Here is a 115,594-nt window from a genome sequence, read left to right as displayed (position 1 = left end):
TGTTTATAAAGTCAACGTTAAGATGTGAGAAGAGGGCAAGCTTGTCGTTTCAGTTCCTGTAAATAAGAGAATTAAATGGATTCAAGGATTATTCAAAAGATGTTTCCCCAAAAATATTTTAATTATAATGACAGTAAAAACTAAACAAAATTGCTGTCAAAAGTATGTCATCATTCATGAATCATTTCATGAAGCCTCTCGTGTTGTTTCCATAACTCCACAAGCTGCTCTTCTTTTTCAATAATCCTCTTTGGCTCGGGACAAAGTGGTGTTGTGTTCGCTGCCATATTTGTGAGCCGTAAAAGTACGTAACATTTTGTTGGTGACTCTTCCCGGTCTGCTCGCTCTGATTGGCTATTCCATCAGAGACAGCCCGATCTGGAATCTTAAAAATCTACTGTTTGATATTTATGATGTTTGATATTTATGATTCCAGATCCCGGAGGCTCCGTCTCGATCAGTACAATAATCAAATTGACAACACACACTTAAGGAGTACTTGGACGAGCCAAGTGTGTCATCTAGTGTGTAGCCAGCTCAAGCCGATCTCAGGACTGAATGGAGGTCCACACACTTTTTAAAGCATTGATAACACACGAGCTGACACCAGCGGTAACTTTAGCAGTCAGTAAAAGGCAGACTGAGTGAAAAACATAAAAACATCCTGTGAACAGGTTGTAACAAACACTGAAGCAGCTTGTGTTTCACTTCTGACTCTGTGAAAACACAACGCTCGTTACAAACGTATGAGCGAGCCAAAGTCCAGCAATTATTTTCATATCAGCTCAAATTCCACAGACGTCTGTGATTGCACGAACAAATGCATTCCAATTAGGAAACACATATACACACACACACGCGCGCGCACACACACACACACACACACACACACACACACACACACACACACACACACAGAGAGAGACTGGCTCTCACCGTGCACAACCTTGACTTGCTGTCTGTGGGGGGTCTGAAATTTTAGTCTCAAATGAAATGGATGTGTGTGTTTGTGTGTGTGTGTGTGTGTGTGTGTGTGTGTGTGTGTGTGTGTGTGTGTGTGTGTGTGTGTGTGTTAATTGCCCAACCAAGAGGTCAGTGTTGAGCCAAAGATTTCTTGTTTATGTAACAGAGAGCTGGGGGGACGCAGGGAGAGAAAAACCCGGCATAAACTTCCACAGAATGCCAACATTCATACGCCTTCACTGAATCTGTGAAATATAGAAAATCACAGAATCAGTATATATGATTAACTTTAAGTTCTTAAGATACCCATACCCAACACCCTTACCCAAGAATAATCGTATAGAGCAGCATATGCATTGTGGAAAAAGGAGCCTGAAAAGAGCGATATGTTGCAGCCTTTAAAGCATGTTTCACTGCTGCTGGCTGGGCAATCACCTGGTAAAAGTTCTAACTTTTAAGTCATTAAGGCCATTTAATACATTTAAAAAAAGGCTCCAGGTTTAAACTCTGGAAAAACGGAGCAGATTGAAGTTCAAAGCTAAAATCAAAAACACAGCTACAAATTGCTTCTCTTTGAAATCTGTTTGGAAATGTGAGAAAGTGAGGAACCCTTTGTAATGCTCTTTGTAACACAAACGCACATACCCAGATCTTAACACACACAAAAACACACACACACACACACACACACACACACACACACACACACACACACACACACACACACACACACACACACACACACACACACACTTCATTGGTTAGGTCATTGACCTGTTTCCTGTGGCCCGGTCTAATTAATGGTGCTTAAGTGTCAACCAGCTAACAAAAGAGGCTTATCTCTCCGCTAGCATGCTTTCCCTCCAGCCACTGTGTGTGTGTGTGTGTGTGTGTGTGTGTGTGTGTGTTTGTCTGTGCGTGTTTTCCCTTTTAGATATAGTTATAGAATATGTACATCAGGATTATTATGAGAAAATACAATTACTTTTCAGGGTTTTTATAAGCTTTTTGTAGCTCTCTTTGGGTCCATGTAAGGAGAATCATCATCACTTCTCTACATCCTGCTTCATCGTATGATCTTTGGAGTGTTCATGTGTTCTCCTAAATAGACTTCTATTGTGGTGTTTATATGGTCACTGCTAGGGAAAAAAACCCTCCGGACAGGAAATGACTTACAGAGAAATTGGCACTGAAATAGCAGCAGCTCAGAGGTTCTGCTGTTTTTGTGGTATGAGGTGAAAATTAAGTGAAGGGTGACTAATGGTGGGCAATGTCTTTTATTGCCTTAAAAATAAAAAAATAGAATAACCCAAAGAGAAAATAAAAAGCATCTGATATGAATCTAAAACGGCCTGATTAGGGGTGGGATGAAATATCAATACGGCAATATATCATCAGCTGCACTCGTGCAATACAATTATCAACATGATTTGACTCTCCGCTTCATTTTTTATGACTCCTTAAGACCTGAGATTCACATCACATATTTTGATGTAGTTGCTTTTTTCTGTAGAGTCACGTTCACTCACTACAACCCCGTTTCTTTCCCTCAAACAAGCCTGCGATATGATACTCAACTAATTCCTAATTTCAGCCTTTGTTGTTAGCTCCCTCCATGCTACGTTGGCTATGATGCACCTGCCTACCAACTCATTAACAACAGTGACATACGCTCACGTACTTGTTGTAAACACAGAATAGCATCTCTTTGATTGGGCCCATTGTCACTGATACCCAATAAGCTATATGAGTCAGTATTGGACTGATATCAGATATGGGGACCGGTTTGTTGCCGCCCTAATATGAATGGATGGACAAACATAAACATAAACACATGGATTGAGGGAAGAAAAATGGAAGAAGAACCATTTAGACTACCACTAGATCCTTTGAAATATAACTTAACCCCCTCCCCAACAGACACACACACATACAAACATACACACACACACACTAACAAATCACCCTCATACCACCCTGCCCATTGTTGTTCAGTTCCGGTGGTCTAAACTTCCCACAGAGGGAAAAGGCAAATATTAAGCAGTTCCCTTAGAAACTGTAAAGTAGGGCAGCATAAATATAATAAATTATGATCACATTAAAACAAATTTTAGTGATCAATATTGTTATTTATCAAGACATATTCAGTATTTGGAGATTTTTACCAAGAATGGGAGGATCCTGAAAATGAAGGAAGCCTTAGATATAAATGAATAAGCCTCAGAGTGTTGTCCAAAGTGTCTAATGATGTTAGAGAAAGAATCCATACTGGGACACTTGTTGAAGGATACAGGAAGATGTTTTCACAGAAAAAGCCCCTACATTTCTTTATCAGAGACACCAGACTTTATTGAAAAATCTGTAAATTTGCCTCACAGGACACAAATTAGCTTATTACCATCGCTTTTAAACATCTGAATAACACCATCCAGCCATCAGATGAGGCAGGTGCAGATTCTCCCATTTTCTGCCAAGTAACACGACTCTTTTTGGGGATGGAGTTTGATGCTTTAGACAGGAGGAATGGTCTTTTATGACTTGCCTCCTCACAACAGATCTGTTGTCAGTGTCTCTGTGAATGCTGCTGTGGATGTGTTTGTTTTGTTTAGATGTAACTTGGTGAACTGTAAAACTGAATTTCCTATCTGGGATAAATAAAGTTGTCTGAATCTGAATCTGAAATGTGGAGAATCTAGAGAGTCAGTCAGTGGTCATGAAATGTCACGTAAATTCCTCTGTAGATATGTATGGTTTGTTGTTTCTGGATACTGCAGGCTACACTCGTACTTGTTGTCACGGTGATATGTGATCTACAAACACTGGGCCTGTCCTGCAATCCTGGGATTGACCGTTGACCTCTGAGGCACAGGCCAATCAAAACAATGCAAAGCCAAACAGTAATCCCTGTTTGTCTAATGAGGAGCACGGGACACCAAAGCACCCACCCACACACACACACACACACACCCACACACACACACACACACACACACACACACACACACACACACACACACACACACTGAGGATAAACCACCAGGTCTTTAGTCTTTGTGGGTCAAACTCAGTTCTCAGTGTCTCAGCTCCTTCTGGAGGCCACCAACAGTCGCCAACATGTTTCAATGTTTCACGTTTCACTTGAGTCGTTTTCAAACCTATAGTTTGTTTGTTCTGGTCCAAAACATGGACAAATTTACCTTGTTAATAACCTCAAGTTTGGTCTGTGTTTACTCAAGGACATTTACAATGTGACCTTTGATGCTAACACTGAAGCCATCTGCCAATCAGAAACTGTTCTTCTTGAGAAAACTGAGGAGTTTTAATGTTGACAAATCTCTTCTGAAAATGTTTTCTTCCTCTTTTATTGAGTCCATTTGAACTTTTTTGATGATCTGCTCGTTTGCTAACTTCAGCATCGTTAACAAAAACAGGCTGGGGGATATTGTCAAACTTTGCCAAAAGGTTGTCAGCATTGTCTTGCATGATCTTGGCTGTATTTTTTTAAGTAAGAGCCACTCAGAAGGCAAAGACCATCTTGGAGGACCCTCAGCACCCCCTGCATGCAGAGTTGAACTTCTGCAGACAGGGAGGAGGTTCACTTAATAAGCTTTAAATAAGCTGTATTGTTGTCTGTCCACTTTTACTATGTTCTGTTGGTCTTTGTGTCCCTTATCTCACTCACATCCATCATGATTATATCCATGGGAGTTAAGTTTCTATGTGTATGTATTGATGTCTTTGTGCTGTTTTTAGGATGTATTGCCTGTATGGACCTATGTTGCAAACCAAACTGCCCCTTGGGTACCATAAAGATTTTCCAAATCCAATTCCAAAATCGACCATAATTTGTGATGCTTGAGGAAAATGCTCTAGAATTGGTCAGAATTTCTTGCAGCAGAAGTCCCTGAAGTAAAGAAAGACTAGTTGACTCCTGCTGGCTGGTTGAAAACGAGGGGCAACTGCAGCTCAAAAATAATATGTCGATGTTCTGGAATCGCCAAAGGTGCTTATCATGATAGTTCAGGAGAAGGAGCATGTTAATCCTCCTGAACCATGACCTCCTTATCCATCGAATAGTTTCCGAAGATCCATCAGATCTGCCTGTGGTCTTTAACACGTTCAGCAACGATGATGGAGAGGACCCACGGTGGTTCATTCCTGCAGTACGGTCGGATCAAGGTCGGTTCATGTTCTTACTTCAGACGAATCGCACCACAGTCGGGAAAAAGCGGACTGAGACCCACCTTTTCAAGTGGTCTCGGTACGTTTGTTTGGTCCTCACCAGGGTTTGATTGAGAGCTTTCACATCAGCACAAAGAGACTGCACTAACTCTGTAAACGGACTCAAGTTTGTTTGAACTGAACCAAACAGTTGAGTTATGCAAACGCCCTTAAATGTATCGTTGTTTTTATATAATGAGATCTTAAATTGACTTATAAAGCAAAAAGAATAAGAAAATAGTTATGAGACCAAGATGTTGCTGATCACAGGAATGAAACAAACATCTTCTGATTATCGTCTGTGATGATCTCAGATCTCCTTCCTATAAAAATAAATGTCACACTGGGACATAAGCAACATTGTGTGGAAGATACTTTAATAAAACTGTGAAATTGAACTAATGCTGATCTGGTCTTTTAAAGCTCCTGGGAGGAACTTATTGAGTTGTGTTGATTTTGGCAACCCCTGTGGACAAAATAGTTTCTCTCTTTGCTGATCTTGTCCTGGACATGTTTATGTGGAGTTTTCTTAATAATTCATCCTATTTTAAAGCAATTAACCATGAATCTTTAGTGTGAACATTTTTCAGTTTTTCAATCAAGCAGCGTGGCGTTTATCGCCTCATCTGACACCTCGCCCAAAGCAGCGTTTTCTGGCACTAAAAATGCCTTTAAAGAATTATATTTCTTGTTGCTGATGGTCTTGGATGTATTTGTAGGTCATAAAGAGTCATCAGTATTAACTTCAGTCTCTTTCAAAAACAGCTAAAACGGTGGTCAAACCCGAGTGAAGAAATGTGGAAGTGACACAAACCGACAACAGGAAAACAATGTCCAAGAATTTGAGGAATTTTCTCTGACATGTGGAGGAGTCACAGTGGAGTAATTTGAATCTGTTTGTGTGAGTGTATGTTTGTACATGTATGGGATACTGTTGACAGTGTTTTGTCAAATGCGACACAATGAGCGACATTGAAATCGTAAAAACAAAATTACTCTGACAAACAACACCTGCTCTGTGTGAGTCTGTGTGTGTGTGTGTGTGTGTGTGTGTGTGTGTGTGTGTGTGTGTGTGTGTGTGTGTGTATGAGAGGGACAATGCCAGAAAAACACCTGCTGCTTTTATGAACAGCATCCTGTGGCCCCTCAGAGACGCAAGTTCAATCCCCTGTTTACTGTCACAACACAGAGATTCTCAGGATGAAGGCACATTTACACAAATAAAGGAACAATACTTCTTCACCTCAATGAGCCAGTCTCAAAGGAGTTTGTGAAGCACTTGTCAATGGATTTTTATTGCTCGATAAGTATTACCTGGAAACCTCTGATCACTTGTTAGAATTGCTGTGTTTTTAAATCAATTGTTTTTTTCTTCTACTGTTATTGATGTTGGGAAGGCGGCATTAAAATTATGCAAAATAAAAAATAAACCATATTTTTCTTGAGGTTGCATGGTGGTGCATTGGTTAGAACTGATGCCTCACAGCGAGGAGTTTCACGGTACGAATCCCCGTCGGGACAGGAGCCTTTCTGTGGGGAGTTTGCATGTTCTCCCCGTGCATGTGTGGGTTCTCTCCAGGTACTCCGGTTTCCTCCCACAGTCCAAAGACATGCTCGTTTGGTTAGTTGGTGACTGTAAATTTCCCCCGTAGGTGTAAATGTGAGAGTGGCTGGTTGTCTGTCTCTATATGTGCAGCAATGTGATCGATTGGCGAACAGTCCCGGTTGTAACCCTGCCTCTCACTCAATGACAGCTGGGATCTGCTCCAGCCCGTGGTGACCGAAAACAGGAAAAAGCGGTATTGATAATGGATGGATGGATAGTTCTCTCTGATGCAACAAATCTAAATAAGCTTGTTTTGAAAATGTAAAAAAATACAGATAATTTTGTTAAAATGTAGATTTGAAATTATGTAAAATGAAGTCTAAAGAAAAATACAGAATCGAAAAATGATTCTTAGGAACAGTAATTCAGTTTTTTATTCATAATGTTTCCTCTGTTAAAATGTCTAAGTTTTTCCTTGGAAAATAGTTATTATTATAAATGTTGACCTTTACATTCCCACTTCTGTAACACAATATCACTCTGACCTTGATGAGCGACATTCATTCACTTTATTTTTGAATGTTTTTTTTTGCCTTGACGTGAAGCCTGTAAACCCAGAGGAAAACAGGTGGGATGAACTGAACAGCTGTGATACGCTGCACCATCAGACTCAACAGAGCTAAAATGTGAAAAATATTCCTCTGACTCACCAGGATAAATGAGGTGAATTGTTTTCTTTGACACACAACAAAGGTTTTCAAGGTTTTCTATGAGTGTGCACATTCTCAGCTATGATGTCTGTTTTCCATTTGGTCTCCTGGAACAATGGGAATCAGTGTTAGACGCTGGGCTCACACAATGTTATCAAAGGAAATATCATAGGATACAGAGGCAGGTCCTCAGTCTGAGACATTCGGGTGTTCCACTTCCCCTCCACCTCAACAAAAAATGAAGTGTTTCTGCAAAGGCGAGTCACACAAATCAACAACAATAGAGCATTTCTCACATTTTTGTTCAGTTTCTAAAAGGTGTTGCAGCGATGGAAGCGAGCAGGGGGCCTGATTGATAAAACTGATTCTACCCGATCTTCAAAGCCTCTGCATGTTTCTAATAAGATGAAGAGAGGTTGAAGGAAAGGTTTCAAGACCGATGTAGAGCAGGCCAAACACTGAAGCTTCAGTCACCGCAACATGGCAACCTATGTGCACGTAAACTGTAGGGAGGAGGGGGGGAGACAGCTCCCTCCATTGTTTTGAATTGTGCCTGCAGTACCCATTTTAAATGCTAGGTGTCAGCGTTACATACTGCTCCTTTAAACGCACAGTATGTAAAATCCGCCGCCAGGGGGCTCTCAATCAAAACAATAAGACAAGATGACATCGAGGCTTGCGGGGTATCATGGGAGTTCTCTGCTACTCTGACGTAACATCTGGTGTTTCCTTGGCAACGATCAACATTTCGTGTCTGTCATGGCGGCTCATCATGGCGGCTGCCGACAAGACACGGACCGTTACAACTATAAAATGACAGATTTCTCTTGCTTTGATAACTGTTGGAAATATTTGACATAATGCAAGTACTCAACAATAAAATATATTATTATTAATCTACATATTTTAATGTTAACATTAGAAACCAAATTCTACATAAATTATTATACCTTTACGCCTTTTGTTAGCTGGTCTAACATCTGCTAAAAAAATGGTTGCTTGTCATTGGAAGCAGCCGCATGCACTGCCGTTGAGGGAATGGCTCTCCACTTACCGAGACTTTGCCCAAATGGAGCACGATTACATTGTGCCAAATCATTAAATATTACTTGTTGGTAAGACCTACTACAAAACATCTGTGCTACAAGTATAGTTTCACAATGTGTGCCTTGTTCTGCTCAATGGAACTCATGTAATCGCTTCCTGCCTACCCATATTGAAAAAAAAAAAAATGTTTGATCACAAACAAAAGGTAAAGAATATGAATGAATGAGGCCCATGTTAAAATAAACAAAAAACAGAGTTACCCTTTAAGCAACAGAAGTGAGTATGATTATAAATGTCACATCTTTGTGGATTTTGAATGTGTTACAACAGAAGCTTGAGCAGACCTAAGGTCATAAAGGACATTATGAAAACTGAGACATTTAACAGCAGTCAGTCAGAGTTTGGCTTCTTTAAAGTTAAAAACATGCAGTGCTGGAGGTTGTAACACATTTTTGGATCCTGGATTTGGCACAAGTATAGAGGACTAAACATCGATATCCTGAAATCTATCAGAGTGCCGGGTGGATTTCCACAAATACACTTTTGACTTGAGGAATGATTAATGCTTTATACAATCTGTACTGAACACAATTCCCACTAAATATTCAAAAAGAAAATAAATAGTGTATACATTTATTCACATCTTATCTTAACTGAATTAAATGTACACCCAATCTGGGCTTTTCAGGCTTTGAAGAGTCCGACCAAAGCAGATGTAAACTCTCTGATTTCACATATTGCATATTATTGGCCAACAATAGCCAACTTCAACCCCTTCTTAGACATTAGATCTAGTACAACAATGAAGCAGGAAAATTAATAAACCACCGACTGGGTGTAATTAAACACAGCACTGTGTTTACAGAAACAACCCAGTACCTTTTAGTGTGGTTGAATATAATGACATTTAAAACCATTTTCACTCCTCATTGACCTCCTTGTTATCACAGACATGGGTTTATTAAAGTGGACTTTGCCGCCACCTACTGGCCATATTCGATAAAGTGTCATGTATGTCTTCATTCAAATTACAGTGTGCAGACAGACCCATAGTGTACCTTCTTTGCCTATGCATTTCTAAAAATAAAAGTCTAATCCATGTGCAAAATTGCCACAGTGTTCATAGCTTTCACGTGACGTCACACACTTATAGAACCGCCCTCCTGGTTGGTCAAGAAAGGCTGTTGCATATATAGGCTATACATACTTATTTGTTTTGATTACATATTTTTCAAATTTATGGCAAAAAAAAGGAAATTCCTACCAAACATTGAGTCACTTTTGAGAATCTTTAAGGGAAAGTAAAAATTATCAAATAGGAAAAATATATAGTGGGCCTAAAATATGCTTCCGTTAAGCATAGGCCTAAAGGACAGATTTGAATCTGATTCTAACCACATCATCTTCTGACACTCAATGAAACAGTTCCGAGTACTTCAACACTTCCTTCTCTACTAAATGTGCTCTACATGTAGTCTGGAAGTAAAACTTGATCCCGCTCATTGAGTTGCAATGCGCATCAGCCATGCGCACGCCCGGAAAAACAACCCCACGTGTTGTGTGCGTGTGGCCCTCATTACGTCAAGCGCATACAGAGGACTGAATACAACCGGAATTGAACAAGATCGGCTTTCAAAATAAAATGTAATGCTGGTTTAGCACAGAATACACAGTCAATCAGCCATAAAATTATGACAACCTTTGCAATCCAATTCTAGTACAAATTCTAATTTTACGAAGTTTCTACCTTTTCAGTGTTTATTGACGTGGTCAGAAAGGAGATCATTTTGCTTTATTTGTGTTAGTGAAGACGTAGTAGGTGGTCGTGGTGAACTATAGTGCATTACATTGGAAGGTGTTCCCTAAGTTGCCTCTAGGCTGTGGCTAGAGTTGTCGTCTCTCAACTGGATGGTCGAAGGTTCAATCCCCAGCTCCTGCAGTAACATGTAGGATGTGTCCTTGGGCAAGACTCTTGCGAATGAATGGGATTAGTTACTTCTGATGGTCTCACTACATAGCAGCCTCTACCATCACCATGTGTGCATGGGTAGTACATGCGGTGTAAAAGCGCTTTGAGTAGTCAGGAGACTAGAAGAAAGCTATATAAGCTCAAGTCCATTTACCATTTAACCCCCATAACATTGGATACTATTTGGTACATATTGCTTATTTCTATTTCTATTTTATTCCACACTATATATGTACTTCTATATTTTCTACTGCAATATTGTGTATAAGAGCAACTGTAATGACCAAATTTCCCCCTGGGTTTAATAAAGTAGGCTATTTCTAATTCTGATATCACAAGAATATTCTAAGTCCCGTCCAGATTGTGTCTCCCAAGATGCTGTCAAGGGGACACGAACATCATAAAGTGTAGCCTATTTTAAAAAAGTATTTTTTTTTTCGTTTTGCTTCAAATACATCTTTCTCGTAACATCATGCTCAGTGATTTCTAAAACATTATTGTGAAATGTGCTTTTATTTTGGAGGGTCATAACGGATGCTCACAGCACTCCGGACTTTCTTGAAGCTTCTTCGCAGCGCCGATACTTTAGCTCAACAGACACACAGGTAATACTTTTTAAACTGTATGTATGTACACAACATGTCTGTTACGTCTCTGGTTGGAGTCTCTGTGGTCACTCTGGATCGTAGCTTTTGAGCCTTGTTACGTAACTTAAAACTAAACATCTGTAACGCATGTTAGCTTGCTTAGCTAGCCGACTGATGCTAACGTGGGGGAAACTAAACATTTTCTTTAGTTATTTTCTTAACGAGGTTGATTTTGAACAGAAGTTAAGAACAATGATGCATTTAGATAGTGGTCGAGCAATATAAGACACTGTTTCAAAGTACTTTAAATGTATAGATTTTTATTTTAATTGTACTATTCATCCTTGTGATAGTTGTGATCTAAAATATTGTCTAAATTGCAAAAAAAAAAAAAAAAAAAACATTATAACGTATTTGTGCGATATTAGTTATTTTGTTAGCGCCAGCTTTTGTCTTGAACCTTTTTTAAGGCTTCTGTACTTTTTGATACAGCAGATCATTTAAATATTGGAAATGTTCACTTTTTTATAAAACATGTGGTATCGTAAAGCTGTGGTGGTTTAAAGTAAGCTGCAGGTTGTGACATGCCTTCCAAAAATAACTTGGAAAAAATGTCAAATAATTTGCAATGCATATGTTACAGATAAAAACACACTAAAAGACTGTTGTGTTATTTTGTGTAACCAGTGTTTTTATTGGCCTATAGGTTCGTGCTACGTTATATGCCTTAACCACCTACAGCGACAGTGAGGGTCCCTGGGCTCTGGCACCCTTATTTTGGGGGTCCTGAGCTGTAAAGTTAGGAAACCCTTGTCATAAAGTACCCCAAGTATTTGCACATTTTTACAGCCTTCATTATACAGTCTGATTGATTGTAAAAATGAACCTTCAAGCTTTAAATGTTTACATTAAACAGTCACTTTGTTGCATATACGCTCAAATATACAAGTTTGCAATCAATCGATTACACTGCCATAGAAGTTATTTCCTTAAAAAAATATATGTTTTTATACTATTATTCCTAAATTTTTTCAGCAGTGTCTGTGATCAGGGCCTATTGAATGTAGTCATTTGGACAAAGTGTAAAATCTGAGACTTTTTTGGACCCTGTAATTTGATTAAGTGTGTGTGTGCCTTTCAGATGGATGAAAAAATATCAGCGGAGAACGCAGAGACGTTACCGGAGGTGAAAAAGGAGGATGAAGAGGAGATGGAGGTCACCGTTACAACACCTCTGGAAAATCTCAGCGTCGATGCGACCCCTGAAGAAGTTTCCGCGTTCTCAAATACACAGACACAAACAGAGAAAACAGAAGATGTACAGACTGACTCAACAGCAGCAGCACTTTCTTTAAACATTGAGTTTAAGACAGAGGACTGTGATGATGAAGATTCAGATGATTCAGACAGGTATCTTTGCACATACACAAAAGACAAACATTTAGCTTCAATAGCCGTACAAGAATGTACACAGATAACTTACTAGGGTTGTCACAAAACCAGAATTTTAAACTTTGATATAATTCTATTAAAAGACAAATGATATATGGATAACTGCTTCGGTACAACTAAATGCGTACGTACTAGACACCGAATATGTGGTAAGATCAGGCAAACTCCTGCACACTGGATTCAATGCACAAATATGTAGGCTGAAACATTACCAATGTGGTCCAGCATTTTCGACAGTGTCGTCTCCTTGGCTCTCTGTCTTTTCATAAGAGACATAAACGTAACTTTTGGGTCTATGAAACTCCACAATTTGGTGTCTTCGAACTTGTGAATTTGAACGGACTGCAGGTTACAATATTCCTTAAAACGTGTAGGTTTGTTTATTAAGCTTCTGCACTACTGATCATTTAAAGGTCACATATGCAAAATACACCTACCATGTTTCTCTAACACTTATGTGTCCCTAGTCTGTCTACAAACCCCCTGTTTGGAGACATGTCATTTCATGGAATCACAAAGGACAGTAACCCCTCCCCCAGGTGGGTGACACTCCCACAGCTAGGTGTTTAGTCTGCCTTCTCATCGTAAACAATAGGTCATGGAGCGAGAAAACTCAAAGCCCTTCAAGAGAGGGGGCGTGGTCAGACACAGCTCATTTACATTTAAAGGTACAGACACAGAAACAGCCTGTTCTGAGCAGGGCTGAAATAGAGTTTATAGACATACAGGATCAGAGTGGATTTAGAACAAGAAACTTCACACACGTTTTGAGGAGCTGTGAGACTTATTTAAACTGCTTGAAGAGGAGGAGAATATGTTACCTTTAAAGAACAGATTGTATCTAATTGGTGATGCCCAGCAAGAAGAGTGTACGTTTTTTTTTTTTCTTTTCAATGTGATAGTTTTATGTCCTACTCACCTTCATCCTGACATAGTGTGATGTGCAAACACCTCCTTTAAAACATGTTATATCGAAAAAGTATCAAACATTTTAACAGCCTAATATCAAACTCTGGTGCTCTTCCTCTCCTCTCCTCAGCGACAGCTCGTCGTCCTCCTCCTCTTCTTCATCCTCCTCTTCCTCCTCATCCTCCTCTGCTATTGCCCGCGTGTTGGAGGATGACGATGACGAGGGTTTCAGCCAACCAGTGCCCATCAAGACAAGAGATGAAGTCCTGCTCGAGGTCAGTCTGTGGTTGTATGGTGTGAAGATTCCTTCACGTTGGAGATGACAGAAAGACAAAATGAGTCTTAGCTCGTTGTTTGATTACACGGTGGAAACATAATGTCCTGCTGTTTCCTCGATAAAGACGTCTGTGCATTTCTTGTTGTAACTATTGGAGATGTTTGGGAACATGGAGCTGAATGATTCTTTGCCTCCATTGCTCCCAGCTTTAGATATTAACATAAACCATAAACATTTTGTGTGAAGTGGGGTTTTTAAGTCTAATGTATCACACACTTTTTTCCCTTCTGCTCTAAACGGTACAAACACATAATCCTTTACCGCATCAGATAAAAACACTTTCTGTCCTCATGTTTGTGTTTAGGAGCTGCCCACAGTGGAGGAGGTTTCTGTGTCGTTACCAGAAGATGCTGAACTGCAGCCTGTAGGAACCATCTCCAGTATTCTCCAGCAACTCAGTTAATATTCACACCAAGTTTACACAATACCAGAAATGTAACTTTGATATGACACCACAACTGACATCCCTTATTGCTAATTAGCGCTTTTTAATATTTGTTAATCTCACTTCATAATGAGTTATGTTCGATACTTTGATACCTTTCCATACAACCTGTTTTAAAACGATAAAATCTGCTATTTTAATGATCGATGTTATCCAAAAGTACCGAAGTTTAATAAAAACTACATGGACTTCATAAGACAGCTGCATGGGAGAAGAATTAATCCATCAAATATTGCAGGATACTTCTGCAGGGATTGACGTGAAATTAAATAAATAAATATTTGGTGCCTAGGACTTCAGTTATAGTTGCTGATGTATCCAAACAGGTATGAATATTGTTTAATGTGTTTACCAGAATGTATCAAGGTTAAGATTATGGTGTTTTAATGAGTACTTGTGAGCTTTGTTTTGAACGTGCTCTTTCTCTGTCTGCAGTCGTCATCCAGTCTCTGAAGGACACGCCCCCTCTGAATGATGACAGCATCATCTTTACTTCTGATAGGGTGGCTGTGGGAAAGGTGAGTACACCAGCAGAGGCTGAGTCTATAAGGAGCTGTGCCTCCATCCCCTCTGACGTGTGTGTTTCTGTGTGTGTTGTTTCAGGTGTTTGAGGTGTTCGGTCCGGTGTCCAGTCCGCTCTACATTTTGCGTTTTAACACTGCGGATCAGATCAGCAGGAAAGGGCTGACGGAGGGACTCACTCTTTACTACACACCGCACAACAAAGAGTACACCGCATACATCCTCACCCAGCAGCTCAAACTGTAAGTACTCATGTTTCACATGTCTTCTCTTTTCACTGAGAGTATTGACAAAGAGTTAATTGTCCTCTATATTAAATTGCACCATCTTTGCGTAAACGTAGTCTAATTTGAACGTAAGCTTTTACCTAAGACAAAGTTTAAAGAGGACATATTATCCCTCTTCTCCACCTTTTCAAACAGTCCCCTGTGGTCTAAATGAAACATCTGTGCTGTGCTTTGGTCAAAATATAACATGAATCAAGCTCCAGAGGAGGTTTGTGACCCTGTATAAACCAGCTCTCTCAGAACGCTCCGTTTTAGTGTGTGTGTCTCTTTAAATGCAATGAGCCCCCCCCACCTGAGTTTTCCCAGTAGACATCACTCCTTTGCTAGCGAGAATAAAAATGGCGGACATGCGCAAAAGTTTTGTTTTAGGCTGGGGGTGGAGTCCATGGGTGGAGATATCAGGTGAGGGGAGGGTTTTTTTTTTTTTTTTTTACCAGAATCAGACTGTGACGTCACAAGGAGAGCAAATTTGAAACGGAGGATTTTTCTGTGTTGTAAGACTTATGCAGACCACAAACAAAGGACTGGATGGATTTATTTACAATAAAGTGTCTACTGACTGTGGGTCATTAGACACTTTACCCCAAAAAACAGGTTACCCAAATATATGTTTAAAAACAGTGTTTAAGTGGATTTTTCATAATATTTCCCCTTTAAGCTCCACTTACATTGAAGGTGTTGCGCCAGCTGTGATAGTTCCAGCGTAGGCAGCAGTTACACATGAAATCTCACACCTAGCTCCTATAGCTGTAAAGTCCTCTGTAAAATATGGTTGTCATGGTGATGGTTTTGAGCAATTTGAGTCTAAGACAAAATGTTTGCATGCTGTGCGTCTAAACTTCACAATTAAAGTAACCGTAGGCTGAGAGCTCAACAAGCGTACAGGGAGCTAGCAGGATTACAAACTCCACATGGTGAAAACAGAAGGTACTGAAAGACATGCACACAAACTGATCACAAGCTGCATGTTTTGGACTTCTCTGAACACACTGCCTATGCTACACAATTTTTATTGGTAGGTGTTTTGGTTGATTGGGATGCTTTGATGTACAGTTTGTTCTTCTTTAAAAACAGACTGATAAGTTTGTAGTAAAAAAATAATATTTTACTTTCAGTTTAAAGGGATCGGATGCATCGTGGAAGAACGACCAAGAGCCACCTGCTGAGGTAAGCACGCCGACAGATGTTTGAACTTTATTTTAAAGCCAAATAATGCTATCAATAATGCCACACATGTAAATAAAGTTGTTTTTACGTAGGACTTATTTAATTTGTTTACTAATAATGAAGTTTCCATTAAGCTCAGAGAGATGACTTTGTTAAATTCATTTAGAGAGTAATATTTTAATGTCTGTCCAGGCTTTAGATTTTAGTGACGACGAGAAGGAGCAGGAAGCTAAAAGGAAGGCGAAAAACTCCAGAAAGAAAAAGGACAACAGTACAGGTAACCACACACACACACACACACACACACACACACACAATATCTATGCTTTTATTAGAAAATATCTGACACACACGTTTTCTACTTTTCTCCCTTTCCTTTCTCTGATTTCACCTTTCAGATAATCCCGACCACACTACCCAGAACACCTTGCCACAGCAGCGTGACACCAGGGGTTTCCTACCGAGACATGCAGGGGCTTCGTTCAGGCACCAGAACCCGAGACATAAACAACCACCTTTCCAAAACACACACGCTCCACCCAGACACACACACCAACATTTCAGACACACAAATGCCCCTCCCATGTACCCCCCTCCTCCCTGCCCTTACCCCCCTCCCCCTCATCACCACTTCCCTCCACCCAACTTCCCTCTCTACCCTCCTCCTCCTCCCTCTTTCTACAACCCCTCGTTCTCCTCTCCTATGTGGCCTCCAAACTCCGTCCCCTTCTCTAGCCTCCCCCCTCCCCCTCCTCCTCCTCCCCCTCCTCAGTGAGACCTAACACACCTTCTGTACATGCTAACACAATAAAATAAATAACAATCGTATATTTGCTGACGGGCAGATCAACATGCTGGGACCAACTTGATTTTCTGCTTTGGTTTTAATTTGAAATATATCAGGTTTTTCTTTTTTTTTAACACAACTGCAAACATGTGGATGCAGTCCCTTATGAAAATGTCATCTTTAATATATTTCTTTTAAGTTTTTTTATCTTTTATTATTTTGACAAACTCAGAATCAGCAGATCGGATCAGGAAAACAATCGTTACGGGCGGAAGAAATCGCGAGCGGTGCATCTCTTCTCTCTCCAAATCCACCAAACTTTATAGACAAATACAATCATTTGACTAGGGCTGTTAATGGCGATGTAATAAAGGCCCGATGTCAATGCATTCATTTTTTTAATTGAAATTGTTAAGTTAATTTTATAACCATCAATTTACCACAAGTTCCGTATTTTCTTTCAAAATAAAGACAGGAACTAAAGAACCCTTAGCTTAAGACAGTATAAAAATACCACACAAAAGAATATTTAAAAAATGAAAGCTAAATAATGGAATTTCAAACGAAACATGCAGAGGTGTTTTAGGTCGGGTAGAATCAGTTCTCTCTGAACTGATTCTCTTACCCGCTTCCATCGCTGCAACACCTGTTGGTTTGCCGTTTGCCTGGAAAACCCAGGGACATCAAAAATGCCCGTGTTGGGATTTTCCTTAAAAAACGGCCTACTTCCTCTGGTCCAAACAAATCCAGAGCATTCAGGACCAGAATCTAAAGTTAGAAGGAGGACATACTGGCTGCTGCATTGTTGTCAGAGAAGCCAGCACTTCAACATAGCATGTTTCCTTAATGTCTGATCATATAGTAAGGTCACTTTATCATTTCATTCTGTAGATATCTTTACATATCGCTCATTTTATTTTAAGCAAAACAGTTCTGCTGATCTGTGTAAAGTTGTATTTCAGGTTGCACTCTCAGATTGAGTTCTTTGAATGTATCCCAGTACTTGGAGATTCTGTCTTTCATCTGATCGACATGTTTTTCTTTTTTGTTTTTGTGGAGAACTTCAGGGTCGTCATGTGTGATGGGATTTGTAGGAATATATAAACTATAAAGTCTTCTGTTGGAAATGGCTCCCACACAAACACAGACTCGCTCACCTTTTTTTACTGGCTGGATATAATCTCTGACACCCGGACTCTGCTGTCACTCCTCTTATAATGTAGTTGTAATGTGTATATATAAACCACAGTCTCTCCATATGATGCTTGAAGGCTTCAATGGTAAATAAATATTCTTTGCTTAATATGTCTGTCTGTGCTTTGAGCCTTTTTTGAACTTGTGCAACGTCTTCTGTCTCAGTTGTGTAAAGCTGAGCTCACTCTCTTCCACAACTTTTTCTCAACCGGACGTTTCTACAGAGTGAAGCTGGCACAAATGAAAACAGTCAATACATGAGAAAAAAATGGATTTTGATTTATTGAATCAGATTACTTAAAACTTCTTGTCTTCCGCTTTGATTGAAATGCAAAAACATGAATGCTGGATGTCAGGAGTTACTGTGAGGTTGTTGGCTCATGAAGGCATCAGATGGAAAAACACTCGGTTATAATTTTCTTTTTAGATTTTTACATACATTTTTGAGTGATATTACTTTTATGTTAATCATTTATTTACCAGAAATGTCTGCATTAGATAGCAGATAGCAGTCTAGTATTTCTTTTATGTTTCCTTATCAGTAATAGAACCAGAAAACATTTAAGATGATTTAAAGCTTTGAAAAGTGAGAATATTCAAAATGAGTACCAGTTTAAAAAATCTAAGTAAGAACATACGATAACAGAGGATGAAATGCTTGATGGCACAATACTTCCCCTTCACACGAGGAGCAGTGACATATAGGAAAAAGCATCAGTGTTGACAACATCTCCAACAACATAAGACAGAACTTCACACCGCTGTGGCTCAAAATGGCCGCCATCCTCACCTCCAGTGAGTCTTACTTTAATGCTGAGGTTGGCGAGTATCAGGAGTTACCCATACCCGAACCCAAGGAGGCTGCGAAAGAGATGACCACCACTCCCAGTGAGTATCAGAGACAGCTGAGATCATGAAAGTGCTGTGGTGTTCTGAGTAAGACAAGAGAAGAGTACTGACCTTGTGATTGTTCAAGCTCTTCTCATTTAAATGTACAACTGGTGCAGCGAGAACAAGTATTCAACTTGTTGGTGTAGTCATATTTTTTTTCTTCTTGTCTTAGACTTCCGATCTATTTTGTGCGAACTGTTTTCTTTTTACTTAATTTTTTTAATTATTATTTTTTTATTCTAATTCTTCCTTTGTTTAAGTTTGTTTTCAGGCTTTTTGATGAAGGACAGTAGATAGAGTTGGAAATAGGGATAAGAGATTTTTCAATGACATGTGGGAAAAAACCCCCGGGTGGATGAAGGATGATATCCTCCATGCATGGGGGATATGAAATTACAGTGAGTCTATTTAGCACCCCGCCTTCTTCCTCTTTTAACTTATTATGTTTTCAAAAAATGTCTGTGTTCTTAAAAGTTTTTTATTTATTTGGATAAACTTAAAAAATACATTTCTGGGCTGCACGGCTGTGATTGGCGAACAATCCAGGGTGTACCCCGCCTCTCGCCCATTGACAGCTAGGACCGGCTGGATAATGAATGAATGAATGGATGGATGATTATTGTTTTACTTTATTAACATTTGAATAAATATCAGAAATTGGGAGATTTTCATGATGCAGTTGGTGTTGAGTCATAATGATGGCTAACGCAAGCATTCTCTCTTTATTGTATGTTATAGAATTCGGACACCTTCGTGTGGTTCTCCTGGGCGTCGGCCTGCTGTGTATTCTTCAAGGAAGCCTCAACATCGCTCTGAGACTCGCTCTCAGTAAGCCTTCTGTTAAAGGTAGATCATCCACCGGGACACTGCAACACTCATGCTCAGCATAGAACGTTAGAAAGACAAAGTTAGCAACAAGCTGGAAAACAGAGTGGAGCATTTGGCCAAAGATTCAGTGTTATCTCTCAGTGAAGAGGACCAAAAAACTAAACAAAAATCATGTCATGTACTCTGACAGTCTGCTCCTGACATCTTCATGAGTTGCCTGTTCACACACGCACCTCACAGCGGGAAACCCTCCCTCTAGGGAGGTGAGGGCGGAGTCTCAGGAGGCAAGACATGACGAAATAAAAAAAGGAAGAGGCCACTTTCATGCACATAGTTTGAGCTGCTTTGTTACTTTCAAGACGGTTACAGCGGTGGCTCACCAGTCACGTAATATAAATATCATCAGCTCCTCTCGCCTGCTCACTGTGAAGTTTCCTGAATATTTCCTGCATTTTTCTACATCATCATTCCGACATTGCCCTGAAATGTTAGTAGTGGTGTAGAGTCGGAGTGGAACATTTTCTCTCTTGCATTCACACATGCAGCTTATAGGAGTTTTGTGCAAGTGTGAAAAAACAATATGTATTAGGAGTAGGGATGTAAAGATTAATCGTAAGGCAGTTAAAAATCGATTCAAAGGTGTGAAGGTTCACATCGGCACGCTGAAAAATGTATCGTAATACTTTTTTAAACAGCAGAGGGCGCTATTTTTGCTTTTCTTGTTTGACTTACGTCAGCCTCAGCAGCTGTAGAGCAGAGGCTGTTGGATGTAACAAGCAGGCATTTTCATGGCAGCTGCGGAGCAAGATTTTGAAATTGAGGACGCACCACCGTCTTTTAAATCGGAGGTGTGGAAGCATTTTGGCTTCCCCAAGACAGGAAATTAAAGAGGTGAGAAGATAACAGAAAAAGGTGGGGAACTACACAAATAACCCAAGCAACATGATGCCGCATTTAACCCGACACCACAATGAGAAGCTCCAATCACCTCCCCTTGTTGTGAGAAAAAAAACATTTAGGATCACAAACCAAACTGACAACCAGGTTTGCAGCCCCGCTCGCCCAAACGAGTGCAAGAGCCAAATAGATTACGAGGTGCATTGGTGTTTTCTTAAAAAAAAAAATGAAAGGAATCTTTTTCAGGCATCTCGTAATTTGTCTTAGTCTCTTTTTTTAAATGATTTGTGAGAGAGTCGTATCGTGAGTTGAGTGAATCGTTACATCCCTAATATGGAGACTACACTATTTAATACTACTAGGCACACGACATTTTGTAATCACAGTAGCACTTATTGCTGCACTTTATGACGTAGCTCTGTGTGCAGTAATCAACGTGTGACCATAATTTACAGAATGAACATCATGCTGTACTGAGGGAGACTCAAAAATAGAGATTAAGACCATGAACTCATTGGGAAAGCTTTTAAGGAGGGAATGAATCAACTTAGAAGTGGGAACATTTTCTCATCACTTCTAAATAATCTGACGTCTTTGTGTAGCCACTGTCTCGCCCTGCTGGCCATTACAAAGACTGCAAGTTCAGGGTTCTGCTGCATTTGCTTTACTTTTGAAAACACTTCATAAACAGTCAATGGAAATGCTGAAGTGAGATATTGTTAAAGATAAACAACCAGGTCACCCCTACAATATTTTCCTCCTGATTTGAGTGGTATGCGGCCGTGCAGAAGCTTGATGTTTATTATTTAAACTATATATGCATTTGTAATTTATATCAGCATACCCTTTGAGGTTTGATTTTCACCTGTCTCAACAGCCTGCACCTTGTTATGTTCACTTGCAGCATCCTGCTGTGTGTTGCATCATGACACCGCTCTGTATTGTGACATGTAATGTCCTGTTAAGTTGAGACAGAGGGACGCAGCTGTCCTCGGGGCTGGCTGATGTTCACCTCCAGCTGTTACTACATCTCCTCTCAGCGAAACAGGAGAAACTGGGACGAAAGCCGGGAGGACTGCCTGCAGAGAAACGCCGACCTGGTGGTCATCAACAGCAGACAGGAACAGGTGACTTAATATTCCTGTACTGATGATTGTTCCATTTGAAACATGCTAAGTTGTTTTTGGGTTGGTTTCAGTAGGTTCGTAGAAAATCTGAACTGAAAGACTCAGTGGTTGATCGGTTAATTGTTCTAAAAATAGCATCAAACATCAAAAAAAGAGCAGAGAACAACACTGGAGAACAGAAAACACAATGCAGCCGTTTAATAACATGCATGGAGAACATAGTGGTCGCGTGTATACAGTCTATGCACAGAGCAGCAGTCACAGTATTGAAACTCCCCCTCCCATTTGCTCAAGATGAATTCTCCGGGGAATATCCTGCAGCGTTTTCACATCAGCTCACTGGGACTTACTGCAGAAAAAATACTAGGGGTCTGGCAGGAGAAACTCTGGATGAAGTCTGAGTGAAAAATGTGGCTGTTTGCGTTCACACATACAGCTCCTCCTGGAAATATCCTGAGCTCTTCAGGAGATTTCTGCAAGTGTGAAAGCCCAATATAGGACACAGAAAACCGTTTAAGATTCATGAATGTAGAAACAAGGACGCAGGATATTCATCTGGACTGTGAGATACTTCTGGTGTGTCAGAGTCTGTTGTTTATGAGCGTGTTGTTTTATGACAGGCCTTCCTCACTGGATTCACAGAGGCAGCGTGGGTCGGGATGACTGACAGGGAGCAGGAGGGGACTTGGCTGTGGGTCGATGGAACAGAAGTGGACAAAGACAGGTAAGGTATTTATAAACATATGAGCCCACCCATTTAGAGGACTATAGTCTCTGTACATGTGGCACAACCCAACCGCTAAGCCATCTGCACCCCTTATTATGTCAGTTTTTGACAAAGATTGTATAAATAATGGATATTTAAAGGTGGAAAAGTTGCATATTGTTTTATGCTTTATTATAGTGTGAGTGTAGAAATGAGCTATTCAGACCAACTTCGTTTTTCAACCTGGCTCTAATTATCTTAATTTCTGCTGTGAAAATGGAAACTTTAATATGGGTGTGTATTCGACTTCTGTGGCTCCTGGCACCAGCCTCCAGTGGACACTCGAGGATCTGCAGGTTTTTGCCTTTCAGCATTGGCTTCATTGTTCAACACCCGAGGTTGCTGCCCGTTTTTTGGCACTGTAAAGAATGAAAACAGATTTTATATGATAAAAAATGTAATATACCAAAGTAAAGGACTGTCTAAGTGCAAGAGGAAGCAGTAAGAATATTTTCAAATATTACCCTTAGCTGTTGTGAGGCTTCTTTAGGTGGCTAAAATGAAGTTATAACTTTCTGGTGAATGTTGTAATAGAAAAAAATATATGTTCAACAGGTGACACGTCTGGCTTGTACGACACCCTATTTGCATAACTCTCACCTGATTTGAATGACCGGCATACGAACGTAACCGTCACCTTATAAGGTGTCATGAAACTAGTCTCTGGGCAGATTACAACACCTGTCTACCTGGGTCGACCAATGAGAGTGCCACAGGTCGACATGGGTCGACCAATGAGAGTGCCACAGGTCGACATGAGCCAACCAATGAGAGTGCCCTGCTTTGCACCGTCTGGTATAAATGTCTTAATGTAACCGCTCCTGAGCGGGACTCTGCTATGCATTTGTGCTGATTGTCACTCCTGCATAAGTTTCCCCCTTTTGCAAAAGAACCCCTTCATGCTCGAGCAATAAAATACACAAAGACAAATCTTTGACTTGAGCTCTTCATTTAATTGCAGAAAAATCCACGACAATGTCGTCAGTGTTGTCGACAGCAGTATATACTTAAGCTTTTGTGTCCTTAATCCAGCTTTTCAAACAAAGGCCATCAACTTTAGGTAATACACTCACTGTTGATGAGTTCCTCAAACCTAAACCTCAAAAAAACTAAACTATTAAAATTTGCAAATATAGCTGTTTTCACATATGCACTCCGGATAATATCTAGATAATTACAGGAGGAACGCTCCGGAGATTCTCCTGAACTAGCCGTTCACATGTGCTCCTCACTGCGTTCACACATAGCCTAAAGCCAAATCTATAGCCAAATCTCCAGAGTTTTTCAGGAGATTTCTGTATGTGTGAAAAGGGTTTAAGAGACAAAAGAGTAAATCCTGTTTCCCCAGAAAGAAATGACTCCAATGAAAAAAAACAATACGTCAATAAAGCTGCAGCATCTCTCTAATTCACACAAGGATCTGATATTTCTAATATAATTGATATTTCTTCTGTTTGTAGGTTGCAGTGGGCGAGGGGTCAGCCTGATGGAGCGTTCGGAGGAGAAGACTGTGGCGACCTTCACACGATGATCACTTTCATCGGCTTGAACGACTTCAACTGCAGCGCCAGAGCCCAGTGGATCTGTGAGAAAAGGTTACAGTCGTTTGCACTGAGTCATGGTGTGTAACACACAGTCAGTACTAAGATGTTACTATATCATTGCAGGTCATAACATCTGACTTCTCTTTGAACTCTTCTCATTCTTCTGTCTCCTGTTTCTTTATTATAAAATCTTTAGGCTCAAATATTCAACATGCAACACAGACCTCTGTTTTCAATGTAGGAATCGTTAAGATACAGGGTTTCATTCTTTTATCATTTCTGTTTCTCTTTAATGTCTTTCTTTCTTTTCTGTTACTTTTGCCCTTGATGTATCAGGTGAGACATTGTTTGGATGTAATTAATATTTAATTAATCATCTAACAAGATCAAAGTGATTCAGACTTGAATTAACCCATTAATGATCAGCTACTAAATTTAATACGTTAAGGAAAAATCCCACTGATTATTTTTCTGTTGTGGCTGCTGGTTAGCTGAAAATACATGTGGCTACAATAAATGGGAAACATTTTTTGTGATAGCATATTTATCATGCCCTAATTGGTAGAAAAAGTTGTTAATCAATAAAAAAAAATCAATAAATCACAAAAAAATACTTCTGCATATATTATTGTAATTTAAAGGTCACATATTATGCAAAATATACATTACCATGTTTTTCTAACACAAATGTCCCTATAGTCTGTCTACAAACCCCCCAATTATAAGAAAGGTCCATCATTTATTTTAAATTATTTTAAAGTAATGAAACCAGAAAACCTTTATGATGATTTAAAGCTTTGAAGTGTGAGAATAATGAAAACAAGTACTTGCGAGAACATATGATAACCGAGGATGACTGTGCTGATGTGTTATAATATGACTGTGTGAGACATTTGCTAAAGACAACTGTTGTCATCACACCTGGACCACAAATTTCCTGTTAAGCAGATGCCTCTGCACGAACTTCTGCCTTTCTTTGAATTAAGATACAGACTCGGTCTTTGTTTACCACAAATCTGCCTAAAACAGTTCTATATCCATCCTTCCCCTTTGAATACAATGTATGAAAGTGTGTTCCCTCTTTGCCCCCTTTGAGCTTCTCTGCAGACTGCATGACACTCTGTACTGCTGCTCCTTATTTCAAGAATAAAAGAACAACGAAAGCCATTTGAAGACTTCTTTCATTTATTACAACTTCTTTATTAACAATTTTACCGTAACAACCAAACCCAAGAGGCTGCGACAGAGATGACCACCACTCCCAGTGAGTATCAAAGACAGCTGAGATCATGAAAGTGCTGTGGTGTTCTGAGTAAGACAACAGAAGAGTACTGACCTTGTGATTGTTCAAGCTCTTCTCATTTAAATGTACAACTGGTGCAGCGAGAACAAGTATTCAACTTGTTGGTGTAGAGTCATAATTTGACTTAGCACATGTTTTTTTTGTCTTATCTTAGACTTTTTATCTATTTTGTCCAAACTTGTATCGTTATTTTCTTCAATTTTTTTTTTTTATTTATTATTTTTTACTTCTCATTCTTCCCTTTTTAAAGTTTCTTTTCAGGCTTTTTGATGCAGGACAGTAGATCAAGTTGGAAATAGGGATACGAGACTTTACAATGAAGTGCTGGGAAAGTAGCCACAGGTCGGAGTCGAACCTGGGCCACCCGCATGGAGGATGATATCGTCCGTACATGGGGGGTGCGACATTACATCAAGGCTATTTAGCATCCCGCCTACCTTGCTCTTTTAACTTATTATGTTTTAAAAATGTTTCTGTAATATTTAAAAAAAAAAATGTCTTTGGGAAAAACTTACAAATACCACAATTGGGCTGCATGGTGGTGCATTGGCTAGAAGTGTTCCCTCACAGCTAGGAGGTTCCCGGTTCAAATCCCCGTCCTCCAGGAACCTCTCAGTGTGGAGTTTGTATGTTTTCCCCATGCGTGGGTTCTCTCCGGGTACTCCGGCTTCCTCCCACAGTCTAAAGACATGCTCGTTAGGTTATCTGGTGACTCTAAATTCACCAGTTTGTAGGTGTGAATGTGAGTGTGGCTGGTTGTCTGTCTAGATAGCTGCACAGAAACTGCACGTTGTTGACGTTACTGAACACAATATAAATCGTCACACAGGAAGACAGTTTAAACTTATTTTTTCTCTCTAAGAGACCTTAAAAATAGGGTGCGTCTTATATACTGGATTTTACGGTAATAATTAAGAAAAGTAATGAACAGTGCAGGTACAGCTACACATCTACACACACACTCATACATACATATAACCAAGTCACCACTTACAATATTGTCTTTCTAATTTGAGTGGTGTTTGGCCGTGCAGAAGCTTTTTATTTTTGCCTTCACGCTATATGATTCAAGATGTTTATTATTCAAACAAAATATGGCTTGGTGTGTTAGGGCCTCAAGACAGACAAATCTGTGTCAGGAAGGGATGTCATCACGGGGGATTGTTTTACATTGCTAACACTATCCATACAGACTGTTTCTCTTGCATACACGCAAAGGACTACAAAAAATAACCGGACTAACAACAGAGATAGATAGATAGATGGATGAATGGATGGAGGGATAGATAGATAGATGGATGGATGGATGAATGGATGGATAGATAGATAGATAGATAGATGAGCTCAGTTACAGATATCACCTCACACACACCCACGGACACAGATGGAATTTCACGCTGCTCAGGGTTTTGCGTTTTCCTCTGTGGCAGAAATGGAAGCATCATCACTCATCAGAGTCAACACCTGTCACTCTGTGGTTTACTCAGGACACACCCGGGCACTCGGCCAGATCATTCATTTACATACTGCACTCTAATAACAGCATTATTTTTTATTATTTGTAGGGGCCATTACATAATTGGTGCCTTAGCCCCCTTTCTTTTTGGCATCCTGACCTGTTTGAAGGTCCTGGCATGGCTATACCCAGCCCAAGATTATAAACAGTTAGGTTGTATTGGCTCTCCCACAACTTTAACGGTCAAAAAAGGGTTCATACCATTTTAAAAATAACCTTTTGAAACAGGCAATAAAAAAAACATGTTTCTTTGTTGTTTTAATAAGTAATGGTGATTAATAAGGTTTTAATACACGTGTTATGATTGCTGACATTTTTGGATGGACTGTGTCTTACCTAACCCTAATGGGCCCCCCATGCGCATGGGCTCCAGAAAGCTTTCCCCATTTCCCCCCTTATGGGCGGCCTTGGCCATACCTTAGCGTTGCCAACCTATTTGCGAACCCGCAAATGGAATGAAAGTGCGTGAGGAGAGGGTGTAGGGATTGGTTTAAGAGTGGCCCTGCCTCCCTTTTGGCCAATCAAGTAACAGGCAGAGAGTTGGAGGCGGGCCTTAAGCAATCAGCTACAGTGTACCTACCTGTAGGTCAAAATAGACACGCCCCTAAGTGTGCAAATCTTTGACAACCCGTTTGTCCACAATAAAATCAAAACAGATAAGTTTCTTAAAAATGACTTTGCCAGAACTAACTGTTGCATAATGCTCATTCACGTTGTGTTGTGGTGTTCCCTGCTTCCCTTCTCACCCCCAGAAATATAACTTCTCTTTCTTCTTAACATGTTGTTCTATCTTCTTTCTCTTATGCCACACCACCCGTCTTCCCTCTCTCTGGTCCCCCTAAGCTTCCCCTTTCCTCCTCTGATTCAGCAGTCTAATGTAACTGAAGCCTCTGAAGCTGGGACTTGTGACCCAGTAATCCCCACCATCCAAGGCCGAAGCCTGGACGCCTCCCGGCAGACCCACCACATGAAACTGTAATAGCTGCGGTTTAAACATTATAGGGATTCAAATGGGGTATTAATGTGTTGTACATGTAATACTGTCATAAAAATAATCATAATAATACATACGACACAGCTCGAGCCTGCTGGTCACTCTGCATTGAGTCGTATTAATGTAGATGCTCTTCATCCGGGTGTGAACTATTTCTGTGGGTATGCATTTCTGACAGTTTAGGGGGGGTAATAAAAATTCCTCTCAGTGGTTCCATGTGTCTGTGATACAAGGAGAAGGGGGAACGCTGTGTATGAGTGAGATGCCAGAGAGGGAGCAAGGTCAGAACACTTCGAACTTGATCCGAGCCGGCTGCACGCAGGGCAGCGTTCAGTGAACTGATTTTGGAGGCAACACCACATGTTTTGGACTATATTTTTTCTTGGGTCTTATTTTCATATCCCTCCCTTAAAGCTTTTATCACTGGATCTCTGAGGTAGGTGATCCTGGTCCAACTTGGTCTGGAGATGCAGAAGACCAACAAGAAAAAGCGAGCTCAGAGGACCAGAGCGACCCTCCCGAAAGCAGCTCATCAGTGAGTAACAGGGTGGAGTCAGGGACCGAAGATCCAGCTTGGTTTAGGAACATTAAGTCACCAAAATATGCAATATTTTGCCTCTGAAAGGTTTAACAGGAATACATATTTCAAATAGTTGTTAGATTTTACAGGGTTATTATCTCTGTGGTTCTCAACTGACCGAGTCCCAGGACCCTTCACCAACTCATTCATGAAAAACTGTGATCCAAATGTTGGATATTTTTCAACCAATCAGATTAATTTCAGTAAAAATTGTGCTGTTTGGACCTCAAGCAGAACAAAAAACCGAACAAAAGAAACATTTAGTAAAAGTGCTTCTTAGACAATTGCAACTCACCGAAATTGACTCCGAAGCCCATTTTTGGGTCCCGACCCACCAGCTGAGAACCATCGGTTTAAAGAACCATGTTGTCACTCATCCTCCTTATAACTGAGTGTATACATTTAATTATGAGTGATTGTGTAGCTTATCCTGCTCACCTTCTGACCCACTAACCCCTCTGCATGCACTCCTAGGATAATCGCTTTGTCTAGAAGTCACCACTGAAAAGAGGATTTCTGATTTATTTTTAATTTTGTGACAAAGTTTAACAATAAATTTTTGCTTCATTATGAAGAAAGAGCTGTAGAGAAAGTGGTGGAACTGGGGTTAAAAAGAGAATACTTGTGAAGTACCTGTTACTGTCACATAACGTCATCCCCATCGTCACTTCATCTGCATTTAACATCGAAGGTAATCTTCAAACCTTTGGGGAAAAATAGTGTGGAAAACCTTGAGAGGCGTCATGTTGTTTTTACACCAAAGAAACATCACGGCTGAATTGATTTTTACCACATAAATGGAGTTCCTTCACTTAGTTTTCTTCTTGTTATTAGTACCATTTCAGGCACCGGTTCTCAACTGGTCCAGCCTCAGGACCCACCACCAACTCCTCAATAAGAAACCACGTACCAAATATCGAATATATTTCAATCAATCAGATTTATTTAATTAAAAGTTGGTGCAGTTTGGACCTCAGACAACACAAAAGATGCGACAGAACAAGACGTAACAAAACAACAAGTGTTAAAAGTGCTTCACAGACTTTATGACATTTTTTTTCTCCTTGGACGCATTCATGACCCACTGAAAACGGCTCCACGACCCACTTTTGGGTCTGCGACCCTTCTGGTTGAGAACCACTGATTTAAGGCATTGCAAAGACAGCATGCAGTAACTATATTTCGAGGTATTTTGAGGAGTATTTTGTGTCATGTTTTTGTGCATAAAAATTACCTGATGAGAAGACCCATACAATCACATACCTTTAACCCATTCAGCCTAGTAATCAAAAACACTTCATAAAACAATCTTCTAAGTTTTACTCTTAATGTAATAACACCGTTCAGGCTTTTAGGGTAATTTGCTTGCTGCATGAACCAAAATATATAGGTGAATATGGGTAAAGTGGGACACTTCCTGAAATTTTGCCTTCTGTGTCTATTCAATTATGATTTATTTTTCAAATCCCCTCATATTATACTCTTCTAAATAGAGCTCTACTATACTATATAGAAGAAAAGAGAGAGAAATATTAAACACTGGACAGATGGCTCTTCCTCAAACAAATATTGACCCTAAACAAAAATTTCCCTGGGACACCTATAATTGGTAAACTGGGACACTTAAAACACATTCAGTTTTTTCAATTAAAAACACTAAATAATATCAATAACAACAATTATCACTTTTAAAATAATTAATTAAAAAAATTTAATAAGGAACCTTCATAAAAATCTTATAGATAATTAATTACACATGCTAAATTTAATCACAAACACAGGCGGCAAACAGTCATCAGCCCCTGCCTATAGGTGAACATAAACATCTGGTGTAGAGTCAAAGAAAGCAAAGAAAAGTGAGAAAACATGTAGACCAAGCCAGGATCCAACTGAACAACTAATTCAACGTTAAGTTTGACAGGACAAACCAGCGGAAAAGCTTGAGTCAAAATTAATGTTACTGTGTTTGATAGCCTAAGTCACTTATCGAAAAACAACCATGGCATCCTGGCATTTTGTTTTATTTTTATTTATTTATCACATTTCTCTTCTGCCTCCTTGCCCTTCTCATTTCTACCACTGAATTCTGAAATAATATTATCATAGTAAGCATTATTATGTCATCCTGAAGTTGGTAACTAGCCTATAGTTAACTATGTTAACTATAGCCAATATCTGTATGCTACTTTTGCATGTTAGCAGTAAGCAATTAGCATTAAAGTAAATACAAATTTCAGTAAATACTTGGTTAAACACCTAGCTAGCTAGCTAGCTAATTTTATGAGGAAATGTTAAAAAGGCACTACATTTCCCCATTAAAATGACTTGAATGGCTGTCCCACTTTACCAATATTGCACTGTCCCACTTTGCCAATAGTGTATTGGTTAACTGGGACAGTGTCAAAATTGCCCAAAAAAATAAAAATAAAAATAAAATAAATTACATTTTGTTTTTGATTCATCATTATGTTCCATACAATATATATCAACATGAAAAGCTATCCATTCGTTTTTTTACTTTTAAGACCTTAACATCATCCATCTCAAAATGCTATGTCATTACGCTTTCCATCGCTGGCTCACTGCTAGCTTGTTGAATATGGTGTACCACGCCCCAGGAAGGGATGTCATACCCACAGAAACTTTATTTTTTAATCACATACTTCATTATGATTCGCTCAGTGTTGATTTTTAGTTATGGAAGTATTTACATGTAAAGAAAAACATGATTCATCTTAACTGTCCCACTTTACCCATATTCACCCTATATATAAAAAAAATTCATTGTGAATGTGAGCCTATGTAAAGCCCATTTCCTGATTTGAAGCTTACTTTTTTTTTGGTTGAAAATGTTAATAAAGACCTGTAAATTATTCAGAGAAGAAGAAATGAAAGACCTTGTGTTTTTAAAGCTTTACATTTTCATTTGAAGGTATAATTTACCGTATAAAGACAAATGATTTTTAAAAATGACCTCTGCATCCTGAGATCATTCCCCTTTCCAACCCGATGAATACGACCAGATTCATGCATTAATCATTTACCAGGTGGGCAGAAAACAGGATCCCTCTTTATACAGCACATGAATACAGAAAAAGTGTCTGTTACAAAAAGTCTATTGAATAGTAAACAATAAGGCCGTGTTCACACTTGACTTCTTTTTTCAGAAAAAAGCGCTGCCTTCAGCGCCTTTTGAGCGCTTTTGTGCGAGTGTTCTGTAACCTTAACAACGGGATCTAACCTGTGGTGCAAAAGGCGTCCGCTTTTTAAAAACGCGTCATACTTTTTCATTTTTCCATAGGCTTGTATGTAAAAAAGGCGCTGGCAGTTGAAAAAAGAAGTCAAGGCCGTGTTCACACTTGACTTCACACTTAACTTCTTATTTTGGGCGAGAAACCTTTTTCTTTTCTTTGGTGCAGAAAATCTTTCTGGCTTCATCAGTGAGCCTCTTCCTGTCAGCACGCAAACACACACAAACACACATGCATTCACACACATACACAATCGCATAGAAGACACACATTTCGATAATAATTGTCAACAATGGTTAAAAATATTAAAAATGTATACACGTGAAAATAAACCAAACTAGTAGCCCTGAAACACAAGGCAGGTGGTAAAAATGTTTTACTGGCATTGGTATCCCCAGCTTTCAAAAATACATGAATTACAATCAAGTAGGCCCAATTTTTTATTTCACTATCACTCGACCTCATCACGATCCTGCGTTAGATTAAGATACAAATCTGCGGTCCTTCTCCACCCTTCAGTATATTTGAGTCATGTGGGAAGCACCATGTGTAGTCTAACACCTTCCTCTGGCCCTCTGCCACCACGCCGTCTGGTCTTGCACTATTCCTTGTCTTTGGCGCCCCTCCATCTGGGCGGGCGCCTCATATGTCTAAAAACAACTTGTGACTGTGACACTACATGCACACTTTTTCAAACTGAAGATTTCAACTGTTTGCATGCACTGTAAATACGTTCATTTTTATTCAATACATTTGCATAACATTTGAACAGTTATGTTACTCAAAATGTTGAATGGACTTGAGCTTATATATTTCTTTTCTAGTCTTCAGACTACTCAAAGCGCTTTTACACCACATGTCACACCTACACATTCACATACTGATGGTAGAGGCTGATATGTAAAGTGATCATCAGAAGTAACTAATACCATTCATACACATTGATATGCCGCTGATGAGCTGGGAGCAACTTGGGGTTAAGTATCTTGCCCAAGGACACATTGGACATGTGGCTGCAGGAGCTGGGGGATCTTCCGGTTGAACTGAGCCACAGCCTCCCGCATGAACCATCATGCATTTTGTTGTCATGTTGCTTTAACTGTCTACACAAACAACTTCTCTCACAGGCCAAACATCGAGAAAAAACATTTCGAGGCTGCAGGAGAGTGTGTGAGGCATTTCAAGTATACAATAGAGAGGACGAGTCCCTTTGACCGTGCTGCTATAATCATGGTCAGCTTTACGATGAGCAGCCACTCAGGCCTGTCCTCAACAGACTTTTTGGGATGATGTGGTGATGAGACAAAGAATATAGCAGGTGTCTCACCTTACACACAGGAAGTGAGGGGGAGAGTTCACAGAGTTATGCACGATATTTAGGGTGAAAGGGCAAAAAAACAATGACTGCATGTGGACGAAATGCAGCTCTGCCAGGATGAGAACGCAGTTCCCAGAGAAGAACGCAAAACAAGAGTAAACTACACATAGCTTTATAACCTAATGGGGGCGTCTGCGTTTGATTATCACTAGCGCTATATGCTTTGAATTTGAATTTATCTATTTAATAGGGCCAATGCAATTTAACATAGTTTAAATACAAAGCATGAAATGGATGTGCTGCATTAAGAGTATATAGCTATTGCTAATTTCAAACTCGTGTCCTTAGTTTTGTGAGTTGGATCTTTAGAGCAGATAACAGGGAAAATTGATACACAAATCATGGAGCTATTAGCGGTCAAAATAGAGAATTCCCCCCTCAGTGCCTTCTCTTCAATCAATCAGGTCATGGGGAAAGTATAGCTGCATCAGTGCATCACACACTTGATTTGAGTTGCAGGGCAGAGAGCAGTTTGACTTTGTTATTAACGCTAAACCCATGTTACTGCCTAACTCATCCTTAAAGGATTAAGGACTAGCCAAAAACAGGGCCATAAAACTCGAACTGGCTCCTAATGTGATGACGAACGAGAATACTAACACGTACATACCAACTTCCTCCCCCCTCCTCCCTGAATTTGCTGCTTAGATGACCCGATGGCCTTGGCTGTTCAGAGAAGTGCCAGCAGTTAAAAGGTCTATAAATCTTGGAGACACAAGTAGACAAGTTATGGAGGGTCCCCGAAACAACTTGACCTTCAGAGGGGAACAGAGGAAGTATTTTGATGGTCACCGTTCTGGCATCTGGTGCTCATGTGTTTCATACATTTCTCCTAGTTATGATTGACTCTCAAAATATTTTTTCTTTGACTGACACAGCCAACCACCTGTCCCTGTAAGTTATCACAGAATTCAGCTTTTACAAACCCTTGGCCTTATCTGTACGTATGTAGACACATACAATATCTTATTAACAAACTTGCAGAAAACTCCTGAAAAAATCCTCAAGTTTTTGACGTGAGCAGAATTTTTCACTGACCGCCCCCTATAGTATTTATTTTCTGCAGAAAATCCGAGTGAGCTGATGTGAAAATGCAGCAGGATATAATCAGGAGAATTCACCTCGATGGATTGGGAGGGGGTGGTGCCGTATAGTCAATGTGATTGGTGCACGACCATAGACTATATGAACACGACCGGTATGATCTCCATGCATGTAATTAAACTACTGCACAATGCTTTCTGTTCTACAGTTTGTTCTTCTCTGCTCTTTCGTTGATATTGAGATTCTGTCGAACTACACATACTATCGATATAAAGGCAAGTAGTCCCATAATAGCGTCTTATAGCGGACTCTGTATCTTCGTCTGCCACTTCCTTCTTTTTTACCTCCCGTCTTTCCTCAGGAACACTCTGTTTTTGCTGTCTTCCAGAGTGAAAAAGGTCTCCCTGTGTGATGATTTCCATGGTGTTCAGAAAACTCCACAACGTACAGTTTCTGTGCAGCTGTAGCTCTTATAGACTACCATCTACTGTATGTTCACCATGTGTAGTTTACAACCCATGCTAGCTACAGTACAGGTAGGCTAGCTGGGCTCTCAGCCTATGAATTACTTAAAAACAGCCCACAAACAAAACGCTGTGATTCGCACTGCCCATGTATCCCAACACATTTTATGCAGCAAAGGGGATGCTTGTAATACACAATGAATGGAGGCAAATTTCCAGTCGGGTAATATTGCGTGAAGTGGGTGATGGTGGCACACTTGCGGTCATGATGGTGCATGTCTCTGGATTTAATACTGCTATGTTGGGAGCACCAGTATGTAGGAGGCAGCCAACTTTTTAGATGAAAAAGTCTTACAGTGTATGTTTCTTACTATAATGCGCTTCCTTAGAAATAGAAACACTGTACCGTTAGGACATATGGTAATTCCAGTTCAACCCATTTAGTTTCATGTTAAACCAAAACAAAGAAAGTTGAATCGACAATGCTTCCACACACCACTTCAGCAGACTTGTTTGTTTCCTGCATTTTGAGTAACGTAGGGGGGAAACGCCTATTTGCAGTACAATCCACAGATATATTAATAATAAGGAAAGTTAGGAGCATCTCAAACTCAGTTGTTACATCTACGCTTCCTCTCTCTTTTCCTTCTATACTGCATCTCTTCCTTTGCCTTCAGTAATTCCTAAACTGGTGGGTCTTTCCTGACTGTACAGTTTGTTGTTGCACAGCTCTCAAAACCAACACCTGATCCAGATGATCTAATTAAGTCATTCATATGACTCAGCACAGGAATGGAGTCTGGGTGTAGAAACAAGTATCAAGTGGACCGAACATGAGGGCTAATGCACAGCATGTGGTCCATCCTGAACACGGCTAAATGTGTCCAAGTGTTTGCAATGACAGTGATTAAATATGGAACCCAAATTCACCAATCAACTTAGGGTCACTCCTGGGAATGTTCTGAAATTGGAAAAATATACACACACTCCAGTTTACCTTTTTTAAAACTAGAGAAATACTGACAAGCTCAACTAGGTTTGAAATGGTATCAAACAAAAAGTACATGTGTCTTCACTCTGTATAGCTCAGATTACGGGGCTGCATTGCAGTGGTCAAACAGGCTTGTGTGTGTGTGTGTGTGTGTGTGTGTGTGTGTGTGTGTGTGTGTGTGTGTGTGTGTGTGTGTGTGTTTGTAATAGGCAAGGACAGCGAGAAACTCAAGCTGAGTCCTGACTGACATTAAGTTATTAGCCAAGCTCATCAGCACATGAATAAAAGTTCTCTCTCAGTGGCTGGTTGCTAATAAAGGTCAACCTTTGACATTCGGGTTAAGACAGGCCAGCAGTGCAAACTCATTACAGAAGCAGATGACCAGGTTGCTGTTTGATTACATTCTGTTCCATCCATATCCTCTTCCTTCTTTAAATAACAGGCACATTACATCACGTTGGAGTATGACTGGCAGCTGGGAAGGACCCAAATGCAGAAGTGCAGGCAGGAAAGCAATAAGGAATTTCAAAGGCAAAAGTACCGCAAGGCAAAACAGGAACAAAGCTAATGCATCGTAGGATCATTTTTTTGCCACAAATGCCACAAAAGGCTGAGCAGCACTATTTCAAAGTCAAATATCCAGCTTTCAAAAAGGAATTTCCCCGTAGACCGCCAATGTAAAGGTGAGGTCTGTAAAACTGTTTAAATGAGCATTAATCTAAGAGTCCAAAGAAACACAGCTCTGGAGCTAGCTGGCCAGCCTTCCCAAGGTGTCATAGGACTTACTGGATAAAACACCGGTGGAGGCTTGACAACCCTGTTGATGTCTTTGCACATATAGGCACCATGAGGTAAAGTAGGTTATATCTGTGTTGTCACTACCTGAGTGACTGGTTTTCATCGCGTCAGGTTGCGTGCATGATCACTTATCCTCTTGTTAGGGCACAAGTATCTTTATTTGCACGTTTTAGATTGGTCGAGAAAGCATTTCCAAGATGGAGACAGCCATCTTTTGGCTTCAAAATGCCTGTTCAGAAACCAATGAGTGACATCACTGAAACGCCGTCCTTTTTTATACAGACTTTGGTGAATATGGTCTGGTGATTTGGTCAGTGGAACACAGATTCACTGCACCTCTGGTAACAAACAAACTAGTCATGCTGATTCTAGTGGAAATTTGATTAAAAATAGTATTCTTAATGCCAAATTAACCATACGGTTCTAGCTTGTTTGATATTCATATTTCATTCCCATTTCAATTAAAAAATTAAGTGTTCTGCTTGCTTGCAGACGAAAACTATCTTTGTTTTTTAATGACTCCCTCCCCAGAAAATCTACCTTTAAGTTCGCCTCAGCCAACCCTTCCCTGCACTTTCCATCTGTAAGTCTCCCCTCCTCCCAAATACAAACAAACACAAATGCTCGTAATTTCTGCACCCCTTCACATCATTTTGTCACCTTGTTTCCTTCGCATTCACTGCCAGTTAATCAGTCTCCCCTTGCTGGCTTATCACAGTAATGACAGGCTAACCTCCACTCAGGCTATTTGTGGAGTGTGTGAGTGTGTGTCTGTATTGATGATGTTTGTGTGGCCCACATTTATTTACTTAATGTTATTGACACAGATTTAACACAAACATATACATTTTCCTTTTTCTTTCCATCTATCTTTATCTGTAGCCAACTTAAATAATAAGATATTTATCCGATTATATTATGAACTGATTATGAACTGATTCTCAAATCCTACACTGTTCTGATTTTTAAGATATAGATTAAACACAGATACACTCAGATTTTGGAAATTTGTGTATTCCATATCATGTTATGAAATACAAACCCAGATCTTACAGTTCTGAGTGGAAATAGGCCTATAATAAGTTACACACTGTGTGCAGGGAACCAATCTGTCTTACATTCCTTCTTTTAATATTCAGTTAAATTTCAGTAGATAACAAAAATGATTTATTATTTATTAATTATTATTTTGAAAGGAGAAGTTTTGCTCAATATGAATGTGTTTGCTCTACACTGCAGAGGTTAAATAGCTAAAAAGACCTCCCCCTGCCTAAAAAAACACAAAAAAATCTGATTGGCCACCACAAAAGCCTTAACAAAGATTGGCTAATTGCCTTTTCAGGACTTCTATTTGGGCTGTGTTGGCTGTGTTTCTACCGCATGCTAGCAAAGGCTAACCACTGTTTTTCGGCAAATGTCAGCCCAACAGAAAGCAGGCCAACTCCTTTGTTTGGGAACAAGGTTTATCTGCTTGGCATTCCAGCTCATACTTTCTGTTCTTTGTGGCTACATCTGGGTCTGTCATATTTGTCAAACGAGCTCCTCGTTTAGAAAAGTCCTGTTTCAACCAAAACAAGCCAAAACATTAAAATACAGGCAGAAGATGAGCTCTCTGCAGACACAGTCACCACCACACATGTATGGAGGCTCATAAGTGATGACTGTGCGGTATTACTTTTCTATATTTCATTTTTTAGGAAAATGCTACTGGCAAATAAATGTTACACAGAGTTGGACCATTTGAAAGCTTAATTTATTAATGATTCATATTTTATTTGATATAATAATATAGACAAACTGAAAACAGCCATCCAATGAAAGTATCATGTTTATAATGTCAACACCTGTCCCCCGAAGGGCTTTTGTGTAGATAACAGATTAAAACAGTAATAAAGGAAAAAGAGAAAGTAAACTGGATATGGTATATCAGCACACATTTAGCTGTGACACAGCTACAAAACATTAAACATGAGTACAACTCTGTTGCTGAATATATATCACTGTCTTGCCATCACTACCATAAATAAGTGAATCCAAAGATTGTGTTAATTCTGCATGAAAAGGTGATCACTTCAGATTTATAATCTCTAATGGCAACAGTTGAACTAATTTAGGGCCACACAAGCTATCACTTCCAGAAGTCCGTGTGTGTATCATCTTTGTCACATGCCAAAACTGTTGCTTGCTCATCACATGCTCTATCATGCTCTGTATTTTCTCTCTGTCCTCTCTTCATTCCCGTCAATCAGGCAGTTTTCTCCGTTGATCTCGTGCCAGACACATGCCAACGTCTCTTGGCTCAGCATGAAAGCATTATAATAATATATGTCCAGGAGCAGGGGGGCTATAGACGTTGATGGAGTTCAATTTATGACTGCCAAATGTTTCTCTCACCTCCTCCATCACAGGAGTTGAAAGAGGAGATGAATACTGTGGGCAAGCGAGTGTCAGTGTGTGTGCAGTATCCAAGTGATATTCCACATGCGATATACTGGAGCTCAACAGTTCTGCTGCTTTGCAATTTAACAAATACAAGAAAAAGTATCAAATCAAATAAATGTATTATTTATTATCAACATAGTTTCTAAAAGGACCAAAACCATAAAGCCCTCACTGAGCCTGTATATGAGATCAGCACCCAAACACTATTACTGAAACATGTAATAACAACTAAACAAGGCATAAGACTGGGAAATACAGTACACAGACGTAGTTATAGTGATGTCACCCATTGGTTTTTGAAGAGCCAACAGCGGCGGTCGCGATATTGGAAATGCTTCTTTGATCAATTAAGAAACAGGCAAAGAGGTGGAGCTGAGGCAGGACTTTAGCCTCTGGGCAAACAACTATGCATCCAGTCAACTTGACCACGCCCCCAATTATGCACATTTTTGAATAACTCTTAGGCTTGATAAGATAAAAATGGTTGAGTTATTAAAAAACGTCACCACCCTGAATAGTGGGTACCATTAAAGCAATGGCTGACCTATTGATCCCTTCTCAATCTCGGTGTTGAAAAATGAGGCAAATGCTGAAGTGCAAACAACTGCAGTTCCTTGAGTGTCCACTTGGGGCTGGCTGCAAAATCCAAAGCCATTAGGTCCCATATAAAATGTTAATATCTACAGTAGAATTAAGCATATTTCAGCCTGGGACAACTAATGGATTTGGTCGGAATAGAGTTCTGCACAAATTTGCATAATTAGGGGTGTGGATGAGTTGACTGACAGGTGTGCTCGGAGGCTTAAGTCCCGCCCTGACACCTAGTCTTTGCCTGTTGCTTGATCATGGATTGGTAACTTTGGTTACCAAGAGGGCCACAAACTGCAGTCGATTGTGTCAAATGTATTTTTTTAATCAATAAATACCCCCACCATGAATTGCTTGTTTTCTATGGCTGAATTAGATATAAAACTCAGGAAAGGACTTGCTAAAACTCAGTCAATTTTGTAACGGAATTGACATTATAATTTAAAGCTGGAGTATGCAACTTATATGAGACTCACGTGAAAGCAACTCTGCTCCGCTTTGTCTGCTTCCTTTTGAATGTGCACTGCTGATTTCTGGAAGTCTTGGAACACTTGTAGATTTTCTCGGTGGCGTTATCATTCATAACCATTGCCGATCACAGGTAAAGTACTTTGTTACTCACTAAAATGATCTAGCATGAACAAGTTGATAATATAACCGAACAAAAAACAGTAATTATAATATGAATTATCTTAATATGCTTTTGCTTACTTCTATAAGGGCCAAACTAAGCAAAGCATATTAAGATCATTATTCATGTACAATCTTTTCAGCAGAAATGAGTAAGGCATGAGTGCCAACTAATGGCCTTTAAGCTATAGACTATAGTTATGTACAATTATGTACTAAGAGTTGCTTAATAAAGACTTAGAAACAGCCACTGTTTCTGAAAAGCAACTCGTTAATGGTGAAAATTGTGACCTTAATTTAAAGTACTACCAAAAAAAAACTAATAGGAAAACAACAATCAAGGTCAGTGTGATTGTAGACAATAACTGGAAACAGTAGAACATTATTTTCCATTGCCAGTAATTCTCTAAAACTCAGAGAAAAGCTTAAGGAGGAGCTGTGGACATAAATAAGTCTTAAATATGTTCATTATTAGGGAAATGTGAAGCCTTGTTTGAATTGTTTTGATATTCTGGATTAGTAAAGTTAATTTAATATGTTTAAACTAATATAATGTTTTTCTTTCTAATGGTAAAAGGCACTTTGACTCACACTCCAGCATAGTAGTTGGCGGTAATGCCCCTTAAACGCTCGTGACCACCCGTCATAGAAAGAAGAAGAAGAAGAAGAAGACGACAGCTTCCGGTGCGGAGTTGTACATGTCGTTGTTGCTAATGGCGGAAAGCGGTTAAAATTTCACACGAAACACTGCGTGCTGAAAAGGATCAAGATTTTCCAGCCTGTCACAACTAAGAATAAACGCCAAGTCATTTTAAAAGGTATTTATTGACTGTGTTATGGACGAGTGTCCATATTACATTACATTACGGTCTCCTTCCATAATGCTAACTTAGCTAACAGAGATATGTGAAAACACCCAAAATGGCAGAGTTGTTGTGTTGGTGATGGAGACATTATTCACGAACACATGATTCATCCTTTCATCATAACAGCTGGAGCTTCAATCAGACGTGGTTTGGTGATTGAGTAGTTTGGTTTCGGTGTAGCACATCACGAAGTAAATCCTAAGGAAGAAAATAAAGTTGTTTACTAATATAATGTGAGTGTTGGCTGTTCATGTCGAGCTGCACTTTTGCAACAAAAAAAATCAGCTCTTGCATTTTGTCACAGTTTAACTGATGTTGAATTAACTGGTGATACCCCAGCAGGCGCAGATTGTTTACTATAGAGGTAATAATTATGGTTGTAAGTAGGGCTTGATAACTAAGATAACGGGGGTTTTCTCCCAAAAATTGAGATTGCGATTCTCTCACAGGATGCACCAAACACTTCTTCTCATGCAGTCTGATACTTTTTTTTTTTATGTACTTTTCCAATTTGTGCCTTTTCTGCACAACTTTCTGATCATGACCTAATCTCCCTTTTTGTGTCTTCTTCTTCAAATCTCTTTCAGTATTCATCAGACACACATTCATACACTGATGAATGCATTCATTTAAAGTTGGCTGACATTCCTGCAATGTGACTACTAGGCATGCACATATCGTCAGCAATGGTGAAACAATAAATTGTTCTGTCCCTAATGTGTAAACTGATCACAAGATTGTCATGTCTTTCCGCTCTATTTACAGGCTGTGCCTTATCATGCTGTCACAAAAAAAAATCACTTTCGTAAGAATTTAGACTATGAAACATAACACTCAAAACCATTAAAGCAGTGAGTTGCTGTCTTCAAGGAGCTGAGTCTCCCACATGTAAGTGTGCATCTCCTGAAAACCACCCCCCTCTTGCTTTTGCCACAACATTACTGTCTTCATTTACTGAGGTCAAGAGTGCATGAAATGGTCAAGTTACACTGAGAGCGCCCTCTGCTGGATTAAACTGCAAAATCCATTTATACGGCCTGATGTGCTGATATAGTCTTACATTGAATTTGAAGGGCACATTACAGTTGGAGTGTGAACTTTCTCCCCCAGGTTCGAATGGATGTTCAAACTTCAGATAGAAAATGACAGCCATGGTGCTTTCACACATCCCTCATAATGTATCTGTAGGCATTGTTTTGAACAGGCATCTCAAAATCACCGACATCTTCTTTCCTGAAGTTCATCTTTTTAAATTTACTCTGTCACTCCGTAAACTCTCTGTCTCTGAAGGTATTGATGAAGTCTTATAATTGGCAAGCAAGCAGCGTAGGATATTTAGAATTATTTTGATAGAAAACATAGGTCCTGAAAAACTGCACCTGCACAACATCTGCCAGAGTATCACCAGTAAATTTGACACCCGTTAAACTGTGACACCGGACCTGCCTCTTAAGATGAAACAGCAGTGTACCAGTCCTGAAAATGCATTTATCAAAAAGCTATGTATGGGATTAACATTATAAACTTGTGCTCTCACAGTACAACATTGCCGTTGGACAGTGTAACCATAGACTCTACAGGAAACTACCAATCAGTAAAGAAGTTAAAACATGGCCAACTTTGATAGTCTACAGCGCTTGCATCAGACATAGAAGAAGAAGACATTTTATTAATTCAGCAGTGCATTTGATGCTGAGAAAAAACCTTTTAACTGTACTTTCAATCATTAGACATAACCATAGCTACATTTTGATAATAACACTTGTAGGAATTTTACTTGTGTTACGTGTTTGTCTATTTTCACAGTGTTTGAGTACTTTTATTCTTGTCATAATCTGTATCTCATCCACCAGTGGCATACATTTTAGCCTCTGAATCAACTCTTCGATATTGGTGGGTGATATTGCAAAAATATCAAATCAATTTTTTCTTTTATTATAGGATCATGTTTTTATAACAATTATTTTTCATGTCTATGGGCCTAACTCTTCAGTTTCAAAAGGAATGGGGGAATGAAAAATCCATTGCATTACTTACATTTGATATGATCTGTGTGTGAGTGGGGAAAGCATGAAACAGACTAGCAAATAATGTGGTTTGGCTGAGAAACAAACTTTCCGAGACGTCAGAATGTGAACTGTAGACCATTGTGCGATCTCTCAAAAATGTCACATATGCCAGATAAGCAGTTCAGCCCTGGTCGTTTCTTTCAAGCTTCACTAATTCAAGCTAATTAATTCTGAGATCTAGTTACATAGTTTACCTACAGAAGTAACAACTGCCTCAAAGACTAAAAAGCTGACTTATAAAGCAGCTTCCACTATGTCTGAGATTAAACTTGACTCTCTACTTTCTAAATTGATGTTGTGTGTTTCATGCATGACAGCCCTATGCTCATATGTAGCCCCATCACATTTGTAAACTTTAAACTACTTTCATGCTGACCTTGACTTTTCAGGCAGTAACAATATGTTTACCTGTAGTGCTCTTAATCAACCATCAGCTCGTTCGGATCATGAATGCACATTCCTGCTGAGTAAGTGTAGGAAAGATGTATCTTCTCTGTAACTTGATAAGCACTTTTAAAAGTCTGCTGTTTTTCACAAGAAGAAAAACTAAAGCTTGGGTGACGTGACCTCGTCTAATTGAATTCTAATGTAGAAGCTCTCTGTTTAGCTAGCTGAGATTTTATGCAGCAAATGTCGCTCTTCATTAGAAAAATCTCCAAGAAGAAGCTGCCAAAACTTTCCAACTTAATCTCTGTGACCATGAGGGTCACTGTCAAACATTTTGGCGCATAGCAAACATTTTTATAGGCATACCTCTAGCTGTCACCTACCTTTAGCGACACAGATATCAGATTCAGATATACTCGCCCTGCATTTTTTAAGCATTTGCACTGGAAATGGTTTGTCAACTGGCAGGTTATATTATTCTCAGAAAATTTTTCATACTTTTATTTTGACTTTCGGTAATTGCTCTATTAACCGTCTTAACCAATACCATTTGAGATGCTTATCAACAAAAAAATGTCCTTGTTTCTTCTATGTATAGTTTTTTCCCAGCATGCACGCTCAACTATTCCCTTAGAAGGTCTATATTGCCAAAGGTAACTCAGCTTTGCTCTGTTAAATGTGGTCCGTCTGTGATGTTCTTTATGTCTGGATTTTATGCACAGTACTGTTTGACAAAGAACAACAAACAGGGTGGACCCGTATTCTATCACTATTTAATTCATACGCTGATAATTTTGACAAGTCTAAGATTTAGTAGATCTTGTTAAGGGATTAATAACCACCCATCCAGTCCAAAGTGGAGGAGGATAGACAATGAGAGAGGGTAGATTGGACACTGATTGAAAAAAAAAAAAAGGTTTCCATCACATGGGCCCTTGTCATGGGTGAAACTTTTTTCTGTTAGATTGCCTGTCCTTCTTATTTAGGCTTTGCAAACATTGCTAGGGCCATTTGTTCAGGGTCTTTATTTAAGTGTGACCATTTTGATGTTTGTTGTTTAACTTCCTTTATTCGAAGATAGGTAGACCATAGGGGATTGATCAGGGTTAAAACGGACTATGTGTTTTCTGAGTTTTGAAATGTACACATTTAGCAAAGCAGCCAATGTCATGTGTTGGACCAATTCCACTGTGTCGTAACGCTGATTATGCACTTCAAGGCTAAAAAAATCAGGCTGTACCCTAAAAGAAGATGAGAGGAATCATCCATCAAGAAGGTCCTCTGGCATTATGTCCGTTTAATCTGTCTGTTTTCGGTTTTTGCTATGTCACTGCACACAGAGAAAAGCAGACTTTCAGCACTTTAGACTTTCAGCCTCGCAACTTGAGTCCTTAATTTGCCAATTCTCCCCAGAGGGTTTCTGCTTAAAAAAGCATAAACAACATTTGAAGACTAAGAATAGTTTGATTGAATTCAATGTGCTATCAGTGCAATTTTCTTAGAAAAGTGTATAACAAAAATCTGACAAATCTGTGAGTCAGGTACAGCCTCACAAGAAAGTTTTGGTTTCAAGCATTGTTATAGTTTTTCTATTTATATCAGGCTCAGAGAGTGTGTCTTTTTAGTGTCCAGAAAAAAGGAAATCCAGATTTGCTATTTGGGTGTTTCTTGCTTTTCACTGAATCTGTGTTTTTGCATAATGTTGCTTTGCTTAACACCCCTGAAAGAAGACCCGGTAGGCACAGGGGAGAGATTTTGATGCTGACAATATTTCTTTATGCTTTGAAAAATTTTAAAGGGAAGAAACCACACAAAAGAGGACTCTGCCAACATGCTGTAAAAAAGTGCGCTGGACAAAGGACTGAAAGCTACCTTTTGAATTGAAAAGATAAATCTTGTTCATCTGTAATAGTTTATTTCTGCTTTTCACCTCACAGCCTTGCTGTGCACACAGACAGTAATTCTCGCCTTGTTCCTACTCTTCGGTTGGAGCCCAGTGCAACATTCTCCATCGCCAACGGTACCAGAGGGACCCATTTCATATTTGGAACTGCTGCTAGTGCTGCTGCAGTAACAGCCCTCCGATTGGCTCAGATTGCAACTCAGGCGCAGGTTGCTCTCCAGCAGCTCGCTACTTTAGCGACCATTACTGTTGGCAACCAGTGTCACAACAACGGGATTGCAGTGGCTTTACCTCCTCATCTGGCCCTCCTCAGTCTTCTCAATAGACAGCAAGTGACAACTGTTGGATTTAACGCTGACACAAACGGCAAAACTTACAGAAACACACAACCGTGTCTCTCTGCTGCAATGTATCACCATCACTCCCAGCAACAGGGGTCACAGTCCTTCTCAAATGGGCCAAGGCCTCCCCATCATCATCCACCTCCGAACCAACATCAGAATCGCCCTTCTGATATGCTCTCACAGGCGATGGGTTTCCAGTTTCCTCGTCCCACCCAGCTGCCTGATGAACTAGAGTCTGCCCTGGCTATCCGTGGTGCTAGGGACATGGACCATCGGCTCATGGATCACATGAGCCAACCAAACCAACAACAGAACCAAAGCTCAGGTTCTGGGATTAGTCAACATGGAAGTTTTGGCTCTAACCCAATGACACTGAACTCGGATAATCAGTCTGCCCATCAGCAAGGAGTAGACTGGTCAAGCTACCAACCTCCAACCAAACTGTTTTCCGGTCCTGCACCACGTGGTGGTCATCAGACCCAACGTCACCAGGGGCCTCAAATGCAGCCTCAGAGCAGCCACGCAGGATCCAGCATCCAAAGTTGGAAACACCCAAGTGACTCACAGTCGGGCCAAGCCCGACACCCACAAGGTGGTGGGGAAAGTCAAAGTCAGGGTATGTACACACCAGAAAGTGCAGGTAGTATCTTGGCAAGCTTTGGACTTTCAAATGAGGACTTAGAGGTGCTTAGTCACTACCCTGATGATCAGCTAACCCCTGATACTTTACCATTTATACTCCGTGATATTCAGATCAACAAGTCAGGGATTTCTGCTTCTACATCCTCCTTAACAAGTGGAATCCAAGAAATGCCGCTGCATCCTTCTCGCTCTGCGTCGGGGACTCGATCACGCACCCCAGAGGTGCCCAGCCTTCTTACTGTTACACAGACTGCCGGTAAAGTAATTGACTATGGTCATGCGAGTCGGGCAAAGGACGAAACTAGTACAAGAAAGACTTTCAAAAGGGAGCAGCTTTCAAGTGAAAGGACAGTTAAAATGTACCCATCTTCATTGCATCCCTCATCAGCTCCAAAACCGGGAAAAGCTGAAAGGCGGCAGGTGCGTTTGGAACCTACTGAACCAAGCAAGCACGGAGATCAGGACTATCGCAGGACAAGTAGCGACGACCATCGCAAGAAAAATCGGTCACCTGGGAGAGAATTTCAGCCATCATCCAAGCCTCGTACACTAGACCGAGACTACAGGCGGGAAGCACCGAAACCTAGGCCCTTATCTGAAACCAGCAGTGAGGCTTCCTCAAGACGATCTCTCTCCTCTTCGTCCAGCTCAAAACCACACGGCAGCAGCAAGAAGTTACCTACCCCCACCATGATAAGTGATTTCTCAGCTGTGTCTCCAAAGGTGTATCCCCATACCTGCTCACTGTGCCACACACAGTGTGATCAGGAAAAGGTGAGTGCCAACGTGCCCTTATACCAGTATCTGAAAGGAATACCTTCACATATAAGCCTGCAGCCTCTCTTCACCAGGCAGTTGTCAAGATGAAAGTGATTTTGATGTATTTCGAGTAGTGTTTTGCATATTTAGTTGTTCCCATCAAACAAGTCAGTAAATGAGCAAGGTAACTTGTAACTGGCACAAATAATTGATTTAATAGTGAATGCTAAATGTCTTAATTCAAGGACAAGTATGAGGTAGATTATGGAATATTTGATTGATTGGTGTTGCTACTTGCTCATCTTTTGTAAAATTAATATTTTTTCTCACTTTAGTAGCTGTCAAAAGTGTTGAACAGGACTAAACAGACCTAGGACATTTTTTACAGTCAAAAGGTGACTGTCTGGTGAAGTAAAATAGGACCTGCATTCAAACTATCACGGTGTCCTGAAAATTGCCAGAAGATTCCTTTTTATGAGTTATTAACTAATTTTGATTCTTTAAGCCTGAGTACGAAGAGATAACTGATGAAGATTACTTATTTTTAAGTTGTATTACCGAAACAAACCTGAATAAGAAAAAAGTCCATAGCAGGGCTCATGGGTAACAGTTTAAAGTGGTTGCTGGGCTGGAGACCAGGTATCAACTTTGGTTGCCAAAAACAAAATGTTTGCCATTTTTTACTCACCATATACATTGCGGTTATAAACCAACTTAAAAATTGAGAGTGCTGAAATTTTTTGAAAGTATCATTATAATAATGGAACAAAATTCTTTGTGTTTTGTATTTTATCTGATGAGAATCTTTACTTTTTAAATTAATGGTGGTACACCAATGTGTATGAAACTACAGAAATTAATTACACAATGCATTAAAAATCAGCCTGGTTCTAAACCCGGGTTTAAACTGCCTCAATATATACTATAGTCTTCAATATTACAAATTTGCATCTAGATGGTGTTTATCTGTGGCTATACATATAGTCATAATGGTTAAAACTGTTAAAAATAAATTTCCAAAGAAGACAGAACTATGTTTCTGAGTTTGGCAGTGATAACTGTTGAAGCATACTCTTGGGTTCCCAAATACATTCCAGTGCACCCTTCCCTGGCTTTGGAGTGCAAAGCCTTTTTCATGTTTGAAATGGGTTTATGATTGCCTATACATTGGAGAAATCAAGCTCTGAAATGGTTTGTTTTCTGCTTCAGTGTCACAACATGAATTAGCTAAAGTTAATTGTCATTGGCCTAATTTGGCACATAAACCAAGTGTGGAGTTTCTCTGTAGTTGGTATGCTTGGATAAAAGGATTTAGTAATCATTATTACATTCAGCCGACATTTTCTTTGTAATGACTTATGTTGTCCTTAATAACTTATTGTAATAACTAGAAGGTTTGAAGGTTAAAGCTTTGAACCTTAATGCTATTTGAAATGTTTATAACTTGATGAACAAAGTTCCCATTTATTCTTCTTTCGCTAAGACTTTTTATTTTTTATTTTTTTACCTTTTTTCCCCCCTTTCATTGAATAGGAAAGCTGAAGAGAGACAGGAAATGGTGGGAGGAGAGAGTGGGGGATGAGATGCAGAAAAGGGCTGAAGTCAGATTTGAACCCACAGCTTTGACTAGGACCATAGCCTCTGTACATGGAGGGTGCAACAAAACCGCTAAAATATCTGAAGTCCCATTATTCTGATTTCATAGCATACATAGAAATTAGCAGGTGACTGTTGAAGCAGCAGACAGTGGTGTAACAAATGTTTTTTTCTTTGAGCATAATGAAGCATTTACAACCATAAGACAAAAAATAACTTGTTTATTTATTTTTTCTTTTGTACTGGTGTTAATGTTGACTTACTGTACTCTGAAGGTAATGGAAAGTTGGATGAATACAGAACAAGTGTACCAAGGAAGCTTATTATTTGATATTCATGAACAAGACTTAGCGGTGTATTACATGTCTGCTTGAGACTGTAACATCATTTGACCATAAACACAGAATCAAAAACTTGTCAACACCTTGATAAAAATTGAAACAAAGATCCACTCGAGCCGTTGTCTCAGATCGCATCTCTGTCTGGCTTTGTTGAGGATTGTATCTATTTGTGTCTGATTGTGTTATCTTCCTCTACCATTTGTTGTTTTTCTTCAGGACTGGGTTGACCATATAAAAACCGTAGAACACACCGCTGCCTGCCGAGACCTGCGCAACAAGTGAGGACATTTTCATGCACTGCACATATAGCTACAGCACTATGTCATAGCTGTTATGAGGAGCATTATTAGTTAACCATATCTTTTGGAAAAAAACCTCGGTCTTTAGCTCCTTTAAAACTAGACATTAATCATGTTGTATTTGTTTAGCGACAAATAAAAGGAGGAAAGACAGGAGCACAGTGGGGCAGGTCCCCCTAAGCCTATAGCAGCATAGGAGCTGGTCCAAGCCTGAGCCAGCCCTAACTATAATTATCATGAAGGAAAGTTGAACGTTTTAATCCTACTCTTAAAAGTAGAGAGGGTCTATGCCTTCTGGACTCTGACAGGTAGGTGAGTCTAAAGGATCGAGGGGCCTGATAATTGAAGGCTCTACCTCCCATACTACTTTCAAGGTGTTTTCACATACCATGACTGAGCACGCTTGCTCCCCCCTAAACGCTCCCCTGTTGGTCTGCGTTAACATTAGAAACATCATTTTGTGCCTGAGTACACTTGATTATGTACAGAGTCCGGTACAGCAGGTGGCAATATGCACACACTTGGTTTGCAGATCTGCCAAGAAGCAGAAAAAGCAACCATGGCAACCACTCGCGGGCTGTGTCCATTCTGCTAACTGTGGATGTTTTTGTTATTTATGGGACGCCATCAACGACCCTCTTACTACTTCCACATCTACCTTGCAACTCAGAGGACAAAATGGAAAATTTGAATTGATATTTGAAGGTACAGGAGCCGTTTAGAATTATGTCATTTTGTGGTCCACTTCCTTGTTTGAGCACGGTTGTGTTCACATCTCCTGTGGACCTTACTCAGGTACACATGAATCATGCCCGAGACCACCTCTTCAAGTGGACTCTGGCGCGGTGCCTGAGTACGGTATGTCTGTGTACACACTGATCAAATGAACCAGGCCATGGGATCAAGCTTACTCTGATCCAAGCCGGGTCCCTTATTTGAAACCACCTAGGTACCAAAAGCAGGCAAGAACTCTGGGAGCATAATGTTTCAGAGGGGTACTGCGTCACTATGAGCTCCTTAAGATATCATGGTGCCTGACCATTTACCACTTTTATAGGTGAGAAGAAAGTTTTTAATTTCTCCTCTAAATATTATATATAATATATGAATATTATAGGTTGACAGTTAGCCTAACAATAAATGTGCAAGCCTGACCAAAACAAGCTGATTAGAGGCACTTTGGATAGAGAGTAAAGAGTTATTTAAAAGTGGGCCTGGTACAAAAACACTTACTGAATATAATGTGACATATTGCTTCATGCAGATATGGAAAATAAACGTCTATTGAATTCACATGATTGTAGAAGTTATTCTGAGATTGTGATGAATTTTTGTTTGTGTCTCTGAAGGTACCCCGACTGGAAGCCAACTTTACCAAGGTCAGTTCATCTCTTGGAGTCACACCTGTCCTCTGCAGGTCCAACACATTTTATTTATTATTATCTTCATTGGCCAAGACAGGCTACATCATACACATGTAACACAAGATACAAGACTATAATACATTAAAAAGACAGGAAAAAAAAACAAATTGAAAACAGCAAATATGTATCACGATCGACCACAGTCAGAAGGATAGATCATCTACAATCACGTGTGTGCTGCTAAGTAATTTAACACTCCCTGAAAGCATCCAGCGAGAGCAGCTTATTAAGTGTCATGTCTTTTTGTAATTCATGTAAAGGCAGCAGCAAATTTAAGCACCTTTTTCCAGATATGAGATCTGGAAAAGATGGGAAGAAAAGTTTCTGAGACTGAAGATTGTAAGTTCCAGGAGGCGCAGGCGGCTCTTAGCATCTCAGCATATCGACAGCCCCCCTTTGTCAGCTTGTGTCACTGTGGTTTTGTTCTTTCCCTGATACTATTTGTTGTTTTTGATCCAGTCGGAGTGAACGACATGGCAGCCGAGCCGAGCATTCTCTGTCCCGATCTGTGTCGTGTTCTCATTCCCCAAGTCCACCTTACGTCAAACACAGGGCGGGCCCCCCTCACCACAGGCTGCACGGGAGGCCGTTCTCACCTCACTATCACCCTCAGCCTCGCCCTCGCCAACAACACTACACAGGTAAAAAAAAAAAAAAACTCAATGCTAGAAAGAAGACACAATTTCACACAGTGGGAAATGAAGTACTCTCTAAATGTATGCTTCACATCGGGCCTGCAGGTGATTCTCGCAGTTGTCTGAAGCGACCATATGATGACGCCAGCCGACATCCTTCCTCTTCAAAGGCGGGCCACAGCTACAAACATGGACCATCACAGTCCTCTACCAAGGTTTTCAAGAGCGGGAAGCCTGGAACCAAGATGACGAAGACGCCCAGTGGCAAGGCCGCTGACACAGTGGGTGTTATTTTAGCTTTGTGAACGTTGACATGATAAAAAAAAAAAAATGCTTTTGATTAAATATTAATTTTATGTCAGTGTAGCTTTTTTCACACATAAAGCTTCTCCTGAAACTAACAAAAGACTTCATGTTTTTTGGTGTCCAGTCTGCCAAACCTCCACCAGCCAAGAAAAAGAAGAAAGTGGTGACTCCAGCCTCCCAGGACTCTTCTGTGGCGAATCGTTTGGTTTATCTGACGGGAATCCCAAAGGATGCTTCAGAACAAGAAGTTACCGACTTGGTCGGGTCCTTTGGGAAAATCAACAACGTGATCCTCATGCCGTGCTCCGAGGAGGAGAGTGAGAAGGGCGAAGGACAAAAGGTGTGTTTTAAATGTTCCACAGTTTTTTATGAATGCATTTTTCAGAGAGATGACCTTTTAAAATCGTACAGGTTTAATGTCATACTGTTGAGAGCAGATTTAGTTTTTGCATTTACAGTCATTGTTCTCTCCTCGTTGTGCCTGATAACTCGAATAAAAGCAGCCTTACAAGATGTCAACATGGTTTCTGTCTTTGTCCTCCTCCACTGCTGCAGGCGTCGGTCTGCATGGTGAAGGCTGAAGACGCTCAGGCCCTGGCTAACTCTACGAATCTCTCCATCAGAGAGCAGAAAATCACTGCGTCAACAGCCAAGGTATCATGTGGAGAATACATGCACGGGGATTAAAGTCCTCCGTCGCTACGACAGATTTCCGTCAATTTCACAATTTTTATATATTTAGTCAGTGTCAATCAGACAAAAAAATGTCGAGCAGAATGTGGGTTAGTGACGGACCTTCACGTGCAAACTGCTGTCTTTAATGTCAGGCATTTATCTGAATCATGTAACATATGTGTAGTTTGCGTTTGTGTGGCAGAACATTGATCTGCTACGTGAAGTCCGCTCGGCGTATAGGAGGCTTTTTTTTTTTTTGGTAGCGAACGTCAGCGTGCACCACCCGTCATGTCCGGACTTGTTTTGCTCCGGTGCGCAACTTTATTTACCCAACCAAAGTGAAATACCAGAGAATGATAATCAGTAACATGACGGAGTTTACCGTCAGTCAAGTTTTATTACCGAGAAAACAGTCACCGAGTGCTCCGCTACTGGACACACTCCGTTAAGAATGCGCGTCAAGACAACAGGTGATACAACACATTACCCACAGACAGCAACGCGCAACATTAATCAACTGTTAACTGGACCGTGTGATGACACAATTCTTATATGTTACATTAGCTTAACAAGCTATCACTAGTTTACTTTTTTTACACACAACGACTGAGTGGGTCGAAGTTATAAAGTACAATACATAAGTTCTGTACAAAATTTAAAAAGCATTCTTGTACTTTATAAAAACTTCTTACTCCACCGAATTTATAGAAAATCTTAAATTTGTTTGCTAGTTACTTCTCAGGTTTAGATTTATTATGCAAAATAGGATGAATACACTATTTGTCAAAATATCTTATGCCCTATTTAGCCTATATGCCCTGGGAATTCACAAGGTATCCAAATAAATAAATAAAAACAATTTATATTACTATATTACTCCGAAAAGCTTCATTTGAATTTTAGAATATCTACATTTTTCTTCTGGGGGGAATCCCCCAGACCACCCTACCATTATCTACTTTAGTATCTTGTCATACTTTCACTTCTTTAGAGTCTGCTAAAGAACACTTGCTGTGACTGTTAATGTATATAGGCATACAATGCGCTTGACTGTACCGTAGGTCACATTTGTTAAAAAGAAGAAAGGTCATATCTTTCAGCCTATATCTTGAACTTTCAAAAAAGAAAAACATGTCAGTTTTATTCTTTAGACAGAAAACATCTATTCAAATTGGTTATTTGCTACTTGTTTTATACGTTGAGAATTTTCAGTCAAAATTCTTTTTTTTGCTTTAATCCCTGCATGCACATGGCACTGCTTAGAGAAAAAATGATTCCTTTTTTATATTTGGTCTCTGTGTGTGATGTAGTCTCAAGTACACTTTCAGTTCATTTATACATATTTTTTGTTTTAGAAACCTGATGAAGTGAAATCTCCTGATGCCAACAACAGGTCTGTCACTGATATTATGATCTTCAATCTTCAACATTTTCCCTGTTAATCGATAGTAAACATTTTCATGCTGCTTGTTGAATACCCGCTGTGGCTGCACTAAGATTTAAATATTTCTGTGTTCACAGCAAATCTGTTGCAGGACCAGAAAAAGAAGATGCAAGGGAAGACGCTGGTAGGAAAACTAAAACTCTTTTAAGTAACTGATAGCGCTTGTTAAAATATAAATGCTACAACTGATAATGTTTCTCATTGATTAATTTGCTGAAGAGTCAGTGTCTCTGGTTAGAAAGTAATACAGCAGGGAAATGGTTTATTTTAAGTAAGAAAGGTGAGATGATGCTGTTTGGTAGATTTGGTCAATCAAAGATGGCCAGACCAGTTATCAGGTCAAACCAACAGGTGTTGCAGCGATGGAAGCAGCAAGAGAAGTGGTTCAGATAGAAGTGATTGTACCCGACCTACAAAGCCTCTGCATGTTTCTAATAAGCTCCACGAGCAGAAACGTGCTCAAACTAGGATCAATATTGGAGATGCTTTTGAAAAATGGAGAGAGGTTAGAACACAGAAAGGTTTACAGACCGATGCAGAGCTGGATAAACACTGAAGCTTCAGTGTCCACCATATGGCAACCTGCGTGAGCATCAACTCTAGAGAGGAGGGGGCGGGGGGAGACAACTCTCTACAACGTTTAGAATTTGGACTGCAGTACTAATTTTAAACACTAGGTGTCAGAGTTACATACTGCTCCTTTAAGCTGAAAATACAGACGACACAAATGTGTCTTGTTTATTTCTACTGGGTTATTTCCTCAGCACTAGTGAAAGTTGTTGGGTGAAAAGCTTTTTTGAAAATGTACTAATTGTTGCTCTGTTTGCTTTTTCCTCCTGCAGGACCAGAGTCTGACCTGAAAACTTCAGAAGAGGTAAAAGATAAACACCTTTAAGATCTAAATGATACTGTGAAAACACAGTGATAAGGGTTCATGAGTGTGTACATCACCATCCTTTGACTCATTTGTTGATTAGCTGAACACATTCTGCTTCATTTCATCAAATTCTTTTTCAGTTATACGTCTAAAATTTAGTCCTAAACACTGATAATAAAATAAACATACTCAGACATTTCCCTCACATCCTGATCCGCTGTCTCCTGCAGAAAGGCATGGTGCTGATCACAGGACTTCCTGAGAGTGGCTGGACCGAGAGTGACATCATCAAACTGGTCCAACCTTATGGCACGCCGTCTGACCTCATCCTAGCGACGCAAATCGGAAAGGTTGGTACCGTTTGGTCTGAAGCGTTTGCTGTTTTTAGGGAAAAAAAATACTAAACTGTGACACAAATGTGATGTTTTTTCCATTTAAATTATACATAGCCTATATTTTTCATAGTGTTTGCTATTGTACAAACTGTTTAGACACACTACTCGGTCTCTGTGTTTATTGAAAGTACCAATTGTTGGCTGCTTGGGACCTCTTCTTTTGTTTTAATACAAGGAGCCGATGATGTCCCGAGTATCTTGACATTTTTGAGAGCTAGTGTTAGTTGAGAGATGTAGATGTTAGTTCAGTGAGAATTGATGAGTCATTGTTTGACTGTATTTCTTTTTGTTGAGAAAATCCCTGAAGCTTGTTTTGTTGGGCAGTGTTTATCTGAATAAAACAAAATCAACACTTTTCTTGTTTGTTTTTCAGGTGCTTGTGTCAGTGCCGGACGTGGACACGGCACAGGAGATGGCTAAAGTTCACGCCTTCATGCCTGCAAAGATCGGAGATGCTAAACTGAAGATAACTCATCTCAAACAGAGCGTTACTCTCAGCACACCGGTAAGGCTCTGATCACTCACCAAAACTATGATTATTATCTGATGTTTTCTGATCGTAAAGACTTTTCTTTCAGACTTGAAGCTAACACTTTGATGCGTCTGTATCAAGTTATTTTTAATGCAGGACTTCAAGTTGTGTCAGGTTATTTCCGCTTTAGGCTGCTTTTAAGATCTGAATACTTAGGAGGGACTTCCAGTTGGACATCGTCTAGAAAATGTTTTCATGTGTGTGTTCCTGTTTTAGAATAAGTTTTGATTAATATAGAAATAAAATCTCTTTTCACAGGTTGCTCTCTACAATCTCCTGATGGGATCAGCAGCTCCATTAGTGAGTACTCTGTCCAAACTGTCTTTTGTAATGGAATGAAATAGTCATTGATCTTTAGAGTAGTGTATGTGTGGGGCCACTGTCCAGTTGACTTCTTATCTTACTAGCAGAAAATGTTGTACTGATGTTTTTGGGGTGAGCTGATTTTCACTCACAACTTCACTCGCCTCTTTTCCAATCAGCTCCCCCCAGGGTTGGAACTTAGCACCTTTCACCCACCAAAAACGTCTGTTTTTATGCAGTGACGGGTGAATTTGCTCAGCTTACCAGTCACGGTGGCGGGTGATTTTAAAATATCATTCTGATTATCTTATGAGTTGGCCTTTGAGGACATGGCTGTAATGGAAACTACTACCAGCCTCAAAATAATAAACTAAAATAAACGTTTTTTCTGTTTATGACTAGACAAACAGCATGTCAGCGTTTTCTTAAATAGTTGAAACGTCTCCCTTCATAAAATAGCCGATTACTTGAATACAGTAAGCCTTGATTTGATTTTATACGTCATCATAACATGTTGCTGCCGATTAAAATAAAGTGGCAGGTGAAATAAATTAGTGACATATAGATTTTTGAACCCACTCGTCACAGTGGCAGGTAGGTGAAAAAGTTAATTTGCTTCCTTTTTGTGCATGTGTGAAAACAACACGAGATACAGATTCACCCCACAGGTGAAATCTGTGACTATCTGTTGGCTGAGAAAGAAATAGTTTTGTGCTGAATTAAAGATAATGGAATAAAAACACAGAACTGATGGTCCTGTTGGGTACAGCACAAATTGTCATGTTATCATTTATTGACGGAAAGAATAACCTTAAACTGAGAGATTCTTGTTGTTATGCTGGATTACAGTTACACATTAATCTCTCTGTGTCCTGCAGGAGAGTCCCGCTTCGGTCGGCTGGAGCAGCCTGTTGGTGATCAGTAACGTTCCCAACACGCCGTCCGGCTCCTCTGAGGTCCAGAAACTGGTACGACGCTTCGGCACCGTCATCAAGACACTGGTGCTCAACAGCATGGTAATGTCTGCTATTTCTGCAAAATCAAGACCGCATCATTCTTAACGTTCAGGTAAAAAAAAAAAGTCTTGCATGTTGCTAACATGATGTTGTATGTCCTTCTGCTCAGGTCATTTGTGAGATGGCGACTGCAGCCATGGCGCTCTCTGTCTACAAACGCTTCCAGACTTTTCCATGCATCATCCAGAACAACCCTCTGTTCTTCTCCCGCAAGCCCGACCCCAGAGCCAACACACAGTCCAAAGTCATCTCTGCATACCTGGATCCAACGGAGGTCAGTTTAATCTATTACTGTTGGTAACGTCCTGTCGCTTTATCTGTTGTGTTTGATTGGATACTGACGATCACTTCCTTGTCTGTCGTTGTAGGAAACATCTTCAAATGGCAAAGGCAGCAAAACGCCAACAGATGCAGAGGAAGGGAAGCCAGCAGCCAAAGAAGATTCTGGATCTTCAATGGAGGTGGTGGAAAAAGAAACAAATGGGAAAGAGGAAAAGATGAAGGGCACCGAGGAGATGGTTGTTGAAGATGAAGGTTTGGGAGAAAACGGGAATAAAGATGACAACAAAGAAGTCAAAAAAGACGAGCTCATGAATGCTGCTTCTGAGTCTTTGGATGCACCAGACCCAGACTTTAAGCAAAACGTGACAGAAACAGCTGTTGCCGTAACTGTAATGGAAACGGCAGAGGAAGACAAAGGTGTGGCTAAATCTGCAGCAGGAAATGAAAAAACTGCCGCTGCCGGTGAAGAGGCGAAGACATCGATCTCTGACGGGAAAGCAGCTTCCCAGGAGACACCTGTGGCAGAGCTGCCAAAGGTAAAATGTTCTTAAACAACCTCCCATCAGATTCTGAAGTTTTAAAATGCATTAAATCATAACAGTTTACAAATGATTATACTGTATGAAATACATATTTTTTTATAAATTGTTACAATTCTCCAACGTCCCAACTTGGTGCTCCTGATTGTAAAACAGTGCAACAGTCACAGGAAATAAACGTCACTCCCAACCTCCTATTGGCTCGAGGTGAATTTTCCAGAGAATATCCTGCTGCCTTCTCACGTCAGCCCACTTGGACTTGCTGCCGAAAAAAAAAAAAAACTAGGGGTCTGGCCGGAGAAACTCCGGGTGAAGTCAGAGTGAAAAATTTACAGGCAGTTATATCCATTACATGTATGCATAAACATCAATTACAGTCTTTTTGTGTAAAGAAACCCTTCAGAGAAAGAAACAAATTGATATTTAGTGAGTTCTTGACTTTTCACACTTTGATCCCTGTTTCACCAGGTATGTCAGGAGATGGGGAAGACGCTACAGGAGGAGTGCAAAACAAGCACGGCTGCAAAATCCAACAACACTACAGCTCCAACCAACAAAGAAGAAGGAGGGGCGCAACCGGAGAAAGAACAGGGTCAAAAAGCATCTGCAGCAGAGACTAAAGAGCCGGAGGCAAAGAAGAAGGAGAGGGAGGGGAATAAGGAGAGAGAGCTGAAAGAGAGGGAGAGGAGGGCCTTGGAGAAGGAGGAGAGGGCAAGAAAGGAGAGGGAGGAAAGAGCCAGGAAAGAGAGGGAGAGAAGGGAGGAGGAGAGGAGGGAAAGAGAGAGGAGGGAGAGGAGGCGGATGCATGGAGAAGGCTCCAGAGGATGGAGGTCATCCAGCAGGTCAGACGGATACAAGCAGAACTCTGAGAGGGATGAACAGAAAAATAACTCTGAAGCTACGACCAAAATGGTTAGAAAACAAGTGAAAAAGTAAAACTGTTGAATGAAATCTCTGTTTTATCCTCGTTAAATGTTTATTCCCCCACATTCAGGTGGAGAAGGAAGAGGAGGAGGACTTCGACGAGTTCCCCTTCAACTTCAGTGACTTTGTGACGGTGGATGAAGTGGGAGATGTGGCCGACCTTCCCGCCTCACCATCCTCTGATGTCCCCATGGAAACTAAAGATGGAGAGGAGCATGCTCCTGTATCGGTCCAAAAGGAAGACTCAGAGGTACAATTTTAGCTTCAACGCTGCTTTTTTTTTTTAGATTTATTTTTGGGCTTTTGTGCCTTTAATGGAGAGATAGGACAGTGGACAGAGACGGAAATCAGGGAGAGAGAGAGTGGGGATTGACATGCAGGAAAGGAGCCACAGGTTGGATTCGAACCTGGGCCGCCCGCGTTGAGGACTATAGCCTCCATACATGGGACGCGCGCACTAACCACTGCGCCACCAGCGCCTCAATGCTGCTCGTTTTTAAGTGTAAAACGGGGGATACACTTTCTTTTAACTATGCCTAGGCGTGCACATGTTGGCCGCACTGCGTCCTGTACTTCGTTTGCAGTGAAGGCAAGACGCAGTACCCACATGGACGGTAGGGGCACTGTAGAGGCAGAGGGGATGTGAAGGAGTGAACACAGAAGCAGGGACGACCTTGGTAGAAAGTTTTGGAGACAAGCTCCGAGATCCACATCTGTAACATGTCACAGTGTCACTACACAGCGACAAACATCTCAGTCAAAACAGCTGGGACAGATAAGTTCAATTCTAGAAGTCGACAGTGAAACAAGGCAACGTCAGAGTTTATCTCCACCTGCAGGGAGAAAGAAAGAGCTGAGAGTGGAGGGGTCTGTTGTCTCTTTTTCAGTTTTATGCAACGACTGGTTAAATGAAGGGGACGTGGTCACCGTTATGTCACTCACTGTTTTGTGATCAGTTTGACACTCTGGCCATTGCCATCGTATTTTTTGGAACCAGAAATGTCGACAACAGGATAGAATCACAATGCTATCTGTGCTCTATGATCACTACGTGTGTGATTGTGTCGCATAAAAACTCGGCTTCAGTTAGCACCAACTCTCCGCAGAAGCTTACTTTTTAAACTGTAACTCTGTGTGCCTGTTGGCCCAGGTGTTTTTTCCAACCTGGACTTGGTCTGCATTCAGGCTCTTTTGAATACTTGAGTGTCAAATTTATGCACACTACGTAATTCAAATTCATGCAAACAGTCCTGGTGCAGTAAAAAATGATATCTGCTGCCGAAACACATCTGGCGCTTTCAACCATCCGAGGGTGCTTTAGGTATTATATATATATATATATATATAAAGATTAAAGATTTTTTTGGGGCTTTTTGTGCCTTTATTGTAGAGATAGGATAATGGATAGAGTCAGAAATCAGGGAAATAAGTCATTTAAGGATACCTTTCCAATAGAAAAGGACAGCTGTCATTAAAAGTAACGCATGAACACCAAGATTCCATTAAGTCGTCGTGTCGGCTTGTCCCCAACCCCCCAACGCTGTAAACCTAGGGTGTATATATATGTTTTATTCCTGCAGGTTTAGAGGCTGCACAAGGGATATGATATGTGTGTATGTAACACATAAAAATAACCTTATCTTCCTGTAATCTGATTCCAGGAAACACCCACTGAGGTAACCATGGGAACAGGAACACCAGATGCACAAGTGACCCTTCTTAAGTCTGAGGCTGAATCAGAATCCACTCCTGTGAACGTGCCGGCAGACGGTTTGGTGTCAACAGACGAGTCGCCAGGTCCGATCCTCCTCGCTGCAGCATCACCACCACTGGATTCACAGTCTAGCATTTTATTTATATAATCTTGATTTCATTTTAAATTTAGTTTTATTTTCTTTTAATCCTTTTTTAGAAACCACACCGACGGCCTCTCTGGACTCTGCCACAAAGGTCGAGCCGCTCCTCGCTCCTGCAGACTCCTCCTCAAACAGTCCAGAGACAGAGGTGGGGGCAGTGAAGGCCGAGAAAGAGTGCGATAATGCTCTCAGTGACCGTCAGATTAAAGAGGAGCAGGAGGAGATGGTGGTGTCGAACAAAACAGAGGGCCAGGAGAAGATGCAGGAGGAAGAGGACAAACAGACCAGAGCTCCTGCTGCAGAGACGGGTATGCTTTATTTTTATTTTTTAGGTTTTTTATGCCTTAATTAAAGGGACAGTGTGTCAGGAATTGGGAGAGAGAGAGTTGAGAATGCAAGAAAGGTGCCACAGGTCGGACTTGAACCCGGGCCGCCCGCTTGAAGGACCATAGCCTATGCACAGGGGGGAATTCATTAACTGTTAGGCTAGTGGTTCCCAGATTTTGTTGTGTGGGAGGCAGATGTTCGGCTTTTTAACAGCTTTACTGAAACTAATTTGTATGAAAAATGAAAACAATTTTTTTTTTTTATTTGGCCAGTCCTTTAGTCAAAAATGTACATCCACATTATCAGTACATGCTTATTTAAAGATGTTTGTGTGTCTGACAGTAAAACAAGAGAAGTCTGAAGACCAAACGAACACAGAAGAGGAGAGCCCCAGGAAGAAATTAAAGACAGAATCTTCCTCCGACTCCCTCCCTCACTTTGACCCCAGTTGCCCAGTTGGTAAGACGTCTGTTTGTTTGTTTTTCGGTCAGCTTGTTTCAGTTCACAATCCTCTTTTTGATGGTGCTTAAACAGTCAAATGTGTGTGTGTCTGTGTGTGTGTCCCCACAGGTATGGAGTTCTTGGTCCCAAAAACAGGTTTCTTCTGTAAACTGTGTAACAGGTTCTTCAGCGGAACCAAAGAGGCTGAGATCAGCCACTGCAAAACCTTCAAACACTACGACAACCTTCAGGTAGGACACACTGACATATTTGTGTGTATACACTAGGGGTGACCGCATGTAGTCGAACACTCGACGATTTGGGGGTGATACATTTCAAATTTTCCATAGTTCTTAGCCTTCAAAAGAATTCCCTTTTCTTTCCCATTTTGTCAGACGAGGCGACAGTACTCTGGACTAATCATTTTTCCTTCTTCATTCAATTCAAGAACTTCTTACAGAGCAGGAAGACGGCCGACGACGCCAGCTGAGTGACGCTCTGAGACTGAATCGCCCATTCCTCTTTTGTATGGTCTCCTCATTTCTCTCTCCAAGGGTCCAGATTCTCACATTGATGTAGGATAGTTTCATGAAACGTCTGTTTGGAACTGAATTTTCTTTTAACGATTAAAAGAAACCATTAAAAACTGTAAAGTGGACACTTTGTTGCAAATAAACTTATTTAAAATGTCACTTCTCTACATCGTGTTTGAACGGACAAACGACAGGAGAGTTATTTTTCTGAACATCGGAATGGACTGTGTCTTGTGGAAACCATTTAACCATCTCCAAAACTACACAAACAGAAGCAGTGCATCACATCGTAACATCAAATCCTGCCGTTATTTTATTAACTTTTATTGTCAACAGGAACGTTATTTTCATCAAGTCATTCCTCAGTTTAGGGTTGACCAAGACCGGTCTCGGACCACTTTTTAAAGGTCTCGTCTCGGCCTTAGTTTCTGCAGACTGGATTAAATCAAGACCGGTCAAGACCTCCACTGAAAGGCTATTTTTACTCAGATTTGAAGGAAAACGCCTCTTTCTAAAACAAAAAACTTCAAAACATTCATAATTAGATTTTTATCCCTGTTACAGCCGCAATCCTCCTCCTCCTACCTCAGTTGCACGTCCAATAAAAGCCTTTTAGTAGCTAATGTAGAAGAAAAATGTTTTCACACATTCTCCAAACTCATGAAAAAAAAAAAATCCTGAAATGTTTCGCTGCATGTCTGAGCGCAATCTGCAGATGTTTCACCCCAATTTGTGAACACATCAGGACATATACAGGACAATTTACTCGCAAGCATGAAAAGGCGACGACGATGATATGACTGGTGAGCGACCCATGCAGTTTCCATGCACATGAAGCTGCTTCATCCTCTTCTGCTTGAAGGTGTGTTCTTAAACACTCATTTGTTGATTTACATGTAGCACTGATATAAAGGCACAAACTGTCATAGTGAAACGTTGGACTCTTGTGATATCCATCATTCTTCATATGTCATGTCCTACCTTCAGTCCCTTCCCACGTTCTCAAAGTTAAAAGTGTCCGGCTGTGGGGTGCACGTGTAAACAATTCTAGAGAAAAGGAACACAATCATATTGAGTAACACACAGCCTGTCGTTACAATTTTAGATGAGCTTATCTGCAGAAGTTTTAATTTATTTTACAGAACAGATTAAAAGTTAGTTAACCGGGTCTGACTCGGTTAAATTGGTTTACAGCAGGTTCCTGTTCGGCAGCACATAAATCAAAGATCACATCAGACAAAAGACACAACCAACCATCAGAGACTGAACGGCAACATGACAATCAGAGGTGGGGAATAACTGAAATGAACATTATATGAATTAAATCAGATCAAAAATCAAAATCAAGTTTTTCCGTTCGTCCGGCTGTGTTTATACGCCTGCTTGAAATGCATCAGCAAGGTTATGGGGTACTTCTCATGTCTCTTATTTTTAGTTTCTTATCTCCTCGATCCTCGTTTGAGCCGGAAGTCATTACATGCCGCCATGTTGAAGGATGTCTCAAGGGTGCATTCGAATTGTCCCTCCTATCTCCTTTCACTATCCACTTCACCTTAACCCCGGGGAAAACGTCATGAGGTTAAGGAAAGATGTTAGGAGAATTCATAAAGGACTTAGGGAAAGGCGATCTCGTTGCTCTTAAAATCCGACCACATTTCCACTAGGCCACGTCATTAAATGTGACGGGCCGGCAGAGGTTAATGACGTGGTCTGCCGTGTTGAAACTACAATGTTCAGAAAATGGACTACTACAAGATAATCTAAAAAACGTTCCCCTGTGCCTTCTTACCGGTGAAATAATCCTAATTACCACAAGGTTGGGATTGAAATAAAAGCAATATAGACTACTAGGCTACGAGTAACAAAAGTGAAACCATCAGCTTCCTGTCCACTCAGAAATCAACATCAACATAAATATGATTGTATGAAATTAATTGTTACATTTATGTAAGATATAACCTACACATAATATTTGAAGCATACAAATGTACAACTGCACAAAGCATTCTTAAGTGAATTAAATATGTTGAATAAAACATTATCTTGATAAAAATGTCTCTTATCTTTTTATCCCTTACATGATCTGTGTGACTTTACGATCGTCGTTCATTTCCGTGAACAGTCGGATGTGCGAGTCGCTTTAAATGTTGCGGCCGCAAGGAATTGTGGGGCGGCATATCTCATCTCCTTTCGTAAAGGATGGTCCAGTGTATCCTATGCTAAAGGAGGTTATAAAGGAAGCATTGACCCACCTTTCCTTAGCTTTTAGAGAATTCGAACGACTCTTATCATGGCCGCCACTTAAATGCTTCCGGGGTTAAGGTAAAGTGGATAGTGAAAGGAGATAGGAGGGACAATTCGAACGCACCCCAAGTCTCTTATTTCATCACAGAGGAAATAACTTAGAGGAGCTTTGATCGAGGAAACATGGGACCAGCCTTCCCGGGATACTTTTTACTGACAGGCCCGCCCCCTTATTGAATATCACTCATTGATTGGACGCTGCAGCGGATCGGACTCACAAGTGAGGGAAGCAAGGGAAGGAAAAATTGGATGCAATTTAAAGGGATACTTCACCCGTTGAAACATGAATCTGTATTGACATTGGGTCATATATGTAGTAGAAATGTGAAATACATTTTGAAGTTGGTGCCTTCTTGGCCGAGGAAAGGCAGAAAGTGTCTTTTTGGCTCATGGCTCGTGGATGAAAGACACCAAATCCCAGAATGCACAGCACCGCAGGCCACTCCCACTAAGGTCCTCTCATTCAGAATCAGAAATACTTTTTTAATCCCAGAGGGAAATTCGATCTTTACAGTTTCTCCAAAAAATACAGTAGCCTATAGCAGTAGAAATATAGTAATAAAAACATTTACAGACATATTTACTTCAACACATGAGGCCGTTTCCTCAACAGATTCCGAAATTTCTTCCAGAATTGATCTTGGAAATTCCTGGCAGAAAACAGACTCTATGTCTGTGTCCATAGGCAAACAGTGAGAGAACCGAAACTACCAGTCCGCCCCAGCTCGAGCCGGCCCGGACTCCTCGTCCTCACCGCCGCCGACAGGCAGGCATCATGTCTTGGCTGCTGAGCTGGCAGCGGCCGGCGGCGGCAATATAGCAATGGTTGGCTATTACTATATTGCGTTGTAGTTTCATCCTGCTAACCGCGATAGCTTCCAGTGACGCAAAAATCGTCATTTTGCGTCACTGGAAGCTCCTTTTCAGACTTAGAAATACAAAGATTTCCCATCTCAGGGGAAAATGAGGGCGGGATGCACGACCATTCAAAAATACTACCAGGTTTCTAATGATACAAAGCTCAATGCAAATGGGTGAAGTATCCCTTTAAGAGACATGAGAACGACCTCTGACCCGAGCTAATTTTTTGTAAGCAGGTACTGGGATGAAGGCTCGTGTGAGTGGTCTAGTGATGCGTTCCTGACTCGTGTTGGATCTAGGAACTATAGAGCAGTAAGTCCTGGAGACGAGATGATGTCATGGCATCACAGCGAGAAGAGTGAGGGAAGGTTTCCATAAATCTTATGAGCTCAAAACTTTTTTCACTTTCTTACACTATATTTTATACGGTACTTTATAGCTTTCTCTGAACCATTCATTGAGTCCGTCATGGCGGACGGTGTGTGCACAGAGACGCCTGCTCTTGGATTAAGTCGGCCACGTTTAAAACCTGTGATCTATGAGATGGTAGAGGCAAACTGATTGTAGAGGATGAGTTTCTGAACTTCCTCGCAGTCAAGATAAAGACTATGAGTCAAGATGAACTTGTCCTTATAGCCTCGAACACCTTCGATTCTAAGTGGATTGAATCATCAAGAAAGACATTGTTTGAACTGTGTCCTGACACCAAGCAACGTTGTGTAGCCGTTAAGGGTGACCAGAAAGACATCAATAGTGTTAAAAGTTGCTTAAAGGTGTTAAACGAGTGTGGAGAAAACATCCCAAGCTTTGTCTCACACTACCTGGATGAGCTACAGCCCGTGACATTTAACAATTTAGATGTGTCTAACTTGCTGAGTAAAATGGAGCGGCTACAAAGTGAGATCTCTGCGCTCCAAGCTGACATCGGCGTGGGTTTGTGTGACATTACTACAACCACTGAACGCAGAGTTGCAGCTATAGAGCGCAATTTGAAAACGGGGGATGGCGGAGCACAAAGCCGGGTTATGTCCAGTGACGCCGGGTACTCTAGCAAGCGCGCACTGGCTGGATCCTCTGCTTTGGATAATGCTCTGGTTAGTGCTGTAGCTGAGGTGGACTCTGGCTCCACCGATACAGGCGACTCAATCAGTGATGCCCCGGCTTCTGCAGCCTGCACGGAGCTAGACCCGAGCATACGTTCCGGTGGGTCGGCAATTACTAGGAGCGCAGGTGAGAGCCCTGGAGGAGCATTGCCAAAGTGGTTCGGACTAAGTTGGTGAGCGTTTTTGCAACAAAATTCACTCCAGATCTTGACACAAAGACACTGTCAGGCTATCTGAAACATGAGCTTGACCGTGATGTTTTTTGTCAACGTATTGACACTGCGAGCAACAGATAGGCTACAGCTCATTTAAAGTGTGTGCTGAATGCAATGACGTTATGGAGATGTACAGCCCTGAGCTTTGGCCTGAAGGCTCGGTTGTGCGGCGTTATTACGAGCCACGTAAGACAAGTGTCCAAGGGGCAAGCACAGCTTCTATATTTGGTGCAATTTCGCCAATAGGTGCCTCCGCTGCACTGAACTCTTAACTCAGTTATGCGTGTTGCTTCTTAGAATTGTCGAGGTCTGCGTGTTGGAAACAGCGCAGGTGATAGAGCCCGACGAATAGTAATAGACAACTTGCTGCAAAACTGTGACATTCTACCTTTACAGGAAACGTTCTTAAGCAAACAGGATTTGGGAAAGCTGAACACTTTTAATGACAGTTTCCTTGGGGCTGGTGAATCGACTACTGATCTGACTTTGGGACTGGTGAGAGGACGAATAGCAGGGGGAGTGGCCATACTGTGGCGCAAGACGCTGGACTCTGTGATAAAAGTAATCAGAACTGAAGTAGATTGGTGCATTGCTGTGCAGTTAAATATAGGAAATAAAGAGTTTATTATTATTAATGTATATACACCTTTTGAGTGTCAAGACATTGTACATTGTTGGTGATATGAATGCTGACATCTCAGATAAAAGTTTGCTATTTGCTTGATATATGATACAATTCTGTGAAGATAACAATTTGATATTGTCCAGCTAATTGCTGTTACCTGCAAGTAGCTATTCCTACATAAGTGAAGCCTGGCACACTACTTCTCGGCTTGACCATTGCATCTCCACTGCAGATGCCAATTCTATTCTGCAGTCAATGAGTATCCTGTATGAGACATCTCTAGCTGATTATGTACCATTTGTTATGATTCTTAATGTTGATAGTCTCCCTGAGCTGACCACTAAGGTTAAAGGGGCCTGCGGGGCTAAATTGCATTGGCCCAAACTCACAAATGAGGATTTATTGTCATATTATGGGAAAACTGATTTTCTCTTGAGTGATCTATATTTACCCAAAGATGCTAGCATGTGTTCAAGTGTAAACTGTAATGATATATCTCATGGGAAATCCCTCTGTTACTTGTATGATGGAATTATAGGAGCTATGCATGAGGCCAGTAGATCATACCTTACTTGCTCTAAGAAGGCATTCAACATCAAACTAGGCTGGAATAAACATGTGGCTATACATCACGAAGCAAAGGAGGCTTTCAAGGCTTGGAATCAGGCAGGTCGACCCAGACAGCCTGTAATTTATCACAAAAAGCTCACTATTGCTAGATTTAAATATGCTGTCCATTTTGTGTGTAAAAATGAGCAGGTAATGAGAGCAGACTCATTGGCTGAAAAACTGCTCTGTAACAAAGTCATGGATTTTTGGAGAGACGTAAGAGCTCTAAATAAGGGAGCAGCTGGGTTATATATTATATATGATATATTGGTACCACAGATAACCAGGTACTGATCTTTGTATTTATGCCTTGAAAGAAGCTGTTGAGGTATATAGGAGGAACAAGTCCTCCGTCCTGATAGGATTTGTTGATGCCTCTAAGGCCTTTGATCGTGTCAATCATCGAAAGTTGTTTATGAAACTAAGTGAAAAGGGGGTCCCTGATTATATATATTAAGGCTTCTGGCGTACTGGTATGCCAACCAGAAAATGCAAGTCAAATGGGGAGATAAAATGTCCTCCCCCTTTGGAGTGATTAATAGTGTGCGACACGGGGGGCTGCTTTCTCCTGCACTCTTTAACGTGTACATGGATGATCCATCTAAACAACTGAATGGTTGCAAAACTGGTTGTGTGTTGGGTAACAGTATAATCAATCACCTCATGTATGCTGATTATTTGGCATTTTTTTCCCCTAGCAGCGCTGGGTTTCAGCAGCTGCTTAATATATGTTCTGATTATGGTCTAACATATGATGTGCAATATAATGCTACTAATAATAATAATAATAATGCTATAAAGAGTACTGTGTCTTTGTCACCGGTGGTATTACATAATTGCTCTTTAGATTTATTCTAGGTTTTAAATGACCATATGACTATCTCACCTGCCGTGATTGAAAGTGTATTTAAATCTCACGCAGAGGTCCCTTCCTAAACAAATGCTGTTTTGATTTGTCAGATTTGTGTATTTTGGAGCCATAATTTGGCTCCAACATTTAAATGCACGCCATGTTATGTGATCTGTCTACACAATGTGGGATTGTTGAATATGCTCGTGGTGCTGCAGGTGTGCAAAATGAAAGACCACACGCTCAACATGGATCTGAACAGACGGAGACAGGGGAGAGGTGAGGGGGAATATTTTCTCTGCAGGTAACAGACTTATCACCTTCTCTTCCTCCGACCGAAAGAGTAGGACACCTACATTTAAGAAGAGATTAAACTATCGGTACGGAAAGAGAAGTTCAGGTAAAATATTTCCTGCATTCTGAGACAATTTGAGTCTTTTTTAAAAAAAATAGTAGTTTATGTGAATGTACGTTGTGGTTACGCCGATTTCAGCTGAAATGACAGAATCAACGTTGACCTCGCAACATAACGTCACGATGAACGCCACTCAGAGCAACTCCACTTTCTGTTCAGCCTATTCGCTTCTTTTCATCTCAGCCAGGACGATCCCCTGCTACTTCAACGTCGTCTTCAGTCTGCCCGTCAATGGCTTCATCGTGTGGCTGATTGCGTTCGGAGTGGTCGGGACCGTGGCCACCGAGTTCTTCACTTTGAACTTGGCAGTGAATGAAATTCTCGTCTGTCTGAGCTGTCTGTTCAACGTGCTGGCCGTGAATACGAATCTGTTGCAGATAATACATGTACTACTCTTGGACGTTTTCCTCACAATTATCCGGCCGCTGTTTCAGACTTTGATCTGTCTGGAGCGCTACCTGGCCGTCTGTCAGCCTGTATTTTTCCTGTGGTGTAAACCTCTCAGGTACAGGGTTGCCTTATTCAGCGTGATCTGGATGCTGTCTATAATCTGTTACCTACATATCATTTTTCACACTCAATCACAAATGACTCACTTCAGCTTCGTATTCTTTTACCTCTTCATATTTTTGCTGATGTTTTTCTGCTTTGTGTCGGTGCTCAGGGCTCTGAGACAGCCGAGCAACGGTGCGAGGCAGACGGAGAGCGGTGTGGGGAACGGCATGAAGAAAAAAGCTTTTAACATCACACTCATCAACATGGCAATTCTTACCAGCTATATTCCCTTTTTTGCAACTTCCAAAGACTGGATCAATTATGACCAGGGGCAATGTTTTTTGTCTGTGTCTCTCCTGTCGGTGTTGTCCTTTTTGACTGGCAGCATTCACCCTCTCCTCTACCTGAAAAGACTGAAGAAACTCCCCTGCATTCAAGAGAAGTGAAGCTCACTTCTCAGCTGCTCTCTCTCTCTGAACGGATCATTATCGCGATTTGAGGTTTCCCAATAAACACATCGCCAAGGAAGGAATTTATTGCAATGAATAAGAAAATGTATCTATCGCGAACTGGCTCTTGCATGTCCAGACTTTTTGGACTTGGGTGGCTCAAGGGCACTGACTGAAGTCTGCGCACATAGCTGAATGAAGAGCATTTATTTACCCCTCCTGTCTGCACTAATGTCATCGACTACAAGATGGTGACATAAACATCTTCTTAGTTTAATTCTTCAAGGACTCAAAACCATATCTAAATATGGAGAATTTAAATATTGCAAACAAACATCTGCACACTGAGTCTCACCTCTGGCAAGGCAAATAGACAATAATAGTCAGGGATTTTGGGGTGGCTAATAAGGTTTGAAGGGGGTCCATGCCAACCTTTGAACACCCCTGCAAACAAGCACTGCTTTCTCATTTAGCTTGTGTACATTTTACACGCTCTCTCACCGTTTCCATGCAGTCAGATTCAACTAAAGTCAGTTATCAGCTCCCCTCAGAGTAATTATCGCAAATTTTGTGGTAAAAGAAAAGCTTATTTTGTTTTAAATTAGGGAAAATTTGCTAAAGCTAATACGGATATATTCATATCATTTTCACAATATTGAAAAAATAGCATTGTGCATCACATTTTTAGATAAAGATAAAATAGACGTAAAGTTCAAAATGATTAAACAATATTTAAATATTTATTGTCCATATTAAAGTAAACTCACTGCATCTGTTTGAAATTAACTCTATATTTTCACATCACAAAATCACAGAAGGAAAGAAAATATATCACAATGTCACTTTTCCGCCAATATTATTCAGCCCTAGTACCGGAGCAAGTTTTGACCAAATGCTGTTGATTGTTTTGTAAATTATATATATTTATTGTATTACAGCTTAACAGCTTTTCAGCACATTTTATGAGAAAATTATTTTTCTTATTCTTGGCAGGACTTTGAAGCAATTCTTAATTTCAATGTTTGGTTATCTTTACAAGCCCTCAGGGTTTCTTTACCTGTGAATATTTTTCTGTGATATAGTGTATTTTTCTTTGCCGTGTTTCCCAACAAAATAAAGATTGATAGTGTTGAATCTTCCTTGTGTCAAATGGGCCATCCTTTAAATACATGGACTCAGTATGGATGTCAAGGAATCGCATTTTAGGATATTAAAGGTCACGTTTAAAAAAAAAAAAAAATTGATAAGTACAATATTTAAAAAGATAGCTTAATTTGTCCAAAATGTCTGATGGATTTTGGGAGCTCACTTTTGTGCACTCCCAAAGGGCACAAAATTGTGCACTTTACATATATTTTTTTCCATGCCATTACAGCACTGTAATGTTTATTACAATTTTGCTGCAAATTCAGCTCAGGCACAAATGTGCACTTTTGATCATACTGTACTTTAATGTTTTATTCTTAGTTTATTAAAGAATAATGCAATGATAAAATACATTTTTGAATCAGTTTGTTCTAAACCAATACAAACAACGCACACATAATTATTTAACAAATAATATAAGGTACTGTGATGATCTGGGTATTTCTGTCATCTGTATGTATTATTAAATCGATATCGAAGCATTTTGATCGATATCGAATCGATATCGAATCGTGACCCAAAGAATTTAAATTGAATTGAATTGTGAGGATGTGGACAATACACAGCTCTAATACTTTTCCTCCATCATGGTTCAAAAAGTTGAAGATAAGAAGATGAATGATTGTTACAACATGACGGGATGTTAAAGAGGACGAGGAGAGTTTAAGGCAGAGTAGGGACAAGTGAGACATTAGTCAAATAAAGGCTGCATGCAAAGTATTGTGGATTCATTTCCTTACATGTTTCTAACAGAACCAGATGCAAGCGAGTGTTCACAGGAGAGACACCGTGACCACAGCACATCAGTGTAAGTGATTTCTATTTTTATTCCAACACAGCGATAAACAATGATTCATGTTTGTTGTCATTTCTTGTTGTTCTTTTTAATTCTCGTTTTTATTATCAATATTGTTGTAGTATTATTCTGCATATTCCTTGGAGTGTTCGTGTGAACTAAGAGGATATTTTCATTTTAAATTAAATGGCAGTCCCCAACACATAATAGTGAGGGAATATTACATCTGAGAATAAATTCCTTACCAAGAAATGTCCTCACCAATGTGTTCATAAAGGTGAACCATAACACAAAGATTTAAAATTAACTCCTGTGATCTATTTGTATGTATTTTTAAAGTAATGGATAAAATATGCAATTTTAAATAATTTAAAGCGACTCGCAGCCCCCCTCTCTGTCCCGACCCTCACTTTGGGAGCCACTGATGTAGAATCTGGAGTAGCCTCAGACCTGGACCCCTGTGACATTTGACACTGTGGGGCAGTATTATTAATGAATTTTGTGCTAAACAAATATTTTCAATGGATTCTGAATCCTAAAAAAACCCCCTACTTTGACCCCTCATAAGCTACCTAAGGCAGTTCAACAATAAGGGTCTGGGTACCCCAACGTTGAGCAGCTCTCACAGATTTTCCTACAGGAGCTGAATTTAAAGAGGACATATTATCCCCCTTCTCCACCTTTTCAAACAGTCCCCTGTGGTCTAAATGAAACATCTGTGCTGTGCTTTGGTCAGAATATAACATGAATCAAGCACCAGAGGAGGTTTGTGACCCTGTATAAACCAGCTCTCTCAGAACGCTCCGTTTTGGTGTGTGTGTCTCTTTAAATGCAATGAGCCCCCCCTGAGTTTTCCTGGTAGACATCGCTCCTTTGATAGCGAGAATAAAAATGGCCGACCTGCACAAAAGTTTTGTTCTAGGCTGGGGGTGGAGTCCATGGGTGGAGATAGCAGGGGAGGGGAGTTTTTTTTTTTTTTTTTACCAAAATCCCACTGTGACATCACAAGGAGAGCAAATTTGAAACAGAGCATTTTTCTCTGTGTTGTAAGACTTATGCAGACCACAAACAAAGGACTGGATGTGTTTATTTCACATGTTGTGGGTCAGTAGACACTCAGGTTACCTAAATATTTGTTCAAAAACACTGTAGAAGTGGATTTTTTTATAATACGTCCCTTTTAAATTGTTTTATATATGTGTTATAAGACTCCTTTATGATGACATTTCTATAAAGGAAAGGAATTTACTCCAAGATTAGCCAAATATCTGATCAACTTTCCTGACTATAATAAAACAAACTGAAATATTGTCATTAAATATCAGCAGCAGATTCAAACATGAGATAATCAGATGAATTTCAGCCGGTCTACCTGACTGCTCTAATCCATTATATCTTACATAGCATATACTGTATATGTGGACATTTCTGTAATTTAACACAAGTTAGTTAATAGTTTTCAGACATTTAGTCTCTCCTTTTTGTGTTAAAATAATTGAAAATAACCTGGAAATAATTAAAATCTACAAAAAATAATGAAGTGTGTTACATTCTGATATTTTTTTTTGTTTATTTAGGGAACTCTTATTCTGAAAAAGAAAAATGGCCAACAACTCCACAGTGAGTTTTTCCCCTTTGCTGCAGATGTATTTCTTCATAAGCTCGGTGGACAACTTGATCAGCATCCCAGTAAACAGCTGGGCGCTGTGGCTGATCGTCTCCGGGAAGAAGAGTCTCTTCGAAACAGAGTTTTTGACTCTCAACCTGGCTTTCATGGAAATTGCGTCTTCCTTGTGTTTCTTTCTGTCGTTTCTGAGTATTCTTCTAAAGGTTACAGCTCTTAACCCTCTGAAAAACTTTTATCACGGTAGTGCCTCTGTGGGGAGAGCCCTGTTCCAGTGCCACATCTGTGTGGATCGCTACCTGGCAGTTGTCCATCCTGTGTTCTTCATCAGGTAACTCAGCCTTCAAAGAAAGATCCTCACTGAATCAGAAAACATCAATGAAAGTTCACTGATAAACACAGGGGTCTGACATGTGAGTGCAAACCATTGAATATGGACAGGGTGTCTCCATCTCTTTCCGTCCAGCCACTGACAGTCCCCAACTGATTTAACCCGTGGTTTTATTAACAAAAGCAAAGTCAAAGTCTTTTCGGGGGCTTTTTATGCATTTATTTAGAGATAGGACAGTGGATAGCGTCCAACATCGGGGAGAGAGAGAGAGAGAGAGAGAGTGAATGACATGCGGGAAACGAGCCACAGGTTGGATTCGAACCCGGGTTACCCGCCTGGAGGACCACAGCCTCCATTCATGGGGCATGCACACTAACCTACCGGTGTCCCCCTCTGTTCTAGTGTTTAACTCATTCATAGGGTTGTAGCTAGCTTGCACAAGTATTCTCTGAATGTTGACTTAAAATGCATCCTAGAATGTATTTTTCATTTATGGCCTATGACATCCTCCTGCCTGCTGTTTGCTTGATTATATATATCCGGTTTGGTTTAGACTGTAAAAGAACGAATCACCCTTTTTTCAGATAAATAAAGTCTCACTCTGGATAAAGGCTGATATCAGGATTTGTTAGCGCAGCAATGACATGAAAAGGCGCATTCAGAGAAGCATTAATCAAATATTTATTGAACACATCTGTTTGAGTGAAAAATCTTGTTTGAAAAGTAAAAAAACAACAACGTGTGTTTTCTCCTTCTCTTTCAGGTACAAAAACATCAGGTACAGGGGGGCCTGCCTTGCTGCTTTGTGGCTGGTTGTTGTGCGTAAGTTGTGAGAAAATATCGAATTATCATATATACATTTTAATACCTCACAGTATATGAAACATCCTAACATTTGAACTGTTTTATTTTGCTTATATATAGATGCTGGACTGTCCAACGGCTTCTTTCCGATGAAAACCTTTGTAGTTTTCATGGGTGCAGGTATTCTTTTGGCCCCTGCCTTGGCCATCGAGGCTTTCTGCAGCCTGTCCATCCTCAGGATCCTCAGAAGGCCGCGCCCAGGAGACAGTGAAGCCAATAAGAAAAAGGAGGGGAACAAGCAGAAAATGAGAGCCATCAAGATCATCTGGCTATCACTTTTTATGCTTATTTTCAATGTGCTTCCATTCATTGCACTTTCATACTCCAGTCATGGTTTAGTTGCGGATAGGCTCGCAATAGCTTTCACAATATCCAGTGTTGGGAGTTCGTTCCAGGGAATTTTATTCCTCAGCAGGTCTTGGCAGCTGCCATGTAAGGGATAAAGCTGAAGGCAAACATCAACAAAAAAATTAATCTCGCTCTGTCAATGTGGTGTGTTAGAATACAATAGACCTAGAGTAAGGTTACAGACAGAGGCTGTAAGAGGAAAGGGGAAAATAGTGATCTATTTTTTAAGTCTTACCAACATTTACTCTCCTGTGTTTGTGAATTAAGAGCAGATGTCAAAAAAGATTTCCCAACGATACATCGGACATGTCGCTATAGGAGCTGGGGTCCGAACCCCCAACCTCCCAAGGACTCAACCAACTGAGCCACCCCCAACCACTGTGTGCTGCATTATTTATGAGTCAAAGGAGCAATTTGTGAAGCTACCGTGCGTTCATATCAAAAGCAAAGCGACATGATGCAACATAAAAATCTTAATTTCTCGTGTCATTACACCCCAGAAAGAAGCACCAATTCATCTGTTTCTGGTGAGTCTCAGTTGAGCTGTAAATAGTAAGTTACACAAAGGCGTCACTCTGGATTACTTCAGTGAATTGAACTTGGAAAAAAAAGGTGTTCATCCATCTAACATGACTCACAGGGATACTTCACCCAGTGGTTGAAAATATGAGGAACTAGCGTTGTAGTTTCACCCCGCTAACCGCAACAGCTGCCGATGACGCAAAATTACGTTTTTTGCGTCATCGGAGGCTCCTTTTGCAGACAAGAAATACAAAGAGTTCCCGTCTCAGGGGAAAATGAGGGCGGGATGCACGACCATTCAAAAATACTACCAGGTTTCTAATGATACAAAGCTTAATGCAAATGGTTTAAGTATCCCTTTAAGTTTGCTGAAAAAACAGCATCATGATGCAGATTTCTTAAAAAAACAAAAAAAAACAAATTACTTTTGTGTAGATACAGTATAAAGGTCTGCCGATGGGAACCAGGATGTCATAACAGCTGATTACTTTCCACGTCTTTGCCTGTTCCTTTGCATGAAAGTGTTGGGGAACCAGCATCCTGTAGCCGGTTCACTACAGACTTGAATAGGTCAGAGTTTTGATGCTGTCTATAAAGTTGCAATAATATAAAATTCTTTAATTACTCTTCATCGCTCCAGAAGTAAGGCTGTCATTGCCATCACCATGTTTGTTTTGCTAGATCGTCACTTGGCTTAGGCGGGCGCAGACAGTGGGAAGCTGTCAGAAACCAATGTAAGGCATATACATGCCATATACCACCCACACCACTGATACTAAAAATCCTAGTATTCCCCGCACCTGCTAGCGCACCAATCAAGACCTGCAATCACCACCACCCCCCCCCCTTCCCACTGCTGTCTGTGTGACATAACGAGGCATCTAAGCAAACCTCCAACTTCAGGGAATTGATTGTGTGATCACTCCTGTGTACTCCTCACACACTTCTCTCTCCTTGCAGCAGCTGCAGATTGAGCACATCTGTGGCAAATCAACAATCAGGGCCATAGTGTGTGCCTTGACATTGAGCATGCTTTAGTCTACTCCTTCTGTGGAAGGAGGGTGTTTATCATATTAGTTATTTGACTTATTTAATGAAAGATTGGCTTCTCGTTGTTAGTTTTGTGATGGAAGCTTGTTTTGAGTTGTGAATTTCCTTGGTTTGTTAATAAATGATTTTCAAATCTGCTCATATTTATTTTTTTCTTATTTTTCCTGGGGAATAGGCAAAATGCACATCTTCTGAGAAATAGGCAAAATGAAAATCAGAAATTAGCTCCCTTAGCTAACAGAATGAGCTACACAACATGTCAGAATCATTTCCCTTACCAGAAGAATCAGCTACATTTGACGAATGAGCAACCTTACCTGAAAGAATTAGCAACCCTACCTGGCAGACGTTTCCACATTACCTGTATCAGAATGAGCTGCTATAGACTGTGTTACCTCACCTGATAGAATGAGCTACCTTTTTGGAAAGATTGAACCATGTTGGACAAATTAAGCTACCTTACCTGACAAACTGTGCCTCCTCCTCCTCCCCTGATGAGCTACCTTTACAGACAGAATGGGCTCCCTTACTTCAGTAAACATTTTCATTGAGTTAATGGACCCGATCACAGTTATTTTTTTTCAATACAACATGATGTTTAATTTTGGACTTTGAATCAAATAAACCATAAAGCATCAGGGACCTTAATTACACACAAACATAGAGATAAAACTAAAAATCAGGAGTTTCCCCTCTGGCCTGTTCAGCGAGGAATTTTGTTCAGGGCCGTGATAACAGCAGGGATCAGGCTTTTCCCAAGGCGAGCTCTTCAGCATCTTAAGTGCTCTGTACCTCCGTCCTGAGTGAAGTGGTGTGAGGTGGGTGTTCAGAGGATATGTGATGTTCTGTTGTTGAGTTCTGCTAGGTTTGTTGTGAGATGAAAAACACAGTTCAAGAAACAGTGAGGCCTAACACCATTAAGACAAGAAAACACATATACACTTCCGGTGGGCGTTAGCCTGGAAATGAAATCACAAGGATTTATATAGGCTACTAAAAAGAAAAGGGCCAAAGAAAAACCAGTTAGAGAAAACAAAAGAAATCCATCTCTTCGTTAAGGCCGGGAAAGTAAGTGGCCCTGAGTGTGTAGATCCCAAAAGTCCCCTCTGAGATTTATGGGGAGGACTTCAATGGCCATGCCTTTTATAGTTTCTGGATTAGTGTGGCCTGCTGTTCGAGTTTTTAGTCCTAATGGCGTATTTATGTTCAGCCAGTCTGTCACGCAGTCTGCGTTTTGTGCAGCCAACATAAAAAACAGCCACATTCACATCCAAGTCTGTATATGAAATGTGTTGGGTTGCAGTTAGCGAAGCTGTGGCAGATGTACCTATATAATGTATAATGTCTAATCTATTATGTAACTCACATTTGGCCGGACTTGTCTTTATTTCAACCTTGAAATTCCTTCATTGGATCATTTAGCATGCACTTTTTTTCCCTCTGCAACAACGTACTTATTTTGTGGTATGTGATCAAAACAGCAAATGGGAGTGTCGGTGTAGACGTAGGGACAGAGAGAGGGACACTTACAGATGCATACTTTCACAGCTGCACCTGTCGAGCAGGTTGGGCTGGGTAAACTTTGCAGGTGGTGGGTTAGGAGGGTGGGGTTGAAAGTTGAAAACACAATGACGGAGGAAAAGAAAAAAAAGGAGAGGAATGCAACAACTCACGAGCAGAGGTGAGGATTAACAGAAGGAGAAAAGACTACAGAGAGGGAGAGAGACAAACAAACACGCTGCATCTGTTTACCGACCCCGGCGCTGAAATATTCTCCTCTCTGCCACAGGTAAGACACAAACACACTGCAGTCCTCGCTTTTCTTTTTAGAGTCTGGGTAATATCTGCTCCACGAAGAGGCCTTTTGAACACTTTTAACGGTCATAATGGTTTTCTACAAAACCTAAAAAATGCTAAAAATGTTATTATTATTATTATTTTTTTATTATTATTTTAAAATGTTTTATTTTTTGTTGGGCCATTTTTTGCCTGTATTGGATAGGTCAGCTGAAGAGAGACAGGAAATGATGGGAGTAGAGAGTGGGGGATGACTTGCAGCAAAGGGCTGAGGTCAGATTTGAACCCATTGGCTATTGCCTCCGTATATGGGGTGCATGTCATAACCGCTAGGCTACCGGCACCCTGAAAATTAAATGAGTGCTCAAGGTTATACATAGAATACATAGCAGGTGGTAATGACGCTACGTCATTATCAGTGTTAAAATCTATGGGAAACTCTGATCCTGTGAGAACCCCTCCTCTTAATATGTTCTTCATGTATCCAGATGAGGGCCATTTTAATTTTCATCCATTCATTATTATTAAAGGTATATTGTTGTGAGATGTGTGTGAAAAGTCACAAAATGGGTGTGGGTGGAAAGAGAGCTTTCAATGAAAGTGTAGAACTCACAAATTCCCCCATTATGAGCTGAACATTTGTTCCTGTAAGGGTTGAATACATGCACGTGCTTCAGACTGCTAAATGAATTGTGTACAGATAAAAACTGCCAGAGAACATGTGTCAGCTTAGAGGAGTGTATTCACGGTGTAGTTTTTGTCATTTCACTATTCAGAACTTTGCTTTTGACTGATTACTTCTTATGTAACAACGTAGTGAATGGTGCTGTCGACAGGTGATGTAGACCTGTGTTGTGTAACTTCAACGTACACCTGAGACATGACGACATGACGCATTCAGTCAGCGCTGGTTGTCACGTGGGAATAAAGAGAATAACGTGCTTTGTCTTTGTCTTTCTGAGGTTGTTTTGTTTTTCATTTGATGTTGATAAAGTGTTGAAAAATACGACCAAGTTCTATTTTGGAATAGCCCGGATGCTCTGTGCATTTCCTTGTCTGACATTCTGGATTTATTTTGTCCAATTAGCGGACTCCATCAAAAATAACGTAGAGGCGCTGCTGGCACGCGCCGGAGACGGACCGCATTGCTTGCTTTGCATTGACTAAAGTGGCAGCGAATGGCGCAATGGTGCGCAATGCTGACCAATCGCAGAGCTGTTACTTGAGGCGGTTTCTGCTTCTCCCGTCTGATAGTATGAATTTCTTCTGTCATCTTTGAAAATTGGCTGGCCGGTGGTATAGGCCTTACCCCGCTCGGTGGAAGCAGAGTTACTAGACAATTTTCCAACTTTAGGGCTTTTTTTCCCTGGTTTTGCGAGAGCGAAATGGCAGAAAACAAGTGTCAAAAAGCACCAAGGCAGCAGCAGGCATGTCTGTTTGATGTGTCCCCCCCCCCCCCTCCTCTTACAAAATATATCAACCCAATGTTTTCTGCACTCCTGAAACTTTCTAGAACATTTCAGAGGGCTGGTCTCAGGAGGAAGTACATTACGTAAACATGACGGTAATGTTCTCCCTGTGCATGCGGGGGCTCCTTCCGGGTACTCTGGCTTCCTCAAATCCAACCAACCCTTCCTCCCACAGTCCAAAGACATGCTCGTTAGGTCAATCAGGTGATTTTTTTAATTTGACTTTTTGATTACCACAGCAGAAATTTCAATCTGTAGATTTATACTTTTGGCTTGAAACGTCACAACAACCCAGTCTGAACTGTCTTGTGTCATCTGTCCCAGATATGATCACTATGCCTAGGTTGTTTACTTCATACTTGTAACTCTGCAGCTTTGCTTCACCAATGGGAAACTGGTGCTACCTGTACTGCAGCCACCTGTGTGTGTGTGTGTGTGTGTGTGTGTGTGTGTGTGTGTGTGTGTGTGTGTGTGTGTGTGTATTTATGTGTGTCCTCAGGTATGTTGAGAAAACTCGCCCTAATGTGTGTACTTTTCATTCACCAGATCCAAACAGACTTTGTTCTGGAGTTTGTTTAGAGTAATTTCTTTAATGGAAGTGTGTGTGTTTGTGTTGCTTCATAAAAGGATACAGACAGTTAAATACAAAGCATTCAGCACTTCACCTGCTAAATAAACAACTGATGACGCAGAGACTGTTGCTTAATCCAACACTGCAAAAGACATGAGGCCCATTGGACACCAAGAGGAGTCAAACTATTTTTAATCCTGGTTTCTCTTTTTATGTATTGCTAGGTTTGATTTTCGGTACATCACTTAGCGTGGATGGATGAATTATTGGTGGTATTTGAAAATGACAGATTCTGAAGCTCCCAAAGCTTTCTTTGTTTTCAGAAATTCACTGGCAATGGTTTGGTACCAAAACTGAAACATTGCAAATGAAGTTGTGCTGTTTAGATGGTGTGCATGAGTTTGCCTGACATTTTTGGTAATAAAAAAAGAGTTTCCCCACATTGAGTGCCTAGGACTTTAACTTTTTAACTCAATTCTGGCCTGGTAACAAACCCATCACAAACTTAATTTATCAACCTCCTTTGTACACCCATGAATCTCAGAGACTGGTATGTTAAAACCTCCAGAAATGAAACAAAAATGATTGCATGTAAGATACCAGAGCTGAGAGGCAACAATGATTAGGCTGATGATACTTTCTTTAGATTCATGCATGGTACAGATGACTGTCATAACACAGCTGTAGCACAGCTTGGGAGTGATGTTAAAGGAGTTGTAAGAAACCTGCATAGTGGTTTGGAAACAGAAAACAGTCAGTGAGATAGGTGTTACCAAGTGTCGACCCAGTACATGGTATCTGTAGCTGCATTGCTGAGTGACAAAACATCAAGATATTGAAAAAAGTAGAGCTGGAAACCTGCTTGCTCTCTTCCTGTGAGAGGTTGATTGTGTAATCAGCTACTGCCTCAGTACATCTGATAAAAAAAGATTGCAAGTGTTGACAGAAAGAAAGGGCCTTTTCATTGTCGTGAAACTGTCCTAGCAGTGTTTTACATAACCAAACAGAACCTGTTTGAGATGTTTCTGATGCCTCGAGTAGCTTTCATGGGGGGACACCTCAAGCTGATGTATCTTTCTAATGCTTTGTTTTCCAAACTGAGAGTCCTATAGAATATGACTGAACCGACAATCACCACAATCAGCAAATCAGACTGAACGAGAGAGACTTGTATTCACAGATACAGATTCAATGATGACCCATTAACTACCAACTGCTAATGTTAGCAGACACATAACATTACTGCTTATGAGTGTTATACAACAAGCTAACGATTTAACAAATATCTTGTTTTTAGGGATGTTCCTATGCGATTCATTTGAGATTTGAGTCTAGAATAGTCTAAAGATAAGAAAACACAAAAAGTTGAGTACAATTTCTTTAACTCAACTAAACACAGGATCACAGCGTTTACTGGTAAAGACTGTTAAATTGGTTTGGCGAGTGTGGCTAACATTGGCCGTAGTAGCATCGCCAGCCGTCGGTCTTAATGTTCACAGAGCTGTGCTGGTTACACATTGATACGATCACTGGGCCAATTTAAACTGACACAGCCTGCAAATGACTTTATCTCCATTTTAGATCAAAATACTGCCAAACTGTGCTGCTCCTGAGATGCTATCTGTCCACTGCACTGGTTTACAGGCAGTAGAGCTGGGACAGCAGGTCTTTTAACCTAACCTAGCTTATGGCTACTTTGGTGGGGGGAAGGGGTACAGCTTGGACATAACAATTGACCATTGAGGGTCCAATATAAATATTTCAATTTCATTGAACCAACTAATTCAGGTGCCGGCAAGCAAGGTTAAAGATGTTTGATTGTTTCTTTGGCTTATCATGCACATACCATTTGTCGCAACTGTTGGCTTGTTGACATTACTGTCAACCAGGAATTTACTCCTTTCCTGAATAGTGCACATACCACTCCATTTCCGATCTGATCTTGTAATTATTTAACTGTAGTTAATGGGAATTGGACACATTCTGAAGGCATGTATTGAGAAGTGTTGAAGTATGGCTGGATTTCCCTTTTGGTTTCCCCGGTGTATTGTCTTGTCAATTGTTGATCAAATTAGATTTTTTAAATGATTTTTTTTAGATTCTCCATTTGCAATGTGAAACTCAACAGCATCTGTCAGTCCAGAGTAAAGTGCTTGCCATGTGAATATGTATGATGGAGTCATATTTTTCACAATGAAACACAAAATTAAGCAGAAAACTAATGCCTTTCATGCAGACTTTGAAAACAATTTAAAAGACTATAACCAACGTCTGCCACCCTGACAGTTGTCTCTGACAGTATTTGGTCACTCCGTCACAGACTAACATTTTGCAAGCCTGGAGAGAGGGGAAACTGCTGGAGTTATGGAGAGAGCAAGAATGACGAATGGACAAGTTGGACAGAAATTGCTGTGGCTCTCAAACCTGAGAAAATATAGATTACTTTCATATTTGTAATTATAATCGAGCTGTCCCTGATTTTGCTCTATGGCTGAAATATTTCCCCATTGAGGGATTTCTGTCCACCTTTCTCCTTCTCTACTCTTTTGTGGTACAAAGAGGAAGACATGTCAAAGAGGCATTCATGCGCTCTCTACAACTCAACCAGTTCCTCTACTTTCCACAGTCCAGTAATTGCATGTTCCTATATGCCTCCTTGTAATGTTTACAAGTTTGCAGCTTCCTGTTTGTTGTTGGTGAGACTTCTCCAATTGGTTGTTGACAAGAGTCACGTCATAAGACAAGTCTAAAGACTTGTGATACGTCGCTTTGGACAAAAGTGTCTGCAAGTGAATTGTAGAATTGTTGAATATACACGTTTGATTTTAGAATAACGCCAAGAGAGGAAAAAGCATGGCTTAAAACAAAATTTGAGTTCATGACCACCTTATACCAAACGACTGAGATCACAGGAGCTTCCCCCAACTCTAGCAAAACTCTAATGATTTTATTCTGACTTGTGTCTGTGACGTCAAAATTGCTTGAAAAGTAGTTTGGTTATAGCCAGCACAAAATAATTAATTCTGAATATTTTTTTTTTCTCTCAACAGCATCTCTGGTACAGCTGAATGGCGTTGCCTGCTTCCTTTCTGTCCGAAGACCAGTTCACCTGCTCGATCTGCCTGGATGTGTTCAACAACCCGGTCTCTACACCATGTGGCCACAGCTTCTGCCAGGCCTGCATCTCCTCCTACTGGGACGGAGGGAGAAGAGGAGGTGGAGGAGGTGGTTCCAAGATCTACCAGTGTCCTCTCTGCAAGGAGTCCTTCCGTAAGCGACCAGAGCTCCAAATCAACCGAACCCTGAAGGAAATCACTGAACAGTTCAAATGGTTGGCCAGCGCTGGGATTTCAATGGATGGAACAGACGGAGGAGGAGACGAGGGTCTAAACTTGCATACTCAGCATCAGCAACAACCAGCCCCGTCTCAGCCTCAGAGACCGGGGGAGATGCCAGACAGGATCTTTGCTGAGATGATGACTCGTTTTCAGCAACTCCCATCGCCCGGGGTGCCTGAAGACAGCATCTCCAATCCCAACATCCCCCAAAACCCTGGGCCTGTCAAAACTTGCCCGTCCCTCCAAGCTCAGAATTCAGTGCATCATGACCTGCCTCCACCTTACTCACCTCCACGCAGGTACCAAACTACACTCCCAAATGTGTGTTCAGATCAAATGTAATGAAAAAATCAAGGCAAAAGCAGGTGACGCTAGTTGTGCAATAACACAAGTTAACCTAATATTTACAGGGTTCAAAAGATATAAACTTAGACAATTGCTTTACATCATTAAGTGAAATTGACAGAGCATTAGGAACATAATCAATAAATCTTAATTTGTCTGGTGTCAAATCATAGCAAATGTAATCTCAAGACACTTTACAAAAAGAGCAGCACTCTTAATTAAATCTATATCTACAAAGACCCAACGTGGTGTGAATGCTCAAACAAACTCCAGTGCACACCACAGAACCAAACTCTGGTCCGCTTGAAATTGGGGGTCTTGTTTTGCCTCCAACTGCACCAGAGTTTAGTTCTCTGTACATTATGTGAGAACATGATCCGAACCAGACAGTGGAAGTGGACCGAAAAGCAGTGCATTGTCTGTAAATGGCCGTCTGTAAATGGTGTCAAATAGGTTTGTATAGCGTGGCTAACGTTAGGATCGCTAACAACACCAGCCTTCAGTCTTACTTGTAGTCCACATGACTGTGCTAATTGTGGTTTGACATTGTTCCGGTCGATACACCAGTTAAATCTGACACTGCCGACAATTAATGTATCTTCATTTTATAGATCAAAAAACAGAGAAGCTTTCATGAGTCTGGAGTAAAAGAGATACCAACGTCGATGTCAAACATTTGTTTAAATGCTGTAACAGGTACACTGTGAGTGGTTCCACTGAATTTTCCTCCAACGTGCCTCTGTGCCCCATCCACCTGAAAGGCCTGGAGTTCTTCTGTCGTACTGATAACACCTGCGTCTGCAGCGTCTGTATGGAGACACAAGAGCACCGAGGACACAACGTAACCCCAGCCAAGAGAGAGTGGCAAATCAAGAAGGTGTGTGTGTATGCGTGTGTGTGTGTGTATGTGTGTGTGTGTGTGTGTGTGTGTGTGTGTGTGTGTGTGTGTGTGTGTGTATGCGTGTGTGTGTGTGTGTGTGTGTGTATGTGTGTGTGTATGTGTGTGTGTGTGCGTGTGTGTGTGTATGTGTGTGTGTATGCGTGTGTGTGTGTGTATGTGTGTGTGTGTGTGTGTATGCGTGTGTGTGTGTGTGTATGTGTGTGTATGTGTGTGTGTGTGTGTGTGTGTGTGTGTGTGTGTGTGTGTGTGTGTGTGTGTGTCAGTGGTCTGTTTGAAGTTGTCTTGTTCATCTTCTTGCAAAAATCATAAATAATTGAAGGGTTGCTTACTATTTGCAAATGCTACATACAGGAAATTTAAGGGTTGAAAAATGAAGCCAGTGCTGAAGTGCAAAATGCTGCAGGCTAGCTCTAAAAGAAGTCCCACACAGCCCTTAATAAAATGTTTATTTTATCAGCATGAGTGAAGATGTTTACAGAGTGGTACAAAAAAAGGATTTGATGATGTTGTTGTTGAGGGTTTGGTGACAGTGTTTTAAAATGTGTGTTTCCTTTCTTCTCCAGTCCCAGTTAGGTATTTCAGAGGTGGAGCTGAAGGATATCATCTGTGAGAAGGAGAGGAACATGGAGGAAATACAGAAATCTTTACGAGAGATACAGGTGAGTTTTAATGAACTGGGTCATTTTTCAGATTCATATCTGATTGAAGAGCTTGAACAGGTTTGAGAATTAGCAATGTAATGCTCATCCAGTTTCAAACCAATCAGTGATTGTTCTCTTCAGGCTGCTTACCCCGCCTATCTTTAAGTTTGTCTCTCTTTATGAATGTTTTTTTAGTTTCAATGTTTAAAGTTCTTCACATTAATCAGTTTTCCCAACACATGAGTAGCACCTTGAGGAAGCTTCTTGTCAACGACGTAACGAAACGATTAAACTTCTGAACAGCATCTGAACTTTTTACAGACTTCACAAAGGGAAAGGATGCACATCAATAGATGTAATCAATGTTTGGATGAACCTTAGCAACTCTCTCAATGTGTATGTGCGTCTATATGTGTGTGTGTGTGTGTGTGTGTGTGTGTGTGTGTTGCTCGGCAGTGGCAGACAGGGGAGGAGGGGAGAACGAGGGCAGACGGTCTTATGAATTGATAACAGATTATATTGATCACTCAGATGGATAAATAATAATTAAAAAAAAGAATGTGACATTTTTGGCCAAGTTTACAACACTGTATAATCAGTGATGCATGACGTCAAAGTCAATCAGCGAAAAAAATATGTTTTAAATTCTGCTGGACTTGCAATATACTATAACACTCAGCTCACATTTTCAAACCATGGCTGTTCATATCTTCATTCAGGCTGCTGCTGAAAGAGAGACGGGCGGAGTGGTTTCTGTGTTTACCAAGATGATCTCCAGTGTGGAGCGCTGCCAAGCTGAAGTCTTGGAGGTAACAGTGACACAGGAGGTGTTTTCTAACATGTAGAATGCCCCCTGATTTGTTTTTTAAACAAAATGCAGTATTTTGACACCTCCACATTTACTAAGATCTGTGTGTTTCCTGTTGCCTGCAGGTGATAGAGATGAGTTGGCGAGCGGTTGAGCGCAGAGCTCAGAGTCTGCTGAGCGAGCTGGAGGATGAGATATCCGAACTGAAGAGGAGGAGCACAGCTCTGAACCAGCTTGTTCTGTCTGAAGACTACGTACACTTCCTCAAGGTGTGGATGAATGGGGGCTAAAATATGTAAAACCCACTTGTCTAAATTCAAACCTATGTTTGTCAATGTTGAGCTTTATGGCAGCAACAGTTAGGAAAGTTTGTGTTTTTGCTACGCCTGTTCATCAGTCAAATTTCATACATCCTGGATCCCACAGTTAGAATCGACTTTATTAGTGTGTTATGTGTTAAACCTCTTATATGTACATTAGTTATGTTACATATTTGACTCATTGTAAACGGTGTATTCTCCTCCGCTTTCCTCTAGCTACACACCTCCAACCTCTCACCCATCGCGTTCACATGAATGAGTTTAGCTCAAGTGGCGGACAAAATAGTCCTTGCAATTACCTGTGTCCTGCATTGTTGTGTTAGCAGGCTGATGTTAGCGCTCTTTAGTTAGCTCGTGGCTTCACACTGCATATGGACACAGAATGACCGTGATCTAAAAACACTTAGTATGTGTATGTTATTCTTCTTTTCTCTTGTACTTGACTTAAAATAAACTTGTATATGCCAGGGGAGAAGCTGGCTGTCCTGTCCATGTAAAAACAATGTAAACACTGTGACAACAGCCAGAACCGGCCCTAACCATTTTGGTGCCTTATGCAAGATGTTAGCTGTTGCCCCTTAAATTATAGCCTGTTTGACCACCAAAGACAATATTCATCCAATTCATCCACTTGAAGAAAACTGGCTTACAGCTTTACATTTAACAGAATTTCTTTATTTTAAAATAAAAAATACTTATAAACAAACATGAATAAAATGGCAATAACACTAATATTTCTTATAAATACATACAAAATAAAATAAATACAAATAACTAGTGTAACAGAACAAACAATATCAAACAGTGCAGGGAGCAGAAGTGGTCACAGACGGCCCGGGGACGGCAGGGGATGGTTTGAAATATTTTAAAATTGCATCTGGAGAGAGAAGATGAGTATTTGTGAAGCAATCTGCATTTTATAATATAGTGTAAACACATTATATTATATTCTCTTCAGAGCAGTACAGAAACCTCAGCATTGTTTTTCATGTGAGCCCAAATGTTTTCCTTAAAACCAGACCTACAGCATGCACAACCATCTATTTAGTGAGGACTTCTAGCACAAAATCCATACATGCTCTCAGACATCAATACTCTAAAGGCAAGAGCTTAAAACTATATGACCTATTAATGACCTTTACCTTATGAAAGTACAGTGGAAATAAACTGATGTTAACTTGAGCTATTGATTAGGATTTAGGAAACACTGACGTTACTATCCTCCATCCATAACAAGCTAGCTTAACTACAACAGATAAATCATTGATCTGTGCAGCACGTTACCTCTGTGTCTTTTTCAGATTTTTCCTCCTCTTCATTTTCGTCCCTGGGCTCCCGAGGGCTTTTTTTTTTTACATTACGGTCATTTATAAATGTGATATTAATCGGTATACTCAGTGTCACTCACTTCCAATAAGTCACCTGCCCTCCTCCTCCACAACGAGCAGGTAACGAGTAGCCGTGTTGTGATGCGCCGGGTCAAGCAGGAGGCAAGAAAATATAAATATGTGATGTAACATTGTTGTGTCTTCATGGAATCTTTTGTATCATTACTAAATAATAGTATTAAAATGTTATTAGATAAATAATATTTAGTGATATTTAAACAAATTTTTCCTTCTATTTCTTCTTCTTATCTTCAACTTTACTGCCTCACTCATTTGGGGCGCCAGTGGCGCCACGGGCCGGCCCTGACAACAGCACAGCCGGCAGGACTCGCACATCTCACTCATTGTAGACAGTCATGACTCAGAGAGATATTTACAGAGGATATACTTGATTTCTGCTTTATTTCTGTGTGAAATGTTGCACATTCTTCCCTCAGTATCCCCCACTATTTGTAGATGAAGTGATTTGGATCTAAAATTCACAAAAAGTGTTATGTCTTAAAGAAACCGATGTTGTCTCTGTGTTTAACGTCTCTTTCCTTCTGCAGACTTTTCCTACTGTGTCCAACCCCCCACCCTCCAAGGACTGGTCGGGGGTCTCGGTGGTGTCTGAGCTGACGTCAGGAGTGATTCTCAGGACCGTCACTCAAACCGTGGAGAGCCTTCATGAGGAGCTGAGGAAACTGCCAGAAGTCTGTGAGTCTGCATTCTGACTGTAGTGAAGATCTATTCAAGAAGTTTCCTCAGAGGAAAAACTCCCAGGCGGGAATTCACTACGAATGGTTTGCAATCGCTAATAGCATTATGAATTGTGCATTGGTTGCCCTGCTCTGTTTCAAGGTCCTATTCACAAGGCATAGTCCTGCTCTGTGCAGTTTTCTCTTGTTTTTCATCTGATTGTTAAGAAAAGCTGTGGTCATTTCTACTCTGTGCTGCGCTGACCTGCGCTTTTATCCTTTTTTAGTCACCCAGAGGGGGAAGTTTGACTGGGTCATCCCTTATCAATACTGCAGTGCAGTTACCGCCAACTCTCAACAGATGATACATTTTCACTCAACTTGTGCGTGGCTATGAGAGGCATCTTTTTTTTTAATTAGACTTTTTTTTTCAGTGAGGCTTATATGCTGAAAAGCACCAATGCACAGAGATGCTTTTTACAATGCAGTTTGGGAAATACATGACAGGTTTAGTGGGCACAATCCTTTTCTGAATCAGGCCCTCAGATGACAAATACATCTATCATCATTAAATGATGGATGTTTCTTTTCAATTTTGTGTTTTTACAAATGTTTGTGCTGCATGTATGTATGCATTAGAGCCCGACCGATCAATGATCCAGCCGATAATATCAGCCGATATTAGCATATCCAGTGACTATCGGTATCAGCTCATTTTATCTCAGACGTGCCAATATTACTGATTTATTCACTTATCAAATAAGATTTAGTTTAAGTTTCATTGTATTACACTAGTAGTTATCTGTCACCAGCAAAGTGCACTATATGGACTACATTATCACTCTCCAGAGGGTCAAGCAGTGATGCATGTACATGCTCATGTTACTTTCCAGTTGAGTGACCATCTTGTCTTCATGATATATCTTTTCCACGTGTTTGATAACTGCATTTGAGGGATCAATGCAATATATGTGTAAATCTATACCTAGCTCTACAGAACGAAGATAGATATAAGAAAGATATCGCCCGATATATCGTATTGGATTGTTTCCCTAGCCAACATCGCTAACAATATCAGCCCCAAAAAAGTAAAATCCGTTGTGCTCTAATCTGCATCATATAAGCCAGTTGTCTACCCAAAAACCATTTTATTCTTGTAGCTTATTATGTCTCTAAATCAGAATGTAAATGACTGTATGTTAATAGATAAATTATATTTTTATCCAACCATTATTCATAAAAAAATGTTTTCTCTGATCAACAGGCAAGCCATCCCTGTTGGACCAACCTGTAGCCAGGCCCAACCCAAGTAAGAAAATGTTATTTAAATCCAGTTTTCCTGCTCATTCTGAGGTCAATCAATCAATACAGATGTGACAATACAAAATAAAATATGCAAATATTCTCCTACTTTCAGAGATAAAGAGGGTTCAAGAATACTCAGGTATGGGTGTAATTAATTTTTTTATTTTGACATAACCGCATTAGTTGTTACATGTCAAATTCGTCCAACCATTACTCTCTTTTTCACTTTAGATGACATCACTTTAGATCCCAACACATCCCACCCGCGTCTCATCATCTCAGTCGACGGGAAGCAGGTTCAATGTGGCGAGCGCCATCAGTCATTACCGGACAACCCAGAGCGCTTTGACCGGGTGGTGTGTGTGCTGGCCCGCCAGGGCTTCAACTCAGGACGTCATTACTGGGAGGTTGGTGGACACAATGTGAAGGGTTCTACATGTGAAATTAATTATTCCTTTATTTCAGACCACCAGCCCATTTTCTATTTAATTCCTCCATCTCATTCAAAATCAATTAATTGGTCTGAACCTCAGAGTCTTTGCAGTAAACTGTGCCACACTTCCAGGTGGAGGTGGGAGGAAAGACCGACTGGGACCTCGGAGTGGCAAGCTGGTCTGTCCACAGAAAGGGCAAAATCACTGTCAGCCCCGCCCATGGATACTGGTTCCTCAGCCTGCGGGATCGAACCGAATATGCTTTCCGAACAGAACCCTCGACCAACCTGACAGTCAACGTCAGACCATCCCGGATCGGCATCTATGTGGACTATGACAAAGGGCTGGTGTCCTTCTACAACGTGGATGCCAAAGTGCTCATCTACACCTTCAAAGATACATTTTCTGACACCCTCCATCCCTTCTTCAGCCCCTGTACGAATAAATCAGGAAGGAACGAGGCTCCGCTTATCATCTGCCCTGTCTCAAAATAAAATTAACTAAAAACGTATGGAAATCTTACAAAAGATACATTTTTCACATTTTCTTAGAAGAGACTGAGCTCCTCAAACAAAGCTAGAACATATTTAATTGCAGGACATTAGCTTACAGGTTGTTTTAGGCTGTGGTGTCACTGACACGCTCAAAACTTCAGACTGAAATCAGCACTATCCAATATTTCTGTTCAAATATTCAGAATCCTCACGTCCAAATATTGGAAATTAGGAGTATTGAGACACAGCTTTATGCATGTTTTAGAGCACAGAGACTCTCAGCTCTTGCTAAAATCCAACAAAAAAATGACAAAGCCTAAATTACAAAATCTGTGAAACTCTGCATGGCAGAAGCTTGGCATTATGTTGATTGCCAACTTAGATCTTCTGGAAAGTTTCACAAATATTAGTTTATATGATGCAAAATTGTTTTAGTTGCAGTACCACAGTTGACCACTGGGGCATTGACTTGTCTTTTGTATTGATCTCTTTTAATATACCATAAACCAACCAGCTTCCAAAGCAGTTGGACTGTTGTGTAAATTGTAAATACAACACTGGAACTCTATATTTGATTCAACATAGCACAAACATGACATATCAAAAGTTGAAACGGAGAAATGCTTTGGAAACTGGTTGGTTTATGGATCCATTAAAAGAGAAGATTACATTAATACGAGTCAACACTGCTGTAAATATGCACCAGTGGTCAACTGTGGTACTGCAACTAAAACTATTCTACAATCGTATATCATTTCCCACATAGACTGCTACAATAAAGTGAGACATTTGTAAAGATTAAAATAAAATATAAAGGCTATTAACAGGACAGGAACATTGATTTCCAAAATGTCCCGACCTTTTCAGATTCAGGGTTGTTTTCCTGCTTATGAAAAAGCTGTTTACCCAAAAGTGAACAAAGACGCTGCTCATAAAAGACACCAAAAATGTTTTCCCTCTTTCCCATTAGTTGCTGGAAGACAAGTTTCTGCTGCAGTGTATAACATGGCTGTTTTTCAATACAGTAAATGTACACATGAAACTACATTCATGTCATATCAGTATGAAATCTCGTTTTTAAGATTTAGATGTGTTACTGAGTATATCCCAAATTTAACAAAAAAGAAAACTCTGGATACAAGAAAACAAGAAAACAGACCTATACAAATCAAATCAAATACTGGACTGTGTGTTGTTAATATGCTAACATGTTAAGTTTACTCAGATGGTAGGAGTAATGTATAAAATGTGATTTTTTAATAAATGTTAAATGTATAACTATAATTTTATGAACAGGTCCCAGAGAAATGAATGAACAAAAATCAGCAGTTTTTAGAACACATTTTTCTTCTTATGTCTTCAGATGTTTGATTTGAAAGAAAAACCATAAAATATTTGAATGACGTCCAATAATATCAGACAGTAGAGTTGATGAATAAATAAGTGTGTAATTCAATCTGATACAAGGTGAAGGGTTTGAGCATGGCGGACAGTATGCAGTGGCGCTGCCAGGATTAAATTTCATAGTGAGCACAAGAACCATTCGAAGGAGTGTAGGACAACTTTTTCTTCTTGGTTCCCACGCACACATATGATCCCAGTAACTGAGCGAGCAAGAGAGATAGAGAGAGAGCGAGAGAGAGAAAGAGATTTATATACCTGCAATAGCCAATGAGAGCGAGCAGACCGGGAAGCGTCACCAACCGGATGTCGCAAACTTTGCTTACCGTTATTAGTTATGTTACACCAATCATGTGCCTCCAAATGTATTTACATCATGAAGAAACAAAAATAATTAAACACAGGTTTAGTTTTCATAGAAAATAATTATAGTGGTAATAAAATGTACGCTGGATGTGTCCAGGGTTATGGCTGGCAGCGCCGCTGATAGTATAGTTTACATGTTTACAGAAAAGATGACAATAATTAAACAAATAGTACAATAGTTTTTAACGTGTCCTGTTAAATCTTTTGTTCTGATATGCTACATGAATAAAAATGGACTGATTGATTGATCTCATCGTCATGTAATAATTTATACATTTAACTGTGGTGATTAAACATGACTACAATGTTGAAGTTTGGTTGTTATTCTTTCATATCTCTGTCATCAGTGTAATTTCTGTTAAGCCTCCTGAAGAAATAATTTGTCCTTCTTCATTTTGAAAGAACAGCAGGCACTGGGAAACTCCAACACTGAACCGACCAATGGTTTGACTTCATCACCCAGTATGTCAGGAAACATTCATTTTGGTTTATATCTTTAACGATAAGTAGATGAGACTCAGACGAACTGCCTCAATATGCAGACATATCTGATCTAAACACACAGTTGTTTCTCAAGTTGCTTGTTGGGCTTTAAAAAAATGCAGGCTCTCTGGTTAGCTCACAGTAATCCAATCTGTGATAAAGGGTGAATTTGTCAAATCTACTTATGGCAACATGCCATTGATCAGATCAGGTGGGGACACTTTCTACTGCTCTCTTGTAACATTGCTACAGATTCAAACACCTAATGTTGAAGCATTTAGACAAGCCTACTACAGCTGGGCCTCTCATTTAAGATTTTAAATCTGTGTTCAATTTAAGCCAAAGCTCTTACTGGCAAAGATGATTGGAGGTCAATCCTCATCTGATTCAGTAGTACCATTCATTTCTTACAAATGGAGTAAAGATGGTTAAAGTTAATCATATCAAAAAATATACTAAAGCCTCAGCATTAGGCTGATTATCTCCGGCGAATAATTTTGTGGTCATTTCTGTAACACAGATAAGAAACATCAGGACAAGACAATGGACACCATGAGATTGGCTGATTCGTGGGTTTAATATGATGGTATGCAACATGAAGCAGAATTAATTTGACATAAAAATGAAAGTAGAGATGACTTCAAGTCTAAACTGAGTTAAAATTAAAGTGAAGTGACAACAGCCACCTGGACGAATGTGCACTCAGTCTTCATTGAGTCTGCAGAATTATACTCACACCTGTAAGTTGTACATCACTGTTCTCTGTGGCACGTCTGATCTTTGTCTTATAAGAAATTGCTTCTAAGAAATTCCTACAAATGTCTCTGAAGCCTTGTTCACACCTGCACAAAACTCCTGAAAAACTTCTGAAGTTTTCGGGGTGAGCTGCATATGTGAACGCAAACAGCCACATTTTTTCACTATTTCACTATTATCTTGGTGGGGGGATGGGGAGGAATTTTTTCATTGCAATTGGTGCAGGACCATAGACTGTCTTCACATGATTGGTATGATCTTCGTGCACATAGTTAAACTAAACTAATGTGTTCTGTTCTCCAGTTTGATCTTTTCCGCTATTTTTAGTGTACTGTAAATCTGTCAAACTACACGTAGCATTGATATAAAGGCAAATATTCTCATTAAAGCGCCTTATAGCGGATTCTGTTTCTTCGTTTGCCACTTCTGCATCGTTCTTTTAATACCATGTCTTGAATAGACACCCCCTGCCCCCCAGTCCTTTCCAACAGGTACACGTCTCCTGCTGCGAGGTGTATGTGTGAACAACCCGATCAGGAGGATTTCAGGGGAGGTTCTCCCAACATTCTCATAATATTATGTGCATATGTGAAAACGGCTTGAGACTCAATTAACACATTTTCCAACCAACTCACATTTTCTTTAATATGTAAATTGCTAAATAAACAAATAAAAAAAAATAGTTGTGATCAGTAATTTACACTTTTGGCTACGTCTTCCTTTTTTCCTGAAGTTCAAATGTTATTAATACAGTTCAGTAACAAACACTTTACACTTTACTCTGTTGCAGCATGAACTTAAAGGAAGAATGTGCGACATATTAATAAAGCAGAAATCAAGTATTACCTCTGTAAATGTCTCTCTGAGTCATGACTGTCTACAGTGAGTGAGATGCTCGAGTCCCTCCAGCTGAACTGTTGTCGGAGCCGTGTTTACATGGACGGAAAGGCCGGCTCCTTCCCTTGTGTATAAAAACTGTTTTAGTCAAGGACTTGAGAGAAGAAGAAGAACATACTCACTGATTATTTGGATGTCACATAGGCGTTTTTAGATCACGCTAATTCCGTGTAAATGTATGTGCAATGTGAATCTATGAGCTAACTAAAGAGTGCTAACATTAGCCTGCTAACTCAACAATGCAGGCCACAGGTGATTGCAGCTCGAGCCAAGGACTATTTATTACACGAGTGGAGGGGGGCTGGAGGTCTGCCGCTGGGGGAGAGCGGAGGTTTCAGTCCGGCAGAGTTGTTGTTTGGTTTCATGCTGATGCTCAAGAGCGACATCTACCGGATAAAAAAGTCGCACATTCATCTTTTAATTTAACACACACCTGATCTGAATTGGACAGTTGATTAATTACAAAAAGAAAACATCATGCAAGTACAGGAGGGAAAACTCCCCAATCTCTGTCAGCATACGGTACATTCAAACTGCTGATACAAGCTGTCATAAAACAGGAAACAGGCTACATAAAGGTAGATTAACATCGAGTAAGATCTCATCTTAAAAAAATAAGCAGCACAAACCAGAGAGAACTTATTTTTTCTCATCAGTCAAACATTCACACACTGAAGTGTTTTTGGTGACATGTTTGTTTTAAGATATGTGAATATTAGCATGCTTTTTGAATACTATGTGATTTCAACAGCTCAAGTCTACAGTGTGCTCAATGTATATCAGAAAATAAATTGCTGTACAGTGTTTGGGAAAGTGCTCCTGAAGGTCAGAAGTATAGAGGGGACAGCGTGAGACAAAGCATTCCTTGGTTGTGCAGCTGTACAGATAAAATCTGTGTTATAGAGGTTATGACTTATTTGTGGTGCAGATCATGATTTTGATTTGACAGTTTGTGTGTTTCTCTGTTTGTGTGTGCTGGTTCACTAAACCTCCACCAACAGAGGCGTCATGGTTGTGTTGATTGGACAGCTGGTGGTGTTTAAGTTTTCTCTCTCAGGAATTTTGTTGTTGAAAAACACAGTATTATATTCATTAATTTCTAACAAATGTGTTCAAATACCACAATAGCATAATAAAGCACCACAGAACCCTTATTCCCTGATCAAAGAGGTTTCACTTTCCTTGGTCTTTGCTGCCCCGCGCTGCCCTGAATAACACTGTCTCAGATATGCAGTAAATATATTCATGTATGTACATTATTATAAGTGTGTATCGTTGCATCATATCCTCTTACGCTCGCTGCTTTGCTTTGTGAGAGCGTCTTTCATTGTACCCAGGCACCTCACCCCCTCCAGCATCACGGGAGTCCCATGATGTGGGTCTGAACAGAATGAGAGAGAGAGAGAGATGCAAACAGTGAAAAGACAAAACCTGCTCTTTTTTTTTAGGGTTGACACACAAACACAATTCTTGATATGAGGCTGATAAATAAAACCGTACTCAATACCTATTTTCATACATACTATTTTCAATTTTAAAATAAAACATTTTGCTTTATGTTCCAATGACAGGAGCATTTAAAAATTAGCTGTTTGATGGATGTGTGTTAGTCTGAGTGTTTAGTAAAGGTACTAAATATCCATGAGCTGTAAATGTGTGTGTAGAGGTAGAAGTGGTACATACCAATGACCTTGGCCTGGAATCTGACCTTCAGACTGCTGTCCTTCCTCCCTTTGGTAACCAGGGTGATCTCCTCCTGCAGCACCCCCTCCTGGTGAGCCCTGTACTCACACTGGACTTTCACTCCTAAAGATGGGGAAAGAGAGGGTTCATCAAACTCAACATTTTCATTCTTTGAGTTTTATTTGTGTGTGTTAGAGTCGGTTCCAGCTGATCAGGGACACTGTGATTTAAAAGTGATATCGAGGAACAGATAAATAAGAATAAAGGAGCAGAGAGGGAGGGTTATTTTAATCAGTCACTGTTCATGGTCATCAGAGAAAAGTGCTGACAGAGGAGAGGTGTATTTTCGCCTCCTGTGCTTTAACTGCACTTTGAGACGTTTCATGTATGTGCAGGATATTGTTGACTCAGCACTACAGTAAAACCTTCAGTCCCCTGAGATAAAGTCGGATGCATATTTGATGCACAGGCTTCATTTGGCCTCTTTGGAGGGCTGGATGTGAAGGCTGAGAATAAGTCAAAATCCCACCTTGAATCTGTGTAAAGCTGCTGGTTAACTACCTTTGTCTTTTCTAATGCCAGGCGTCTACAGTATGGTAAAATGTGTATGAGCAAAAATCAGGGCATCACCAACATTCAAAGGAGAAAAAAAGTTACAGAGCTTTAAATCTCGGGAGAATATATGTGTAAATTCATCTTATACTTTAAGATGAAGGAAACGCGCAAACATTGGCATCATATAGTGGTGCTAACTGACCTCTAAGGGGATCCCCTACATTAGGACTCCTTCTCAGATTATCACATGGCGCTTACAGACTCCCATTTGGAGGCAGAATACGTATGTCCCTGTTATGCCTTGCGTGCAGCATCAATGATCAATGATGGGGTGGGGTCGTGGAGTCCCTGATCCGCCATCAATGCAGCTGAACTCCAATCAGAGTATTGGCGACCATTCACTAAACCAGTAATGAGACTGTAAACCTGCCTGTGTTAGCAGAAAACAATAAAGTCTGAAACAGAGGTCTGCTCATGTTTCCTTCTCTGTTTTTTACGAGTGTGTTGTAGTCAGCCCTGTCTTTTGTTTAGTGTCTGATGACGGATACAACAAAGATGCTCATGGATCGACTTGTGAATGAATCAATATGAAAACTGCCACCGTGCAGTCAGGAAATCATTGTGGTAGACCAAGAGTAAGACAACCTGGTGCAGACTTGGTGAAAAGCTCCCTATTTCAACCAGACCATCCATGCACGTATCCACATCAACCTTAAACTTAATTGACCCTTTGTTGGCTTTCTGACTGGTCCGTGGACTCACCAATCAGAGGACCGCCTCTCTTAACAATTGATGCTGGGCTACATTCAGTTAGACAGACTTTAGCCTGGGCTAATTCTTTTCAGTGCGTTGGGGTGAAATTTTTACAATTATTTTAGAGATTTTGAGTTGCCCTTATACACCCTACTTTATCTTTACAAATCAAATCAATAAAAAAATTAAAGTCTTTAAAATCGTGAGGGATTTTTACTTATTTCAAATGGGAAGGAGCCTGGTGACATGAGATTTGGTCTTACCTATTAACAGTATAAGGGCTGGACTTGACAGAGGGTTATTTCCTGGTGAGGGCGGGGCTTAACAAAGGGTCAATTTATCTCTGAAGGGTAATTGATTTTTCGGTAAGGCAAAGAACAAAACATAAAACCAACTGGGCCTGCCCGATATGAAAGAAGTCTGAGATGTGTCCATCCATACGTTGTTCAATATTGTGATGAGGACATAGCGTGATAGTGCAAATGGTTGTAGTTTCAATGCATTTCTTCTGTTCTCCATGTTTTGCACGTATTTGGTTTTGTCACAATGGTTTTTTTTAACTCACCTTCTAATGTCGAGTTTATACGGTGAATCCGGAGGCTGGCAGGTTTCCGAGATGGAGAGCAGGAAGGAAGACAGGAGAGCTCTTTTCCCACTGTGGGGACATCGGGGACAGTGAAGACGATCTCATAACAGTGATGGCTCTTCAGGAAACCAGCCTAGTGAGGGAGAGGGTAGTTGTTATAGTTTCATACTCTGGACAACCCACCGGATCCCCCTTCAGCTTGTGAGGAACCGTTGAGAATCTGCCACACATATACACAACAGACCAAGAGAGCCACAAACACGGACAAACCTTGACCAAGTAGCTGCCATCCTTCTCGAGGACAGCAGTGAGAGAAGAGAGGTTTGAGTGGTCATCTCTCCGTGTTGGGGAGCCGGGGGGCTCATCGTCATCAGGGAAACGCACCCCGCCCGCCTTGGAGGTGGAGTCTATAATGACAAAGAGACGATACACCTTAAATATCCCAACAATTAAGCATGATCCTGATGTAATGAAAATACATTTATAAAAGTCAAAGAAGATATCCTATATAAAAAAAATGGAAATTGGTTAACTAAAAAAGAGCACCAGGTAAACAATAGTTACTTTAACAAAAGATCACTGTCCAACACAAACTATTTTTTCAAAATAAGACACATATTATGAGAATTCAGGGCACTTTCTTTAGTGTCCAGACTGGGTTCAAGGACAAAGAATCACCATGAAGCCTGATATATACTTCTGCATTGAAGGGTCACACGTGCTCAAAACTTGCAGTTTATCATAATATCTCTGATTTTCTTCAGGTGTCAGGGGATGTAAGCATGCGTCATTTTGAAGTTTCTTTAGTTTCTCAAAAGTGCTTTATACATAGTTTGTGTTATTATCACTGCTGTGGTGAAGGCAGACCTGTTGGACATCTTTCCATAATTTTAGGTCATCTAAATCTGTACATTTTCTCCCCTACCTAATGCTGACATGCTGCAGATGAAAACAATCTGCGGGAGCTCAGAAAATGTAGGGTAGGTTACAAAATAATGAAAAGAGAGACTAGAGAGCGGAGAAACATTTAATAAAGACGTCCAGGACATTAATCTCTGTGAGTCCGGACAGAGTCATTTTGTCTTTTTGTTCTTATTTAGTATAATAGTGTTTTGATGCATTACTCTGCGCAAGTAAGTTGCACAGAGCTGTGTGCCTTTATTGTCATTGCTCAGACTTAAAAGAAAAAAAAGAGCAGAGCCATTTGCTGCAGAAAATGAGAACATTTAGCGCCCCTCCCTTTCCTATGACCCATTTGTGAAGCCTTTTCTTCCCCTGATTTGTCCTGCAATTCAATATCTTCTGAACATGAAATCAGGAGGAACACTGCCCCCTGGTGTCTGCAGCAAGACATAACTGTATGAACACCAAACTAGTGAAGGTCAGCACAAACACTCTCAGATAGGTTTTTTACCCTTTATCTTAGTATTTTTAGCTCTAATATTAAATACATCTCGCTATTTTTCAATCTAAAATAATATATATATATATATATATATATATATACATGAAAGATAAGACAATAATGGCGATGGCCAACAGTCCCCATGTGAGTATGGAAAATAACTATTTTACACACACACACACACATGCATGAACACACATTCACACACATGAACACAGCCCGGGCAATCTTACCTTTTCTTCCCGTTGCCATGGTGATGCAGTTAGGAATTTGGATCAGTTAGACGATATCCGAGTGATGTCATCACTGACCTCCTGAGGAAGGGGAGAAACAGAAAGAGCCAACATGACACCTCTGCACAGGATCAGGTGCTCCGGCTTACTTTTGAAGAAAAACTGGAAAGGGTCAACCTGAGTACTAGGCTATACAATCTTTTAAAGGTTTCCAAATCTGGATTTTTCAGTGCTCTTAAGCACTACATGCTTCACACTTTGTCCACAGGGGGGCACCAAATCCACCAAAACTGAAAGTTCCTCACAGTTGGATACAGCAATCCAAGGACAAAATATTACAAGCGGAAAAGACTCAAGGCCATCAGAGCGCTCTAGTTCACACTTTAGAATTACGTAAAGCCTATACTCGTCTAAGGATAGGTAGGAGGGAGAGGGATGATATTTAAATTACAACAGAAGAATGGCTCAACGCGTGCGAAAAACAACACTAAAATACAAATTGATGGACATGGAGGGAGTTTGGGTGGAAAAATCCACTCTGGGAATATGTATAAAACACGATTGAATGAATTTGATCATGAAACCCGTGAAATTAGGGTCTGTTGTGTGAGTCATGAGGAATGAGATGGGAAAACGCTGTCAGCTGTAAATGTCAATCATTTAAAAGTATTCAGAACTCCTGCTGAAGCGGAGTGATACATTTTCCACAGCGAATCGATTGTTAGCCATTCAAGGTAGACTTTCCACAAGCTTCCTGAGTTTGAAACTATCGTAAATGCTCCTGCCTAAAGTTTATAATATCAACCTGAAGAAAAATATGGCTTATTTATAATCTCCTGGATCTAGATCTACTACAAAAAACCTTAGGGTGTCACAACAACATCTCTGATTGGTGAAATCCGCTGTTACCATTGAACTGCGGCTGTAGGCTGCTATCCAAGCCCCCAGGAAGTGTGCTGACCATTGAAGCCCATTTCACATGGTGGCCGAACCAGGTATTACAGTGTCACAAGATGCCATTGGGTCAAATAATACCCCCATATTCCCCCATAAGCTTACATCTGGAAAGAGATGTCTATCTGATTCATTTCTTTGAGGCACATCAACTGCATTCATGTTGTGTCAGACACATCAGAAAAACGAGTTTCCGAGTTGGAAAATGCACGTGAACACAAAAACCCATAAACTCGGGAAGAATTTGATTCCCGACTTGACGTCAAAGCCTACTCGTCATCAACATTGCGGGAAACAGATGTTTTTTTTTTACTTTTAAATTATTAATGTATTGCCTTTTTGCTCCAACATAATTTATAATATGGCATTACCATTGGTTGTTTTTAACAAGAGTGACCTAGAAGTTAGAAAAGTTAACACTGATTCATTCCGACTTTCCAAATTGAAAGCACGGGAACACACTGAGGTCGGAAGAACGACTTCCCAACTCTGAAACCGCGACCACCCGAGGAGCACACGAAAGCAACACAAGTCAGTGATGTTGTTCTGCTATATCCTCACTGCAATGCCTCTCGTCCAATCCGATTGCTAGGTGATGGACATTTAGGCCTAACCAAATGTTTTGCAGACGAGTAAGATGTTAATAACAAAAAATAGGGACAAAACGGTGCCCCCATGCAACAATGGTTAGAATTTACAAAAGATATCTGTATGGAAAACATAATCATCATCTGAGTCTGAGATAAAATGTTTTTAGTTACAAATGCAGGAAATGGTTGATTCATGACTCAATGTAAAATGGGCTGTTTTATTAGGCTATAATTGCATTGTCTACTCCTTGTTTTTCATTACCCATGTTTATGCACAATAGTTAAGTTTAGCACAAAATTAAAATCAGTAAAAATAAAACGTTTCTGAAAAAAATGTCTAAAATATCAACTAATTTTTAAAATGTTCGTCAGTTTGACCTACTTTTACGTTATATATCTATCTATATATCTATGTTCCCTTGAAAATCATTCCCATGGTTTTAGGAGACATAAACATTTTTGGCGAGACCATAATCGCTTCGTCATTGTTAGTGAAGTGATGTTGATTTATGGAGAGCAGGAGAAAAGAAACAGGCCTGATTTTGATTTAATGAGTGTCCCATAACTGTTGGGACATGGAGGAATCAGATATCTACATGCGCCTATGCTCCTTTAAACACAAAACACAGACACACACGCCTTGTTGTCGCGCACCGTGCAGCCTCCCTCCTACAAAACAGACCATCAGTCATCGCTTACAACATCACAGGTGAACGTACCTCTCAGCGAAGATGAGCAGGACGTTTTTCAGTGCAGCTCTACAGCCATCGCAGCAGCGGTGACACGTCGTTAGCTCTCCGTGAACAGAGACAGAAAACACTCTGTCCTTGAGATGCAGCCGCGATGTACAGACAGAGGCGAGGATCAAACATGCTGCGTGCGCGCGCGGGCGTGTGCCTTCAAAGCGGACACGCGCGAGGCAGTTTATGGGACACGGCCCAGCAATGTGGTGAAATGGCTCTTCATTTAGTAGCCTATTCCGGATTTTATAACTCATCTGCAGAGTTATAGTTTGAGGAGATAGTGTAATAAGTGCGCAAAAATCAATCAATCAATCAATCAATCAATCAATCAATCAATCAATCAATCAATCAATCAATCAATCAATCAATCAATCAATCCATCCATCGCTCAATCGATCAACTTGATTTACCGGTGGCATCTTTCAGACTTCAATTGCAGTTCAAAGTCCTGCAGGGGAGAAAAAAAAGTGATTTGACAAAAATAAATCACTTTTTAGATTTTGTTTAAAAATCTCAATATTCTCAGATCCTCTGGAAGTCAGTTTCAACAGCTGAATGCAGCATCACCTAACGTTTATGTTTAGCTCTGTGCAGTGGCGATTCTAGAGTCTGTTGGGGCCCTATAGGCAAAAATCAATTGGGGGGCCCTCCAACCATGTCACTTCTCCTGTCTTAACTTGTGTCGATGCTCACGTTTTTGTAGATTTACATTTTGCATTTAATTCTGAGCTTATTCAAAAAGTTCAGTGGACATGCCAGTGCCTTCTCAGAGGATGGCATCTTGGGCAACTATATCGCCAATGCCTTGACGCCCCATTGATCACAAGGCCCCCATGGCAATTGGCTACTTTTGCCTATTTATAAAACCACATATGGTGATGTCACTGAGGCCACATCCATGTTTTCTACAGTCATGCTCTGAACCCATTGTCCCATATTAAAGGGATCCTTCACCCGTTGAAACATGAATCTGTATTGACATTGGGTCATATATGTAATAGAAATGTGAAATAAATTTTGAAGTTGGTGCCTTCTTGGCCGAGAAAAGGCAGAAATTGTCTTTTTGGCTCAAATCCCAGAATGCACAGCACCGCAGGCCACTCCCACTAAGGTCCTCTAGTTCAGAATCAGAAATACTTTATTAATCCCAGAGGGAAATTCGATCTTTACAGTTTCTCCAAAATATACAATATAGCAGTAGAAATATAGTAATAAAAACATTTACAGACATATTTACTTCAACACGAGGCCATTTCCTCAACAGATTCCGAGATTTCTTCCAGAATTGATCTTGGAAATTCCTGGCAGAAAACAGACTTTATGTCTGTATCCATACAGCTGCTAGCATAGCATAGTGGCCCCGGCGGCCGGCTATTTATATCTTTTTGCCATTATCAGCTTTCTCCATAGAGCCTGTTAGCATAGCTTCCAAGCAATATGGCAGACGTTAAGTTTCGATTCTGGAAGTGAGTTCCCACCCACTGATCTGTGATTGGTCTGTAGCTTCAGTGGTTGAAAATATGAGGAACTAGCTTTGTAGTTTCACCCCGCTAACCGCAACAGCTTCCAGTGATGCAAAAATCGTCATTTTGCATCACTGGAAGCTCCTTTTCAGACTCAGAAATACAGAACTTTCCAGTCTCAGGGGGAAATGAGGGCTGGATGCACAACCATTCAAAAATACTACCAGTTTATACAATGCTTAATGCAAATGGGTGAAGTATCCTGTTGGGTTGATTGCTTTAACTGGTGGGTCGGCTGCTTTGTCAGCCATGTTACCAAGAATCACACTTTGATGTTATTACGTCACCTTTTATTAATTCCTTCTTCACAGCTAACTGGAATAGCATTTTGTCAGCAGCCATGTAATACAACAACCAATTCCCTGCTCTTACATCTTAGATATTAACGTAAAGTAGGTCGCAAAACATAACGCATCACGACAGGAAGTCACGTCATGAATAACAAAATAAGACCTCAACATGTACACTGTTCTTCAAGTGCATACAACATAAATGTTGTATAAAACATATACATATGAACACTGTAAATCAAACTATACATCACATCATGTATATTTATATGTGAATGAGAACATAAAACTCAACATATCCCTTTAAGCGTCAACATCTGCTGCTGAAAAATGGAGCCAAGCGAATGTGTGAAAAACTGCAGTTCCACTGCAGGCTGTCTCATAAAGGTCTGGAATTAATGTACAAATCCATTTGAATAAAAATAAAGAAGAAATAACCATGTTTTCGACCTTGTACAAAAAATATTTTGGTCTTAATTTATGTAGCTCCCACTTGAGTCAGTCATTGTGTTTCCACAAAGTGCGCCGTGGTCCTTCAAGCTGAACAGAATAGATCGACTTAGACAAGAAACCAGACAAATCATTGGGTCAATTTCAAAATATAACACAATATACAGTCTCCCAATCTTATATTCCATCACTTTATCAACATTTTGTCAAAAAACAGGCACTGAATGGACAATGAACCTAAGCAAAAAAAAAAATCAACAAGATGTCTGCATGATTGAAACTGGCTCAAAGTGAGGGTTTTTAAAAATGTTTTATTTTATTATCTTTATTATCTATAAATTCATCATGGTGAACACACTAAAAATACAATATTAACACCCTTTTCGTTCTGTTGTCAATTGAAATGCAATGCGGGTTAATGCATTTTGTTTTAAATTAGTTCAAATTTCAGCCACTAAAAATCTGAACAATTTAACCACATTTTATTTGTGTCCAAATGTTGAAAACAAAACAATTTATAGCCTTCAGTCTGTGGTTATACAGCCATGAGAAGTTAAAATTACAATAAAAGTTATTTGATCTAAATATTGAATGTTATAGCACGAATGTGAAAGTCTTCGAATAATAAAACTATTATTTTAAAAACTGTGATTCGGATGATCAAGATCAACATAATATTTGTCATTTCCTGTTTAAGAAGAAAAAGTAATAAGTTAAGTAAATATTTTCCATCTGCTTTAAAATGTATGACATGTAAAAATCTATGATTTTAAATTTTTAAGCCTTCAGTAAGGCACACACACTTTATACTCGGAAAACAACATTTTTGTTGTAAAATGCATATTTTGCACAGAATATGGATTGATATGGATACAGTAATATTTTGAAGTAGGCTAATTAACAAATAACATTTAGTCTAATCTCTTATAGATATTTATATAGGCTAGCCTATGCTCGTTCTGAGGAACTGCGAAACTCAGTCTACTTTTGAGTTTATCTCAGCACTGATGATGTTTAATTATTCATGACTTACTGAGCTCCATACAGCAGACAAACAAAGGATCAATAAACATAAACTCTAAAACTCACCTTTCTCCCATGGAAGATACAAGTGTTTCAGTTTTTATTGATTTATTATGAAAATCAGCTGAAATGTTCACGGTGTCAGTGAGCAGTCTGACCAAACTGCAGCCTAGACCTCAGCCATCATCAGTGTGTTTGCTGCCATCAGGAAAACGTGATTTTATCATAAAGTGATCATCAACAGATGTTTGTTTTCACTCTGAGTCTCTGAACAAACATCCACAGCTGCAGGAAAACAACTTTTCATGGAGCTCTGATGTGATTTTAATGATGTTAGGAGAGAAATGAGCGTGAAAAGCCGCCGAGCAGAGCCGGTCGGGACGGTGAATGTGTGAGGTTTGGAGGCTCCACAAAGAAAAATGATCGAGCAGCAGAGCTCAACATGACTTCAATATGAAGAGACACAAGTCCCCTATGAGCTCCTTTACTGTCAGCCTTCAGCACGGCTCCTACATTTAGTTAGGACTCTTTTTATCACCGACAGAAAACACAAGTTGACCGCTTTTAACACGGCACAGAGAGACGCGGAGTGAGTTGAGTCTCTACGGTTCTCATGGTGTGTTTAAGAGCAGCCTCGAGAGCAGAGACTCCAACAGTTTATCCACTTCCTGTGAGAGAGACACTCCGAGAAAACTATGGCAGAAGAAGCACCAGCCCCGGCAAAAGTGGCAAAGAAGAAGGCCCCCAAGCCGAAGAAGACCGGCCCCAGCGTCAGCGAGCTCATCGTGAAAGCTGTGTCCGCATCCAAGGAGCGGAGCGGCGTGTCCGTGGCCGCCATCAAGAAGAACCTGGCTGCCGGAGGCTACGATGTGGAGAAGAACAACAGCCGCGTTAAAGTCGCCATCAAAAGCCTGGTGGTCAAGGGGACTCTGATCCAGGTCAAGGGGATCGGAGCCTCCGGCTCGTTCAAGATGAACAAGAAGGCTGAGGAGAAGACGACAAAGAAACCGGCAGCTAAGAAAGCGGCTCCTAAAGTAGTGAAGAAGACCGTAGCTAAGAAACCTGCGGCCAAGAAGCCCAAGGCATCGCCAGCGAAGAAGCCAGCCGCTAAGAAGTCCCTGAAGAAGGCCAACAAACCCGCAGCTGTCAAGAAATCAGCCAAGAGCCCAAAGAAGGCCGTTAAGAGTACCAAGAAGGTTGTGAAAAAGGCCCCCGCAGCCAAGAAAGCCCCCGCAGCCAAGAAGTCCCCCGCTAAGAAGGTCGCCAAACCCAAAGCCAAGAAGGCAGCACCCAAGAAGAAGTGAGCTATCAATCAACGACCCCACTAAAACGGCTCTTTTAAGAGCCACCCACATCAAATATAAGAGTTCATTCCTACATGTCAAATGTATTTATTATTTTATCAGTATATTTAGATCAGATAATTATTCAACTTCAATGTATTCTATACAGATGGAATAAAGTTATTAATTGATCAGTACCAAGAAAAATAATAACTTAATAATTACATTTTAATGTCCATGTGAGAGATCAAATTAAAGTACTCTGTACATGGATTAATGGTAAAGACAGTTTATTCAATTAATGAAGAGGTTGGAGATTAAATGGACTGTAAACCCACCCAAATCATTACCTGGAGAAAAAACAACTGTAGTATAAAAGGCACAAACCAGAGGTCTGGGAACACCTTAACTGTTCACTAATATTTAAATTTCCTTAATTAAAAATCTTCCCAATGCACTAAGCAGAAGTCGACATGGACAGGTGGAATAAGTCAGGATAAAGAGCTTGAACTATAATACCCCTTATTTTTACAAATTTGAAAACAAAAGGAGTATAAATTAAGGCCCATTACAATTTTGATATGTTCCATGGAGCACTAATTAGATAATCAATAGGATATTTCTATAAACAGGATAAAGTAGTTTTAGCTGCTTGGTTAATTTATGTAAACGTCCCGTGTTATTTTACGGATGATGAAAATTGGTGTCAATTATTATAATCAGTGGTTAGTTTTCACTGATAAGACTGGTACTGTGAGTCATAAACACATGATTTGACAACGAAGGATTAGGGCCACGTTAAAGAAAAAAAAAAGATGAATCTTCTAAAGTTATGAGAAGAAAGTCTTAAATTAATACGTTTAATCTTGATTTTTTTTTTTTTTTTTTAACGTGGCCCTAATCCTCCATTACACGACTTAAGTGACTGCTTTGAAAGTCAGTTTATTGATCATTTTTCTCATTTGAACATTTAAAACAAAGCTTGTTAATTTAAAAAAAATAAAAAACATCACCAAAAAAGTAACACATCATTCTTCTGAATACATTACAAATGAAAGCCACTAAGCTTGGCGGAGTACATTATTTGTTGCCTTCTTTGACAGTTTATATTGGACATCCAGAGGGCTATATTAGAGGATGTTTCTATTTTAAGGCTAGTCTTTTCTGCAGAGCAAAGCCCAGTGTGTGCATGCTAGATATTTTCCTCGTGGACCTGAATGTCTGCATTACCTGGTTACAATCAGAAACTTGAGTTTGTAATGGACATTTTCAAGACATGAGAGTGACCCTGTAAAGGATCTACAATTACATCAGTCTGATTAAATGCAGTAAAATAAATTCCCTCCTGAACAAGACAAATATCATAACATATTTTCATTTCATAAGATATTTCAGCTCTTTCTGAAGGAAGTGGGTGGTCCTTAGAAGGACCTTTGGGTGTTGTTGACTGATTGATCAGCAGGTTTACTTGGAGCTGGTGTACTTAGTAACGGCCTTAGTGCCCTCAGACACGGCGTGCTTAGCCAGCTCTCCGGGTAGCAGCAGACGGACAGCGGTCTGGATCTCCCTGGAGGTGATGGTGGAGCGCTTGTTGTAGTGAGCCAGACGGGAGGCCTCCCCGGCGATACGCTCAAAGATGTCACTCACAAAGGAGTTCATAATACCCATAGCCTTGGAGGAGATCCCGGTGTCGGGGTGGACCTGCTTCAGGACTTTGTACACGTAGATGGCATAGCTCTCCTTCCTGGACTTTCTCCTCTTCTTGCCGGTCTTGCTAACGGTCTTCGTCACGGCTTTCTTGGAGCCCTTCTTGGGCGCTTTCACTGGATCAGGCATGGTTGATTTCGAGTATCAAACAAAGACAAGTAGGGATCTGGTTGTCTGGTCGCTGCTTATATAGGGTCTTAATGCAAATTACATGTGCTGTTGCCCACAAATGACATGTGCTGTTGCTCGCACAGGATTGGCTGAGATTGGAGCGCGTGAGGCTGAGTAGCAGTGGGGGAAGGAAGGCTGAGTCCTACTCAACAGCATAGACATTACATGGAGTCTGGACCCTTTGAAAATATATAACTTTGGGCCATAACAACACAGAGAAAGGCATAAGTGACCCTCAAAGAGCTTTAAGTGACTTCAACTGGTGGGTCGGCTGCTTCGTCAGCCATGTTACCAAGAGTCACACTTTGACATTATCACGTCACCTTTTATTAATTTCTTCTTAGACTTAGACTTTCTTTATTGTAATTCAAACTTGTACTTTACAGTGCAGATAAGAACGAAATTTCGTTGCATTCACAGCTAACTAGAATAGCATTTCGTCAGCAGCCATGGAATACAACCATAGACTGTAAATATTACTGGACGAACCCTGACCCGTCTGTTACATAGGCAGCAAATGAGTCCAATCGAGGGCCGCATCCATATTGGATTTGCAGTCTCAACCTAACTTCGGATCAACCTAGTGACAGCAGTAAGGTGGGACTTAACTCCGCCCATTCAGCTCAACGTTAACAGTCCACTTCACAGCACAGCTAACGGCTAGGCTGCTTTCATCCCCTACTGCTTTCCTGCTCGTCCTTAGTTGTCTCTACAAACAATAAGTTAACATTTAACTTTTCTACAACACAGTTAAAACGAATTATCTTCAACCCAAATATTTAATTAAAGTCTTAAAACTACACTTATATATACAAAATATACATCTATGGTTATTAGTTATTTGTCAGAGCAGTAACTAGACTTTGTCAGTGTTAGCAGAGCAATACATTAGCAAAGTTTTATCCATAGACTAAATAAATCTGTGAGACATCCAGAAGAAATCAATATTACAAAGCATACAGTTCATGTTACTGTTCTGACAAAAAGAGGAATGTGTGTGTCTCCCCTTGAATACAACAACCAATCTCCCGCTCTTACATCGTAACGTAAAGTAGGTCGCAAAACATAACGCATCACAACAGGAAGTCACGTCATGAATAACAAAATAAGACCTCAACATGTACACTGTTCTTCAAGTGCATACAACATCAATGTTGTATAAAACATATACATATGAACACTGTAAGTCAAACTATACATCACATCATGTATATTTATATGTTAATGAGAACATAAAACTCAACATTTATCCTGTGTTACACCCTGAAAATCAAGGATTAATTAGTAAGGAAGTGAGTTTCTACGTGATCTTTTTAACAGGGGTAAATCAAAGATCTATTGTCCAGTTTTCTTTGCTTGTCTGTTGTAAAGTCAAATTCTGTAAACGTACAACTGAGGAAGTGTGATCTTAGCAACTCAACAGTCATAATCATAAAACACAAAATGTGTTACAGACCAACATAACAGGAGGCTGTACATGTGTTCACTGTTAGACATTTTATTGTATGTGTACAGTAACACTGTTACTGTAATTGTTGATTTACAGCATCACTACTGTAATTACTTTTTCAAGTAAAACAGTCTCACTGTAACTGAATGTTACAGTGAGATTGAACATGTTTATATTTACAGTAAAATGTGCTACTAAAATTGTGGATTTGAATAGGTTTATAGATGTACAAACTCTTATTCAGACATAATTCAATCTATCAAAACTCTCTTCTCTAACTCACTGACAAATATTAGACTCTCACTAAAGTAAGTTCTCATAACCACAATAGATAGGAAACAGATGAAAGCAGAAGCAAAATGATTGGTTATTTTAAAAGGTGATGGCAGCAGGGACAAATTAGTTTCTCATTCTCATTGTCCTGGTTTTAGATCTATGGCACAGTTTTCTGTGAAACATAGTGAGCAGCTAATTGAGCACAACTTTCCAGCATGAAGTTCACTTTTCTTGACAATGACTGGTTTTGATCTTTGTTATATGAATGATGATCGAACGCAGATTAAGATTAAAGATTCTATGATGTGTTTCTGATTTCTGTAAATGCTTTCGACTTTTAATCAAAGCTTTGCAATTCATCAATGCATGGCGACAGTAATTAGTTTGATAACATATTACTTAAGAGTTGCACTCTTCACACAGCAGTCTTAAAAGGGTTAAATTTGCCATCTGTCCCAGTGAAAATCATTTGATATGCCAACATTGAAGTAGGCCATTTTATCAGGAGAGATTCTCCCAGGTCTTTTGTTTAATAATCAGCACTGTATACATTTCATTACCGTGTAGCCTTCTGGGTAAATAGCTGTTTTTCCTTTATTTGTTGGACTATTACATTATGTAAATATTTCTACTTCTAGAAGAGCAATTTATTAAATTAGCATTCTGGCTGATGCCAATATATATCATAACAGGCTTATTACATTTTGGATTTATGATGGTTCATGTGATTTCAAGCTATATTTTCAACTCCCCTATTCTTATGTTGGCCTACTTCATTATAATGTTATTAACAGCTGCAGCTAAATTTAGATAAAGCTCACAACTGTCTGTCCCCACCTTCAGCAATCTTATTTACGACCATACGCGTTAGAAACCTGTTATCATGTCTTTAAGAAATCGTTAATAGAGTTTTGATTAAATTGTAATTATGCGGTAAAGGAATTAGCGTCTCTGTTAGAGAGGTGGGTGGCTCTTAAAAGAGCCGTTGTGTTTATTTAAGCCAGTTGTGGGTGTTTACTTCTTGGCAGCCTTCTCGGTCTTCTTGGGCAGCAGGACAGCCTGGATGTTGGGCAGCACGCCGCCCTGAGCGATGGTCACTCCTCCCAGTAGCTTGTTGAGCTCCTCGTCGTTGCGGACAGCCAGCTGCAGGTGACGGGGGATGATACGGGTCTTCTTGTTGTCACGGGCAGCGTTGCCGGCCAACTCCAGGATCTCAGCGGTCAGATACTCCAGCACGGCCGCCAGATAGACGGGGGCACCGGCTCCGACACGCTGGGCGTAGTTTCCTTTACGGAGCAGTCTGTGAACACGACCGACCGGGAACTGAAGTCCAGCCCGGGAGGAGCGGGTCTTTGCCTTTGCTCTGGCTTTGCCGCCGGTTTTACCTCTTCCACTCATTTTCGGATATGCTTTCTTGAGTTAAAGCTCAGAGAAATGATGCTCGATACCGGCTACAACCGGCTTTATAAGCCCACTGAGCGCGCGGTGTCGTTCCACTGGACCAATCAGAAAAGAGGCCTCTAGTGGGGCAGCAGGGGGCGGACCACTTCAAGATTTGGCGGACAGTTTGAACCTTTTTTTCTCCAATAAGCAGCGGAGATTTGAGGCAGGGGCTCGCTCCCCCCCGGCTGGGCTGAGCTCGAGGAGCAGCCCGTCACCAATCAGAGGCCAGAGCTCTGAAGTAGCGTCACAGTTTCACATCAGCTCCTCCGCTTTAAGAGCAGCTCGTCTCCTTATTAATGTGAATCCTGTAAGGCCAATACATCATAAAGGGTAGAATTCCTTTTAACACTTAAGAGCTTCACATTGAAAATGCATTCATGACCTGTTAATTGCTAATCTTAACTGTGACTCATCAACTGTCATGATCATTATTTAACCAACATCTCAGTTCAAACCCTCTGAACTGTACTTTGCTTGTTTCCCCTGCTGAGTCTCTTTCCCTTTCGGTTTCAAATCACTTATTATGAGCCCTTTATTTATAGACTGCTCCCACATGTTTATCTGGGCTCACTCGGTTCTGGGAAATCCCATTGGTTACCTTACCACTTACCCTCCACTCCCTCAGCATTTACAAGAAATAGCAGCAGTTCTTTCAAGAGCCACAAGATACTGTGGACTGGGTCACCTATTAAAGGCAAATAGAAAAGCATGTTCCAATGTTTCCACAGTAAGAGTTTATTGTATTCAACGTCATTAATGCATCTTGGTTAGCAGTGACTTAATGTATTCAATAAAAATATCAGTGTTTTCCATACATTTTATTTCATACTCAAATTTAGGAGTTGTGATTTCAGTTTGGAAAATTGGAATGTAGTAACAACAGCACAAATGTGTTGATGCGACGAAGAAGATCAGTGAAATGTAACTGTTAAAGTTGGTGAAGTAAGGTGAAATATGTGAATTCATTAAAAGTATGTTAACATTCACAAAATATATTTTGCCCCCCAGATGATGACGATTATGACATCCTTGAACAGGTGTTCATGTGCATGGGCGGTTTAGGCAGGGGCCGACAGGGGCCAGTGCCCCTGTAACACTAAGCTTGGTCCCACCTGTGGCGACGCCTCCAAAAGGAAGAGCCTCCCTAATAACACAGTATTGACTCAACAACTGGACTCACAATCTAGTATTAAAAAGTGTTACTGAAACAAAATCATGGTAATTTATGTTGTGTTATTTCATTATGTGCGCTATTATTTGGCATAATAGCATATATATATTTTTTTGATCATCTTTGTCTATTTTTGTTCCCCTCTGACAAAACAGCTGGCCCCAGTTTGGCCCCCTCAGTAAAAGTGGTCTAGAACCGCCACTGTTCATGTGCATTTCACAACTCGGAAACTCGTTTTTCTCCGATGTGTCCGACACTATTTGAATGCACCATCGCTCCCCCGGGCGGGGCTGAGCGCTGTGCCAGCTCGAGGAGCAGCCCGTCACCAATCAGAGGCCAGAGCTCTGAAGCAGCGTCACAGTTTCACATCAGCTCCTCCGCTTTAAGAGCAGCTCGTCTCCGCTGGTTTCATTACACTTTTTCTCCCACTCAGAGAAAGAAGAGAAGATGGCAAGAACCAAGCAGACCGCTCGTAAGTCCACCGGAGGCAAAGCCCCCAGGAAGCAGCTGGCCACCAAGGCTGCCCGTAAGAGCGCCCCGGCCACCGGCGGCGTGAAGAAACCTCATCGTTACAGGCCCGGTACCGTGGCTCTCAGAGAGATCCGTCGCTACCAGAAATCCACCGAGCTGCTCATCCGCAAGCTGCCCTTCCAGCGTTTGGTACGTGAGATCGCTCAGGACTTCAAGACCGACCTGCGTTTCCAGAGCTCCGCCGTCATGGCTCTGCAGGAGGCCAGCGAGGCTTACCTGGTCGGTCTCTTCGAGGACACCAACCTGTGCGCCATCCACGCCAAGAGGGTCACAATCATGCCCAAAGACATCCAGCTGGCCAGAAGGATCCGCGGAGAGAGAGCTTAAACTATCTGCTCCTCAAACAACATCCACAACGGCTCTTTTAAGAGCCACCTACCTCACACTAAAGAGCTCTATCCTACACTTGCCTACATTTTTTTTAATTGACACTAAACATAAACTAAATGTATGAGTTCATACATTTGCGCTTAAAGGGATACTTTATCCATTTGCATTAAGCTTTGTATCATTAGAAACCTGGTAGTATTTTTGAATGATTGTACAACCCTCCCTCATTTTCCCCTGAGACGGGAAAATCTCAAATGTATTTCTAAGTCTGAAAAGGAGCTTCCAGTGACGCGAAATGACGATTTTTGCTTCACTGGAAGCTGTTGCGTTTAGCGGGGTGAAACTAAAACGCCAGTTCCTCATATTTTCGACCACTGAAGCTACAGACCAATCACAGATCAGTTGATGGGAACTCACTCCCAGAATCTAAATGTAACGTCCGCAATATATATATAAATCCGTGAAAATATAAACATAGCAGCGAAACGGCTGCTGCGGAGAGGCTGCTGATGCTGGACACGAGACCTGCTTGTAGCAACCGTCTCGCGGCAGCCGCTGCCAGCTCAACAGCTGAGACATAAGGTCTGCGGTGGTGAGGAGCCTGAGCTGGGGCGGACTGGTAGTTTCGGTGCTCTCACTGTTTGACACTTTCTGCCTTTTCTCGGCCAAGAAGGCACCAACTTCAAATTGTATTTCACATTTCTACTACATATATGACCCAATGTCAATACAGAGTCATGTTTCAACGGGTGAAGTATCCCTTTAATATCCTATAAAACTCTATCATTTTTTTTATTAACTCTTAATTAATTAATTAACACCAAATAGCATGCAGACTATTTGAAAGCTAAATCCAATTCAACTCTCAGCCATTTCAAAAATGAAATTTAGAAAATGAAGATAAATAAAGAACACTAATGATGGACCCAAACGGACGCCCCTAACAGGGTCATGATATAAAAACACAAGGATACCCAAATAAATGTGTAATGCATTGGTCCATTTTTAGTTCATATTTGATATATATATATGTTATTTTTATCTTGACAGTATAGCATGTTGTGACATTTTTTTTGCCTTAATTGTGATTGCAGACATATGGCCAATAACAAAAAAGGATATGTAAAATAGGTGTTACAATTTTTACAAGCAAAAATCTATGTAAGAATAAAAGAAATCCAAACAAAACTTTTTAAAGATAATTTGAAAAAGATCATTGGTTAAGACACCTTTCCATAAACATGTTAGTTTACTAAATCTCATTGTTTCAGCCTTACACTTGACTACTCCTAATGTGACCCATAATATGTAAATATTAAATTGTCATAGTATTTCAAACTTTTGAAACTTCGAGGACAGGCTTCGAGGACTTATAGCCTATGTACATGGTTTTGAAACTCCAAGCTCCAAATAAGCTTCAGTTAATATATCAAATAAATTAAACACATACTTAACCATTACAAAAAGGAGAACAAGTATCTCTCTGTAAGTTTAAAATCCCTCAATGTACTTTCAGTCAAATAAATAGATGCAGTTGTCATAAAGGAATATAATTA

General features: G+C 40.3%; 9 protein-coding genes across 10 annotated transcripts; 6 read left to right on the top strand and 3 right to left on the bottom strand.

Annotated features, from left to right (window-relative positions):
- The first annotated feature begins 10,986 nt into the window (after positions 1–10,986).
- On the top strand, positions 10,987–18,252 carry naf1 (nuclear assembly factor 1 homolog (S. cerevisiae)). The gene is made up of 9 exons (XM_061052924.1): positions 10,987–11,061; positions 12,185–12,453; positions 13,535–13,679; positions 14,046–14,139; positions 14,622–14,704; positions 14,790–14,950; positions 16,111–16,162; positions 16,355–16,439; positions 16,561–18,252. The coding sequence occupies exons 2-9, from the start codon at positions 12,185–12,187 to the stop codon at positions 16,935–16,937; spliced, it is 1,266 nt and encodes a 421-aa protein (XP_060908907.1). The 5' UTR covers positions 10,987–11,061; the 3' UTR covers positions 16,938–18,252.
- A 589-nt stretch (positions 18,253–18,841) lies between these two features.
- LOC132985795 (CD209 antigen-like protein E) lies at positions 18,842–25,363 on the top strand. 2 transcript variants are annotated; one of them, XM_061052922.1, is made up of 5 exons: positions 18,842–19,031; positions 19,773–19,880; positions 21,726–21,886; positions 22,507–22,610; positions 24,113–25,363. In XM_061052922.1, exons 1-5 carry the CDS (start codon positions 18,917–18,919, stop codon positions 24,279–24,281), a joined length of 657 nt encoding a protein of 218 aa, XP_060908905.1. In that variant the 5' UTR covers positions 18,842–18,916; the 3' UTR covers positions 24,282–25,363. The 2 variants fall into 2 exon arrangements, with proteins under 2 accessions (XP_060908905.1, XP_060908906.1); XM_061052923.1 differs by lacking the exon at positions 19,773–19,880.
- A 3,098-nt stretch (positions 25,364–28,461) lies between these two features.
- Positions 28,462–62,049, top strand: LOC132985779 (zinc finger protein 638-like). Its single transcript, XM_061052921.1, has 24 exons — positions 28,462–28,544; positions 45,435–47,160; positions 49,299–49,360; positions 50,731–50,760; positions 51,265–51,446; positions 51,546–51,721; positions 51,871–52,086; positions 52,302–52,400; positions 53,777–53,814; positions 53,943–53,989; positions 54,708–54,739; positions 54,973–55,092; positions 55,511–55,642; positions 55,928–55,969; positions 56,851–56,988; positions 57,098–57,262; positions 57,357–57,806; positions 58,278–58,721; positions 58,804–58,983; positions 60,395–60,530; positions 60,646–60,897; positions 61,259–61,375; positions 61,487–61,608; positions 61,806–62,049. Exons 1-24 carry the CDS (start codon positions 28,477–28,479, stop codon positions 61,845–61,847), a joined length of 5,016 nt encoding a protein of 1,671 aa, XP_060908904.1. The 5' UTR covers positions 28,462–28,476; the 3' UTR covers positions 61,848–62,049.
- Positions 62,050–78,126: 16,077 nt separating this feature from the next.
- On the top strand, positions 78,127–93,000 carry LOC132985937 (E3 ubiquitin-protein ligase TRIM39-like). Its single transcript, XM_061052933.1, has 11 exons — positions 78,127–78,286; positions 83,385–83,971; positions 84,714–84,894; positions 85,482–85,577; positions 86,279–86,368; positions 86,493–86,636; positions 88,624–88,771; positions 90,017–90,061; positions 90,170–90,196; positions 90,289–90,464; positions 90,623–93,000. Exons 2-11 carry the CDS (start codon positions 83,403–83,405, stop codon positions 90,983–90,985), a joined length of 1,839 nt encoding a protein of 612 aa, XP_060908916.1. The 5' UTR covers positions 78,127–78,286; positions 83,385–83,402; the 3' UTR covers positions 90,986–93,000.
- A 1,362-nt stretch (positions 93,001–94,362) lies between these two features.
- Positions 94,363–102,536, bottom strand: LOC132986050 (adipose-secreted signaling protein-like). The gene is made up of 6 exons (XM_061052941.1): positions 102,367–102,536; positions 100,104–100,184; positions 98,736–98,872; positions 98,445–98,598; positions 96,572–96,694; positions 94,363–96,269 (listed from the first exon to the last, which is right to left on the bottom strand). The coding sequence occupies exons 2-6, from the start codon at positions 100,120–100,122 to the stop codon at positions 96,169–96,171; spliced, it is 534 nt and encodes a 177-aa protein (XP_060908924.1). The 5' UTR covers positions 100,123–100,184; positions 102,367–102,536; the 3' UTR covers positions 94,363–96,168.
- Positions 102,537–106,307: 3,771 nt separating this feature from the next.
- On the top strand, positions 106,308–107,165 carry LOC132985763 (histone H1-like). Its single transcript, XM_061052920.1, has one exon. The coding sequence runs from the start codon at positions 106,372–106,374 to the stop codon at positions 106,978–106,980; it is 609 nt and encodes a 202-aa protein (XP_060908903.1). The 5' UTR covers positions 106,308–106,371; the 3' UTR covers positions 106,981–107,165.
- Positions 107,166–108,409: 1,244 nt separating this feature from the next.
- LOC132985747 (histone H2B 1.2-like) lies at positions 108,410–108,839 on the bottom strand. The gene has a single exon (XM_061052919.1). It carries the CDS (start codon positions 108,793–108,795, stop codon positions 108,424–108,426), a length of 372 nt encoding a protein of 123 aa, XP_060908902.1. The 5' UTR covers positions 108,796–108,839; the 3' UTR covers positions 108,410–108,423.
- A 2,675-nt stretch (positions 108,840–111,514) lies between these two features.
- Positions 111,515–112,066, bottom strand: LOC132986163 (histone H2A). The gene has a single exon (XM_061052948.1). The coding sequence runs from the start codon at positions 111,959–111,961 to the stop codon at positions 111,578–111,580; it is 384 nt and encodes a 127-aa protein (XP_060908931.1). The 5' UTR covers positions 111,962–112,066; the 3' UTR covers positions 111,515–111,577.
- Positions 112,067–113,517: 1,451 nt separating this feature from the next.
- On the top strand, positions 113,518–114,130 carry LOC132986082 (histone H3). Its single transcript, XM_061052943.1, has one exon. The coding sequence runs from the start codon at positions 113,625–113,627 to the stop codon at positions 114,033–114,035; it is 411 nt and encodes a 136-aa protein (XP_060908926.1). The 5' UTR covers positions 113,518–113,624; the 3' UTR covers positions 114,036–114,130.
- Positions 114,131–115,594: the final 1,464 nt, after the last annotated feature.

This window comes from Labrus mixtus, chromosome 2 (genome assembly GCF_963584025.1).
Source record: "Labrus mixtus chromosome 2, fLabMix1.1, whole genome shotgun sequence".
NCBI lineage: Eukaryota > Metazoa > Chordata > Actinopteri > Labriformes > Labridae > Labrus > Labrus mixtus.
This window is presented reverse-complemented; position numbering and strand designations above follow the sequence as displayed.

What these genes read in the sequence shown, in the direction of transcription:
- naf1 (XM_061052924.1), top strand. Translation starts at nt 12,185, where the DNA reads ATGGATGAAAAAATATCAGCGGAGAACGCAGAGACGTTACCGGAGGTG. An exon ending in GATTCAGATGATTCAGACAG is followed by an intron (nt 12,454 to 13,534) that starts GTATCTTTGCAC and finishes TCCTCTCCTCAG; the next exon opens with CGACAGCTCGTCGTCCTCCT. An exon ending in ACCAAGAGCCACCTGCTGAG is followed by an intron (nt 16,163 to 16,354) that starts GTAAGCACGCCG and finishes ATGTCTGTCCAG; the next exon opens with GCTTTAGATTTTAGTGACGA.
- LOC132985779 (XM_061052921.1), top strand. Translation starts at nt 28,477, where the DNA reads ATGCAGAAGACCAACAAGAAAAAGCGAGCTCAGAGGACCAGAGCGACC. An exon ending in CTGAAGCTACGACCAAAATG is followed by an intron (nt 58,722 to 58,803) that starts GTTAGAAAACAA and finishes CCCCACATTCAG; the next exon opens with GTGGAGAAGGAAGAGGAGGA. An exon ending in TCCAAAAGGAAGACTCAGAG is followed by an intron (nt 58,984 to 60,394) that starts GTACAATTTTAG and finishes ATCTGATTCCAG; the next exon opens with GAAACACCCACTGAGGTAAC.
- LOC132985937 (XM_061052933.1), top strand. Translation starts at nt 83,403, where the DNA reads ATGGCGTTGCCTGCTTCCTTTCTGTCCGAAGACCAGTTCACCTGCTCG. An exon ending in TGTAGCCAGGCCCAACCCAA is followed by an intron (nt 90,062 to 90,169) that starts GTAAGAAAATGT and finishes TCCTACTTTCAG; the next exon opens with AGATAAAGAGGGTTCAAGAA. An exon ending in GAGGGTTCAAGAATACTCAG is followed by an intron (nt 90,197 to 90,288) that starts GTATGGGTGTAA and finishes TTTTCACTTTAG; the next exon opens with ATGACATCACTTTAGATCCC.
- LOC132986082 (XM_061052943.1), top strand. Translation starts at nt 113,625, where the DNA reads ATGGCAAGAACCAAGCAGACCGCTCGTAAGTCCACCGGAGGCAAAGCC.
- LOC132985795 (XM_061052922.1), top strand. Translation starts at nt 18,917, where the DNA reads ATGGCCGCCATCCTCACCTCCAGTGAGTCTTACTTTAATGCTGAGGTT. An exon ending in TCAACAGCAGACAGGAACAG is followed by an intron (nt 21,887 to 22,506) that starts GTGACTTAATAT and finishes GTTTTATGACAG; the next exon opens with GCCTTCCTCACTGGATTCAC. An exon ending in ACAGAAGTGGACAAAGACAG is followed by an intron (nt 22,611 to 24,112) that starts GTAAGGTATTTA and finishes TTCTGTTTGTAG; the next exon opens with GTTGCAGTGGGCGAGGGGTC.
- LOC132986050 (XM_061052941.1), bottom strand. An exon ending in ATGGCAGCTACTTGGTCAAG is followed by an intron (nt 98,599 to 98,735) that starts GTTTGTCCGTGT and finishes CTCCCTCACTAG; the next exon opens with GCTGGTTTCCTGAAGAGCCA. An exon ending in ATTCCAGGCCAAGGTCATTG is followed by an intron (nt 96,270 to 96,571) that starts GTATGTACCACT and finishes CATTCTGTTCAG; the next exon opens with ACCCACATCATGGGACTCCC.
- LOC132985763 (XM_061052920.1), top strand. Translation starts at nt 106,372, where the DNA reads ATGGCAGAAGAAGCACCAGCCCCGGCAAAAGTGGCAAAGAAGAAGGCC.
- LOC132985747 (XM_061052919.1), bottom strand. Translation starts at nt 108,795, where the DNA reads ATGCCTGATCCAGTGAAAGCGCCCAAGAAGGGCTCCAAGAAAGCCGTG.
- LOC132986163 (XM_061052948.1), bottom strand. Translation starts at nt 111,961, where the DNA reads ATGAGTGGAAGAGGTAAAACCGGCGGCAAAGCCAGAGCAAAGGCAAAG.